Source organism: Neltuma alba, unplaced genomic scaffold (genome assembly GCF_004799145.2).
Source record: "Neltuma alba isolate B1F8T4 unplaced genomic scaffold, ASM479914v2 tig00011585_pilon, whole genome shotgun sequence".
Classification (NCBI taxonomy): Eukaryota; Viridiplantae; Streptophyta; class Magnoliopsida; order Fabales; family Fabaceae; genus Neltuma; species Neltuma alba.
This window is the reverse complement of record NW_021636238.1, coordinates 883466-1015241: the sequence shown is the minus strand read 5'-3', so window position 1 is coordinate 1015241 and position 131776 is coordinate 883466. Positions and strand designations below refer to the sequence as shown.

The 131776-nt window shown below is 33.7% G+C and overlaps 7 protein-coding genes and 2 pseudogenes across 8 annotated transcripts; 5 read left to right on the top strand and 4 right to left on the bottom strand.

Annotated features, from left to right (window-relative positions):
• Positions 1 to 14520: 14520 nt before the first annotated feature.
• LOC114715302 (uncharacterized) lies at positions 14521 to 15168 on the bottom strand. Its single transcript, XM_028900102.1, has one exon. It carries the CDS (start codon positions 15094 to 15096, stop codon positions 14752 to 14754), a length of 345 nt encoding a protein of 114 aa, XP_028755935.1. The 5' UTR covers positions 15097 to 15168; the 3' UTR covers positions 14521 to 14751.
• Positions 15169 to 17940: 2772 nt separating this feature from the next.
• On the top strand, positions 17941 to 20497 carry LOC114715295 (receptor-like protein kinase FERONIA; annotated as a pseudogene).
• A 4950-nt stretch (positions 20498 to 25447) lies between these two features.
• Positions 25448 to 28472, top strand: LOC114715294 (receptor-like protein kinase FERONIA). Its single transcript, XM_028900092.1, has 2 exons — positions 25448 to 25652; positions 25838 to 28472. Exon 2 carries the CDS (start codon positions 25923 to 25925, stop codon positions 28470 to 28472), a length of 2550 nt encoding a protein of 849 aa, XP_028755925.1. The 5' UTR covers positions 25448 to 25652; positions 25838 to 25922.
• Positions 28473 to 54209: 25737 nt separating this feature from the next.
• Positions 54210 to 56934, top strand: LOC114715300 (receptor-like protein kinase FERONIA). The gene has a single exon (XM_028900099.1). It carries the CDS (start codon positions 54763 to 54765, stop codon positions 56737 to 56739), a length of 1977 nt encoding a protein of 658 aa, XP_028755932.1. The 5' UTR covers positions 54210 to 54762; the 3' UTR covers positions 56740 to 56934.
• A 6889-nt stretch (positions 56935 to 63823) lies between these two features.
• LOC114715299 (receptor-like protein kinase FERONIA) lies at positions 63824 to 66702 on the top strand (annotated as a pseudogene).
• Positions 66703 to 80491: 13789 nt separating this feature from the next.
• On the bottom strand, positions 80492 to 81182 carry LOC114715301 (uncharacterized). Its single transcript, XM_028900101.1, has one exon. The coding sequence runs from the start codon at positions 81054 to 81056 to the stop codon at positions 80706 to 80708; it is 351 nt and encodes a 116-aa protein (XP_028755934.1). The 5' UTR covers positions 81057 to 81182; the 3' UTR covers positions 80492 to 80705.
• Positions 81183 to 89475: 8293 nt separating this feature from the next.
• LOC114715298 (receptor-like protein kinase FERONIA) lies at positions 89476 to 92825 on the top strand. The gene has a single exon (XM_028900098.1). The coding sequence runs from the start codon at positions 89671 to 89673 to the stop codon at positions 92338 to 92340; it is 2670 nt and encodes an 889-aa protein (XP_028755931.1). The 5' UTR covers positions 89476 to 89670; the 3' UTR covers positions 92341 to 92825.
• An 856-nt stretch (positions 92826 to 93681) lies between these two features.
• Positions 93682 to 100691, bottom strand: LOC114715303 (putative disease resistance protein At1g50180). Of its 2 annotated transcripts, none has more exons than XM_028900104.1 (4): positions 100555 to 100691; positions 98477 to 99508; positions 95112 to 96912; positions 93682 to 93765 (listed from the first exon to the last, which is right to left on the bottom strand). In XM_028900104.1, the coding sequence occupies exons 2-3, from the start codon at positions 99462 to 99464 to the stop codon at positions 95141 to 95143; spliced, it is 2760 nt and encodes a 919-aa protein (XP_028755937.1). In that variant the 5' UTR covers positions 99465 to 99508; positions 100555 to 100691; the 3' UTR covers positions 93682 to 93765; positions 95112 to 95140. The 2 variants fall into 2 exon arrangements, with proteins under 2 accessions (XP_028755937.1, XP_028755936.1); XM_028900103.1 differs by lacking the exon at positions 93682 to 93765 and adding an exon at positions 94139 to 94423.
• A 5948-nt stretch (positions 100692 to 106639) lies between these two features.
• On the bottom strand, positions 106640 to 107431 carry LOC114715293 (metalloendoproteinase 1-like). The gene is made up of 3 exons (XM_028900091.1): positions 107420 to 107431; positions 107140 to 107317; positions 106640 to 106950 (listed from the first exon to the last, which is right to left on the bottom strand). Exons 1-3 carry the CDS (start codon positions 107429 to 107431, stop codon positions 106640 to 106642), a joined length of 501 nt encoding a protein of 166 aa, XP_028755924.1.
• Positions 107432 to 131776: the final 24345 nt, after the last annotated feature.

The window sequence follows — 131776 nt, the reverse complement described above, 5'->3', positions numbered from 1 at the left end:
TATTATATGTGGTTATATTAATTGTGTAGATTATTATTGGTTGAGCAAAGGATTGACCTTGTGGTAATCCTTAGTATTGCTTTGGCGAGAGGTAACCACTTTCCACTTGTTATATGTGCTAATATGTTGTTGTTTGTGAGTATTTTCCTATTTTTGAATAATATTTGATATTTGGAACTTCGAGTAGATATGTTATATCTGTTGAGCTATGAAAATTGTCTTGTGGGATTTTTGGAATTGTGATTGAGAAGTTGGAAAAGATATATGATTTATATCTTATGGATTATACTGAGAAAGATTGAGACATTTTTATTATATTGTGAATGATTGGTTGTTATTTGGATTTTGGGATTGAGTCCTATCCTACCACGTGGTAAGGCCGCCATTGGTGCACATTGGTTGGCTTCTTCTTTCGTCCCCCATAGTGAGGGATAGCCTTTGTGGCTTCTTATTCGTCCCCCAGAGTGAGGGATAGGCCCATATGATTGATTGATCCCCCAGAGTGAGGGATAGACTTATGTGGCTTGTGTGTTGGCCCCCATAGTGAGGTTTGGATTATTGAAATTATATTTCTATGGATATATCTATAGTTCTCGAGAATTAATAACTGTCCCACTTGACACCTCACGAGCACGTGTTAGTATGTATGATGAGTTGGAAAGTTGGTTACTGAGGCATTTGTCTCACCCCCGTGGTTTAACATTTTCAGGCGATAGTTCAGGTGGTGGCCCATCAGGGAAGGCTCCGGAGGCATAGTGTGCTGTTATAGCTTGTATAGCCTCCCTGCTTTTGTTCTATGTGCTGACTTGTTATATATTGCCACATAGGGCTCATCTACTATCATGATGTAAAATAATACTTTTAATTATACTATCTGGTATATGATAGGGCCGTGAGGAGGCCCGAGACATTTTAGACTCTGCGTGTAACGCTCCTTTGAAAGTGTTGACTTTTGACTAATGAGCTCTATAGTTTATATTAAACTGATTTATCAGTTCGTATGTTTGAAAATATAAGTTTGGTTTGGGCTAACAGGTTGATGATATATCTGGGACTTTGGAAGTCCAAGGCCCAGGTAACGATCATGTTACTGTTCTATTATAAGTTTATTTCTTTTAACCATGATAGCATTTTAAAATTTTAAGGTTTCTTCTTTTCTATCATGGTTAATCGTTTGATAAATTGAAAATTTGATCTAAAATGGTTTTGAAAGAACGGTTGTCACAATTTGGTATCAGAGCTAAAGATTCTGCGAAGGTTGCATTACATTGCATTTAGTGGCAATATATAATAATCTCACATAACCTTCCCTGTTACTTTGTCTGTGTTTGTCCTTACTTTGTGTTTCTTTTGGTGGGTTCCATCCTTAGGTGGGGAGGATGGTACGGACGCTTAGGTGGGGAGGATGGTACGGACGCGATCCTGACAAACCGATCAGGGTGGAGATGAATCCACAAACCCGCCTAATCAACCACCGAATCCTCTGCAGTTTAACCAGGAGACTTTACTGCAACATTAAGGGAAGTGGTAGTTACGGTGGTAGATGAGAGAGTAAGGAAGATGGGGAAGATTTGAGAGTCAAGAAAGCTGTGGAAGAGTTTGAAGGGAAGGGCTTCCTGGACCGTCGGTGGGAATTCTGTCACCCCCAGGGGTTCTATTGAAGGAACCAGAGAAGAGAGTAGTTCACAAAGGCGACCAGGAAAAGAAGAAGCGGTGAATTTATAAGTGTATGGAAGGATTAGAGCGGCATCACCCAAAGACGTTTGATGGGGGTATGGATCCTGACAAGCTGAGGCTTGGATCGATGATATGGAGACAATATTTAAAGCTGTGGCTGTAATACCTACCAAAAGGTACAAGCAGTAGTAGTCTTATTGAGGGACCGAGCTAAGAGGTGGTGGAGGAGCGTAAGCGGCATAGATGACTCGGGAATTACTTGGAACGAATTCAAACAGATGTTCTTTGATCACTACTTTCCCCCAGCCATGAGACAAGAAAAAGAAACAGCTTTTTATGCTCTTCAACAGGAGAACATGCATGAGGATGAGTTTATTGCCAAGTATATTGACCTCTCCAAGCATGTTACCTATCTGCAACATAATGATAACCCAAAGTGGATGGCCCGACAATTGATAGAACGGGCAAGGCCAGAGTTGAAACAGCAAATGGCTTTATATGAGTTTAAGAGTTTTGAGGATGCCTGCACAAAACTCAGGATGACAGCTCGCAGAACCCGAGAGGTAGAAGAGAGCCGACGTCGAGATAATCAGGGCAGATTCTCTGGTTTTATGAGACCAACGGGAGGAATCAATAAAAAGAATAACTATAGTTATGGGAGCTCGGGTAACTCAAGCAAAGGAAAGAACCAGAATCAGAAGAATTCAGCCCGTGGAGGCTTTATGCAAAGGAGACAGGCTCAGGGGAGCCGTATAGGGGGAGATCGGAGTGTCCCCATGAGTGATAGATCTACACCAAGTGTTAGTGGTCCTTGCATGAGATGTGGAGAAATCACCCAGGACAATGTTGGGAATGCTATCGATGCCATAAGTTCGGACATATAGCTCGCAATTGTCCAGAGATGCTGCAGCAAACTCCTAGTTTCAGATCCACGGTGCCGGGAGAGTTTTTGCTTGACTAGAGAGGAAGCTTGTATGTCTCCTAATCTGATTAGAGGTACTGTCTCTCTTCAAGGACATGATATACCTGTGTTGTTTGATTCTGGTGCCACTCATTCTTTTATTGCTGCGGAATGTGCTCAAAAGTTTAAATTTCCCATGCATGATTTGTCTTACATGTTGAAAGTGTCAACTCCAACGGGAGCCACTGTGTTAACCACACAGGCGTGTTTAAGTCTTGTGCTTAAAATTGAGAATCGTGAGTCTGTGATTGATTTGATTTGTCTACCCCTCAAGGGTATTGACGTGATATTGGTATGGATTGGCTATCAGCAAATAATGCCTTCTGGATTGCAAAAGGAAGATAGTAACTCTTCCTTTGTGCACTACGATAGTTGAGGCTATTAATGGTCGTTTGTGGTTGTCTGCTACTCAAGCAACTAAGTGTATTCAGAAGGGTTGTCAAGCGTATGCTGTTTTCTTTTCTGTTAGTACGGATAAAGAAGTTGGTATAGAGCAAATCGAGGTAGTAAAGGAGTTTCCTGAGGTATTCCTGAGGAAATATCCGGTTTACCTCCTGAAAGGGAAGTTGAATTCTCCATTGAGCTAGTGCCAGGGACAGCTCCAATTCCAAAGCACCGTACAGAATGTCACCTTCTGAATTGGCAGAGCTGAAAAAGCAAATCGAAGAGTTACTTGAAAAGGATTTATTAGACCAAGTGTTCACCATGGGGATCACCAGTACTGTTTGTGAGAAAGAAGGATGGGAGCCTGAGATTGTGTATAGATTACAGGCAGTTGAACAAAGTGACTATCAAGAACAAATATCCTTTGCCTAGGATTGATGATTTGTTAGATCAATTAATGGGGTCAGTAGTGTTTTCTAAGATTGACTTAAGGTCGGGATATCATCAATTAAGAGTTAGAGCAGAGGACATCCCAAAGACGGCCTTTCGTACCAGATACGGACATTACGAGTTTCTAGTAATGCCTTTTGGTTTGACGAATGCTCCAGCGGTGTTTATGGACTATATGAACCGGATCTTTAGGCCGTACTTGGACAAGTTATTGTGGTGTTTATAGATGATATTCTGATATACTCTAAGAACGAGGAAGAGCATCGAGAGCATCTTTACATTGCATTGCGAATATTGAGGGATCATCAGTTATATGCTAAGTTGAGCAAGTGTGAGTTCTGGCTTAAAGAAGTGAAGTTCTTAGGCCATGTAGTATCTGCCGAGGGAGTAGCTGTTGATCCTAGCAAGGTCGATGCCATATTGCAATGGCAAACACCAAAATCTGTGACGGAGGTATTATAAGATTCATCAAGGGTTTCTCAGATCAAGGGCCTCTGACTAAGTTGACCAAGAAAGACCAACTGTTTATCTGGAATGAAAAGTGTGAGGCAGCTTTCCAAGAACTGAAGGCTAAGTTGACCACGGCTCCAGTGTTGACTATTCCAGATCCTAGTAAACCGTACACCCTTTACACGGATGCTTCACTTAAGGGTTTAGGGTGTGTCTTGATGCAGGAAGGTAAAGTGGTTGCCTATGCATCTAGACAATTACAGCCACATGAGGAAAATTATCCTACTCATGACCTGGAATTAGCTGCGGTGGTTTTTGCATTAAAGATCTGGAGGCACTACTTATATGGATCACAGTTTGAAGTCTTCAGCGATCACAAGAGCTTGAAGTATTTAATAGATCAGAAGGAATTGAATAATAGACAACGCCGGTGGATGGAATTCATCAAGGATTATGACTTTGAGCTTAAGTATCATCCGGGTAAAGCCAATGTGGTTGCAGACGCTTTGAGTAGGAAAACGGTGCATGTGTTTCACATGAGTCTGGAGGAACACTACTGCTTAGAGAGATTGAGAGATCTCCAAGTGGTGCATGAGGCTCCAGCCACTCTACAATCATTTTGGGTGATTATGAGTTCTTTCGAGATTTGAAGGCTGCACAGATGGAGGATGACCGGTTACTGAGCATCCGAGAGGAAGTGGAGACCCATGGTGTGCCTGATTATGAAATTGGTGAAGAAGGAATCCTAAGGTACAAGAAGAGGATTTGTGTCCCTAATAATGAGGAAATCAAAAGGACTATTCTAGAAGAGGCGCATCGAAGTAATTACACGATACACCCAGGGATAACCAAGATGTACCAAGACCTGAAAAGGAACTATTGGTGGCCAAAAATGAAGAGGGATGTCACGGACTTTGTAATGAAATGTCTGACATGTCAAAAGGTCAAGATAGAACATCAGAGACCTCCAGGACTATTAAAGAATCTTGATATTCCCCAATGGAAATGGGATAGTATTTCCATGGATTTCATTACTGGTATGCCAAGAACCCCGGCTGGCTATGATGCGATATGGGTAATTGTAGATAGATTGACTAAGTCAGCGCACTTCCTGCCTATCAAGAGTACTTACTCGTTAGAACGATTGACAAAGCTGTATATAGATGAGATTGTTCGACTTCATGGAGTGCCGGAGTCTATCATTTCAGATAGGGACCCGAGGTTTACATCGAACTTCTGGCAGTCATTACATGAAGCTATGGGCACTAAGCTCAAGTTTAGTACTGCTTATCATCCTCAGACTGATGGACAGACTGAGAGGACGATTCAGACTCTCGAGGACATGTTGAGGGCTTACGCTATAGAGCTAAAGGGTAGTTGGGACACTCACTTGTCATTAGCTGAGTTTGCCTATAACAACAGCTATCACGCTAGCATTCAGATGGCACCATATGAAGCTTTGTACGGGAGGAAGTGTAGATCTCCACTTTGTTGGACTGAATTAAGTGAAAGAACAATTATTGGCCCAGATTTAGTGGACATCACAACCAGAAAGATTGAGCTGATCAAGCAGAAGCTGTTGATGGCCCAAAGTCGACAGAAGAGTTATGCGGATCGTGGAAGGAGACCTTTAGAATTTGAAGTGGGTGGTCATGTATTTCTGAAGGTTTCACCGGTCACTGGTGTTGGTAGATCCATCAAAGCCAAGAAGCTTACACCCCGATTTATGGGTCCTTATGAGATTTTGGAGCGGATTGGACATGTTGCATATCGAATTGCGCTGCCGCCACATCTTTCCAGTTTACACGACGTGTTCCACGTGTCACAATTGAAAAAGTATCATCCTGATCCATCTCATGTTATTGAACCCGAAGAGGTTGAGTTGCGAGATAATTTGACCTATCCAGCAGAACCAGAGCGGATTTTGGATGTTAAAGATAAACAATTGAGGAACAAAACTATCCGTCTTGTTAAGGTCTTTTGGAAGGGCATGAGTCCCGGTGATGCTACTTGGGAGACAGAGGAACGGATGCGTTATGAGTACCCTTACCTATTTGCTTAGTAAGCGCTTTGAGTTACTTTTGTTTTTATCTCTTGTGTGTGGTTGTTTGAATTTTGGGGACAAAATTCTTATTAGGTGAGGAGAATTATAATATCCTAAAAAAAAAAAAGAAGAAAAAAGAAAAGAAAAGAAAAATAAAATAAAATAATATAATATAATAATATTTTATTATAATATTTAAAAAAAATAAAAATAATATATATAAGTCAACTTTCCACCGAATTCGGTGGAAAGTTGACGTTGCGTGTGGAATTTTTGGAGGGGGTTGCGGTAGAATTCAACCCCCTCAATAAATGTTAGGTTGTTAAATACCCCCTCCCCCAAATTCATTTCCGCATCAGACGCAAGGAGGAAAGAGAGATAGAGTGGGTGAGGAACGAGAGAAAGAGAGATAGAGTGGGACGAGCATACCGGTAGAGGAGGAAACAAGCTTTGAAGATATTTTAGGTACATAAAATTACTTATTTTTATCAAATTTTCTTTATAAATATTTCCTGTATATTTTAAGCTTCCTATTTATGTTATTACTATAGTGATTGGAGAAAATTTTGAGACTTGTATATGATTTAACTATTGAGTTTTGACAAAAGATGACTATAGAAATTTAGAAGTAAATGAGTTGTTAATTTTAATCGGTTTAGATTTCTCTATTTGTTGGTTTTTAATATTTAAATTAATTTTTCTAGTTGAAAAATCTGTTATATATGATTTATATTATGTTTTTACCGATTAAATTCAAGTTAAGCAATTTATTTGGATTGTTTGATATATTATTAAGATTTTAATCGGTTTAGTTTTATTTATTGGGTGACTGGAGGTTTTAAAATAATTATTGTAGCTAAAAATTCTATTATTTATGGAAAAATATATATATATATATATGGTAGTGGTACCATTAAAGTTTTGATTAGATTATTTAGTTATAAATATTTGAAGTATTGTTGAATTTTTGATAGTTTAATTTTGAGGTTTAAACTTAAAAAGAGTGTTTTTAGAATTTAGAACATAATAATTTTATATGTAGAAATTGTGGAAAATCCTTTTTATTAAAGTAAATAATTTGGAGGTGGTAAATAAATAATTTGGGTTGTTAGAAATTTTAAGTTGTTTTTAAAATACTTAATAATTGTTGAGTTATGAGAGTTACAGGAATTTAGAGTAAAAATTTAATTAAATTAGAAATTTAAATAATATAGAGAAGTTTAATTAATTAATTTATATTAATATGTGGTTATATTAATTGTGTAGATTAATTATTGGTTGAGCAAAGGATTGACCTTGTGGTAATCCTTAGTATTGCTTTGGCGAGAGGTAACCACTTTCCATTTGTTATATGTGCTAATATGTTGTTTGTGAGTATTTTCCTATTTTTGAATAATATTTGTTATTTGGAATTCGAGTAGATATATTATATCTGTTGAGCTATGAAAATTGTCTTGTGAGATTTTTGGAATTGTGATTGAGAAGTTTGGAAAAGATATATGATTTATATCTTATGGATTATACTGAGAAAAGATTGAGATATTTTTATTATATTGTGAATGATTGGTTGTTATTTGGATTTTGGGATTGAGTCCTATCCTACCACGTGGTAAGGCCGCCATTGGTGCACATTGGTTGGCTTCTTCTTTCGTCCCCCATAGTGAGAGATAGGCCTTTGTGGCTTCTTATTCGTCCCCCAGAGTGAGAGATAGGCCCATATGATTGATTGATCCCCCAGAGTGAGGGATAGACTTATGTGGCTTGTGTGTTGGCCCCCATAGTGAGGGTTTGGATTATTGAAATTATATTTCTATGGATATATCTATAGTTCTCGAGAATTAATAACTGTCCCACTTGACACCTCACGAGCACGTGTTAGTATGTATGATAAGTTGGAAAGTTGGTTACTGAGGCATTTGTCTCACCCCGTGGTTTAACATTTTCAGGTAATAGTTCAGGTGGTGGCCCATCAGGGAAGGCTCCGGAGGCATAGTGTGCTGTCATAGCTTGTATAGCCTCCCTGCTTTTGTTCTATGTGCTGACTTGTTATATATTGCCACATAGGGCTCATCTATTATCATGATGTAAAATAATACTTTTAATTACTACTATCTGATATGATAGGGCCGTGAGGAGGCCCGAGACATCTTAGACTCTGCATGTAACGTTCCTTCGAAAGTGTTGACTTTTGACTAATGAGCTCTATAGTTTATATTAAACTGATTTATCAGTTCGTATGTTTGAAAATATCAGTTTGGTTTGGGCTAACGGTTGGATGATATTTCTGGACTTTGGAAGTCTAAGGTCCAAGGTAACGATCACTGTTACTCTTATTATAAGTTTATTTCTTTTAACCATGATAGCAATTTTAAAATTTTAAGGTTTCTTCTTTTCTATCATGGTTAATCGTTTGAATAAATTGAAAATTTTGATTAAAATGGGTTTTAAAAGAACGGTTGTCACATTATGCAGCCTCCCTTATGTCACTGTCCATTCTTATTCTAATAACTAGAGTTACAGACTAATACATAGTCCAACCAAAACTAATCCATTTGACTAGATTGTCCCAAGCTCACCAGTACTTAAAATATGCCCAGCCAAAAGTGTAGAGTCCAAGTCTAGACTATGGCTTCCCTCCTTAAAAGAGCAAACCTAAGGAGGTGTCATATGTCCCACAATTCCGATGAAATCCATGCTAAAGGAAAACATGAAAGAAGGGGCACTAACAAATATCATCCACTATGCACCGAGTAATGGCATACGATGTGGTAATTAAATAACATACAAATCTCCTTCTGACCTCAGCCCATCACAAATGCATATGCCATGATAATTAATAGTATAACAAAATATCTCAACCAATATACTTCTGTTCCACTACTAAAAAAAGAATCAAAATCCAATACAAATCATCAATAGTATAATTCTTTATATTTCAATCATTATAACTATCAAAATATTTAATTATTACAAATATTACTTGATATTTCATACTAAAATAATTAATTTGCAAGATATCTAAAAACAATAACATCCACAAACAATTCATATGTATATAAAAGAAATTTCAGAGTTATCTGCTACTCTTTAGCTCATAGATAATCACACAAAGTTATGCCAAAACTCTTAATTAGAGTATGCAATAATGAGGAGGCTGAGCAGCGGCAAAAAGCAAGAGGTGAAGAGAAATAGAAGAAATTATAGGGAAGAGGTTTAGTGTTAGGTTTTACTTTTTATTTGGTTATAAAATAATAAAATAATATCTTTTTTCCCCTAACTAAAACAGTAATAGTAATAATTTTTTTGACATATACCTAAAACAATTATTTTATGAAAATACTTCCCTTTTCATGCATCTCTTTATGTGCTTATTTTCTTTATTACTTATTTCATTATTTATAATTATTATGTTTTGTAGAGTAATAATTTATTATTATCATTATTTTTTTAAAACCCTTCCAAAATCATTTTATTCTTTAGTTATATATCCTAAACCATAATTCTCACTTAATCCCTAAATAAATAAATTGATGATGTTACATAATTCAAATGATTTATTGGAAAATCCTCAAATTTAAAAAAGAAATCTCAAATAAATAAAACATAAAATATCTCAAATAAATAAAACATAAAATAACTAAAAATAAACTAATTTGTGGCTCTTAAGCATCGTAACTCTTGATGAGTCTCTTTTAGTCTCTTTAGTAATTAGATTTTCATTCCCCCCTTTTTAAAAAGATTTGCCCTCGAATCATGACTTATATCACAAGAATAGAAAATAATGCTACATAAGAAAAAAGATTAGTAGATAAAATTAATGCCCTTTTAGCATCTCCTTTCTTTCTTTTTTTTTTTAAAAAACGAGATGACACTTTTCCTCCTATCTTTTTCATTAACCTCACTACTCTTCTTTCCCCTCATTTGAAAGCTCTCCCTATGTTGAGTTGATCTTCATAAGATTTGCCAAAAAATATAAGAGAATTTACAACCTCAAAATATATTGGTTTTGGTGCGAACGGAGAACTCAGTGATTCACAACAAAAAACCCTTGAGGAGAGATAATGAATGAACTCTTTGCTAATAGAGTTCCTCCTCCAGTGGATGATCCTACTTGTGCACGTAGGTTTCGGATACTCTCAACGACAGCGTCTTTCGGCATCCCTCAGCATCGCATCATGGTCCATTAGATTGATCTAAGAGCTCACAGTATGTTACATCATCATGCCATTAAAAACTAAAAATAAATATGACTTATGCTATAAAATTGCTTAGTAGCTTTAAAGTATTTTTTTAAAAAAAAATTTAGAGTGACACACCTAATATCTTGGACCTACTTATTTTAACTATAGAGTTTATTAGGAGTTCAGATATAAATTGAGTCAGACGACCACAAAAATAGCAAAGCTCTGCCATCTAGTATTTTAATTAAAAATTAAAAAAATAATACTTGCTATAGTTTTAATTTGGTATAGTTTTGAAACTCCTTATGGTCTTACGATTTGTGTTAGACTAAATTGAGATGAATCTTTTAGTTTAAATTGGATAAGTCCGAAAACCTATATATAAATATTTGGTGTTTAAGTTTTTTCATCCTTTATGGTTATCTAAGTCACTTCTCATAACTCTTCTAGTTGAGATGAGGTTGGCGAAAAGAATTGGATATTATGCTAAAAAATCTTCAAAAATAATTCAAAGCCGGTAAAAAATTTTGCAGGACGATTAAGATTTATTTTTACCTTTTAATAGCATAATGATGTGGCAGAATTTGAGCTGTTAGATTAACTCTGATGGATGTGATATGGATGCTAAGAGACGCTGAGGGAAGGGGACACTGAGAGCATCCTCTTCCGTCCATGTAGATCTGGGCAAGGCGACTTCAAGGAATGTCAACAGCAGCCTCATCACCACCGCATGCAGCGACTCCGTCAACTACCTCATCAGCGGTTGCGACTTGGATGATAGTGCCAAGCTCCAGATGATGATGAACTTCCACATAGCGCTTTTCGATGTCAGGATGGCAGCGACTAGGAGTACAACCTGCTGTGATTTTTTTTTTATTTAAAAAAATTCAGATGAGCTGAATTATATGTCTCTAGGCTCAAAAGATTCTTGCAGAGATAACTACAATTGCCCATCAAAAGCTCTTACATTGATAGTAAAATTTTAACTCAAAACTTTATAGGTTATAAATCAATTCTTTACTAGTCAGGCCAATCATTAGGAGTCTGCTGTAAAGTGCCCTCCAAGTGCCAAATGCACAGATGCCGCCTACCTTGACCCATCAAATAGAAAAAGTATAGATCAACGGTGCAACGATTTCAACCGAGTTTTTATAGTTTAAATGTTATGTGAAAGGTTTTTATTGTTTATATATTTCACTGCCTATGATTTCCTTTGTTCTTCTGTAGGTGTGTTTGTATGTGTATCGCTTTGTTGACGGTAAGAATAATTATGAATTTCCAGTTGCATGGAAGGTAATATATTAAATTTTGGCAATACTTTACAGTGAAATTTATACAGTTTCACGGTAGTGTAAACTTTAAATTTCCAAATAATAATTTTTAAATTCATATTATCATTGCTTAATATTTTATGTTTTACCAGTTTTCTATAGAAATATAAAATATTTTTTGTACACCTACAATTTCAGTTTTTTGATTCAATTTTTTCTCCATTTGATTTTATTTGATATACCAAATCACTTTACTAATTATATTTGGTAATATTTTATAAATAATTACATAATATTAAGCGTAAAAAGGACAAAACTTCAGTCCATTTCCTTATATCCACGAGATTTGATTCTTGAAAAAATTGTAAAAAAAATCTTTACAATTAAAAAATTGCATACAAAGACCTATTCATAAAAATTGTTGTCAATTGCTTATTAATTGTTTTAAAACCAATACTAATATTACAACAGGTCCCTATTTGTAATTTGCCAATTTCTAAAGTCTTTTTTTTGCGATTTACTAAAAAGGTGTTTGGATAAGAGCAAAACTATAGTTTCAAAAGTGCTTTTACGGTATACGAAGTAAATATGTGGAGGTGTTTTTTTTTATTTGTAAAAAAGTACTTCTGAAAAGTGTTTATTGGGTTACCTAAACACCCCCTAAATCGGTTTTGGTTGCTTGACTACTCATCTTTTTTTTCTTTTTACTTTGAAAAAAAACTTGTAAACTTGAAGCTTTTTTTTTTTTTTGCTAAGACCATACAATCATCTCATATATACAAATTACACTTACCAAATCTAAAAATAAAATAGAAAATATTGCAAATAACTAAATTAGAGAGAAGGATGCGGTAATCAAACATAATATAAATTTTTTAAAAAAAAGATATAGACACTGGGTCAGATCAAACTATATAATCTGAAGAGTTAGTCCGAAACCCAGTTAGACTTGATGTCCAATCCGGTCCAACCTAGTCCATTTTTAATGGGTTGGAATAGACTGGTTTCTTCTGATCGGCCCACGTTTTGCCTAGACTGGTTTTTTATTTAACTGGAGAATTTGACTATATGAAAGTGAACAAATTGACCTATGTTTTTCCCTAAAAGAACAACAGGGGGCATTTGGTATAGAAAATATAATCAAACGCAAGAAATTGAATTAAAAAAAGGTAATTTTGTAGGCATAAAATATATACATCAAGATGACTTATTTTTTGATATTTCCATCACCAATTAAGTGATCAATTTTTTTTTATCAAGATCGGCAAAAAAATCAGCAACATCTAAATGAGTAACATCCATATTGCCATAATCAGAATCGCCTTTTTCTCCAACAAAATTTGTTTCCACCTTTAGCTCTTTGCCTTTATTTTTATTCTTATTCTTATTTTTTAGTGATTCTTGGTAGAGGTCAACTAAATGTTTGGCGTACGACAGGTACGAAACCAATGACCCTTGCCACCACAACGATAACAAAGATTTTCAACATGATTATCATTTACACTAGATTCCTTTCGGTGATTCTCATCATCATTTGCCAACTTCTGGTGGGAACGACCACCTCCACAGCCACGACCACGTCCACGTTCACGTCCACGACCATGGCTATGGATTGATTCACTTGCTACTGCATTCGCTTCTGGGAATGAAGTGGAGCCAATAGGACAGGATTCATGATTTCTCATTAAAAGTTCACTATTTTGCTCTGCCACAAGCAGGCAGGAAATTAATTCATAATATTTTTTGAAACCTTTCTCAAGGTATTGCTGCTGCAGGGGTATATTGGATGCATGAAATGTGGAGAATGTTTTTTTAACATATCTTCATCAGTAATCTTTTCTCCACATAATTTCAGTTGAGAACTGATTCTAAACATTGCAGAATTATATTCAATTACAGATTTAAAGTCTTGTAAACGTAAATGCTTCCAGTCATAACGAACTCTAGGAAGGATTACAATTTTTTTGGTGGTCATACCTCTCCTTTAAATTGTTCCAAAGAACAAGTAGATTTTTTATAGTCAAATATTCAATCTTGAGTCCCTCATACAAATGCTGACGTAAAAAAATCATGTCTTTGGCTTTATCTTGGTTGGATGCTTGGCTGTCTTCCTTGATTGTGTCTCCTAGACCATTGGCATTTAGATGGATTTCTAAATTTAATATCCATGATAAATAATTCTTTTCAGTAATGTCAAGAGCCACAAACTCAAGTGTCATGAGATTTGACATGATAATACTATTATATAAAAGTTAAATGGAAATTAATATTAAAAGAATGGAATAGTTATAAAACAAATCAATATGAATAAGAGAATGGAATAATTATGAAACAAATCAGTACAAAAATAATATAAAAATTTACCTTACGGTTAATTAGCGTTACTGTAACACCTTCCAATTATAAAAACACTTCGTGCTGATAACATCTCATGAAAGTGAACCAAAATGAAACCACAAAAGTAGAAAGATAAAGACAAGAGAATACAAGAACTTTTGTATTTCTTAACTTGTACTACAACACAAATGCTATGTTCTATTTATAAGCATAGTCTTATACATAGGTTATAATTATCCTTAAATAACAAATATTTGATAATCAATCTCATGATGTAAATAGAGGTGAGTTACAAAAGTGAATGAATAGTGGAAGAGTAATAGATTACGAAGATAGTAAAAGTTATTTAGAGAAAATGAAAAGAAAAGGGTAAATAGACATCTACGTAATACTCATAATATCAAGATCAATTATTGTTAAACCCCAACCACAACTTTGATGCCCGACTTGTTTGAAGCATAACAACCATGGAAGATAAAAAATAATAATTAGTAAAAATTCAAAAAGTACTCTTACCAAGGGGGAAAAAAAAAGATAACAAAAAGTAGATGAGGGGCGGCGACTGGCGACTGGCGACTGGCCAGACGAGCCCACTTGGGCGGCCCCACCCTCATCGTCTTGTCTCCACGCCCATGCTTTTCGCAGCAACACAAATACATGATTACAGAAACTCAGGGGGGTGAGATATCATCGAATTCATTTTCCGACGATGCCAAGTGATCGGAGAATACAGAGAACACAACTATTACCCAAAAATTAGGCTCGATGCGGAAATTGATCGGTCGTATTAAATCCGTGTGCTACAGAAATTACTTCTAATCACAATCTCTTATTATTTTATTACAGGTGCGATTCATTATTATTCTCTCTCACGATACACAGAAAGTGGTAAAAACCCAGAATTACATATAAAGGGGAACCGAAAGCGTTAAAACAGAGCAACAAACACCATCAGATCACAATTTTTAATCAAACCACAAGACACTGACTAATTTCTCAGCAGTTTCGAGTGTAATCGCCGCATTTTTGTCTCGGAGCCCCTCCATTTGCAGTGGGAAGGCAGGTTCGGTATCCTTGTGTTTGAGGGCAATCCACAGAAGCCTGATCGCGGTTCGGTGTTCTCCCAGTGATAGACCTGCTGACATCGTAAAGCATCCTTGCTGCGTGAGAATTCATCTGGAACTCGGCGACCACGTCGACTTCATCGCCGATGAGGCAGTCGCCGGAGCCGCACTCGGCGGTGAAGCTGTGGTTGAGGTTCCCTGAGGTTGCTCTGCTCAGATCTGCGTGAACCAGTAGGACCATCAGCATGATGAAGATAAGCGAGAGTGTCTTCTTCATTTTTGCTGTTCGAGAGCTCTGTCTGTTGCGTGAGTATTGTTTATTCAAAGGCCATGGCCGTCTATTAAAGCACGGACGTCAAGACGACTTGCTGAAAAGTAAACCACGGAGATCCAGTGTTTTCTAATAAATGAATAAATATTTTGTTTTTTCGTTGTTTATATTTATTATGTTAAATTTTTAATTGCATATAGTTATGTGTTCTAATTTTTAAAATATTATAATTAAACTATGAATTCATATAAAACTAAAAGACAAATAATCATGTGTGATTGTAGACCTTAAGATAATGAAAATAAGAGATATAATGTAAGTCCTTCTTTTTATATTTGTAAAATATTTAAATTTATTAACTTAAATTAATTTTAAGCTAAATAATTAATTTCACTATTTTATGCAAAAGTAATTTTATAAAAGATTAAGTTAAGCTTTTATCATTCTTTATTTGATTTTTCATTCTGATTTTATCTTTAGTAGGGAAACCATCTGAGGATAAAGGTGCAGCGGGATGTATCTCATTTTGGGGGACGGTAATGAAACTGAAGACTGACGGGAGGGCACCGAGGCAGTTGTGAAAAGCGTCCGTATCTGGTACTCATCAAGCAATGAGCACCCACTGCTTATCACTTGATAAGCAATTTGGACCGTCTAAATCTAATTTGGAGGGTCCAAATTAAATATTTTTAAATAATTAGTTTAAACTAGAAAAAAATATTTTTTAAAGAATGATAATTAAGAAATTATCTTTATTTTTTTATCATATACCTATTAAAATAATTATTTTAAAAAAATAAAAATTAAATTAAATCTGGACGGTCCAGATCCGATGAGCACTAGGTGATCATCAATTTGATGAGCACCCAATGTAAATCCTATTGAAGTTGTCATTCATTACTGTAGAAGATTCACCGGCTACTATAGTGATTCAAATGCTAAGACTATCAGCTACTATTCTTGAAAGAATTTGGAATTGATTTTAATTGTTCCTCCACCAGTACAAGACATCTAATTCTTTTTAATTATCTTAAGTATTGATTCTTCTCGATAATTTTTTAGTTTAGATTTGTCTATAAAAGACTAATATATAATTATATAAATATTTTGATAATAATAATTAAAAAGAAGGGCGGCTTAAAAGGGTTGATCTTTTTATTTCTTAGTCCTAGAAAGTTAATCCTTTCAAGCCCCTGTTTTTAATCTCCTAAAATAAAAACTCAACCCTTCACTTAAAAAAGCTTAAACCGACTGAACTGATGAGCTTGACTCGTTTTCACGGCTCCACCGGCGAGTCATGTACTATGTCCATCAATTAAATACAATGCACACTTCACCACTAGAAAAGAAAAGTTCTTTTTTAAACCGCATTATCTGCCCATTCATGCTTAACATGTGACCAATAATATTTTTATAAATATCGATACAACTTTCGTATCGATTCTTTGCATACACCATGGGGATGTTCATGGTGCCGGTTGACCTCATGATAAACCCGTAAAAAAAAATGACCCTCCCCACTTGACAAAAACAACTGGTAAAAAAGGGACATTTTCAGTCCAGGCTATTCATAGGGCTCGGCTGCGGACAAGCTATTCAACCTTAAAATATATAATTATATATTATAATATATAGTGGAATATTAATATATTATATTATATTTCAACACCAAAAAGAGAAAATAGAAAAGCATATTTCAAGTACATATTAATATTTATTGTGAAGAATTTTTTTTTTTAACAGATCGGAAAGAATATTGCGAAGTAATCTTAAATCTCTAGTTGTTTCAGAAGATCTGTAATATCATTGGCTTAGCTGTGCATAAATAACTTATTTAATTTCACCAATTTATTGCCACTTAAAGTACCTTTTTATTAATACAAGAATTGATTCCTATACTATTTACCATCAAGATTCATTTTTGTTATTATCCTTTTCCAATATTCTTAAACATTATAAGTCGTCATCAATGATTGACTTTATTGGTAGTTAATTTTCATATTTGATACTATGGCCATTTCGAACAATGAACAAAAAAATTATAAGGGATAAAATAGTACCAAACATCCTGATTTTTTTTTCAGATGCACTAAGCACTATAATTTTTTTAGTAGTGCAATTTTATTCATGATATTTAAATTTAATGCAATCTCATCGTTTTTTAAAATTTATTTTAAATAACTATTTTCCTTTTGTTGATATTAACGATTAAAACTAATAATTTTTGTTTCTTTTATAAAATTATTAACGACTTTTAGATAATGTAACCAAATTACAGTCACATCAAAAAACTAAAGCATGAGTTAGAGTGCACCAAACATTTAATAGATTGTGGGTAAAATTGTTCTACTAAAAGAATTAGAATGTTAGGTATATTTGAGAAATATCATCACAATGTTAAGTGAATCTTTATCTAATTATAAATTTAAAAGATAAAATGAATTAAATTTTTACATTTCGTTAAAAAAAAAAACTCTAACTAGCTCCTACGGGTATTAAATGCAAACACTGCAAATTAAAATTAACCAAAAGTGAAGAATGAGGATTGAGGAGAGAGTATACTGTGATGGACAAAAGCATGGAGTGGTTCCCCTCAATTGTTGCTCCGTCACATAGACCGTTTATGAGACTCCCCACTTGTTAGTGGTCCACGCGGCATGAACAGTAGAAGGAGTCAACGGACGATGTTTTATTCTATAGACTTCGAACGTTTACTCCCCCGAGAAGCTTCCTCGCAAGCGGCTACTAGCATCCGTGAACCCAACTCCTATAAAGCGGGAACTGATTTCTGCTAATTGAACTACAAAATTTACTTCCATCAAAACCTGACTTCGTCTACCTCTTCCAGAGATGAGCCTCAGTAATTATACTACTTCTGCATCATTAAGGACCATCTTCTTCCTCCTCCTCTGTTTTCCCCATCTTTTCCTTTCCACACTTGCTTCTTTGTACACCCCCGTTGATCTATTCAGCATTAACTGTGGCTGTTCCGGCAACTCATCGGAAAATGACCGGACATGGACCGGAGATATCGACTCAAAGTTCTTATCAAAACAAGACGAATCTGTTGCAGTCACAGCACTTACTCAATCTCCTTCTGCTCAACAAGTCCCTCACACCACAGCTCGTCTATCTCGCTCCCAATTCTCCTATTCATTCCCTGTGTCTCCAGGCCAGAAATTCATCCGCCTCTTCTTCTACCCAGCTTCTTATCCAGGTTTTAACCGTTCTGATGCCTTCTTCACTGTCAAATCTGGTGGGTTCATACTCCTTCAGGATTTCAATGCTTCGGTCACAGCTGATTCGAACCATGAAGATACCATCCTCAGGGAATATTGTGTCAACGTTGGCGATGGTGGGAATCTCAACTTAACTTTCACTCCAAATTCAACAAACCCACAATCATATGCATTTGTTAATGGGATCGAGATCGTATCCATTCCTGATTATCTCTATTACACTAAAGCTGATAGCCCTGGATTCGCTTTAATTGGTACGGACGTCATGTTTTACATTCCCAACAACGTTGCTCTCCAGACAAAGTACCGGCTTAATGTCGGTGGGTGCGAAATCTCAGATACGGATGACACAGGAATGCTCCGATCTTGGGACGTCGATGACAGTTTTCTAGTAAGTCATTCTCAATTACCTGCTGATTTTGAGGGTGAGAGAAGACCCCTGATATTCACTAAAGTTCCTAATTACATAGTACCTGAGCGAGTCTACCGAACAGAACGCGATATGGGAAAGAATAAAACTTTGAACAAGAACACTAACCTTACTTGGGAGTTTCCTGTCGATTCTGGTTTTACCTACATGCTGAGACTCCATTTTTGTGAGCTTAATCCAGATATCAACATTTCCTACAACAGGATATTTGATATTTACATAGCCGACCAGTTAGCTGAGCCTGGTGCGAATGTCTTAAATTGGGCAAAGGGAAAAGCAGTTCCGGTATATAAAGACTATGCCGTGATCATTCCAGGTGATGCAAAACCAGCTAATCTTTCGCTCAAAATGCATCCTGATTTGCAATCACAGTTGGAGTACAATGACGCGTTCTTAAATGGGCTTGAGATTTTCAAGATCAGTGATCGAAATCTCGCCGGACCCAACTCTTATCTTCCTCCTCCTTCACCACCCAATTCTAATGAGCTACCCCGAGAAAATCAGGGAAGAAGAAGCAAGATAATTGGGGTCGTGGTTTGCACTGCAGCTTTCGTCGCCGTTTTGGTTCTCATTGTTGCTTTCTACCTCATTACTCGCGGGATGAACGTCAAGTCGAGCGATTATGGAATTTTCAAGCGCTTTCAATTATCTACTGTCACCAAATCAGTGAATATTATTACCAGCGGCTCAATTGTACGGACGGAATTGTGCCATCACTTTCCCATCGTTGAGATCAGAGCCGCCACCAACAACTTCGATGAACTCTTCCTCATCGGAGTCGGAGGATTCGGCAACGTCTACAAAGGTTACATTAACGACGGTCAAACTCCGGTGGCAATCAAACGACTCAAACAAGGGTCGCAACAAGGGCTTCACGAGTTCCGAACTGAGATTGAAATGCTCTCCCAGCTTCGTCACAATCACTTAGTCTCTCTCATTGGCTACTGCAACGATGGCAACGAAATGATCCTCGTCTATGAGTTCATTGCTCGTGGGACCCTCCGTGACCATCTTTACAATTCTAACAACCATCCCCTTTCCTGGAAGCAGAGGTTGAAAATTTGCCGGGGTGCAGCGCAAGGACTACATTATCTTCATACGGGTGCGATACGAAATATCATTCATCGTGACGTGAAGACGACGAACATTTTACTTGACGAAAAATGGGTGGCTAATTTTTCTGACTTTGGACTATCGAAAATAGGACCCACTGGGATGTCCAAGTCCCACACTTCCATAGTAGTGAAAGGAAGCATTGGTTATTTGGATCCAGAATACTATAAACGCCACTCTAAAGTCTGATGTTTATTCGTTTGGTGTGGTATTACTTGAAGTATTGTGTGGGAGGCCACATTTCTTACGAACTGTGGAGAAAGAGAAGGCAAGCTTAGTAGAATGGGTCAGAAAATGCCATCATAAGGGTGTGATTTGTGAAACTGTTGATTCATTCATAGTAGAAAGTATCGGACCAGAGAGCCTTAAAGCGTTCAGCGACATGGCGTTAAAATGTTTGGAAGATGACCCAAATGAACGACCATCGATGAGTGAAGTTGAGTGGGGCTTAGAATTTGCGTTACAGCTACAAGAAAGTGCAGAGGAAACTGAAGAAGAAGGAAAACATGAGGAAGAAAGGGCTCTGTTAACAGGAGTTACTGATGTGGAAGAAAGTAATGAAGTTGGTTTCGATAATGTGGAAATCAGTTTTGCCCTCTGGAATGATTTTAAAAGTCAAGTGTAATCGAAATATATGTGACAGAGGAAAGACAAATGATATTGAATTACACTACCCACAATAAATTAGGAAGTTTTTTACAAAGCAATAATTGTTATTTTTGTCATTTTGCTAGAATTAGATTCAAATTTGAAATTACAATTGTTATTCCTTTTAAAATTGCACCCTTGTTAAATTGACTAAAAATTGGTATATGTTCGATTTTATATATTAAATTGTTATATGGGAAATAAAAAAAACCTTTATGAATTACTAAATTATTTCTTAACTTAATAATCAACTTTAATGATAAATTAATATTCTCCCATTGTCATATACTGGACTCAAAATTGTCAGCTGATGAGAATCTATCTTCAATTCATTATAATAGAATGAAGCATGTGTGTGTAATAGTTATATAGAAGAATAATGGGTGTGTGGTAATAGTAACATAGGAAAAACATATTTTATCGAAGCAATGGTGCAAAGTTATTTAAAAAAAGCTTGAAGTAGCAAATTTCTTAGTCTCGAAAGTTCTGATTTTTGATTGGTTCTCAGAGATTCGTTCTAGCTGGATTTATACTAGTTTTGACCAGTCTCCTCTCATTTAACGTGGCTTGATTCATCTTTGACGTGTTAATTAAATGAGTCGTTCAAAGCGCTTCACATGTACACTATGTCTTAATTAACACAGCGTGGAAAAATACTAACAAACTAGTTAATCTTTGGAGCAAAATATGATACACATTTAACACGATTGTCATTTGGACTAATGCGTTATTCTACTCAAGCGTATGAAAAATCTAGAATTCTTACTATAAAGCTTAAAAGAGGTTTTCTTTTCAATCTTTAATACGTGTATTAAGTGCTAATGTGTTAATCTGTGCACGGTTGAGTTTCTAAATATTACGAACTTATCTCGTCAACATGCTAGATCTTCTGCCTAACTTATTGATCATTCATATGAGTTTCAATCTGATCACTCCACAAAAAGTTTACCTTTGGTCCTTAATATAAGAGGTAAATAACTAATTTATAAATATTAAGAATATTAGTTAAGTTAATTGTTTGTAATAATTAGATATTATCATGTGCATTGAAATTACCTTTTAGTGAAAACCCTTTAACATCTGTAATCACTATATGGATTACTTGAGGGAAAAATAGAGAAATATTGGAGATAATGTAAATTGAGGTCCTATATTTATAACCAAATAAAATCTTTAATTAATTTTTATATTAATGATTAGAGATATTATAATTTATGAATCACGTTATTCTAGTTCTAAAGAATGAACTAAGCAAATTATGCTAATACGTTAAAAATCTTAGGAGAATAACTTATACACACTGTAAAAAAACTCCAAATATGTTAGCATCGATGTTTTAATATGTTATCCATATTGTCTAGAGTAAAGCTCCAATATTCCCATGTGTCTAATGTGCTAAGCCTTTTTGGCAAACGTCATCTATCATATTTTTACTCTCTGGAAAAATTCCAACGGGTTAGTCTTCATGACAAACATCACATTAACAAGTTTCAAAGTTCAGTATTCCAAAATGATAATATATTGATTAACATCTAGATCTTTAACACATCAAGTAGTCAGAAAAGCTCTCCAAGGGCTAAATATGATTAGTTTCTAACAGCAACATGCATCTCTTTCTTTCTAACAGTTATTTCAAATTTTGGTTTATAAATATGCCACTCTAAACAAGTTTAAAGTGCAAGGAAAAGAGAGAAAACAAGAGAAAAAGTTGAGATGATTGAATTCATATTTATATATTCTCTATCATAAAACCATTCCCCTTGAGCCATCAATTATCATTCTCTCATCCCACTCTTTATGAGAGTTTTTGTGAGTAATTTGTGTAACCACAAGGAAGAGTGTTCCTTTAGGATTAAGGGAAAGATTGACCTTGAAAAAAATTGTAGTGATGTCTTATATGTCCCAATTAAACTTGAAGAATTGCAGAGACATACTAAGATCAAACTTAAAGGACTTTAGTGGTTTTATAAGTGTCCAGATCAAACTTATGTGGTATATAATGGAAAATACTAGAAGATTTTTTGGGGACTAGACATAGACCAAGGTTTATAGTGGGGATACTCTCTTCTTTTATATTTTTATCAATTCTAGCATAATTATTCATATTAATTTTTGTATTACTTGCTTATTTGTTTCTGCACTTATAGTTATTAAAGCTTTTTTATTACACACCACACACATATACAGAGAGAGAGAGAGAGAGGCATGTGTGTATTATTTCCTCAACAGAACATAGAGATTACAATTAGGGATATTTATAGGCTAATAATCCCTTACTAACACTCAACTAGTTATACACCATCTGTAACTGAAATGGACATGTGCTAAAACTAATGTAACTGACTCGTATTTACGCCCCACCTAAAGAATATTCTTGTCCAAAAGGATGATATTGGATGGTGGAGCAGAACAATCAAATGTAGAAAATTGCTGTTTGAGAAAGGAAAGATCCTCCCAAGTGGTGTCCTTAAGTCTGCTATGATTCCAATTTACTAGAACTTGAGTAACAGGCAATGAACCACACTTGACAAGCTTATGGTGAAGAATACACTCAAGTTTAAGAGAAAATTGACTTTTGGCATCTATCATAGGCAATGAAGTAGCAACTGGAAGGCCTTACTAACACATTTCTTCAACAATGAAACATGAAAAATTGGATGCACTTTTGTTTCAAGAGGAAGTTAGGTTCATAAGCAACCTTCTCAACTCGTTTAATAACTTCAAATGGTCCAAAATACCAAACAGCAAGCTTATGTAATGTAGAATTATAGATTAAATTTTTGTAAAAAGGGTGAAGCTTAAGATAAACAATGTCTCCCGTTGAAAATTCCTTTTCAATATGGTGCTTATTGACTCGCAGGAACATGCAGTGCTGTGCAAGTCCTAACGATGCTCAAGATGATTGATTTGTATACCAGATCTTGTTTCCTGCATGATGGTGGTGTGGTCGAGAAGTCAACTCTGATATCAAATTGTTATGCAGCACAGAGAGAGAGAGGAGCACATGTGTATTATTTCCCCAACATAACAAAGAGGTTACAATTAAGGGATATTTATAGGCTAATAATCCCTTACTAACACTCAATCAGTTATACAATCTGTAACTGAAATGGGACATGTGGTAAAACTAATGCAATTGATTCATACTAACCTTTCTTAAGTTACTAAAAATTTTTATTGATTACCAAGTTCACCTGCTCTTGAGTTCCAAGCTAATCTAATATAAATAATTGATAATATTTGACTAAAATGTATTTCAAATAATTTTAGACCATCTCAAAGTGTTTACAAAATATTTGAGTCCAATATCAGCTCTTAACCCGGAGTCTACAACTTTTCGACCCTTAAGTTTATCAATCTTCAATCCAGGTAAAATTGGAAGGGAAAAAAAAAAAGACTTTGAAAATTACGAAATCCGAGATCAGAAATTTTCACAAAATTTTTTTATTATTTGCAAATCAATTCTTGTCAAAACTAGTTAAAGTACTATCATGATTCCTAATATGAGATTTTATAATATTCACGATCTTTTTTTTTTTTGCAATTTTCCCTTTAATAAATGGGTTTGCAATTTTTCTAGTATATACTCTAGATTTATACTTGCATTTTGGTTTAAAAATTAAATTTTTTTAATGGTTCAGATCCCATCATAATGATGAGCGCTGCGTCCTAGACATCACCGAGGTTTTATTATAATATAATTTCATTGATAACCAAAAAAAAAAATTGCATTTGGTTCCAATCCTGCTCTCCTTCGCTCCTATTTTCCATCTTTTAATTTTTATTTTTTGGATAAGTTTCCGTGCTTTTAATTTCCATTCTTCTTCTTTCAAAAAAAAAAAGCGCCCTTTTTTTAACTTGACAAAAAAGAAAGGTTGACTTCTACCTCCACGCTTTTATTTTATTTTAATTCCAGTCTCCCATTAACCTTGATTGAACCACCACGTATCCCCCTCGACCTCCATTAGTCAATTCACACCTCTCAGTCAATTATCTATATCCAGATTCGTCCGGCTTTATAACAAACCAAAACCCAACCGTTTATTTTTAATTAACATTATTTCCGGTTATTAATATAAAAAGTTATTTAATTTTTATTTTGATCTTAAATATAATACTTTAATTTACTTTGTCTTCTATATTTATCTTTTTTTTTTCAAAGTGGTTATTATAATAATAGTAGTTTTAGCCAAATACACTTGATTAATAAGGATATTTTAAAAAAGATAACACATATTGATTACAAATGACTAATTTAACTAGTTTTATTAATCTATTCAAATTAATCAATTAATTTTTTTATATTAAGGACTGGGGTTAGTACCCATTTATGCTTGGACCTTCACGTCTCCCCTCACCCATGGTTTCTTTTTTGGGTTAATTCGAATAATCCGCTACTTTTTACTTTTCTTGTTATTAATATAAGATCTAATTAATAATTTAAATAGTTAATGTTAATTATATATGTGAAACCTATATTATATGTTTGTTAATTTTATTCTAAATAAATTCTATTGATATTCTCTCAATAATAATTAAGTAGGAGAGAAAGGAAGAGAATTAAAGAAAATGCTTATACTATTTTAAAAAGACATATTATATTAATTAATTTAATTAATATTAGTAGTTTGCTTAAATTAGTAAATTAAATACTAATAGAAAGAAGTATATATTTTCTACTATGTAACTCACACCTAGCTACTGCACCCTTCGTAAATGTTCCAACTCACAATTAACCTCACCCTTTCTTAAAAGAATTAAGAAAAGTGTCTAGTGTTAGTAGGTTGTAAGTCGCCAACAAAATAATCCATTACTATTTCCAATTCGCACTCGCCATAATATTCAGCAACCTTTTTTTGATTCGTCACGGCATCCACGTGTTCCCTCGTTCCCTTTCCATTCATCCGCATCTATCGTCCCTTCACGCGATTCTCTTTCCAACTCACGTTCTTATCCCCATCATTAAGCTCCTCAGCTGTACCCACTTCTTCTCAGTTCGTCTCCTCCATTGAAGTCGTCGCCATTGATGGGATTCATTGCAAGCTTGATCACGCTCTTGAAGAAAGCTAGGGCTAAGCATCGACAACTTCTAGGAGAGTGCGATGGATGGCTACAGTCCAATGCATTCAAGGGTATGTCTCTTTCCTACTTTAATTTCCCTTTCAATTCAATACAAGACCAAACAGTCTCACTTTTTTTTTTGCTTTTTCCTGCCCTATCATGGACATTCAAAATAACCATTTATTTTTATAATTTTCTTAATTGTCTCATTATCCTTTTTTCCAATCCCCTACGGCTGGCACCCATCGTTGATCAGGTCAAGTGTACTGTTTTAAGTGCTTTGTTCTTTTGCGAAGACTCGAGCGTTTACTCTCGCAGGCGGCTTCCTGGAAACTACTACCATGGCAATTACAGGTCCTAATCTTCTTTTTTTTCTCTATTTTGGCTCTGTCGAATTTACCTCCATGAAGAACAAACTTCGTCTTCTTCATCCAAACATGAGCTTCAATCATACGGCTTCTGTATCATCATGGACCACCATCTTCTTCCTCTGTTTACCCCTGCTTTACGCTTCCACACTTGCTTCTTTTTACGCCCCCGATGATCTTTTAAGCATTAACTGTGGCAGCTCCGGCAACTCAACGGGAAGTGGTCGGACATGGGCGGGAGACAACGATTCAAAGTTCTTATCCAAACAAGACGAATCTGTTCCAGCCACGGCACTTACTCAATCTCCTTCTGCCCAACAAGTCCCCTACACCACGGCTCGTCTCTCTCGCTCTCAGATCTCATATTCGTTCCCTGTCTCTCCAGGCCAGAAATTCCTTCGTCTCTTCTTTTACCCAGCTTCGTACCCGGCTTTTGATCGTTTCGATGCCTTCTTCACTGTCAAATCTGGCGGGTTCACACTCCTTAAGGATTTCAATGCTTCGGTCACGGCCGATGCTCACCGTGAAGATACCATCTTCATAGAATATTGCGTCAACGTCGGGGATGGCGAGAGGCTCAACTTAACTTTCACTCCCACTTCAACACACCCAGGTTCTTATGCGTTTGTTAATGGAATTGAGATTGTCTCCATGCCTGAAGATCTCTATTACACCAAACCTGACGACCTAGGATTCAAATTAATTGGGTCGGTGGCCGGGTTCAGCATCTCCGACAGCGTTGCTCTTCAGACAGAGTACAGGCTAAACGTCGGTGGCAGAATTATCTCAGCTACGAAAGACACGGGAATGCTCCGATATTGGGACAGCGATGACAGTTTCTCTGTTAAAAGTTATTTTTCACCCGCTGATTTTGAAGGTGAGAGAAGACCCCTGATGTTCACTAAAGTTCCTAATTACACAGCACCTGAGGAACTCTATCGAACAGAACGCGATATGCGAATGAACAAGACTTTGAACATGAACACTAACCTTACTTGGGAGTTTCCCGTCGATTCAGGCTTTACCTACATGCTGAGACTCCATTTTTGTGAGCTTAATCCAGATATCAACATTTCCTACAACAGGATATTTGATATTTACATAGCCGACCAGTCAGCCGACCATGGTGCGAATATTTTAAATTGGGCAAAGGGAAAAGGAGTTCCGGTATATAGAGACTATGCCGTCATTGTTTCAGGTGATGCAAAACCAGCTTCTCTTTCACTCAAAATGCATCCTGATTTGCAATCACAGTTGGAGTACAACGACGCGTTCTTAAATGGGCTTGAAATTTTCAAGATCAGTGATTCACAAAGTAATCTCGCCGGACCTAACCCTGATCCTCTTCCACCACCCCTTCCCAATGCTAATGATCTACCCCAAAAACAAGCAAGAAAAAACAGGAGAAACATTTTAATCGGTGTCATCGTCGGCGTTCCAGCTTCCATTATGGTTCTGATTTCCTGTACCGTATTCTTCCTCATCACTCGTGGGAAGAACATCAAGTCGAGTGATGGAACTTCTAAGTGTATTACTAATGGCTCACTTGTACCGGCGGAATTGTGCCATCGCTTTTCCATTGCTGAGGTCAGAGCCGCCACCAACAACTTTGATGAACTCTTCATCATCGGCGTCGGAGGATTCGGCAACGTCTACAAAGGTAACATTAACGACGGTCAAACTCCGGTTGCAGTCAAACGACTCAAACAAGGGTCGCAGCAAGGGCTCCATGAGTTCCGAACAGAGATTGAAATGTTGTCCCAACTTCGTCACAATCACTTAGTATCTCTCGTTGGCTACTGCAACGATGGCAACGAAATGATCCTTGTCTACGATTTCATGGCTCGAGGGACCCTACGTGACCATCTCTACGAGTCTGATCAGCTCCCACTTTCTTGGCATCAAAGGCTGGAGATTTGCCTGGGTGCGGCACGAGGTCTGCACTATTTACATACAGGTGCAAAACACGCTATCATTCATCGTGACATCAAGTCAACAAATATCCTCATAGATGAGAATTGGACGGCCAAGATCTCAGATTTCGGACTCTCCAAAATCGGACCCCCAGGAATCACGAGATCCAACATTAACATAAGCACAGTAGTTAAAGGAAGCATTGGATACTTGGATCCAGAATACTACATGTGTCAAAGGTTGACAGAAAAGTCAGATGTGTATTCTTTTGGAGTGGTCCTTCTGGAGGTATTGTGTGGAAGGCCTCCTATCATTCGTACAGTGGAGAGACAGCAACAAAACCTAGTAGAGTGGGTTCGGAGATGTGTTCGTGAGAATAAGATTTATGAAACGGTGGATCCATTCATCAAGGAAAGTATAATGCCCGAAAGCTTGAAGGAATACATGGGGATTGCTTTACAGTGCTTAGATGATGATGGCAATGAACGGCCGTCCATAGGCGATGTGATGTTGGGCCTCGAGTCTGCGATGGAGACGCTGAACAGTGCAAAGATGGCAGAGCTTGGTGGGGCTCTAAATGAAGATATTACTCCCTCCCATCCTAAATAAGAGACTTATTTTATAGTATAATTTATACTATAAAATAGGTTTTATATTTAAAACTAGAAGAATACTTTTGAAGAAGGGTAGGCTTTCAATGGGTCGTGGCCATTTACAACCTTGCGTGGTCCTTCGTTGTTCACCAACATCAAGGCATGCACCATTACTACATTATTGTTTTGTTTTTTAAGTAAATCTTCCAAGCAAGTTGCAAAGCGCAATTGTAATTAAACAAAAGGCACTTTTTGCCTACAAAATTATAGTTTTAAATAGGGAAAATGCCAAAAAAAATAATTTTTGAATTGCAAAATCCCTAGAAGGTCACATGAATTAAGCAATTTCTAAATTGATGATAATGACTAAATTATAATTTTGAAATGTTGGTGAATTTTTAATTTTTTTCCTCACCAGCCAATTGACCGATTGTTAACAACTCATGCTGGAGTTCAAGTGGGTTGTTGGGCACTGAAGTTTAGGTGACTGTTAACTTTTTTTTTTTAAAAGACTCTTTCAACATTTGTAATGTAATTAACAACTAACTTATATGACAATATTCACAACTCCATTAATACCATTAATCACATATTTTTTTAGGTTTTTAAACTGAGATTTTTTTCAACATTTGTAACGTGATTAACGACGCTTATAATAATATTCACAACTCTGTAATGCCATTAACTATGTGTTTTTTAGGTTTTAAGCTAGGTTTTTTTTTTTTAACATTTATAATGTGAATGACTCTCATGATGATATTTATAACTCTATTCACACCATTAACCAGCTTATATGATAGGTATTGCTATGCATATTTTGGTTCAAAGGAATTAAGGCAGGGATCTCTGAAAATATTGTGTTTGCATTCATAGTCCTTTTTTTCCCATGCTCATTTACTCGACCTTTTGCATAACTAGTTTGGATGAGCACCCTAACATTATCGGATCCAGACCATCTAAATCTGATAACAATCCAGATTTAAAATTTCTAATTAATAATTATTAAATAAAAAATTATTCTTTGAAAAAAGTAATAACTAAGAGATCTTCTCTATTTTAGATTATATACTTGTTAAAATAGTTATTAATAAAAAAAATCAAATCTGGATTGTCCAAATCACGTTTATGCGGTTCAAATCTCATGAGTATTCAAACTAGTTCTGACCATCCGAACTACATTTAACCCGCCTTGGCGTACATAAAATATAGTAGTATATATTTATATCTATTCAAAGAATATTTGATTTATAAGTTGCTCATAAAGTTTATTGATTGTGTTTAATATATATTTCAATTTAATAGTATTTCATTTAATCAACAATTATGCGATGCATATGGAGAGCGCCTCTTTGAGTTATTTGCATATCGAAACTCCATCTATGTGTTCTTTACAACTTGTATATCGAAAGGCGCATTCAGTTTGGAATAGTCAATGATGTATATGATGGCGTGCTCCGAAAATAAACGTAACAGTGGTTCAGCTAGAGTTTCACTGCTCATCACTCTAAGTTATTAGATTTAACCGTTTGTATATTATTTGAATAACCATATTTAAAATATTAAATTAATTATTTTTAAATAGAAAAAACTATTTTTTTTTGAAAAATGATAGTTAAGAAATTATCTCTATTTTAAATTCTATATATATTAAAATAATTATTTTGAATAAATAAAAATAAAAAAAATAAAATTTAGACCATTCAAATAAGATATGAACGATTCAAATCTGATAGGTTTAAACTGATTATGTCCATCTAGAGCCCTTTTACTAGCTTTTCCCTTCCATTCATTGTAGCCTTCAGTGTTTCAAGTATCTTTGGGGGAATGGAGGTTATTTTCTAAAAGACCACTCCTTTACATTCTTCTTCCACGTTTGTCGCTATTCTTGATAGAGCCCATTTACTAGCTTTTTCCCTACCATTCGGGCCTCTCATGGAATCCGTTAACGATGGGACTCCACAAATCAGCATCGTGTGTTTGGTTTGCAGTTTGTCATAACCAATTATATTGGTGATCACTTTCAAATTAAAAGGGTAAAAATAAATTGTAACTAATATTATATATGATGAGTAGGTGAAAAGAACTCTAAAATCTTTTTAGAAGTTCATCTCTTGATTAATTTCATTATATCCTATAATGCTCAAATGGATGGTTTATTCTAATATTTACTACTATGACCACGAATGTTTTCATGTTTGCACCATAATGTGGATTAATTCTTCTATTTATGAATTGTAACTCTTAAAAGGGCTGGAAGCTTGTAATAAATAGGGGCTAAACAAACAGAATTATATGTACCTAAAAAAAAAAATCTAAGGAACAAGAATTTATCCATCTTTCTCTCAAATTCTCGTGTCTTTCTCATCTTTCTAATCTATATGTTTTCATAGTTTTATAACACTTTCACTTATGATTGACTTTTTCGTGTGAAAAAAAAAAAACACTAAAATATTTTCAAAAATGCTAAAGGACAAACTAAAGTGGATGAATTTCAAAATCCTAAATCAAACCCTCTTGTACTATTTTGAAATTTTAAAATATTATAAAATAATAACATTGTCCTTATTTTTAATAACTACTTTCATATAATTATTGACTATTTTTCGTTTTCAAAGTTCAGATGACTACTTTTGCATAACTATTGATTATACAAGAATAGTAAATAACTAAAACAAAAGTAGTCATTGGATCTCTAGCAACACTTAATGCGCTTTTTTTTTTTTAATATTTGAAACAAAAGTAGTTATTAGCTAAATAATAGTAGTCATCAAATTTTTAAAAATGAAAGTAGCTAATCGTAATACTAAAGTAGTCAGTAGCTAGTAGTGATCAAAATTCTAAAAATAAATGTAGTCAATATCTTAACAAAAGTAGTCAATATACAAGAAAGAATGTTCACGGAAGCTCCAGCAAGCGGTCACTAGAGCTCTCATGACATGTTGCTAGAGCTTTGGATGCTGGCCATTGGTAGGATTGTCAGTGTCAGAGCTCCAGTGGCCAAAAACTAGTTAAGGGTGTTAAGATAGCAATATTTAAAAAAAAAAATAGTGAACGGCATTTGCATAATTTTACAAGATTTGAAAATTTTGAAATAGTATAAGGGGTTTAAATTGGAATTTTGAAAGTCATTTAGCAATTTTTAGGATATTTTATTATTTTTTTGTTTCTTTTTGTAATTTTTATGCTTTTGTTGATGAATTTTTAGAAAACAAATCTCTCTACCTGACATCGAGTGACAGTTAGTTTATTAAAGGAAAAAAATTTAGGCCAAGTTTCTTATATCCGTTATGTCAAGATAATGTAATATCGTACTTTTCAAAAATCAATAAATTAAAATAAATAATAAAAATATGATATTTTTATTCTTTTTAGCTCTAATTTCATACGATCACTTTTAATTCAAATTAATCATTAATTAATACATTTAAGCCAAATAAATATGACAAAATTTCTAGATAAGATTTGAAAAACCATAATAAAATGAGTACTCATCATTAAGCCCTCTAGCAGTGGTAGAGATTCAGAAAATGACAATTGAGAGTTATTAATAATTGTGATTTTAGTTGACATTTGACATTTCAAGTATTCAGGACTTGTGTTTGGACTATATTCTTTAATTAAGGCATGTTTGGTTTTCAACAAATTAATTGTCTTTTACTCTCTCTAAGAAAATAAACAAATAAACAAAATAAATATATATAAGAAATTAAAAGAAAAAAATTTAAAAAAAAAACGAATCCATGATTAATTAATAAATTAAAAAAATAAATTTGCTACGGAATATTCCGTCGGTAATTTGTGACAATTTTTGATGGAATATTTTGCCGGAAATTATTGTCAAAGTTTAAAATTCCAGCAAATGAAGTCAGAGACGGAATATATTGTGCCAAAAATTTGTTAGCAATTTATTTCCATCGCTAATTCGTTGGTAATTTTGAATTCCATCACTAATTTGGTTGGTAATTGGGTGTTTTTTTAGTAGTGATGGACTTTTATCCTAATTTACACTTATAAAAATCAAATGAAGTAAAAATTATTTTTCCTACTGCTAATCCAATCACACCCTAAGCAGTGGTAAACGTGAACAAAATAGGATACTGTAAATAAAAACTATATAAACATGATATGCATGCGTTAAACCCTCTTGTTTCTGATATTTTTCTCTGGAATTGTAAATGTTGGAATATTCATTTGTCACAAATTTTCAAATATGACAACTCCAATTCTTCACTGGTGGAGAAGGGTGAAAATAATTCTTCTAAAAATATTTTTGATTACTTTTTACACTGATAGTGTTTACAATTAGTGCAAAAGGCTGAATTATTTTTTTTAATATATTAATCTTCTTTGCTCCTAAATCCCATTATATCATCCAAACTCTTAAAAAACACAGTCAATAATCTTGTATCGCACCTCCGCCATTTTCATTCCTAGCAAGCTTGTCTCGCTCATAGCACATATTGAAGACACATTGTTGCCGCTGCCCCTCCCTAGCTAGCTCCCTCTGTTGTCATTACCACCCTAATTGGTACCAGAATAAGTGATCAGATTATCAGGGGACTCAAATATCAGTATATGCAACCAGAGAAGAAGTAGGCCATTTTCAAATAATAAGAGCATGATCAATTCTAACGTTCGATAAACACCTTGTATGTTAATCAACATTCAAACAAGTTTTTCAAGCTTCTTAATCCTCAAATCCTATGCCCAACAATGTTTCAAACATCAATATATAAAAAATACTATGCTTTCCAAATACAATTCTTTACTAAGAACCAACTTAAACCCAAGAAATAGAGCTTAGATCCATCTTCTTTTCCGATATTTCAACAACCAAACAACAAGGGTTTGTTTGGGAAGAGGCTAAGATCCCATATAAGATCATTTAAACTAGATGAGTAATATGGGCACTCTGGTAATTTCACATTGTTAGACCAAAATAAAATCATCCCTTCGTCATAGGAAGATTCAAACGTGGCACCTAGAGACACCAGCTCCACCACTAGATCACCTCACTGCAGTAAATAATTAAAACATTAATAAAAAAAGAATAATTATTTATTTCAAATATAAGGGCTATTACAGGCAAGATTTTTCTGTGGTAAAGGGTTGAGTTGTTCAACTATGAAGGATGTATTTCCTAAATTGAAGTGTGTAGAACTGGAGAAGTGTTCTTGCTGCATGGTTGGAGAACAAGCTAGAGTTGCTTGAAGCCTTGAATTGCTTGAGTTGATGTATTCTCATATTCATGGAAAGTTTGAAGCTTATTGTGAGGATGCCGGATATATTGGCGATTATCTCTACATAGTCAGGACGAGGAGATATGTTGGGTTTGGGCTCTATTCCTATATGGAGAAAGACCTAATATTTGAAGCTCATCTCGAGTCCCACTTATTAAAGTGGAGAGAGGGTAGATTATGGTTAAAGGGTAAGGTCTCATTTTCAGAGAAAGAGCAGCCATTTGAAGAGAGAAGAAGAGAGAAAGTTATTTTCGCATCTTCACAGGGCAGTCTCAGTAAATCAGCATTTACACATTCGTTAACTGTTAGGCTAGGGTGAAACTTAGTCAATAGATTTGCAATATCTAGTAGTGCATCATTTTCAACAATTTGATTGTTAATTCGATGCTTGGTGTGAGAGATATTGAGTTTGTTCTTCATTCTCTATTGTAAGGTTGTAGCTTTGATTGTTTGGCTGGTTGTTTGCACTTGTTTGTGCATTTGATTGAGACTTTCTTGCACCCTATTTTGATTATAGTGGAACTGTGATTTTTTTTACTCTGGACGACTCATGGTTTTCCCCTTGTATTGAAAGGTTTTCCGAGTTAGTAATTTTGGTGTCTCTTATGTTATTTAATTTTTGTCATATACTTCTTTTGTTTTCTCAGAGATTCTTGCAAGTAGTGAGAAAATATTTTTGCTGCATATAACTCATAAATTTGAGTTATGTGTTTTTCTCATCACAAATGAATATTGTCTGCCTTCCATTGCATTGATCACATGCTCTATGGCAATCATGGACTTAAAAAGTCTAGGCATAGTGTTAGTGAAATATTCAAATTTAATAAGAAGGCGTACTCTATACTACTCTCTTCCATTTTCAATATAAAAATTAGATGATTAGATATTAGAAAATTAGTTAAATTAGTTATATATTAAAAATGTATTTTATTTTTAAAAAAATCATTTTTAATCTTTTGTATTGAAAATATATATTGATAAAAAAAACCTCCTTAATATGTACAATAATCAATATAAATAGTTTGAAAAAATTATAAATTTAAAAAACAAATTAAATTGATGTCTGAAATTTGAAATCAAATCAAACCCCCCAGCTTATATGTGTAGCACTCAAGAGAGTATTATTACTCATCACATATATTTCTTGGGGAAAAGATTTGGGGTGGAGAGAAAGGTGGGTGTTTAGGATTTCAGCTAAAGTGGATTTTTTAAAAAATAAAAAAATCAACCGGTCACATTTACATAGCTTGATCAAGAAAGAATATTTAATAGTCAAACTTAACCTTAAATGACAGCTTGATGACATTGCTATGTTTTTGGTATTTCTAAAATGACATTACTTCTAAAAAGCTTTCGAATGCCCATAATTTCTGAGTGAAAATTTTCTGAACAAAATTGGACCTTAAACCATAATATAAAATGTCAGCAAATTACAATGAAAGCCTCATAATAAGTCTTAATACTACCTCTACTCCTTAATATAAAAGCTAGTTTAATTTTTAACTTGGTCTTACATATAAGACCATAATCTACTTGGTCTCTCATATTTATCTATTGATAGTATTAGCAAATATTTTAAGAAGGACTACACCTATTTATTACAAATAACTAACTTAACAAACTTTCTTAATCTACACAAATTGGCCTACTAGCTTTTATATTAAAAATATGAGGTAGCATTAAAGTTGTCGTAACAGATATTAATTTTTCAAACAAGCCATAACATAAATCAAACTGTCTCGAGAAGTCTTCAAATTAATAAGCCACAACTAACGAGTCTTCTTTTTTGCTTTACACAGTCGTTTTCAACATTTGAGTCATTTGACATAAGATCTGATAAGGAGTCATTTAGCTTATTGTTGCTCAAGTGCTTCCAATCTAGACAAAATCTGCATGTTCTGTACCCCGTGTTCTTGATTCTCTTATATAAGTTGTGTGACTATGCTTTCTATGTAAATCCTCTTCAAAATCAAAATGGACCATTGAATTATCGATGAAAGAATATGTCCTATCATTGCAAAAAGAAAAACAAATCAGTTTCATATGCCTCCTCATGATACGCTCTCGCTGTCCCCCCCGGTAGCAATGTTATGCTATCTTTGTAGTGTAGAATTAACTTCCTACAGTTTGAGTTGCAATCAACCTATAGCTTTTAATTGAGAAATTATATATACATATACTCACATATAAACATATATACATATTTATTATCCATATGACCTAATATTTTGGTAAATTGTGTTTTTCAAGATTGATTCATAAGTCTTTGGTCAAACTATAGGGTGTTCAAACTATAGGATATAACCAGCAAGCTAGCATGAGGAGCTCTCATCTTTTCTTTCTTTTTTTTTCTTTATGAATTTTTTTCCTTTCTTGATTTCAAAACCAATTGTGCATAGAGTACAGAAAATCATGATAAAAACTATACAAAAAAATAGATAAAAATGAGATTAAAAAATTGGCGCTAATTGAAATTTTGACAAAGAAAAAAAGTTTTCTATGATCGTGGGAGACAAACCTAAAAAATCACATAACCCACATAGAACAATTTGTAAACAACACAATTAAAGTAACAATTGATAAATATAATTACAATAATATTATTATAGTGATAAAAATAAATTTATCAGATTAAAAAGGAAAGATAATATTTCAGTTGTTAAAAGAGACTGAGAAAGGATAGCTGCACGCCACACAACACGGTTGAATATCCCAAACTATCACATTAAGCTAGAGAGCATCTCCTCTAAATTGTCCTTTTTTCTTTTAAATCTCAGTGCTTTTCTTCCCTTCTTGCTAGTGTGAGCGTCAGGGAGAAAGATTTTAGAACAGGGAGACACACATATATACATAAAGCACACTCACAAACTAAATTTTACATGTTAAATTAGTAGAAAAATTGTTTTTAAATATACACTACAATGATAATGAATTTGAAATTAGAACATTTACATTTGACTATATGACATGGATTCCTAGAGGAATTCACGAAACATAAAACTAAAATATACTTGAAAATAATAAAAGTTGGTTAGCTAAAATCCTAAAAGAACTTATTTCTAGATTCATAGTTATAAGAAGGCTTCCCAAAGAGTTGATCAAACTCTTACAACCTAACTATATTCTATCACGAATACAAAAATACAAGTAAATATTTGTCAAAGAAAATTTTCATTTATAACTTGAAAATAATTGCATGCAATTGACTCTTAAAATAGACAAAATTCCTAAATCTTTCTCCTGAACTAAAAGATGTTCTTGTTGGAGCATGTACGATTATAAGGTGTAATCCAACCACTCCAAATGCTCGGGAGGGCAGAAAGTCCAGGTAAGGCCTAACTGCTGCTATAGATTTATTATCCTAAAAATCGAATTGATTAGAAAAGCAAATGCTCAAATGAGACTCTAAATATTAAAATTAATCTAAAAATATAAAATATTATTAGGATAAGATTATCATCTATTAAAATTTAAATCAAGGATATAATAATAATATCTCATAAAATATCTCTGAGATCCCTATTTGCCAACTCATATTTCTAAAACAATATATCTAATGGATAATTTGTAACAACTCAAAACTATAATCCACATAGTTAATAAAAGTACTTTATAAATAGTCCATAAGTATTTCTAGTATGCAAGTCAACCAAAAAGAGCATGAGCATGTCTAAACAACCAAGCATGTCATAGTTTCAAAAACAATCTTTAAAGTATCATAACAAAATAAAATGAAGAAGTCTTAGAGTTATGGCAAATAAAATAAACATAACATGTCCTCAATAAACACGAAAGAGCCTTAATGGCTCACTCTATTGGTGTCTTCCCTTACTTCCTACTAGATCTATCGCCTGAGAATGTTAATGAAAGAGATGAGATCTAACGTATCAGTAACATATACAATCCAAGCACGCACATATATAATTTATTAAAACTAGATGTTAATATATATTTATATACATCAATGTGTTACAATTTTACCAAAAACTATCATTAAATCAACAACATGATCAATCCATGTTCATTTACAACTTGCATTTCACAACAATAAATGCATTATGTAACCTCCCTTATATGATCGTCCATTCTTATTTCGATGACTAGAGTTATAGGTTAACACATAGTCCAACCGAAACTAACACATTTGACTAGATTGTCCCAAGCTCACTAGTACTTAAGTTATACCCAGCCAAAGGTATAGAGTCCAAGTTTGGACTATGGCTTTCCTCCTTAAAAAAAGAAAACTAAGGAGGTATCACATATCCTACAACTCTAATGAAATCCCGGCCAAAAGAAAACATAGAAAAAAGAACCCTGACAAGTATCATCCACTATGCACTGAGTGATGACATACCACATGGTAATTAAACAACATACAAATCTCCTTCTGACCTTAGGGCATCACAGAATGCATATGCTATGATAATTAATAATATAACAAAATATCTCTACCAACATACCATTGTTCTACCACAAAACGAAAATAATGAAAATCCAATACAAATCATAACAGTATAATTCTTTATATTTCAATCATCAGAACTATCAAAATATCTAATTATCGCAAATATTACTTAATAACATTTCATTGCAAGATATCTAACAACAATAACATCTATAAACAATTCATATGTATACGGAAGAAATTTCAAAGTTACACACAAAGTTACTCGAAAGCTCTCAATGAGAGTCAACAATAATGAGGAGGCTGAGTCATGGCAAAAAGCAAGATTCGAAGCAAAAAAAGAGAATTTATAGGGAAGATGTTTAGGGTTAGGGTTTTACTTTTTATTTAGTTATAAAATGATAAAATAATATCTTTTTCCACATATACCTAAAATAATTATTTTATGGAGATATTTCCCTTTTCATGCATCTCTTTATATGCTTATTTTCTTTATTACTTATTCTATTATTTATAATTATTTTTTTGTAAAGTAATAATTTATTTTTATCATTATTTTTTTACACCATTCTTAAATCATTTTATTCTTTAGTTATATATCATAAACCATAATTAACACTTAATCCCAAAATAAATCAATTAAGGATGTTACAATTCACTCCTCATAAAAACAATTTTATCCCTAAAATTTGACGCACATGCTAACAAGCATACCTAGGTAAATAAATGAGGGTATTCTTATCTCATCTTTTGCTCTGTCTCCCAATGGCATTACTAGGTGCCATTCCTTTCCAAATAATGTCTACAAGTTCGATGGTCTTATTCCTTAATTGTTTATCTTTAGCACCCACAATCTTTTCTGATTCAACTTTATATGTCATGTTATTCTTGAGTTCAATCTCTTCAAGCTCGATAACATAGGAAGGATCTAGTTGGTACTTCTTCAGTTGTGATAAATGCAATGCATTATGAATGTTTTCCAATTGTGGGGGTCCTGTAAGCCATTGGCCCTACTCTATCTAAAATCTCATAGGGACTCATGAAGTGAGCTTCTTTGCTCGAATTGATCTTACAATACCTATCATTGATATGGCTCTCAAAGATACATGGTGTCACACCATGAATTCTATTAGTCGCCTTCTTTGATCCACATAACTCCTCTATCTGCTCTGGGTGGTAAGTAGTTTCTACTGAATCATCTTAATCTTTTCAGTAGTTTGATCTACCAAATCTGGGCCTATTAAACTTTTTCACTCAATTCTGTCTAACAAAGTGAAGATCTGCACTTTCTTCCGCACAAGGCCATATAAGGATTTATATTGAATACTTGAGTGATAACTATTATTGTAGGTAAACTGCTAGAGGTTGGTGATCATCCCAACTCTTTTTTAATTCAATCACACAAGCCTTTAACATGTCCTTAATAGTTTGAATAGTCTTTTTAGTCCGTCCATCTGTTTAGGGATGACAGAAAGTTCTAAAATTCAATCAGGTGCCCATAGCCTCATGCAACAATCTCCAAAACCTAGAGGTGTATCATGAATCTCAATATGATATAATGCTTTCTAGTGTTCCATGCAACCTAACGATCTCCTTCATATAAATCTTCACTAACTTTTTTAAGGGGCCAATCTGCCTTGATAGCTAGAAAGTGAGCTAATTTAATGAATCTGTCAACAATTACCCAAATAGCATCATGTCCAAATTTAGCTCTAGAAAGACCCATGATGAAATCCATGGGAATATTATCTCACTTCCATTTTGGAATCTATGGATTTTGCAACAAACTTGGGGGCTTTTGATGTTCAAACTTGACCTTCTTGCAAGTTAGGCAGTGAGGGACAAACTCAGTTATATCTTTCTTCATACCAGGGCATCACTAATTCTACTTTAGATCATGATACATCTTGGTTGCTCTATGGTGAATAGGCTATTTGCTTCGGTGAGCTTCATCAAGCAGTAGCTTCCTTAATTCTCTGTCATTAGGGAGACTAATGCTTTCTTTATACCTTAGTATCCTATCTTCACCAATATCAAACTTTGACTTTGTTCCTTGTTCAACTTCCTTCCTAACTCCCGATGCTCATCTTCCAATCAGGCTATTTTATTTTCTTTCCACATTATACTTTTGATGGTTAGCACCTCTATGGTAGCGATTAAACCAAACATGATATCTATAGATGTACTTTACACTTCTTGCAATAGTTTCCATTCTCGGACCATCATTTAGGTTGCATGGATAGACTTTCTACTTAAAGCACTTGCTACAACATTTGTCTTTCATGGGTGATACTTTAACTCATAATTGTAATGCTTTAGAAACTCCATCAATCTTCTCTATCTCCTGTTAATTTTTTTCTAATTAAACAAGTACTTCAAACTCTTATGGTCACTGAAAATCTCAAACTATGAATTATAGAGATAGTGTCTCCACATCTTTAATACAAACACAACTGCTACTAACTCCAACTCATAAGTAGGATAGTTCTCGTGATGTGGTCTCAATTATCGAGAGGCATAAGCAACCATCCTACCATTTTGCATTAATACACATCCAAGACCCTTTTTAGATGCATTAATATATAATGCGAAAGCTTGAGTGGGGTCTGGAATCATAAATACCAATGTGGTGATCAACTTAATCTTTAAATTTTGAAAGGCTGCCTCACATTTCCCATTCTAAACAAATGGCTTGTCCTTCTTAGATAATCTAGTTAAAGGTATGGCTATATGTGAAAAGCCTTTCATGAATCTCCTGTTATAACCTGTCAATCCCAAGAATCTTCTTATTTTTGTTACACTTTGTGGTTTGTCTTATTTCTAAACTACATCAATCTTGATAAGGTCTACTAAACTCTTTCAACTGATACAACAAGGCCTAAAAATTTTACTTCTTTGAGCCAAAACTCACATTTAGGGAACTTTTCATAATATTTATGTTATCTCAATATCTGAAGCACAACTCTGAGGTACTCCCCATGCTCTTTCTTATCCTTAGAGTAGATAAGGATATCATCAATAAAAACTACTGCAAATTTGTCTAAATAGGGCCTAAAAATTCTGTTCATGTAATCCATAAAGATAGCTAGAGCATTTGTTAATACAAACAGCATAACAAGAAACTTGTATTGACCATATGTAGTTCTTAATATAGTTCTTGGGATATCGTCTACTCTAACCCTTAATTAATGGTAGCTTGACCTCAAGTCAAGGATATAGATGTGCCAGTCAATTGGTCAATTAGATCATTAATCCAAGGTAAAGGATATTTGTTTTTTATGGTTGCCTTATTCAATTAGCTGTAATCAACACATAATCTCATACTTTTGTCTTTTTTTTTCACAAAGAGCACAGGCGAGCCCTAAGGGATACACTAACCCTAATAAAGCCCTTCTCCATCAACTTCTCAGTCTGTTTCTTTAATTCTACTAATTCTAATAGAGACATCTGATATGGAACTTTAGAGATAGGCTTTGTATTGGGTGCAACATTGATAGAGAACTCAAGTTCTCTCTCTAAAGGCAATCCAGCTATCTCTCTCGGAAACACATCAGGGAATTCACTCACTACTACAATGCCGCCTACTCCTTCTTTAACTTCTACTTGAATAAAGAAGAACACCATATAGGCCTAACAACCTTTCAAATGCACCAAGCATATGTTGAAGATAAAAGTTGTGGCCCACTAGAACTCACTTAAGGGGCCGGAAGAGAAATGGTTTTTCTTTTACAATCAAGAATGGTATTATTTTTCGATAATCAATTCATTGTTACAATCAAATTGATACCTTTCATGGGTCAACACACAAGATCTATAGTAGAAGTCTTACCCTCCAATTCAATCATACAATTCAACTAAGCCTTGGAAGTTTTTACCGAGGCTCTCACTAATGTAGAAACATCCATATCAAATGACAAATCATATATATACAATTTCGAATAAGGCACACAACCATTAGATATAAATGAGTGTATTACACCAGAATTAAATAAAGCTTCAATTTCAAATCTCTAGAGTTTGAGAATACCTTTAATCAAATTCGATGTAACATTAACCTCCTGTTGTGACAACGTGAACACTCTACTAGGAACTATAGCTCTCGTATCATTTGCCCCTTATGAGCTATCCTCACAGAATCTAAAAATGAGGCCAAGTTTTCTGTACTTGAAGCAGATCATGCAACTCCCTTAATGCACCCTTCCAACTTGGCACACTTTTGATTATTAGTGGTGCTAGAGATAAGAGCTCTGGAGCCCCTATAGGAATTCTATGCCCCACTAAACTGATTTCTCAAAGATCCACTAAATTGGCTCCTCAAAGGTATACCAAATTGATTCCTTAAGAGCTGATTAAACCACTTCTTTGAGCTACTAAAATTAGGAGTTTTCTTCTTACTGATTCCCCTTGAAGGTCTCATGAATAGACCGGATCTAGTATAAGAGTCCTTCCTCTTCTTAGCTTCTTGCTCTCTCATTCTTTTGGCTATGATGTGTAATTTGATGTACATCTCCTCAAAATCCTCAGTCTCAAAGGATGGTTGTTAACTTTGGTCTAGCTTTCTGTTGGAATCTATCGGCCATCCATCTCAAGTTATGTTGTGTTTGAGGATAGGTGATATACTTGACTAACCTGATGAATCATGACACGAAGTCTTTTTCAGTCAAATTCCCTTGCTTGAGCCATAAAATTCTGCTTCTTGATCAACTCTGAGAGCACTAGGAAATAGTGTTGGAGGAGTTTTCATTTAAACTCCTCCCAAGTCATTTTTGTATTTCCAAAAGGCTTAATATTGTCCCACCACCTTCTTGATACCTTTTGTAATAGCTACTTTGCAACTTGTACTTTTTCTTGAGGGTTGCAAATCACTATTCTAAAGATTGTCTCTACCCTTTCAATCCACTCTTCAGTCTCAGACAGATTCAGCATGCCCTCAAATATGAGAGGATTAAACTTTCTAAAACTTTGCCAAAAAAGAGTGATACATGCAAGATTGTGCTAAGAATGTGCACCATTGTTACCTCTTGATTTAGTGCCTCTAAGGATATCACCTCCTGGCTAGTCATCACTAGGAGCTTCATCAGTAATAAGGCCATTTTCCTCTTGATGACTATCACGTTGACCTTTTATTGCAACCAACTCGCTCTTATATCTCTTCATTCTCCAATCAATGCTCACAACATAATCTTATCACTATTGCAAAATACCATTATTATCTTCGTGAGAATGAGCATCTTGAGATGAAACTAGGGTAGAGGTAGTCCTTCTAATGGTCACCATTTTTCTCTCCTATGTAGGACACCACAAGGACACTGAGTAAGCTAAACAACACAACTAAAACAAACTTTAAATCTAAATAAAGGAAAGTGCACATTTTACCATTTCTATATTTTCATGACCTCTAACAAGATTAAAGATTTCAAATTTTTTGAACAAAATATGTCACACAATAGTAAAACAAAAAGTCATAAAATATTATGACTCTGATACCAAAAATATAAAAACTCAAAAATATATACCATTTTTTTTTTGCCAACAAAAATATATACCATATACTTAACAAAAGTACTTCATAAATAGTCCATAAGTAGTTTTAGTGTTTAAATCAACAAAAAAAAGCATGGCCATGTCCAAACAACTGAATATATCATAGTTTCAAAATAAATCCTTAAAGTACCTTAACAGAATAAATGAAGACGTATTGGGGTCATGGCAAATAAAATAAACATAACATGTGCTCAAAGAGTGCAAAAGAGACTTCATGGCTCACTCCATTCATGTCTCCTCTTACTTCCTACTAGATCCATCACCTAAAAATATTAATAGAAGGGATGGGATTTAACATCTCAATAATAATGAAATCCCTAACATATACAATCTAAACACACGCATATATCTATTATTAAAACTAGATATTAGTATATATTTATATACATCAAGTGTCACCATTTTACCAAAAATTATCATTAAATCAACAACATGATCAATCCATGTTCATTTACAAATTGCATTTCACAACAATAAATGCATTATGCAGCCTCCTTTATATCACCATCCATTCTTATTCTGATGATTAGAGTTATAGGCTAACACATAGCCCAACCAAAACTAATCCATTTGACTAGATTGTCTCAAGCTCACCAGTACTTAAAATATGCCCAGCCAAAAGTATAGAGTCCAAGTCCAGACTATGGCTTCCCTCCTTAAAAGGGCAAAACTAAGGAGGTGTCATATGTCCCACAACTCTAATGAAATCCATGCTAAAGGAAAACATGATAGAAGGGGCCTTGACAAATGCCATCTACTATGCACTGAGTAATGGCATACCACGTGGTAATTAAATAACATACAAATCTCTTTATGACCTCAGCCTATCACAAATGCATATGCCATGATAATTAATGGTATAACAGAATATCTCAACCAATATACTTATGTTCCACTACTAAAACAAGAATCAAAATCCAATACAAATCATCAACAGTATAATTCTTTATATTTCAATCATTATAACTATCAAAATATTTAATTATTACAAATATTACTTGACATTTCATACTAAAATAATTAATTTGCAAGATATCTAAAAACAATAACATCTACAAATAATTCATAAGTATATGAAAGAAATTTCAGAGCTGCCTACTACTCTTTAGCTTATAGATAGTCACACAAAGTTATGCCAAAGCTCTTAATGGGAGTATGCAATAATGAGGAGGAGAGCAGCGGCGAAAAGCAAGAGGTGAAGAGAAATAGAAGAAATTATAGGGAAGAGGTTTAGAGTTAGGTTTACTTTTTATTAGTTATAAAATAATAAAATAATATCTTTTTTCCCCTAACTAAAATAGTAATAGTAATAATTTTTTCACATATACCTAAAACAATTATTTTATGAAAATATTTCCCTTTTCATACATCTATTTATGTGCTTGTTTTCTTTATTACTTATTTTATTATTTATAATTATTATGTTTTGTAGAGTAATAATTTATTATTATCATTATTTTTTTAACACCCTTTCAAAATCATTTTATTCTTTAGTTATATATCCTAAGCCATAATTATCACTTAATCCCAAAATAAATAAATTGATGATGTTACATAATTCAAACGATTTATTGGAAAAAAATCAAATTTGAAAAAGAAATCTCAAATAAATAAAACATAAAATAACTAAAAATAAACTAATTTGTGGCTCTTAAGCATCGTAACTCTTGATAAGTCCCTTTTAGTCTCTTTAGTAATTAGATTTTCATTCCCCACTTTTTAAAAAGATTTGCCCTCGAATCATGACTTATATCACAAGAATAGAAAATAATGCTATATAAGAAAAAGATTAGTAGATAAAATTAATGCCCTTTTAGCATCTCTTTTCTTTTCTTTTGTTTTTTTTTTAAAGATAAGCTGACACTTTTCCTCCTATCTTTTGCATTAACCTCACTACTCTACTTTCCCCTCATTTGAAAGCTCTCCCTATGTTGAGTTGATCTTCATAAGATTTGCCAAAAAATATAGGAGAATTTACAACCTCAAAATATATTTGTTTTGGTGTGAACGGACAACTCGGTGATTCACAACAAAAAACCCTTGAGGAGAGATAATGAATGAACTCTTGCAAATAGAGTTCTTCCTCTAGTGGATGATCCTACTTGTACATGTAGGTTTCAGATCCTCTTAACGACAGCGTCTTTCGGCATCCCTCAGCATCGCATCATGGTCCATTAGATTGATCTAAGAGCTCACAATATGTTACATCATCATGCCATTAAAAACTAAAAATAAATATGACTTATGCTATAAAATTGCTAAGTAGCTTTAAAGTATTTTTAAAAAAAAATTTAGAGTGACACACCTAATATCTTGGACCTACTTATTTTAACTATAGAGTTTATTAGGAGTTCAGATATAAATTGAGTCAGATAGGACCATAAAAATAGCAAAGCTCAGATAGGAACACAAAAATAGCAAAGCTCTGCCATCTAGTATTTTAATTAAAAATTAAAAAAATAATACTTGCTATAGTTTTAATTTGGTATAGTTTTGAAACTCTTTATGGTCCTACGATTTGTGTTAGATTGAATTGAGATGAATCTTTTAGTTTAAATTGGATAAGTCCGAAAACCTATGTATAAATATTTGGTGTTTAAGTTTTTTCATCCTTTATGGTTATCTAAGTCACTTCTCATAACTCTTCTAGTTGAAATGAGGTTGGCGAAAAAAATTGGATATTATGCTAAAAAATCTTCAAAAATAATTCAAAGCCGGTAAAAAATTTTGCAAGACGATTAAGATTTATTTTTACTTTTTAATAGCATAATTATGTGGCAGAATTTGAGCTGTTAGATTAACTTCAATGGATGTGATATGGATGCTAATAGACGCTGAGGGAAGGGGACACTGAGAGCATCCTCTTCCGTCCATGTAGATATAGGTAAGGCGACTTCTAGGAATGTCAATAGCAACCTCATCACCACCACATGCAACGGCTCCATCAACTGCCTCATCAACGGTTGCGACTTGGATGATAGTGCCAAGCTCCAGATGATGATGAACTCTCACATAGCGCTCTGCGAAGTTAGGATGGCAGCGACTAAGAGTACAACCTGTTGTGATTTTGTTTTTAAATAAAAAAATTCAGGTGAGTTGAATTACATGTCTCTGGACTCAAAAGATATTTATAGAGATAACTACAAATTGCCCATCAAAAGCTCTTACATTGATGGCAAAATTTTAACTCACAACTTCACAACTTTATAGATTATAAATCAATTCTTTACCAGTTAGGCCAATCATTAGCAGTCTACTATAAAGTGCCCTCCAAGTGCCAAATGCACAGATACCGCCTACCTTGGCCCATCAAATAGAAAAAGTATAGATCAACAGTGCAACGATTTCAACCAAGTTCTTATAGTTTAAATATTATGTGAATGGTTTTATTGTTTATATATTTCATTGCCTATGATTTCCTTTGTTCTTTTGTAGGTGTGTTTGTATGTGTATCGCTTTGTTGACGGTAAAAATAATTATGAATTTCCAGTTGCATGGAAGGTAATATAGTAAATTTTGGCAATAGTTTACAGTGAAATTTATACAGTTTCATAGCAGTGTAAACTTTAAATTTCCAACTGATAATTTTTAAATTCGTATTATCATTACTTAATATTTTATCTTTTACCAGTTTTCTATAGAAATATTAAAAAAAAAATTTGTACACCTACAATTTCAGTTTTTTGATTCAATTTTTTTTCATTTGATTTTATTTGATATACCAAATCACTTTTACTAATTATATTTAGTAACATTTTATAAATAATTACATAATATTAAGCGTAAAAGGACAAAACTTCAGTCCATTTCCTTATATCCACGAGATTTGATTCTTGAAAAAGTTGTAAAAAAAAAATCTTTACAATTAAAAAATTTCATACAGAGACCTATTTATAAAAATTGTTGTCAATTGCTTATTAATTGTTTTAAAACCAATACTAATATTACAACAGGTCCCTATTTGTAATTTGTCAATTGCTAAAGTCTTTTTTTGCGATTTACTAAAAAGATATTTGGATAAGATCAAAATCATAGTTTCAAAATGGTATACGAAGTAAATATGTAGAGAAGTTTTTCTCGATGTATGAAAAAGTGCTTCTGAAAAGTGGTTATTGGTTTATCTAAACACCCCCCAAATCGCTTTTGGTTGCTTAGCTACTCATCTTTTTTTTAAAAAAAAAAAAACTTGTAAACTTGAAGCTTTTTTTTTTTTTTTGGCTAAGACCATTCAATCATCTCACATATACAAATTACACTTACCAAATCTAAAAATAAAATAGAAAATATCGCAAATAACTAAATTAGAGAGAAGTATGCGGTAATCAAACATAATATAAAATTTTAAAAAAATAGACATAGACACTAGGTCAGATCAAACTATCTAATCTAAAGAGTTAGTCCGAAACCCAGTTAGACTTGATATCCAATCCGGTCCAACCTAGTCTATTTTTTATGGGTTGGAATAAACTGGTTTCATCTGATCGGCCCACGTTTTGCCTAGACTGTCTTTTTTTAATAGCTCTTTCATTAAAAAAAAAAAATCATGCGTTCAGTTTTAACTGGAGAATTTGACTATATGAAAGTAAACAAATTGACCTATGTTTTTCCCTAAAAGAACAACAGGTGGCATTTGGTATAGAAAATATAATCAAATGGAAGAAATTGAATTAAAAAAAGCTAATTTTGTAGGCATAAAATATATACATCAAGATGACTTTTTTTTTTGACATTTTCATCACTAATTAAGTGATCAATTCTTCTATCAGGATTGGCAAAAAAATCAGCAACATCTAAATGAGTAACATCCATGTTGCCATAATCAGAATCACCTTCTTTTCCAAGAAAATTTGTTTCCACATTTGGTTCTTTGTCTTTATTTTTATTTTTATTCTTATCTTTCAATGATTCTTGGTAAAAGTCAACTAAATGTTTTGGCGTACGATAGGTACGATACCGATGACCCTTGCTACCATAATGATAACAAAGATTTTTAACATGATTATTATTTCCACTAGATTCTTTTTGGCGATTCTCATTATTATTTGCCCACTTCTAGTGGAAATGACCACCTCCACGGCTACGGCCACGTCCATGTCCACGTCCACGACCATGGCTACGAGTTGATTCACTTGCCATTGCATTTGCTTCTGGGAAGGGAGTGGAGCCAGTAGGACGGGATTCATGATTCCTCATTAAAAGTTCACTATTTTGCTTTGTCACAAGCAGGCAAGAAATTAATTCAGAAGATTTTTTGAAACATTTCTCAAGGTATTGCTGCTGCAGGAGCATATTGGATGCATGAAATGTGGAGAATTTTTTTTAAACATATTTTCATCAGTAATCTTTTCTCCACATAATTTTAGTTGAGAACTGATTCTACACATTGCAGAATTATATTCTCAATCACAGATTTAAAGTCTTGTAAATGTAAATGCATCCAGTCATAACGAGTTTTAGGAAGGATTATAGTTTCTGGTGGTCATACCTCTCCTTTAAATTGTTCCAAATAACAAGTGGATTTTTTATAGTCAAATATTCAATCTTAAGCCCCTCATACAAATGGTGACGTAAAAAAATCATGACTTTGGCTTTATCTTGGTTGGATGCTTGGTTGTTTTTTTTAATTGTGTCTCCTAGACCATTGGGATTTAGATGGATTTCTGCATTTAATATCCATGATAAATAATTCTTTCCAGTAGTGTCAAGAGCCACAAACTCAAATTTCATGAGATTCGGCATGATAATACTATTATATAAAAGTCAATTGGAAATTAATATTACGAGAATGGAATAGTTATAAAACAAATCAATATGAATAAGAGAATGGAATAGTTATGAAACAAATCAATATGAATAAGAGAATGGAATAGTTATGAAACAAATCAGTACAAAAGTAATATAGAAATTTACCTTGCGATTGATTAACCTTACTGCAACACCTTCCGATTACAAGAGCACTTCGTGCTGATAACGTCTTATGAAATAGAACCAAAATGAAACCATAAAAGTAGAAAGATGAAGACAAGAGAATAAGAGAACTTTTGTAATTCTTCACTTGTACTACAACACAAATGACGTGTCCTATTTATAGGTATAGTCTTATACATATGTTACAATTATCCTTAAATAACAAATACTTGATAATCAATCCCATGAATGTGAATGGATGTGAGTTACAAAAGTGAATGAATAGTGAGAGTTATGAATAGTAGAAAAGTAATAGATTATGGAGATAGTAGAAGTTACTTAGAGAAGATGAAAAGGAAGGGTAAATAGACATCTACTTGCTATTCATAACATCAATATCAATTATTGTTAAACGCCAACCACAACTTTGATGTCCAACTTGTTTGAAGCATAGCAACCATGGAAAGATAAAAAATAATAATTAGTAAAAATTCAAAAAGTACTTTTACCAGAAAAAAAAAGAGAGCAAAAAGTAGATGAAGGGCGGCGAGTGGCTAGACGAGCCCACTTGGGCGGCCCCACCCTCATCGTCTTGCCTCAACGCCCATCCTTTTCACTGCAACACAAATACATGGTTACAGAAACTCCGGGGGGTGTGAGATATCATCGAATTCATTTTCCGACGATGCCAAGTGATCGGAGAACACAAAGGACACAACTATCACCCAAAAATTAGGCTTGATGCGGAAATTGATCGGTCGTATTAAATCCGTGTGCTACAGAAATTACTTCTAATCACAATCTCTTATTATTTTATCACAGGTGCGATTCATTATTATTCTTTCTCACGATATACAGAAAGTGGTAAAAACCCAGAATTACATGTACAGGGGAACCGAAAGCGTTAAAACAGAGGAACAAACACCATCAGATCACAATTTTTAATCAAATCACAAGACACTGACTAATTTCTCAGCAATTTCGAGTGTAATCGCCGCATTTTTGTCTCGGAGCGCCTCCATTTGCAGTGGGAAGGCAGGTTCGGTATCCTTGTGTTTGAGGGCAATCCACAGAAGCCTGCTCGCGGTTCGGTGTTCTCCCAGTGATAGACCTGCTGACATCGTAAAGCATCCTTGCTGCGTGAGAATTCATCTGGAACTCGCCGACCACGTCCACTTCATCGCCGATGAGGCAGTCGCCGGAGCCGCACTGGCGGTGAAGCTGTGGTTGAGGTTCCCTGAGGTTGCTCTGCTCACATCTGCGTGAACCAGTAGGACCATCAGCATGATGAAGATAAGTGAGAGTGTCTTCTTCATTTTTGCTGTTCGAGAGCTCTGTCTGTTGCGTGAGTATTGTTTATTCACACGCCATGGTCGTTTATTAAAGCACGGACGTCAAGACGACTTGTTGAAAAGTAAACCACGGAGACCAAGTGTTTTCTAATAAATAAATAAATGAATAAATATTTTGTTTTTTCGTTGTTTATATTTATTATGTTAAATTTTTAATTACATATAGTTATGTGTTCTAATTTTTAAAATATTACAATTAAACTATAAATTCATATAACACTAAAAGACAAATAATCATGTGTGATTGGAGACCTTAAGATAATGAAAATAAGAGATATAATGTAAGTCCTTCTTTTTATATTTGTAAAATATTTAAATTTATTAACTTAAATTAATTTTAAGCTAAATAATTAATTTCACTATTTTATGCAAAAATAATTTTATAAAAGATTAAGTTAAGCTTTTATCATTCTTTATTTGATTTTTCCTTCTAATTTTATCTTTGGTGGGAAAACTCTATGAGGACAAAGGTGCAGTGGGATGTATCTAATTCAAGGGGATGGCAATGAAACTAAAGACTGACGGGAAGGTACTGAAGCGGTGGTGAAAAGGGTCCGTATTTGGTACTTATCAAGCAATGGGTGCTTATCACTTGATGAATAGTTTGGACTGTCTAGATCTAATTTGGACGGTCCAAATTAAATATTTTTAAATAATTATTTTAAAATAAAAAATTATTTTTTTAAAAAATGATAATTAAGAAATTATTTTTATTTTTTATCCCATACCTATTAAAATAATTATTTTAAAAAAATAAAAATTAAATTAAATCTGGACTGTCCAGATTGGATCTGAACGGTTCAGATCTGATAAGCACTAGGTGCTCATCAAAACTGATGAGAATTCAATGCAAATCCTACTGAAGTTGTCATTCGCTACTGTAGAAGATTCACTGGCTGTGTAGTGATTCAAATGCTAAGAATATCAGCTACTATTCTTGAAAGAATTTGGAATTGATTTTAATTGTTCTTCCATCAGTTCAAAACATCTAATTCTTTTTAATTATTTTAAGTATTGATTCTTCTAAATAATTTTAGTTTAGATTTGTCTGTAAAAGACTAATCTATAATTATATAAATATTTAGATAATAATAATAAAAAAGAAGGGCGGCTTAAAAGGGCTGATCTTTTTATTTCTTAGCCCTAATGGGTTAATTCTTTTAAGCCCATTTTTTTAATCTTTTAAAATAAAAACCCAGCCCTTCACTTAAAAAAGCTTAAACCGACTGAATTGATGAGTTTGACTCGTTTTCACAGCTCTACTGGCAAGTCATATGCTATGTCCATCAATTAAATACAACGCACACTTCACCACTAGAAAAGAAAAGTTCTTTCTTAAACCGCATTATCTACCCATTCATGCTGCGACAGTATAAAAAATGTGACCAATAATATTTTTATAAATATCGATGCAACTTTCATATCGATTCTTTACATGCACCATCGGATGTTCATGATGCCGGTTGACCTCATGATAAACCCGTAAAAACAAATGACCCTCCCCACTTGACAAAAACAACGGGAAAAAAAAAGGGACACTTTCAGTCCCGGCTATTCATAGGGCTCGGCCGCGGACAAGCTATACAACCTTAAAATATATAATTATATACTCCTCCGGTCCTTATTATAAAACCCAATTTGACTTTTTATTTGGTCCTAATTATAAGACCCAATCCATTTTGTCTCTTATATTTATGCATTTTTTTCCAAGATAATCCTTCTAATAATGATAGTTTTAGCCAATATACTTAATTAGCAAGGATATTTTAGGAATGACAACACTTATTTATTATAAATAACCAACTTAAATTACTTCCTTAATTTCCTCAAATAAGTCAATTGGGTCTTATAATTAGGACCGGAGGAGTATTATAATATATAGTGGAATATCAATATATTATATTATATTTCAATACCAAAAATAAAAAATAGAAAAGCATATTTCAAGTACATATTAATATTTATTGTGAAGCACTTTTTTTTAATAGATCGGAAAGAATATTGCTAAGTAATCTTAAATCTCTAGTTGTTTCAGAAGATCTGTAATATCATTGGCTTAGCTGTGCATAAATAACTTATTTAATTTCACCAATTTCTTGCCACTTAAAGTGCCTTTTTATTAATATAAGAATTGATTCCTATACTATTTACCATCAAGATTCATTTTTGTTATTATCCTTTTCCATTATTCTCAAACATTATAAGTCGTCATCAATGATTGGCTTCATTGGTGGTTAATTTTCATATTTGATACTATGGCCATTTCGAACAATGAACAAAAAAATTATACTGGATAAAATAGTACCAAACATCCTGATTTTATTTTTCAGATGCACTAAGCACTATAATTTTTTTCGTAGTACAATTTTATTCATGATATTTAAATTTGACGCAATCTCATCGTTTTTTAAAATTTATTTTAAATACCTATTTTCCTTTTGTTGATATTAACGGTTAAAACTAATAATTTTTGTGTCTTTTATAAAATGATTAACAACTTTTATATAATGTAACCAAATTACAGTCACATCAAAAAACTAAAGCATGAGTTAGAGTGCACCAAACATTTAATAGATTGTGGGTAAAATTGTTCTACTAAAAGAATTAGAATGTTAGGTATATTTGAGAAATATCATCACAATGTTAAGAGAACCTTTATCTAATTATAAATTTAAAAGATAAAATGAATTAAATTTTTACATTTCGTTAAAAAAAAAAAAATTTAACTAGCTCCTACAGGTATAAAATCCAAACACTGCAGATTAAAATTAACCAAAAGTGAATAATGAGGATTGAGGAGAAAGTATGCTGTGATGGACAAAAGCATGGAGTGGTTCCCCTCAATTGTTGCTCCGTCACATAGACCGCTTATGAGACTCCTCACCTGTTAGTGGTCCACGTGGCATGAACAGTAGAATGAGTCAACGGTCGATGTTTTATTGTGTAGACTTTGAACGTTTACTCTCCCGAGAAGCTTCCTCGCAAGCGGCTACTAGCATCCGTGAACCCAACTCCTATAAAGCTACTAGCATCCGTGAACCCAACTCCTATAAAGCGGGAACTGATTTCTGCTAATTGAACTACAAAATTTACTTACATCAAAACCTGACTTGGGGATGTTTAGTAACCTTTAAACTATAGTTTTAAAAGTATTTTTTTGACAAAACGAGATAAATTCCTTCATATATTTATTTCATAAACCGTAAAAACACTTTTGAAACTATAGTTCGGTTTCTATCCAATCACCGTCTTCGTCTACCTCTTCCAGAGATGAGCCTCGGTAATTATACTACTTCTGCATCATTAAGGACCATCTTCTTCCTCCTCCTCTGTTTTTCCCACCTTTTCCTTTCCACACTTGCTTCTTTGTACACCCCCGTTGATCTATTCAGCATTAACTGTGGCTGTTCCGGCAACTCATCGGGAAATGACCGGACATGGACCGGAGATATCGACTCAAAGTTCTTATCAAAACAAGACGAATCTGTTGCAGTCACAGCACTTACTCAATCTCCTTCTGCTCAACAAGTCCCTCACACCACAGCTCGTCTATCTCGCTCCCAATTCTCCTATTCATTCCCTGTGTCTCCAGGCCAGAAATTCATCCGCCTCTTCTTCTACCCAGCTTCTTACCCAGGTTTTAACCGTTCTGATGCCTTCTTCACTGTCAAATCTGGTGGGTTCATACTCCTTCAGGATTTCAATGCTTCGGTCACAGCTGATTCGAACCATGAAGATACCATCCTCAGGGAATATTGTGTCAACGTTGGCGATGGTGGGAATCTCAACTTAACTTTCACTCCAAATTCAACAAACCCACAATCATATGCATTTGTTAATGGGATCGAGATAGTATCCATGCCTGATTATCTCTATTACACCAAAGCTGATAGCCCTGGATTCAATTTAATTGGTGCGCAGGTCATGTTTTACATTCCCACCAACGTTGCTCTCCAGACAAAGTACCGGCTTAATGTCGGTGGGTGCGAAATCTCAGATACGGATGACACAGGAATGCTCCGATCTTGGGACTTCGATGACAGTTTTCTAGTAAGTCATTGTCAATTACCTGCTGATTTTGAGGGTGAGAGAAGACCCCTGATATTCACTAAAGTTCCTAATTACACAGTACCTGAGCGAGTCTACCGAACAGAACGTAATATGGGGATGAACAAAACTTTGAACAAGAGCACTAACCTTACTTGGGAGTTTCCTGTCGATTCAGGCTTTACCTACATGCTGAGACTCCATTTTTGTGAGCTTACTCCAGGTATCAACGATTCCTACAACAGAATGTTTGATATTTACATAGCCGACCAGTTAGCTGAGGAGGGTGCGAATGTGTTAAAATGGGCAAAGGGAAAAGCAGTTCCGGTATATAAAGACTATGCCGTAATTGTCCCAGGTGATGCAAAACCAGCTAATCTTTCACTCAAAATGCATCCTGTCTCGGGATCGATGACTGAGTACAGTGATGCATTCTTGAACGGACTTGAGATTTTCAAAATCAGTGATCGAAATCTCGCCGGACCCAACTCTTATCTTCCTCCTCCTCCACCACCCAATTCTAATGAGCTACCCCGAGAAAATCAGAGAAGAAGAAGAAGCAAGATAATTGGGGTCGTGGTTTGCACTGCAGCTTTCGTCGCCGTTTTGGTTCTCATTGTTGCTTTCTGCCTCATTACTCGCGGGATGAACGTCAAGTCGAGCGATTATGGAATTTTCAAGCGCTTTCAATTATTTACCACCAAATCAGTGAATATTATTACCAGCGGCTCAATTGTACGGACGGAATTGTGCCATCACTCTCCCATCGTTGAGATCAGAGCCGCCACCAACAACTTCGATGAACTCTTCCTCATCGGAGTCGGAGGATTCGGCAACGTCTACAAAGGTTACATTAACGACGGTCAAACTCCGGTGGCAATCAAACGACTCAAACAAGGGTCGCAACAAGGGCTCCACGAGTTCCGAACTGAGATTGAAATGCTCTCCCAGCTTCGTCACAATCACTTAGTCTCTCTCATTGGCTACTGCAACGATGGCAACGAAATGATCCTCGTCTATGAGTTCATGGCTCGTGGGACCCTCCGTGACCATCTTTACAATTCTAACAACCATCCCCTTTCCTGGAAGCAGAGGTTGAAAATTTGCCAGGGTGCAGCGCAAGGACTACATTATCTTCATACAGGTGCGATACGAAATATCATTCATCGTGACGTGAAGACGACGAACATTTTACTTGACGAAAAATGGGTGGCTAAGTTTTCTGACTTTGGATTATCGAAAATAGGACCCACTGGGATGTCCAAGTCCCACATTTCCACAGTGGTGAAAGGAAGCATTGGTTATTTGGATCCAGAATACTATAAACGCCAAAGGTTGACTCTGAAGTCTGATGTTTATTCGTTTGGTGTGGTTTTACTCGAAGTATTGTGTGGGAGGCCACCTTTCTTACGTACTGTGGAGAAGGAGAAGGCAAGCTTAGTAGAATGGGTCAGCAAATGCCATCGCGAGGGTGTGATTTGTGAAACTGTTGATTCGTTCATAACAGAAAGTATCAGACCAGAGAGCCTTAAAGCGTTCAGCGACATGGCGTTAAAATGTTTGGAAGATGACCCAAATGAACGACCATCGATGAGTGAAGTTGAGTGGGGCCTAGAATTCGCGTTGCAGCTACAAGAAAGTGCAGAGGAAACTGGAGATGAAGGAAAACGCGAGGAAGAAAGGGCTCTGTTAACAGAAGTTACTGATGTGGAAGAAAGACATGAAGTTGGTTTCGATAATGTAGAAATCAGCTTTGCTCTCTGGAATGATGTTAAAAGTCAAGTTTAATCGAAATATATGTGACAGAGGAAAGACAAATGATATTGAATTACACTGCCCACAATAAATTGGGAAGTTTTTTACAAAGCAATAATTGTTATTTTTGTCATTTTGCTAGAATTAGATTCAAATTTGAAATTACAATTGTTATTCCTTTTAAAATTGCTCCCTTGTTAAATTGACTAAGGCACTGGTTCCTTTATACTTCGTTTGATCATATAAAATTAGTATATTCTCGATTTTATATATTACATTGTTATATGGGAAATAAAATAACCTTTATGAATTACTAAATTATTTGTTAACTTAGTAATCAACTTTAATGATAAATTAATATTCTCCCATTGTCATATACTGGACTCAAAATTGTCAACTGATGAGAATCTATCTTCAATTCATTATAAAGCATGAAGCATATGTGTGTGTAATAGTTATATAGAACAATAATGGGTGTGTGGTAATAGTAATATAGGAAACACATGTTTTATCGAAGCAATGGTGCGAAGTTATTTAAAAAAGCTTGAAGTAGCAAATTTCTTAGTCTCGAAAGTTCTCCTAATTTTTGATTGGTTCTCAGAGATTTGTTCTAGCTGGATTTATACTAGTTTCGACTGGTCTCCTCTCATTTAACGTGTCTTGATTCATCTTTGACGTGTTAATTAAATAAGTCGTCCAAAGTGCTTCACACTATCTATGTCTTAATTAACACACCGTGGAAAAATACTAACAAATTAGTTAATGTTTGGAGCAAAATATGACACACATTTAACACGATTGTCATTTGGACTGATGAGTTAATCTACTCAAGTGTATGGAAAATCTAGAATTCTTACTATAAAGCTTAAAAGAGTTTTTCTTTTCAATCTTTAATACATATATTAAGTGCTAATGTGTTAATCTGTGCATGGTTGAGTTTCTAAATATTACGAACTTATCTCGTCAACATGCTAGATCTTCTGCCTAACATGTTGATCATTCATATGAGTTTCAATCTGATCACTCCACAAAAAGTTTACCTTGGGTTCTTAATATAAGGGGTAGATAACTAATTTCTAAATATTAAGAACATTAATTAAGTTTGTTGTCTGTAATAATTAGATGTTGTCATGTGCATTGAAATTACCTTTTGGTGAAAACTCTTTAACATCTGTAATCACTGTATAGATTATTGAGGAAAAAATAGATAAATATTGGAAACAATGTGGATTGAGATCCTATATTTATGACTAAATTAAATCTTCAACTAACTCTTATTTTAAGGATAAGAGATAATATAATTTATGAATCATGTTATTCTAGTTCTAAAGAACGAACTAAGCAAATTATGCTAATGCATTAAACATCTGAGGAGAATAACTTATACATACTCTAAAAAACTTCAACTATGTTAGCATTGATGTTTTAATATGTTATCCATATTGTCCAAAGCAAAGTTCCAATACTCCTGTGTCTAATGTGCTAAGCCTTTTTGGCAAACGCATCATCTATCATATTTTTAACTCTAACGAGTTAGTCTCCATGACAAACATTACATTAACAAGCTTCAAAGTTCAGTATTCCAAAATGATAATATATTGATTAACATCTAAATCTTTAATACATCAAGTAGTCAGAAATGCTCTCCAACGACTAAACATGATTAGTTTCTAACAGCAACATACATCTAGTTCTTTCTAACAGTTATTTCACATATTGGTTTATAAACATGCCACTCTAAACAAGTTTAAAGTGCAAGGAAAAGAGAGGAAATATGAGAAAAAGTTGAGATGATTGAATTCATATTTATATATTCTCTATCATGAAACCATTCCCCTCGAGCCACCAATTATTATTCTCTCATCCCACTCTTTATGAGAGTTTTCATGAGTAATTTGTGTAACTACAAGGAAGAGTGTTCCCTTGGGATTAAGGGAAAGATTGACCTTGAAAAAAATTTGTAGTGATGCCTTACATGTACGAATCAAACATAGACTAATTTGTAGTGTCCAGATCAAACTTATGTGGTATATAATGGAAAATACCAGAAGATTTTTTGGGAACTAGACATAGACTAAGTTTTATAGTTTGGATACTCTCTTCTTTTATATTTTTATCAATTCTAGCATAATTATTCATATTAATTTTTGTATTACTCACTTATTTGTTCTTGCACTTATAGTTATTAAAAGGTTTTTTTGTTACGCACCACAGAGAGAGAGAGAGAGAGAGAGAGTCACGTGTGTATTATTTCCTCAACAGAACATAGAGATTACAATAAAGGGATATTCATAGGCTAATAATCCCTCACTAACAATCAACCAGTTATACACCGTCTATAACTGAAATGGACATGTGCTAAAACTAATGTAATTAACTCATATCATTTACACCCCACCTAAAGAATATTCTTGTCTACAAGGATGATGTTGGATGGTGGAGCAGAACAGTCAAATGCATAAATTGTTGTTTGAGGAAGGAAAGATCCTCCCAAGTGTTTTTAAGTCTGCTTTGATTCCAATGAACTAGAACTTGAGTAACAAGCAATGAACCACACTTGACAAGCTTATGGTGAAGAATACACTCAGGTTTAAGAGAAAATTGACTCTCAGCATCTATCATAGGCAATGAAGTAGCAACTGGAAGGACTTACTAACACATTTCTTCAACAATGAAACATGAAAAATTGGATGCACTTTTGTTTCAAGAGGAAGTTTAGGTTCAAGCAACCTTCCCAACTCGTTTAATGACTTCAAATGGTCCAAAATGCCAGGCGGCAAGCTTATGTAATGTAGAATTGTAAATTACATTTTTGCAAAAAGGGTGAAGCTTAAGATAAACAATGTCTCCATTGAAAATTCCTTTTCAATATGGTGTTTATTGACTCGCTGGAACATGCAGTGCTGAGCTTTCAAGAGTCTGTCTTTTAACACCTGAATGGTTGTCTCAGGTGATGTGCATAAGTGATCAACAAGATCATTTGATGAATCTCTAGGTAGAAAACGTAAATGAATTGGTAGAGGGATGCCATAAACCGCCTCAAATGGAGTCATGCCTATAAAAGAATGGTAGGTAGTATTATACCATAGTTTAGCTACAGAAAGCCAATGAACCTATTGCTTTGAAAAGTCACCAGTCATACACCTTAAATAACATTCAAGGCAGCAATTCAAAACCTCAGCTCGGCCATCTCACTGTGCATGATAGGTTGAAGAGTAATTCAACTTAACACCATAGAGCTGAAAGGGTTCCTTCCAAAATTTTCCTCAAAAAGAGGATCACGATCAGTCATAATGGACTTGGGAAACTCGTGAAGTTTTTTGACAATGTTATCAAGAAAGAGGCAAGCTACATCTGACACTAAAAGTAGATGTTTAAGTAGCATGAAATGTGCAGCTTTGTTAAGTCTGTCAATAACTGTCAAAATGATTATTTTAGAATATGTAAGAGGCAAGCCACTAAAAAAATTCATAGAAAGCTTAGACCACACATGATCTGGGATAGATAAAGCTTATAATAACCCAAGTAAAGCAACATGTTTAGATTTAAAATGCTGACAAGTAGAAGATGAACTAATAAACCCCTTCACATCATGCTACATTCCTTTCCAATAAAAAACAAAGACAAGCCTTCTATAAGTAGCAATGGTGCCAAAGTGTCCTCCCATGGGATTTGAATGAAAGAAAGAAAGCAAGTCATGTCATAATGAGTGATCAATGCCCACTACCAATTTTCCATTTCACTTCAACAACTGTTGCTACCATGTATACTTGGGGCGAGAAGTAGGATCTAGCTCTAAATCTTTAATAATTGGCTGACATGATCATCAATAACCCATGTTTGTTTCACTTTAGTATGTAATTCAGTTGTAGGAACTGATATTGTAGCCGATGGAACATCAAATTAGCAACAAAAGACATCCATGACTTTATTGTCTTTTCTTTTAGCATACTTAATCTCATAAGTCAATCCTCATGTACAACTTTATTGAGTAACTTAAATTGATCCAGCAACATTAATTTTTGCTTTAACAAGTGCTTCAAAGGTAAATGATCTGTCTTGATAGTAAAAACAGAGTCAGCCAAGGAAGATCTCTATTGCTGTAAGCAAATATAATTGCCATAAGTTTAGTTTATAAGCAAATAGTGATTGTTTTTGGGGACTAAGAGGCTTGCTAGCAAAAGCAATTGGATGGCCTTGCTGTGTAACAATAGCGTCTAAGTTTTCAGTTAACCTATATCTAAGGAGTTTTGTTCCAATTAGACATGATTAAACTCCATGGCGATGGTGTGCAAGTCCAAACGATGCTCAAGATGACGAATCTGTATACCAAATCTTGTTTCAACATAATGGCGGTGTGATCGGAAAGTCAACTCTAATACCAAATTGTTATGCAGCACACACAAATAGGAGTATGTGTGTATTATTTCCCCAACATAACATAGAGATTACAATTAAGGGATATTTATAGGCTAACAATCTCTTACTAACACTCAATCAGTTATACAATCTGTAGCTGAAATGGGACATGTGGTGAAACTAATGCAACTGACTCATACCAACCTTTCTTAAGTTACAAAATTTTTTATTAATTACCAAGTTCACCTGCTCTTTGAGTTCCAAGTTAATCTAATATAAATAATTGATGATAATATTTGACTAAAATGTATTTCAAATAATTTTAGAACATCTCAAAATGTTTACAAAAAATTTGAGTCCAATATCAGCTCAACCTCTCTTAACCTGGAGTCTACAACTTTTCTACCCTTAAGTTTATCAATCTTCAATCTAGGTAAAATTGCAAAAAAAATAAAAAAAAGACTTTGAAAATTACAAAATCCCAGATAATAAATTCTCACAAAAAATTTTTATTATTTGCAAATCAATTCTTGTCAAAACGAGTTAAAGTACTATCATGATTCCTAATATGAGATTTTACAATATTCACAATCTTTTTTTTTGGTTTGCAATTATCCCTTTAATAAACGGGCTTGCAATTTTTCTAATATATACTCTAGATTTAATCTTGCATTTTGTTTAAAAATTATTGATTAAAAATTTTAAATTTAGACCCTTAAATTTTTTTTAATGGTTTAGATCTCATCATAATGATGAGCGCTGCGTCCTAGATATCATCGGGGTTTTATTAATTTCATTGATAACCAAAAGAAAATTGCATTTGGTTCCAATCCTGCTGTCCTTCACTCCTATTTTCCATGTTTTAATTTTTTTTGGATAAGTTTCCATGCTTTTAATTTCCATCCTTCTTCTTTCAAAACAAAAAACCCTTTTTAACCTGACCAAAAAAAAAAAAGGTTGACTTCTGCCTCCACGCTTTCATTTTATTTTAATTCCAGTCTCCCATTAACCTTGATTGAACCTCCACGGATCCCCCTCCACCTCCGTCAGTCAATTCACACCCCTCAATCAATTATCTATATCCAGATTCTTCCGGCTTTAAAACAAACCAGACCCCGACCGTTTATTTTTAATTAATATTATTTCCGGTTATTAATATAAAAGGCTGTTTAATTTTTATTTTGATTTTAAATATAAGACCTCAATTTACTTTGTCTTCTATATTTAATCTATTTTTTTCAAAATAATTCTTACAATAATGATAGTTTTAGCCAAATACACTTGATTAGTAAGGATATTTTAAAAAAGATAACACTTATTGATTATAAATAACTAACTTAATTAGTTTTATTAATTTATTCATATTAGTCAACTAGTTTTGTTTATATTAAGGACTGGAGTTAGTACCCATTTATGCTTGGACCTTCATGTCTCCCCTCACCCATGGTTTCTTTTTTGGGTTAATCCGAATAATCCACTACCTTTTACTCTTTTTGTTATTAATATAAGATCTAATTAATAAATTAAAAAATTAATGTTGATTCTGTATGTGAAACCTATATTATATGTTTGTTAATTTTATTCTAAATAAATTGATTGATATTCTTTCAATAATAATTAGTAGGTGAGGGAGGGAAGAGAATTAAAGAAAATACTTATAATATTTAAAAGAAATATGTTATATTAATTAATTTAATTAATATTATTAATTTACTCAAATTAGTTAATTAGATACTAATTAAAAGAAGTATATATTTTCTACTGCGCAACTCACGCTTAGCCAGTAGCCACTACACCCTTCGTAAATGTTCCAACTCACAATTAACTCACCCTTTTTAAAAAAATTAAGAACAGTGTTTGAGTGTTAATGGGTTGTACGTCGCCAACAAAAAGTCCATTACTATTTCCATTGGTTTCTTTCGTCCTTTGTTTTTTTTTTTTTTTTTTTTTCCTTTTAATCCACCACTCTCTATAGCATCCAGCCAACCTTTTTTGATTCATCACCGCATCCCGTGTTTTGTCTCCTTTACGTTCATCCGCATCCATTGTCACTCCACGCGATTCTCTTTCCAATTCACGTTCTTATCCCCATCATTAAGCTCCTCAGTTCTGTCTCCTTCTTCTCAGTTCGTCTCCTCCATTGAAGTCGTCGCCATTGATGGGATTCATTGCAAGCTTGATCACGCTCTTGAAGAAAGCTAAGGCTAAGCATCTTCAACTTCTAGGAGAGTGCGATGGATGGCTATAGTCAATGCATTGAAGGGTATGTCTCTTTCCTACTTTAATTTCCCATTCAATTCAATCCAAGACCAAACAGGCTCACTTTTTTTTTTTCCTCCCTGGCCTATCATGGCCGTTCAAAATAACCATTTATTTTTATAATTTTCTTATTGTCTATTATCCATTTTTCCAATCCCCTACGGCTGGCACCCATTGTTGATCAGGTCAAGTGTACTGTTTCAGTGCTTTGTTCTTTTGCGTAGACTTGAGCGTTTACCATCGGGCGGCTTCCAGGAAACTACTACCGTTCAGGGCAATTACAGGTGCTAATCTTCTTTTTATTTCTATTTTGGCTCTGTCGAATTTACCTCCATGAGGACCAAACTTCGTCTTCTTCGTCCAAACATGAGCTTCAATCGTACGACTTCTGTGTCGTCATGGACCATCTTCTTCCTCTGTTTTCCCCTGCTTTACGCTTCCACACTTGCTTCTTTTTACACCCCGATGATCTTTTAAGCATTAACTGTGGCAGCTCCCATAACTCAACGGGAAGTGGTCGGACATGGGCGGGAGACAACGATTCAAAGTTCTTATCCAAACAAGACGAATCTGTTCCAGCCACGGCACTTACCCAGTCTCCTTCTGCCCAACAAGTCCCCTACACCACGGCTCGTCTCTCTCGCTCTCAGTTCTCATATTCATTCCCTGTCTCTCCCGGCCAGAAATTCCTTCGTCTCTTCCTCTACCCAGCTTCGTACCCGGGTTTTGATCGTTTCGATGCCTTCTTCACTGTCAAATCTGGTGGGTTCACACTCCTTAAGGATTTCAATGCTTCGGTCTGGGCCGATGCTTACCGGGAAGATACCATCTTCATAGAATTTTGCGTCAACGTCGGGGATGGCGAGAGGCTCAACTTAACTTTCACTCCCAATTCAACACACCCAGATTCTTATGCGTTTGTTAATGGAATTGAGATTGTCTCCATGCCTGAGGATCTCTATTACACCAAACCCGACGACTTGGGATTCAAATTAATTGGTTCGGTGGGCATGTTTAGCATATCCGACGACGTTGCTCTCCAGACACGGTACAGGCTAAACGTGGGTGGAAGCCAAATCTCATCTACGAAAGACACGGGAATGCTCCGGTCTTGGGACAGCGGTGACAGTTTCTTTGTTAGAAGTTCTTTTCTACCTGCTGATTTTGAAGGTGAGAGAAGACCCCTGATGTTCACTAAAGTTCCTAATTACACAGCACCTGAGGAACTCTATCGAACAGAACGCGACATGGGAATGAATAAAACTTTGAACATGAACACTAACCTTACTTGGGAGTTTCCTGTCGATTCTGGTTTTACCTACATGCTGAGACTCCATTTTTGTGAGCTCAATCCAGTCATCAACGATTCCTACAACAGAATTTGACATTTACATAGCCGACCAGTTAGCTGAGGATGGTGCGAATGTTTTAAAGTGGGCTAAGGAAAAGGAGTTCCAGTATATAAGACTATGCGTGTAATTGTTTCAGGTAATGCAAAACCAGCTTCTCTTTCACTCAAAATGCATCCTGACCGGCATCAAGTTGAGTACAGTGACGCATTCTTGAATGGACTCGAGGTTTTCAAGATCAGTGATTCACAAAGTAATCTCGCCGGACCTAACCCTGATCCTCCTCCACCCCGTCCCAATCCTAATGATCTACCCCAAAAGCAAGCAAGAAAAAACAGAAGCAAGATTTTAATCGGGGTCATCGTCGGCGTTGCAGCTTCCATTGTGGTTCTGATTTCCTGTACCGTATTCTTCCTCATCAATCGTGGGAAGAAGGCCAAGGAATCTCGCAAGTCCAGCTCTGGAACTTCAAAGTGGGCTCCCTATTCGTTCACCACAACAAAATCAACGAGCACAGCCACGAATGCCTCATCTCTTCCAATGGAACTGTGCCGTCACTTTTCCATCGCCGAGATCAGAGCCGCCACGAACAACTTCGACGAGCTCTTCAATGTAGGAGTCGGAGGCTTCGGCAACGTCTACAAAGGGTACATCGACGGCGGCTTCACTCCGGTCGCGATCAAGCGGCTCAAGCCGGGTTCACAGCAAGGGGTCCACGAATTCAAAACCGAAATCGAAATGCTCTCGCAGCTCCGTCACCACCATCTGGTCTCTCTCATAGGTTACTGCTACGAAAGCAACGAGATGATTTTAGTCTACGATTTCATGGCTCGTGGGACCCTCCGTAACCATCTTTACAACTCTGAAAATCCGGCTCTTCCGTGGAAGCGACGGCTCCAGATTTGTATAGGAGCAGCACGAGGACTGCATTATCTCCATGCGGGTGCGAAGCACATGATCATTCACCGTGATGTGAAGACCACGAACATCTTGATAGACGACAAGTGGGAGGCCAAGGTTTCGGACTTCGGGTTATCCAGAATCGGGCCCACTGGGCTCAAGGCCCATGTGAGCACAGTAGTAAAAGGAAGCATAGGCTATCTTGACCCAGAGTACTACAAACGACAGCATTTAACGGAGAAATCCGACGTGTACTCCTTTGGAGTGGTGTTGTTTGAGGTACTGTGTGGTCGCCCGCCGATAATCCGCATCGCAGATAAGAGACAGGTGTTGTTATCTGATTGGGCGAGGAATTGCTTTCACACGGGAACCCTAGGTCATATAGTGGATCCAGCTTTGAGAGGAACGATATCACCAGAATGCTTGAAGAAGTTTGGCGAGATTGGAATAAGCTGTTTGGATGACAATGCGACGCGGAGGCCGACCATGAACGACGTCGTTTGGGGTCTGGAATTTGCTCTGCAACTGCAAGAGAACGCTGAGAAGATGAGAGGAAGGGAAGGAGGAGGAGGGGGAGAAGAAGGTGGCGGAGGAGGCAATAAGAAAACTATTGCAGAAGAAAGTGATAGCATGTTTAGCAGTAGTAACAGTGTTAGCGTGGTTTCGGATTTTAACAAGAGCAGTGGAGTTAGCGTGACGAGCAGTAATGGAGATTGTAGTAAGGATACTTCTAGGTTGCTGGATAATTCAGTTTTCTCAGAGATTTTTGATCCAAAGGCACGATGATGATGAGGAGGAGGAGGAGGAGGAGGAGTTAGAGAAAACTCAAGAGGAGACTACAAAACTGGGGGATCATGACCCAAAAGAACAAGGAGTATGCTGGATCTTGTATGATTGTTTATAGCTGATAATAGAGTTTGAATTTCGTTTTGCGCTTGTTTATGTTTATGTGAGTTTTATTATTTTAGCGACTTTACAAAGAATTTACGTTAATGTTCTTATTTTGATTTCATATATTGGTGGGTTGGGCACATGTGAATGTATGTGAGAATTCTGATCATGACAATTATTGTGGGGGAAGGGATCGGAATTCAAAAGATCTCATCTCTCTAAAGCTTACAACTAAAAAGAGGGTGCTTTAAATTTAAGCCCCACACGTCTTTCAGGTAAAAGAAGCCAAAAAAAAAAAAAAAAGTTAAAACAAGCCCCACGCCTGCTTTAAACCTTTTTTTTTGGTTGGTGCAATTTAAATATGATAAAGGCACCGTGATGAAAACTATAAAGAGTCGTCAGCATTTAAAAAGCTGTAAAGAGTCAAATATTGTGAGCAATATCATTCATTCTAATTAAACTTTGTGCAAATATGTGAGGCTCTTCTTTTATCAAAAACAAGTGATAACACGTGGAATTGAACCCGCAACTTGATGTCACTATGTCAGTATGAATGTACAGACGGAACACATTAAGAAACTTTAAATCTTTGATATCTATCCATACTTCATTCCACTCTGCTCTTAACATCCCCACATAACTAATCATCAATCAATTAATCAATCAATGTAGCATATTTAACGTGGCTCTTCTCTTCTTTTACTATTCATAGCAGCATGCTTCAATATACCTTGCGGGGCCATGTGTATTTGTAGCTTGGTGCAAAATTATCTCATAATAAGAGGCAGACCAGAGTTTCAGATTTGGATATCCCCTCCGCCTAAGGGTTTTGTTTTCATTTCTTCTCTGCGTTTTTCCTTTTCCCTCCCGGAAATTCCCCTCTTTCTCTGTTTCTATTCATCTCTCTCCGCCTCACTGGACTCGCGGTCACAAATGAGAACTTTCTTGCCAACCTAACCTAGAAGTTCAAAAGTGGGATTTCTCTTGAACTTTTTTGGCTTCTTCTACTTCACAGTTCGTCGTCGTCTTCTATTCCGTCTTCATCGGATTTTACTCTGTCAATGGGTTTTGTTTTGCCTCAGTGTACCCAAACAGGTAGTATGTCTTCAGATATGATGTATGTAAATATATTTAATATTCTTAATATAATAGCTAGTTTTACATTCAACTTGATCTTAAATATAAGATATCAATTCATTTTGTTTTTTATATTTTTCATGAAAAGATAATTTTTATACATATTATTACTAAGTGTATTTTAAGAAAATCAACACTTATTTATTATAAGTAATTAACTTAACTAATTTTTTGAATTTTTTAAATTAGTTAATTAATTTTTATATTAAAAAATAAAACTGCTTGGCATACATTGTTTGCTGTTAGACAATTTCTTGGCATACTTGGGCTGGATGATGTTCTTTCAACAACCATCTGCGGAGTTTTTGATTACCAACTTTTACAAAATCCACTATACGGTCATTGCATTGGGCCAGGACTTCTCCTTGGTGCTTGAGAACTTTTATTTAAAGAAGCAAGCATCGTGGAATACAAGCCCAATGTGTACTATTTCAGTTCTGTCTGGTCCGCATCATGGAGTTTACTATTTTAAGATATCCCACTTTTTATGTCATTAATTAATAAGAAAAAACTATGTTGGAAGTACCTATATTTTTTTTAATTTTAAATTTTTCATCTATTTAGTTGTAATTTTCACCTAAAATAAAAAAGAAAATGCTTGAACTCGTTCACGACCTAAATGAGTTCCATTTATTTTACTTTAAACAAATAAATGTCAAAATGGAAGTTCATCTTAGCCAGAACCAGTTTCCAAAAAATAAAGCATATTGGTAAATAATTCTTACAGTGTAGTATTTGAGGAATTATTCTTGCTGTTTATAGTATATTGATAAAAATATCTAGAAATATTACTGGCATAATAACTAACACCATCCCTACTCAAATATTCACAATGCTAGGTGGCACAATAACCTTACCTTCTCCTATAAACATAGTTCAACAGTTAATTAGGCATCAGCTAACGGTGCAAAGCATGCAAGTTCCACCTTCTGGATTCTCTTAATTTGAAAGGCAACATATGCCTATTCAAGAGCTCAAGACTGCATTAATTTAGAGGAAAAGATGGCCAAGCTCAATAGTTTTCAAATAAATAGTAATCAAGATCAAACTATTATTAATGCAAGATTAGGCTCGTCTCTTAAAATTCTTGAGGTGTAACTAGAACAGCTTGCAATAATTTTGAATGCATAACATCACGGATGATTGCCAACTAATATTGTGCCTAATCTAGCTAGGGAGAGATGTCAAAGAGGAGTGCCAGGAGATTACTTTAAGGAGCAGCGAGTAGTTACCAGGCTATCTTCTTTTACCTCAAAGTCTCAACCTAAACAATACGTTGACCAAACGACCAATGAGGTACCTTTTGGGCATGGTAGTGTGGCTAGCTATTGCTGAACAGAAAGCTGATGTTGAAACTAGCTATTGCTGAACAGAAAGCTGATGTTGAAACTAAGTTGAGGAATTTGTGTTAGAATTGAGCATCCTAATTAAAGTGGTGTCACATCTTCCTTTCCCTCGAGTATTTCAAAAATTTTCAAGCAGCTTCATATCAATATTTTATTCTCTATGGCTTTGGATCACATGTGTCCAAGTATGCCAAGTTTTTTAAAGATATGCTCAGTAACAAGAAATGCCTTATTGAGTGCGTAATTATATTATGGCACTGATCAAGGAGAATGCTAGTATCATTGCCCCTCATATTCCTTGAGGATACTTTTCTAAGCTCACTATTGTCGTAGGAGCTCAAGGCGAAGTGATCATCATTCTAAATAAACGGAGCATTTAGAGATACTTGAGTTTGGTGTAAAGGAAAAAAAAACTAATACCCTGTGATGAGTACTTCTAAGAATGGTATGCATCCTTCTTATTAAATTAAAATTGTTCTGTCTCAGAAAAAGAATTCCTTTTTTTTTTTAAAGAAATCTGTACAGTGGTTATGATATCAATTAGTGTAGAAATACCATTTTCTGCATCGGATCTATTCACATCGGTTGAAGAATCGGTGTTAAAAAGGACTTTTTAACTGGTGCAAAAGGGCTTTTAAGCACTATGTACGTAGCTTAACCTTAAACAAACATGGAAGAAACAGACCTGCTGTTAATAACTATAAAACCAAACACACAAAACCAAGGTGGAAAAAAAAGCAGCACCAGCTGGCTTGGGCAGGATCCCACCTGGCCTTTTCTCATCATTAGCATTCACAAAAGGAAGAATTGACGTGGCATTTATGGAGCATGAAGACATCAGCTGCTGCTCTGCCACATCCTTCCACTGCCATTATCTGCAATCCAGTAATTGCACATGGATCGATTCCCTTGCCTTGAGAACAGAAGATACATAAGTATTGCTTTCGGTTCTTAATATAAAAATTATATTTAATTTTAATACTATTATAAAAAATAGCTTTCATGAAGCTAATTTACTGTAGTTATCAGGCAAAATGTTGTGAAAAAAATAGGAGTGGCATTTTTATAATTGTATGAAAATATTTTATTTTTCATAGTAGTTATCCAAAATATTACTGTGAAAAATATTTTTGTGGTAGGTTTTTTAAAAACCCTCGTACGACGATTTTTTAAAAATTTATCAGAATTTTAAAACTATTTCTATCGCACGATAGTTTTTTACTTTTTACGGTCAAAGCTTATGGTCCCTTATTGTTATCTCCATCTGATTTTCTCCCTTCTCCCATCTTTACTGGTGTTTTCCTCTTGCTTTTGTTATTTCAGCCATATTATCGGCGCTGTCATGTCATCTGCTTCATCCTTATTTACGAGTTTTTGGCCCTTTCTCCTCTATTCTTTCTATGGGTTTTATAATTTTTGTGGTTTAGTTGTTTGAAAAAATGTGGGTAGTGTTTTTTTTTTAATGAAAAACATAATGTTTGTTCTGAGTTTGAATAAATTTGTTTTTTCATTTGTCTCCTTACTTAAACATACTTTAATACATAGAAGCTTGAACAGATATAATTTTTTCCTGTAGTTTATAAATCTCAGTTTGATAGCTTGAAATTCAAGAATTTATTAGATCTGGGTGTTCGATTTTATCCTTATCAAATCTTAATGGTTTCGATTTGGTAGTTGAAGGCTTCAATATTCTACTTGTAGCAAAAGGCTTTAGTTCTTAAGCGAAGCGAGAGGAGGAGAATTATTCAATAAGTAATAAATAAAATTTCCCAGTGATTATTTATATAAGCACGGTGAAAAATCACATACCACAACGGTTTCTAAACTACCATCAAATTCTCTATTTTGTTATGTTGATGGCATAGACATCGCACTTAAAACTATTGTGAAAAACTCATTTTAATCGGTGTAAAATGCCTCTTTTGCAATAGTATAAATACGAGAGTTTAATCCATTTTGTGTTTAAAATTTATAATGTGTAAGTTCCCATCAAGAGATAATTTTAATATACATGATTAAAAATGATAATTTAAAAAGTCAACACATATTTATTATACTTAATCAATTTAACTAATTTTTTTTAATTTTTTAAATTAATTATATAATTTTTACGTTAAAGATCAGGGATATAGTATTATTATTCACTGTAATCTTGAACCCGCTTGCAAAAGGAAGAGCCGACGCATTCCATTGTCAGAGACATGACTAACTCGTGTAGATTTGCAAAAATATATTACATTAATTTCTGAATTGAAAATGAAGTAATTTCATTAAAAAAATTATAATTATTCAAGGCAGTATTAATAATTATCTACATCTTACAAATTAAGTTTTCAACAACAGTATTGACAGAAAAGACAACAAATTGAGATAAAATATATGAAAAACCTCTATAACTAAGGTATGTCACTACAAGAAAATATCAAATTAGTGACGGAATTTTGATTAGTGACAAAAATTCTTAGCTAACGATGAAATTTTTTCGGTCACTAATTCCACCATCACTAAATAATTAGTGATGGAATTCAAAATTCCGTTTAGTGACGGACTACTAATGGATTAGTGAAGGAACCTAGTGATGAAAATTTTCCTTCACTAATTCGTCACTAATTAATGACGGATATTCTACAAAAATTCTACCACAAAATAGTAACGGCTTTGTGACAGAAAATTGCTAAATTTTTTTCTTTTGTAAATTTAAAATACCACATGGCAACCATCAATTGCCACCATGTGTCATGTTTGTGACTGCCACCTCATCACCGACACCGCCACCTCACATTCTCTTCTCTCTCCCATGTCGCCATGTCATCCCCTCATTTATATTATCATCACGTGTTCATTACTGTGAGCCGCTATGTCATTAATGACTGCCAACTCACCAACTCCTTTGTCTTCTATATTGCCACGTCATCTTTTTGTCCACGTTATTACTACACGTCCACCATTGTGATCCATCACGTCATCACCAGCCACCACCTCAATGCCTTTGTTAATTGAGCTAAGAAGCACCTGCGAAATTTTTATGAAAAAATAAATAAATATAATATTTCTAATGACAAATACAAATATATATATAAAAAATATATATATCATATACATAATTTAATATATATTATATAATTTAATATATTATTATTTATTTGAATTTAGTTTCTATATTTTGGTAAAAAATTTCTAATAATTTATTTTTATTCAAATATTTGACAAAATAAGTATATTATATGTATTTTATTTTTATTTTTTATAATATTTTTATTTTTTAATTTTTATATAATATATTATTTAAAAATTATGATATATTATATTTTTATTTAATAATAAGTTTTAAAAAATAATTATTATATATTTATATTATATTTTTTTGTGACGGATTAACAATAAAATTCAACGGAAATTAGTAATGGAATTTTGTTATAGGAGTTAGTGACAGAAATTTCATCACTAATTTCTGTCACTAATAGTTTAAAATAGAATTGCGACTAATTTGTAACAGAATTTAGTAACAAAATAAAATTTTATCACCAATCCATCGTTAATTTAGTAACAGAATCAAATTTTATCAATAATCTATCACTAATTTAGTAACAAAAATTTTTTATTACTATATTCGGTCACTAATTTTAGTGACAAAATTTGTGAGGGATTAGGAATAAAATTCTATCACTAATCTCTTTTTTTTTTATTGTGTGTATTGATAATATTCATTAATTTGAACTTGGTATCTATGAAAATTATAGATATTTGCAAATTCAAAATTATAATTGTATAAAATCACAAATAAATATCAAAGTACATTAATAATTTTTGTGATTTTTTAGAAAAGCATTTCATTGAAAATTTTGTTCTCCGATGATTATATGAGATTTGAAAACTAAGTTTTAACATTTATTTTTTTTAAAAAAAATGTGTGGGATAAAAACATGACACACCATAAAGAGGACGCATAGGTTATACACTGCAACACGCCAAACCCAGATAGAAATGAGAATCATGAAACGAGATATCGTCCCAATATGCCAGGCATGTATGTATCATTTTTTCCCAATTCGCAAAATAAATTAATGATGCCAAATTTCAGCTTGTTGGCCACGTCTTTTTTGGAATTCTTCCTTTTCTTTTTGACCTGACATTTGGGCTAACCAGTTTGGGTGCTTGGCGCCTTGTTGTCATGAAATTTTCACCACCCAAATACACTTTCAATCACATAAATTTTAAATTTTCAACTGATAATATTTAAATATTTGGCCAAAAAAAGATAATTTTCAAATAGAAATTATTATTTTTTTAAAAAAATAACATTTAAATGATGATCTTTATTTATGTATGCGTTAACTTCCTGTCTGAATAGAGAGAAAAATGAGAAAGGAAATAAAATTAGAAAGAAAAATTAGGGAAGACATGAGTTTTCTTTAACTTGGATGAAGAAAGAAAAGTTAGAGAAAAGAAAAGTATGGGAAAAAATGGGGCCTATCTCATTTTCTGTCCAAATTTCCCCCCCACATATAGAAGGAAAATAAGAAAAACAAAACTGACATTTTCAATATATCATCCTTAAATATAGTCCAATAATCTCATGTTTTACGTTTGACGTAATTTTTTTTCCCTATTTATAACTACTTCGTAGCAAAATTTTTTTATTGTACTGTGGCCAAGATTGAAACAAGCACATGAACTCCATTCTTTCTCGTTGAAATACTGATTCGAATAAATTAATTTTTTTTTTCATTGTCTCTGTCAACTTTTATATTGAAATTTTATTATTTATTAACAATTTTGAATAATATATAATTTATTTATTTCTTTTTATTTTGTTTAATTTAAAATGAAATTTCACTTTTATTTTTACCTTGAAAAATAATAATTTTACTAAATTATTTGGTTTTTAAAATATAGTCGCATTTTTTGTCAGATTTTAAAATATAATCACCTCATAATATATATATTCTTACCAAATAATTTGAGAATTTTCATCGTGACATGGATATTTTGACATAGAGATAAGGGTATTTTAGTTATTCACATACTTTCTTTTCTTTTTTCTTTTTTGTTTTGCTCTCTATTTTCTCTACTTCATCCAAATAGGAGGAATGATAATATTTTCTCTCTCATTTTTTCTTTTCTCCCAACTTTTCTTTCCATCCAAATGAAGTATAAAATATAAAATTATTAAAAATATAAAAATAAAAGTATATTAAATCCAGATTTGATGCTTATAACTTGGACGATGAGCATTATCTTAGTGCTGATCATTGTTATGAGATCTCCAATTGTATTTAAGTACAATTTTAGTGGTCTAAATTTTCAATTGTCAACCGGTAATTTTTAAATAACTAATCTTTTCTTTTTAAAAAAAAAAAGGAATTAAAAGATCACCTTTATTTCAAATTCTATACACATTAAAACATGCGGCTAAGGAAAAACTTATGTTAAGGCTCTTACTCTATTATGTTAAATTTTCTTTTCTTTTTTTTTAATCAGAGGAGAAAACAAAACTAAGCTAAATGATGAAAAATAGCATCAAAGGAGTCTTCAAGGTGAGTAAGATGCAGTCCTGGTGGCTAGGATAGAGCTCGCTTAGCTAGAGCGTCCGCTTCCGGATTTTCTTCTCTTCCTATATGGTAGAGTTCCACAAGCCATTCCCTTTGCATCATGCTGCTACATTCTTTAATCAAAGCCCAACTTTCATGGAGCTCATTATCGCCCTCCTGTAGCAGGCGTATTGTCTCCATTGACTCATTGAAGAGACAGACTCTTCTGTGGCCCCCCTCCCAAGCTCGTTTGAGCCCAATCTGCAGGCACGCCCATAGTTCTGCAAATAAGGGATCTCCTTCATTCAGAGACAGCATAAACGTTTCAAGAATAGTACCGCCATTCACTTTAATTGTTCCTCTGCAGCCCACTCGTCCATTGACATGAGAGTAGGCTCCATCCACTTGAACAGTAACTCCCCCTTTCATCGCTTCGGTAGGTTGCAAGGGAGTGTGTTTTCTAGCTCCTTTAATATTAATATGTTTTATGTAATGCATTGTATGTCCCATAATAGGTCCCATTCTTCTACCTTTTACCGGGAGTCGATGACTATTCATAGCTATTACCTTGGCAAGGGTCATGCGGGCACTGATACTTTTGTCATCAAATAATCTTTTGTTCCTTCGCTTCCAAAGAAGCCAGCACACAATGAAGAAGAGTTCCCACCAGTGTCCGTTAACCTGTCCTGCCTTTTCCTTTAAATTCATGCAACACCAGTCCCAGACGTTAGCGCTAAAAAACCGTCCGATATAACTAGGTTTAACAATGGAGAACCACATCGATTTAACCCCCGAACAATCTCTAAGTGCATACAGTGAATCTTCAGGTTTGTGGCTGCACCACACAAATTCAGCTTTAACGTCAATTCCACGCCTGAGGCATGCAGCATTAGCTAGCAACTTGTTATGAAGTAAGAGCCAAATGAACGACTTGCATCTTTGAGGAACGCTTAGTTTCCAAGCGATCTGCCATATTGGATTAGCAGCAGTAGGATCTCCCTCTAGCACCTGATAAGTTGACTTAATGGAGAATTTACCATGATTTTCATGCTTCCATCGAATATCTTCCTCTCCTCTACTATTAACCAGTCACTCAGAGCCCCGAAACACATGCTGCCAGTTATCTCGTATCCCTTTCCGTAACTGAGAACCTGGACGGGAACTGTCAATCTTGGGAACTACATCATTCCCACATTGATATTTGCCTCTAACAACTCTACTCCAAAGAGCATCTCTTTGTTTCATTAAACCCCAACTGCTTTCATCATAAAAGCACTATTTTGTAATCTCGCGTGACGAATGCCCAGGCCTCCTCTCTTTTTCTCTTTGCAGATCTCCTTCCATGAGACAAGGTGGACTCTTTTCCTTTCGTCATTAGAACCCCAGAGAAAACTTCTAGCACTCTTCTTAAGCTCTTCACACGTAGATATAGGGAGACAACATGTTTGCATTGCATATAAAGGAATGGCTTAAGCCACCGCATTAACAAGGGTATGTTGGCCAGCAAAGGATATAGCATTCACCTTCCAACTACTTAATCTCGACTTCACCTCATCCACCACGTATTGATAGGTATTCTTCTTCACACGCGCATGATGGAGGGGAACCCCAAGATATTTTTCGACATCCGGCGTGCTAGAGAACTTAAGATGCTCACTAAGATGGATAGTGTGTGTATGATTCATATTATTAGAGAAGAAAACTCGTGTTTTACTCTAACACACTTTCTGTCCTGATGCATCACAAAAAGTATTCAACCATCTCTTAATAACATCTAGCTGATCTATAGTAGCTTCAGCAAAGAAAATAAGATCATCTGTAAAAACAAGGTGGGAGATAGGCAAACCATCTTTATTGAGTCTAATTGGCTTCCATTTCTTGAGATGAATCTCTTCCTGTATCAAGTAAGCAAGCTTTTCCATGCAAAGAACAAAAAGATAAGGAGATAACAGATCACCTTATCGTATACCTCGAGATGGGGAGAACTCTTGGGTCGTACTACATTCCCAAAGAATTTCATTACAGGGGAGGAAATACAACAGTCAATGACATTCAACAAAGCAGGAGGGATGTTACTTTCTTCAAGACAATGCATAATGAAATCCCACCAAAGTCGACCGTTGGCTTTTTCAAGATCAATCTTAATTGCCATAAAACCCTTCTTACCCTTTATATTTCTCATGGAGTGAATGACTTCTTGAGCTATAATCACATTGTCAGAACCCAGTTTCCTCGGAATGAATCCACAATGGTTTGGAGATATGATGGTAGGCAAGATATCTTTAATTCTATTGGCCACCACTTTGGTTATAGCTTTGTAAACAACATTACATAAACTTATGGGCAGAAAATCCCTAATAGTCTCAAGTTGATCTTTTTTGGGGATAAGAACGATAAATGTTCTATTTATCACATCAACGAGGGAGGGATCATCAAAAGCATCTTGGACATATTTAACAACAGATGGACCTACCCGCTCCCACCGACTCTAAAAAAAGAGAGGATTTAGGCCATCTGGACCTAGTGACTTAAGAGCTCTCATACTGAAAATAGCTTGTTTAATTTCTTCTCCAGAAATTTTATTTCTCAAAACATTGACTTGGCTTGAGTCCATCAAAGGAAAGGAAAAGAGACCAGAGATTCCATTAGAACTAATAAGATCAGCGTTGAAGAGATTTTGATAAAAAGACAAGGCTATACCTTTAATCTCTTCTTTATCATATGTCCATTGATCATCATCATTCTTGAGAGCTTCAATTTTATTTCTTCGTCTTCTAGCATTAACTTTAGCATGAAAATACTTTGAATTTTTATCCACAAACATGTACTAATTGCAGTTGGCCTTCTGAGCTCAGAGAAGTTCCTCTTGAAGAAGCACTTCTCAAGTTCTCGCCATACTTGTTGAATGAGTAGATTCATTGAGGCTTGGTTAACACAAGTATGAGAGTGATTATTGAGCCCCTCTAGTCTATTCATTAGGTGCCTTCTCTTACGACCCAAATGCCCAAACACCTCATGGCTCCAAATCATAGCTTCGGATTGAAAATGTGCAGCGTTGTCCAGCCATCCGCTACCATATTGCCACGTGTGTTTCACAAACGATTCAAAATTTTCATGCAAGACCCAAGACGCCACAAGCCTGAATATATTGTTGCCGTCTTTATTTCTGTACGCATCATCTCCGAGTTGGCGTGTGATCTAGCCGACTCTCACATCCATCTCTCTTCCAAGAAAAGTAAGGACCAGTACAACCCATATCAGTAAGAGTCAAATCATCAACCCACTGGCAAAAAACACAATCAATACTAGTGCCTACACGAGTAGTAGAACGACGGTCATGGGAAAATAAAGTTCCATTAAATTCGCCGCCTATGCATCAAGCTCCTGTGACTGTTTCACTGACCTGCCTAAGAGCATTCCACGCCCCCTCCTTTTTATAGGATTTGGACTAGCATACGCAGCAGTAATAAAGGATTTGTTGCTCCCAATATCCAAACTTAAGTGAATAAACTGTTCATGCATGGCAATCACATCAAAGTTCCACAACCCATTTTTCCAAAGCACCCAAATACCGCCACTGAACCCTTAAGCGTCCGCGACTTTGACATTATCAAAGCCCAACATTTGAGAGATTTTTTGAGCTCTATGGCCCTTTGCTCGAGTTTCTAAAATGGCCAGAAACTGAACACCATGTTTCCTTACTAATTCCGTTGCAAGCCTTGAGAAAGTCTTGGCTCCCGTACCTCTACTATTCTAGAAGAGAAAATTCATAGTGAACTGGTAGGAGCGGACTGAGCTTGAGAGCTCACTGTACCTTCAGCATTAGTAGAAAAAATCCTGGTAGCAGTCGTCTCCTCTAACTGAGTTCTGCATCCATGCTATTGGGTACTACCTCTTCGTTCGTATATAATCATATATATGGTTATAGGACCTATAACCGTGTGTATGATTATTTATTATTAGAAATATAAACATAAAATTATGGGTCCATTTGGATTGGCAGTGAAAAAAGCAACTTATTTTCAATATGACTTTTAGAAAAGTAAGATTGGATAAAAGTTAAATTAGATAAGCTAAATTGTGTTTGGATTGGAGTTTAGAAAAATTAGTTTGTAAAAGTGATATTAGTAAAAGGTTGTTTGGATTATGATTGAGTAAAAGTAAGTTTGGTTTAAAAATAACCAAAATGGGTATAAGTTTTAATAAATAATGAATCATAATTAAAAAAATAATTTTACATAATATAATAAATTTATTTTTATCTCCATACGCTTCGCTTCATTTCACCCTTATCATTTGAGTCAGCCTAATATTATTATTTTATCTCGTATAGTAATTTTATTTCGTTGGATAAGACATAATAATAGGAATTTTAATCAGATTCCATGATTTTCGGCCAAAACCAAACAGCAGTTGCCATAATAATTACACAGTGACTCGGAAAAGAAGATAACAAGTTGACTTCATTGTGGCTTCTCACTTTCTGGTTCTGCGCCTCTGCCCGCCCCACATCTGACACATCACAGCAGCAAAGCATAAGCAGATAAGTCCTCAAAATAAGCTAGATTCGTGGGCTTCCATTTGCACACACGTCCGGTGAGCTTATTTCAGACAAGCTCAATTGGGCTTAAGCCCTTCCAAATAGGACCAACATTCTCAATCGGGCTTCTGCCTAAAATAAACTGTTTTTCACCCATTTTAAGCCCTACCAAACTGGCACCATACTACTTCCAATTATAAATATAAAATCTAGTTGTAGTATAAATTGCACTACAAACTCTTATATTTAGAATTAAAAGTAATACTCCTCCAATTCTTAATATAGGATCTAATTATGAAGTTAATATTAGTCTTATATCTAAGACCTATTTCATATATTTATTAATTTTTTTAAAATTAATCTTATTGATGTTCTCTCAACAATAATTAAGTAAAAAAAAGGCGAAGAAGGGAATGAAGGAAGATGCTTGGGGTGTTTTGAAAAAAAATCATACTACCTCTGATCCTTAATATAAGATCTTATTTGACTTTTATTTTGGTTCTAAATATAAGACCTCAATCCACGTTGTTTCTTATATTTATTCTTTTTCTCCAAAATAGTTCTTCTAATAATAATAGTTATAACTAATAAACTTGATTAGGAAGGATATTTTTGAAAAAAAAATACTTATTTATTACAAATAATTAATTTCACTTGTTTCCTTAATTTATTCAAATTAGTTAACTACCTTTTATATTTAGGACCAGAGGTAGTATTAACTAATTTAATTAACATTCTTAATCTATTTAAATTAATTAATTAGATCTTATACTAAATACTAAAAGAAACTTAAATTCAGACCGTCTGATTTCGATCAAAACGATCTAAATTTGGCGCTCATAACCCAAAGTGGCCACACTTCCATTCCACCAAATGAAGTTGAATTTTTCTTACACGCTTTTTGTCTCATTAATCAATTCATTATACCATACATGTGACCCATGTTTTCAATTGATGAACTGATGAAGACAAGAATAGCCGCCCGATTGGACGCTAGCATCCCAAATGCTTCACTCCGATGCACTTCAGCAAAATAACACACAGGGCAATAAAAAATAACAATAACAACAACAACAATAATCCAACCGGAAAGCACTATGAATTTTTGAAATAATTATATCTAAAAATTTAAATATTCTAAATCATAAATTGATGCTCAAAAATTGTAATACTTGATGAACGTCAAGATGATCATTAAGTTCCATAAAATTTAATACTAGACTTTAAACAAGTTATTTTAAAATTTAAATAAAATTACAACTTTTTCCTTAGAGTAACGTTTTTGAAATTTAACAGTAAAGTAATTACGACCTTGTCATAACTATTAAGATTAAAATCATTTCGTACTTCATGATTTTTTTATTATAATATTATAAAGCCTAAATTCCAGAAAAATGTTTGCAGGTTGAGCACTCTCTCTCTCTCTCAAACCCAGAAGTAGTGAAATACAATCAGAAACCTTAGACAAACTTCTGATACAAGTTTAAATTCATTCTCTGTAACTGAATTCCACATCGAATTCATAATTATTCTTACAATTACTCTATGGATCAAAACAAAGCAAGCAAGAGCAACATACATACATATATATATATCGATGAATACACAGAAACCAGATTCATTCACATCGATCATCACGATTAATCTTTGAACAACAAATTAGATAAACCCAAGCTCGGTGATTTTCTCAGCAAGTTCGAGTGTAATCGCCACAGCGTTGTCTCGGAGCACCTCCGTTTGACGGTGGAAGGCAGCTCCGGTAACCTTGATTTTGAGGACAGTTGACAGAAGCCTGATTCCGATTACCTGTTCTTGAAGTCGTAGACTGCCTAATATCGTATAGCATTCTGGCTACACGCGATTCCACCGGAAATTCCACCTCCAGGTCGAAGTCGTCGCCAATGACGCAGTGGCTACCGCCGCACGCGGTGGTGAAGCTGCCGTTGACCTTCTCTGAATTCGCTCTACTCAGATCTGCCTGAACCAGTATGATCATCATCATCATTGTCAAGAATCGCAGAGAGATTAGGTTGTTCATCCTCGGTTCTCTGATCTCTCTCTCGCCCAATCCGGGTCGCTCGGAGATTCTATTGACTGATTCGCTTTGTCGGTCGGAGAAAGGTGTTTGTTATTGAACCTGGATGGAGGGATGATGGATTTTCACTATTAAAGCTGATGTCCTTACCAACTTCATCTCGGCTCCCATTCTTTATTCAAGCGTATCAACTTGTGAGGAATCTTTAAAATTAAATTGAAAGGGAATTCTAATTTTTTTCTTCTAATTTTATTTATTAAAACATTTGCAATTGAGTTGGTATAAGTTACAAAAACTTCTAAAGTCTCGTACCTACTCTCTATTATTAAAATTTATGAACTTAATTTTCTGAAAATTTTTTGATATAACAAACATCTATATGTATTAACATTACTCATGTGAATTGGAAAATTTGACATAATAGATATAAGGAACTTAACCTAACTATTTTTCTTAACATAATATTTTAAATGTGTCTGATTTGTTATAATATATAAATATAATAAAGAAAATAAAGCAATTTATGTGATATAGTATTGGAAACATATTATAATAATTAGTAAGTATAAATATTTAAATTATATGAATTAAATTAAAAAATTGTAAATACGACAATAGAAATAATTAATTAAAAATAAGTGAAAAGAAAAAAATTAAAAATAAATATTTTGGATAAAACTATTAGCAAAATATATGATAATTATAAGTTATTAGTAATTCATAATCTTGTTAGACCAACTCATTTTGTGAACCTAAGAATTAATTAACTAATCATTAATTATTATCAACACTTATTTTTCTTAGAAAATTTACTATTCATAAAATTTAAACAGTAAGACTGTAAGAGTCTTCGGCCGTTTGAAACTACCTTATAAATATAATAGCAGCAGTGAGAGGAAATACGCTTCAAAACTTCTTTTTTTTTTTTGGGGGGGGGGGGAATGACCAACAAAATAAGACAGAAAGTCATTCGGTTCGGTGAGGATTTGGACTTTCAAGTTATGATTCATTTAATTTAATTAGTTTTAATTTTTTAAAATCACTATGTGCGTGATTTATGATCTGTTTATAAAAAATTAAAAACGGGGTTGCAGAAAAATTCAAAAGATGCGGGAGCACATTAAAATAATTTCTTTTCTTTTTTATACAAAAAAAATAAATAACTAATTTTTAAATATTAAAAAATTAATTTAGTTATTTAAAACAAATGTGTGTTAATTTTGTTACTCTTTCTTGTTTTCAACTTGTTTTTATCTCTGTTTTTTGTGTTTTTATAGAATACTAATTATGTGTATCGTAATCATCTCTTGATGAACACTCTATATATAAATTTAAAAAGCAAAATAAATTGCACACCAAAAAAAAAACCAAAATAAATTGAGGTACCAAAACAAATTGATTATCTAATTCTCATATACTCCTCTGGTCCTAAATATGAAACATATTTTGTTGTGTAAATTATATCACAAAATGGATTTTATATTTAGAACTTACACTATAAAATAGGTTTTATATTTAAGACTAAAAGAGTATTTAGCATCAAAGGTAATTCTACGGAGGTATGCATTCTCATTTGGCGGTTATACTCCTCTGGTCCTAATTATAAGACCCAATTGACTTATTTGAAGAGATTAAGGAAGTAAGTTAAGTTGGTTATTTATAATAAATAAGTGTTGTCATTCCTAAAATATCCTTGCTAATTAAATATATTAGCTAAAACTATCATTATTAGAAGGATTATCTTGGGAAAAAATCCATAAATATAAGAGACAAAATGGATTGGGGTCTTATAATTAGGACTAAATAAAAAGTCAAATGGGGTCTTATAATAAAGACCGGAGGAGTATTAATTATTGAAGCTTGGTCAAGCGGCTTATGTGTGTGTGTGTGTGTATAAAAGCCACATATTATATATATATATATATATATATATATTCGGGACTGAAAAGGCCACCTATATTATATGTTGATGACGTCTTAGCATGAGAATTTTTGGTTTCAAATTGAAGAAAATTAATGTGAACAACGTACCAACTGCCAATTATTCTCATAGTAATGCACAATTTCAACTATATAGAAGGCAGGTGCGATCATCCTTTCCATGAGGGATGTGATGGGGAGCCAGTATTAGACCTCATCATAGTAATAAACATCATGATGTATCGAATCTCAATCATTTAAAATTAATATAAATAGCTGAGATTTAATATTTAAAATTTTTGTTTTTTAAAAATATTTTTTTAATAAGCATATAATCCAAAATAAATGTAACATCTTAATAATAAGTTTTTTAAAAAATAATTTTTTGTTTAAAAATTACTTACTAATTGAAAATTTTAAATCCAAACCACTAAAATTATATCTCAATAATTTAGATTTCATAGTGATAGGTATCAAAACTACTTTCCTTATGGATATTATTCTAGTGCAATTATTCCATTTTTTAAATAAACCAGTCAAGCATACTGACTTGTCTCTCAAATGCCACAGACGTAAAAGTACATATGCACAATGGGATGAAACATTATTAGTTAAACATTTTTTTCTTTTTTCAAAAAATTAATAATTTATTTTATTTAGTTTTTGTGAAAACTCAATCATTAAAATTTGACTACTCATTCAACTTTGTTACAAGTTTCAGTCAATTAATAAATCAGTCCTCACATTTTTAGAAAATATGTAGTTCTTCAGGTATTAAGCTGTAACTTATTATAAAATTGTAGATGCTAATATATCAAAAGAATTAAAACTTAAGGTATTGAGTTTTAATATGTTGAATACTAATTACTGAGTCATAACTAAATCAAAACTGCACATATTAAATGATTAAATTTCTTGATTAAAAATAATTAATTTTCTTTAAAAACTTACACAAGTAAATACAATAGTTAGTAGAAGGGTTAGTTTTAGACTTAAATACAATATCCCAATCTAATTTACCTCTCAAATTTATAATTATTTCCCTAAACTCTCCATTTGATTATGCATATAAAGGATGTTTTTATGAAGGATTAATTTTCAATGCAAATAACTAAAGGGCTATTTTAGAAAATCAACACATATTATTAGCAAATAAGTAATGTAAATAATTTTTTAATTTATATGAATTAATTATATAACCCTTATATTCTAATTCGAGGCAGTGCATATCTTCTGAAAATTAAACTTAAAAATTGCAATTTTTCAGTTTTCACAACTCAATTTAAATTTTTGTATAGTGTGTGTGTGTGACATCGATGGCTCTAGGTGCAATAAAATTAAATAAATTCCAAACGCAAGATTTTATTCTACTAATATACTTTGAATCCAGACATCTAATTTCAAATTTGCAGGCTTCAATATTCTAATTTCAACAAGCAACACATATATTTTGCTCAAAAAAAAAAAAAAACAAGCAACACATATATTGAGGATAAAATTAGGCGGTGAAGTCAGCAAATTAAGACTAAGTCAACGAAGAAATAGAAGAAGAAAACATAAAGCCCCGGAATCATAATTAACCTGCCGTCCTGCACCAGATACCTATTTTAATTGTTTAATTTCTTATCCTTTTTTTTGTTGCCATAATTTCTTATCCTTTCTTTGAAAAATTAATTTTCAGAATATTCATCAAGAGTGACTATTTTTTCTTTGAAAAATAAAATTCAACTCCAAAAGGACTAGATATCACGTCTTACTTGTGTAGAATTATTTTCTTACTTTTGATTATTAGTACTAAATAAGGAAAATTAATAGCTGAGTTTAATTTTGGGACATAATATGAACCAATCCTCGTCCCCAAAAGTAAATGAAGTATTTATATTGGCATTTTTTGAATTATCAGCATCCAGAAAAAAAAAATCAATTCAGTTTTCTTTTCTCCTTAATTTTTCTTTTTATTAAATTCTGTTTCCAAATTTTATATAGTTTATTTCCAAATTTTGAAAATTTTTAATTCTTTTTTGGATATATTTTTGTAAACTGTAATAGTATTTTTAATTAAATAAAATAACCTTACAAATTTGGTTGACACCAATTTCAATATTAATGAAAGTGGCATTAAATAATGGGTAAAGTTGCATCTAACATTTTAATTTTTTTTATAGTACGTCCAGCATCATGATCTTATTTGGCTAGTGCATTTAACATCTCGGTATTATTTTATTTATCTACATCTAGCATCCTAAATTTTAGAATGTTGGATATACTAAAAATAAGGTTAAGGTGTTGGATGCATTATGAAAAAGATTATAATGCTCAATGTATTTGAGAAATAAGATGAGGATGCTAAATGTACACCTTGGCCTTAAATAATTACAACTAAACTTGTCATCATAATCATTAAATATGACAAATATTGTAGTACTAATTTATGCATGATAAACCTTGACGGCTTAACCATACACCATAAATAGACATATATTAGATGTAATTATAATGATGCCAATGGAAAGACTTAAGAGCACACAAGTGTGAATATATAAATTAATATTGTTGGCAAAAAAAAATTAATTAATAATAATTATTCTAAAATAACTAATTTGATGAGTTTAATTACTAAATTAAAATTATTTTTTTCGTTTTCCCTATAAATGAACAGTACTAAAATCACTCAGCTATCATCCAACTCTCTTTGATCTATGTATATAATCAAAGTGGGGAGGTTAACTATATTCTTCACTAAACGACAAAAGCTACCTAATTATGAAGATATGCCAATAGGATGCTAATCGATGCTTAATTATAATCCAATTTTTAATATTTAGGGCGAACGCAGGCCAGGAATTGGAGTTGGAGGGACCAGTAGCAAGACAAGGCCGTAGCCCCCCCACCTTTCTCGGAAAATGATTTTTATGAAATACAAAATAGGAAGAATTTCAATAAACTCTTTTAATAACTAATTAATATCAGTCAATGTCAAAAAAATTTAAAATTTGAATCGACCACATTGGACCAAAATAAAATTAAAATTTGGGTAAAAATATAATACCACTCCTTTTTATTTTTTTCAAAAAGCAACTATTAATTGTCACTAGAGCTTTGACCTCTAGCACTGGTCACTTGAGCACCAGCGGTCGGAGGATTTTTTTTTTTTAAAAAAAAAAAGACGGCTAGGAGGTTTGAACCCATGATCCCTTGGGACACAAAAAAAAAAAAGACCACCAAGCCAATCAATTCACTTAATTATATGTTGTAAAGAAATATATATATATATATATATAAATGCAAGTGTTAAGTGTAAATGAACAAATTAAATCCAACAATTTACAATAAAAATTTTCTTATTTATAAGAAACATAAGGAAATTTGTAACCCCAAATGCAAGTGTGTAGGTGTGAATAAACAAGTGAAATTCAGCGATTTACAATAAAAATTTATTGATTTATAACCAAATTTAGCGATTTGCAAGAAAAATAAACATTACAAAACATATAAGAGAATTCACAACTTCAAAATATAAGAGTTTAGATATAAATGAACAAGTAAAATTCAACAATTTACAACAAAAGTTTAGCAATTTACAACCAAAATTTGGCGATCTATAAAAAACATAAACATTTGTATTTATGGTTGTGAATTTTCTTATATTTCTTGTAAATTAAAAAATTTTTATTATAAATTGTTGAATTTTATTTGTAAATCGTTGAATTTCATTTATTCATTTACACTTGGACCTTTGCATTTGTTTTGTTATATATATTTTTCTTTATATTATATGACTAAGTAGATTGGTTGGCTTGGTGGTTATATTCATTGTGGTGTGTGAAGAGGTCATGGGTTTAAACCCCTCTTTGTCACATTATTTTTAAAAAAATTATCCTTCAGCTATTAGTACTCAGGTTAGGTGGCCGGCGACAATTAATATTTAAAAAAAAAATCAAAAGGAGGGGTATTATTGTATTTTTATCCTTAAATTTTAATTTCATTTTGACTCAAAGGGGTTGACTAAAATTTTGAAATGTTTTATGGATTGACTAATATTAATTAGCTACGAAGAGGGTTTATTGAAATTCTCTTTACAAAATACACATTTAGTCTTATTTATAAATTACTTTTAACATATTTCACAAATACAAAGAAAAAAACTTAAATTATATTAACTCCACATTAAAATTTAATAATTTTTTAACTTTATCTCTATTTAATATACATTATACTTTATAAAAACAAAAATAACACAATAATAAACAAAGAGTAAAATTGTATATTCATATGAAAAATTTCTCTCTCTATCTTATAAATGCACAAAATTTTTTTTTCATCTAACCCTCATCCTTGGGTTCAGTTGGCAAGGGGGTTGGACACTCACAAATGGAGTGGGTTCGATCCCTGAGGTGGTCGAGGTGTTAGGGGAGGCATATTCACAGCTTAGTAAAGTTGAAAGATTCCTACTTATTGGGCTAGAAAAAAAAAGCTTACTTGTCATGCTCCCGTGCCTATAGGGACAGGCCATAGTAGATCATGAGTTAGTTTCCCAGTCCTTGGATCATAGGTGAGCCTGACTCATTTCCTAAAATTTTCCATTCAAAAACAAAAATTTCTTCTCTCTCTACCTTATAAAGGTATGACTGGAAAATTCCTTATATTTTTGCTCTATAAATAAGATTAGAGGAGTATAACAATACTAATAAATTATACTAATAAATTTTCAATTAGTTTTATTGATATTATTTGAACTTTTGTTTTAATTTTGGAATTTAAAAATCCTTTCTTAAAAATGAAAATTAAATTACAAAAATATTACTTTAACAATTGCACTTTTTAAAAAAATATTTTTTAGGAAAAGAAAAAAGAATTGAACAGATGTCCTTGATTTGTTTTCAAATTTAGAAAAAAATAACTATTTTAAAAATCAAAACGAGATCAGGAGTAATGCATGGTTTAACTTTTATTTCAGACTTTTTTCATTTTAAAAATAGAAAAATTGTTGTGAATTTTGTAAAAATTTAATTAGGTTTGTGTTGATTTCAAAAGAAAAAAGGGAAAAAATTAAAACATATATCCTTATAATTTATCTCCATGTTAGGGGAGGCACATTCATAGCTTAGTAAAGCTGGAAGATTCCTACTTATTAGGCCAGGAAAAAAAAGCTTACTTGTCATGTTCCCGTGCTTATAGGGACAGGCCCTAGTAGATCATGAGTTAGTTTCCCTGTTCTTAGATCATAGGTAAGCCCGACCCATTTCTTAAAATTTTCCATTCAAAAACAAAAATTTCTTCTCTCTCTACCTTATAAAGGTATGACTGGAAAATTCCTTATATTTTTGCTCTATAAATAAGATCAAAGGAGTATAACAATACTAATAAATTATACTAATAAATTTTCAATTAGTTTTATTGATATTATTTGAACTTTTGTTTTAATTTTGGAATTTAAAAATCCTTTCTTAAAAATGAAAATTAAATTACAAAAATATTACTTTAACAATTGCACGTTTTTAAAAAATATTTTTTAGAAAAATAAAAAAGAATTGAACAGATGTCCTTGATTTGTTTTCAAATTTAGAAAAAAATAACTATTTTAAAAATCAAAACGAGATCAGGAGTAATGCATGGTTTAACTTTTATTTCAGACTTTTTTCATTTTAAAAATAGAAAAATTGTTGTGAATTTTGTAAAAATTTAATTAGGTTTGTGTTGATTTCAAAAAAAAAAAAGGGAAAAAAAATTAAAACATATATCCTTATAATTTATGTCCCTATTTTGCATCTGGGTCCAGTAGCTTATTTTATTTGAATTAAAATCTTATAATTTGATTCTCTATAAATATTAATCTTGAGCGTTAGATAATCCATTAATTTGAACTTATAAAATTTCACGAACTTTATAAAATTTATTTCGTTTCATTTAACACCTTTTTAACATTACCATATTTCTATAAATGAAGCTTCATAAAGTTTTACAAGGTATTTAACATCTATATTTATAAAATCATTTGAGATGCTTTGAACATGTTTTAAAAAAAGTCATTGGATGCGTGGGTTAAAAGGTTAATCAAGCAGTATGAAATCGCACCTAATTGGATAAGGAATTTTGTTGTTGTTGTATTATTTAAATAAGAATTGTCAAGTCAAATTATAGTAATTCACATAATTAGATTTCCTTGAAAAACAAATCTGCAATGTTTGAATTCTCGCTCAAACTTACATTACTGAAATCAAATCTCGATTAATTGAACCAACTACTACCACTAAACCTATGTTTACAAGACATTGAATTTTATATATCTAAGTCCAAAAAGGTTTTCTTTCCTCTTCTTCTTCTAGGTTTTTTTGTCCCCTTTCTAAAGAAAACAGAGGAAGATAGAGGCATATCGCACCTAAAGCCTCCTCCTTTGACTAATGATGGGCGAATTTTTAAAATTAAAACCATCCCGTCCATTATCTCTTGAATCGTAAAGTAATCCAAACAAGAAAAGCCACTTGGTTTGCTAATTGCTAGTGGCAGTATCTTGTGGGATTTGAGCTTCAACTTTTGGCATCTTCCCTCTTCTAGCCTTCCTGTTATCCTACAGCGACGTTATACCAGCAACTAGAAAAACGATCAAAGAGCTATAACTATCAGAAAACTTAAAACCATAATTCCATACTTCTTTTGTTTTCTACATGAAACTCCGTTGTGTTTTCTTCCCCAGAAGATGAACCTGATTCGCCCCGCCACCATATTCTTCCTTTCGCTGTCTCTGTCTTTCCTTTCTATTCTCGTCGTCGATTCTTACGATCCCGTTGACCTCTTTAGCATCAACTGTGGCTCTAGTGGAAATTCTTCCCTCGGAATCAGGACATGGATAGGAGACATCGATTCAAAGCTTTTATCTTCTTCTTCACAGGACAAATCAGTTCATGCTGAACCAATCGATCAAGCTCCTTCAAATGTTCAGGTCCCATTCACCACAGCTCGTCTTTCTCGCTCTAAGTTCACCTACTCTTTCCCTGTCACCCCAGGTCAGAAATTCGTTCGTTTATTCTTCTACCCATCTTCATACCCAGGTTTTGATTCCTCTAATGGCTTCTTCACGGTGGAATCTGGGGGGTTCACTCTTCTTAAGGACTTCAACGCTTCCCTCAATGCTCTGGCTGAACAGAGCGACACCTTGTTAAGAGAATATTGCATCAACGTGGATGATGGTGGGAGGCTGAACTTGACCTTCACTCCAAACTCGACGAACCCAGATTACTATGCTTTCATCAATGGAATCGAGATCGTTTCCATGCCTACTGATCTTTACTACACAGATTCCGGCGGTCAAGGGGTTCCATTTTTGGGTGGTGGAAACTTTTTCACAATCGGAAATAGCTCTGCTTTGGAAACAGAGTTTCGGCTCAACGTTGGTGGAAGAGAAATACCTCCTGATCACGACACAGGGATGCTCAGGTCGTGGGAACAAGATAATGGTTTTGTGACGGATCAAAGATATTTACCTGCTCAATTTGAACCTGTGAATCTAACTTACACCATGGAGCCTGATTATACAGCACCCGTTGATGTCTACTTCACAGCAAGGTCTATGGGAAGAGACGCTACTTGGAACAAGATGAATAATCTCACTTGGAAATTCTCTGTTGATTCTGGTTTTACTTACTTGATTAGACTTCACTTTTGCGAGCTTGATCCAAACATTACGGACTCTAGTGACAGAGCGTTCTTCATCTACATAGCCGGACAGGTGGCTGAGGATCACGCCGATGTTCTGAAATGGGCAAAGCAAAAAAGAGTTCCAGTTCGCAGAGATTATGCTGTTTCTGTTATAGGAAATCAGAAGAAGGCGAAGCTTTTGCTCCAATTGCATCCTCTTCCCGTTAGCCAAACTCTTTTCAGCGATGCGTTCTTGAACGGACTCGAGATTTTCAAAATCAGCGACCCACAAAGTAATAGTCTCGCGGGACCCAACCCTGACCTTCCCCCTCCTCCTCTGACGCCGCCGTCAGTTCGGAAATCCACAAAAAGTAGCAGTAAAACGGCCGCGATAGTCGGCGTCGTCGTCGGAGTGGTTGCCGGCGTCCTTTTATTCTCCATGATTGGTGCCTTCTTCCTCATTAGAAGAGGAAAGAGAGTGAAGGATTCAAAGTCCAGTGACGCAGGCTCCAAGTGGGGTCCACTATCACATTCCACTGCCAAATCCACCACCACGACAGCCTCAACTCTGCCGTCTGATCTCTGCCGTTACTTTTCAATCGCCGAGATCAAAGCCGCCACCAACAACTTCGACGAACTATTCATCATCGGCGTCGGAGGATTCGGCAACGTGTACAAAGGCTACATCGACGACGGCACCACGCCGGTGGCCATCAAGCGGCTCAAACCAGATTCACAGCAAGGAGCCCACGAGTTCAAAACCGAGATTGAAATGCTGTCACAGCTTCGTCACATTCATCTAGTATCTCTCATTGGTTACTGCAACGAGAACAACGAGATGATCCTGGTTTACGATTTCATGGCTCGGGGGACCCTCCGTGACCATCTATATAACTCCGATAACCCACCTCTTACATGGAAGCAAAGGCTCCAGATTTGTATCGGAGCGGCGAGGGGATTGCATTATCTGCATGCAGGTGCGACGCACACGATCATTCACCGTGACGTGAAGACGACCAACATCTTACTGGACGAGAAATGGGTCGCCAAGGTTTCGGACTTCGGATTATCCAGAATCGGACCTACGGGCATGTCCAAGGCTCACGTCAGCACAGTGGTGAAGGGTAGTATCGGGTATTTAGACCCAGAATACTACAAACGTCAACGTTTGACTGAGAAGTCCGACGTGTACTCCTTCGGCGTGGTGCTGTTTGAGATATTGTGTGCCCGGCCGGCGCTGATCCGCACGGCGGAGAAGAAACAGGTGTCACTCGCTGATTGGGGCAAGCATTGCTACCAAATGGGGTCCCTGGCTCAGATCGTGGACCCAGCTTTAACGGGAAAGATATCGCCGGAGTGTTTGAGGAAGTTCGGCGAGATAGCCGCAAGCTGTCTGCTGGACGATGGGACCCAGCGGCCATCCATGAACGACGTCGTATGGGGGCTGGAGTTTGCGTTGCAGCTGCAGGAGAATGCAGAGCAACAGTCGAGGAGTGAAAGTGGAAGGGAAGAGTTTGAAGGAGGAATAAAGAGCTCTGAGGATAGCCATGACGATTTGTTCAGCAGCAGCACTGGAACGAGCGTAGGGGCATTTATGGAATTTAACAAGAGTTACAGTGGAGTGAGCAGGACGACGACAAGTAGCGGAGGCCATAGTTATGGAAGTAAAGAAACAGATAAGTTGATGTCAGCAAATGTATTCTCAGAGATCGGAGATCCAAAAGCAAGATGAAGTTTACTGATGTTGAAGGTATAAGAGTACAAGTGTAGCGTTTTAATTTTCTGGGGACATATTGTGTGTCAAGTTTGTAAGTTGTTTGTTAGTCATCTTTGAGAGTTGTTATAAGCATTTCAATCAAGTTATGCAGAAAAATATAACAAAATCTGGTAATATTAGTTAGCAAAAGCATCATTGTCACAAAACATGCAGGGCTCTTGTTGAAAAATTAATTTGCAAATAGTCCATATGACAAGGAATTGTACCATGAAAGATAAGTTATACACACAAAAAATTAAGTTGTAAAAAAAAAATTGTACAAAATATTAGGATTAATTTACATATAGGGAAGATAATTATAATGGGAATTAAATTGCACAAAGCAAACTATTTACTAGTTAAATTCTTGATAAGTGATGTATCCCCAATTTTCCTGTATTTATTATATCTATCTTCTATCTCACCTTAGGAATTGAAAAAAGAGTAATACTACTTGTGGTTCTTAATATAATATCTTGCTAACTAATTTTAAAAGAAAATTAGTTAAAAGTAATATATATATATATATATATTTAATTTGTTTGTGTGTGTTTGAAGTGCCGATGTTCCATCTTATTGAGCTCCCGCACCTGAGCTTGAGCTGCCCAAATGGTCTATAGCTTAGGCTTTTTTTAGGAGCCTTTTAATATATCTTTTTATCTTATTAGATAATATATTTTGATTTTTTATCAAAAAAAATAAAAAAGTGCCGATGTTTCATATGTCACTCATTTCTTTATTATACTGTCTTGAAATGCACTTGGGTTTGATATAGAAGAATATATGTCTACCTTTAATGGAACTCATGACACTCAATCTTTACCTAATGGAAGCTATGTGGATATTTGCCTGAGACATGTTTTTAGAATTCATAATGCCCCTACATATACTTGGCATGCTATAATGCTCATTCTCAATCTTATCATGATTTTACTTAAGATAAAAATATCATTTTACCCGTGATCTTATTTTTCTCTTCTATAATTGCATAAAAAAAAATTATAAGTAAAATTACACAACTAAAAAAATTAGAGTGCTGATACACCACCTACTAAATAAGATCAAGGATAAAATTGTATTTTGCATCTTTTCACTTTATGTTCCAATGGCATAAAAGATCTTGTTCATGTTGGTATACTGGGACATGCTTAATTTATTTTATGGTGAGATCACCCTCTTTCAGTTTAAAAGATGTTTATCTCTATGGAATGGGATATAAATAGACAAAGATTGGCCCTCTTTCGTCATTATCCTCAGCAGAGGTACGCTTCAAGATATTTTAATAAATAAATTTATGTATAGCTATTAGCACTTTCATAACAATTTTAAGAAAGGCCAATCATTTTTGAAACCTGATAACAAGACATTCCGTGGCACGCTGCATGTCTGATGGATATTATTCTGCCAAAACAAAAATCTGTTATTTTCAGGGAAAAAAAAAAAACAAGAGAAGTATCTGATGTCAACAGCAAGCTTTTTTAAGAAATAATATCACCCGCTATGCTTGGACAGAGTCCCGAGCTCAAAAGGAAAAGCATCTCTGACAATAAGTATTTGCTAATGATGCACTCTTTCTATTGTTATAAGAGTTAAGCTGACTAGAAATTAAGAATATAATTTTAATTATTTACTTGAAAAACTATCATCTTTAATGAAACTCCTTTAGTATATGTGATCAATAGAATTATTTGAAAAAGTAACTATAGATTTATAAAACAAGATGGAGATCTTACATTTAGAACTAAAACAAACTTATCAACTTATATATTTGAGATGGATAATGCTTATTTATTATTGAGTTATAATCGAACCAACATTGAACACATACATATACCTGAGCAGTAATCTTACAGTTATCAAACAAATAACATGAATGTCGGATCACAATCCACAATGTAAATTTTGTTCCTTGTCCGCAGCAAGACCAGAGACTTGCAAATCACACATTCATACTGAACTACATGAACTTGAAAATTGAAAATGAACAAAGATGGCGCACAACTCAAACTTGTTCACAACTTCAGCTTCCCCAGAACAATGCATTGCTTCTATGATTTGACTGCAAAAGGAGGATAAATAACCTTCATAATCTACTCTTCTCTATTGTCATATGAACAGAGCTGTAAGAGATAAGTGCCATCTTTTAATTTAAAGGGAAAATGAATCTGCAAGGTTCAAGGCATGTTGGAATTTTTTTTTTTTTTGGGGGAATAATGACATTCAGGAAACCATAAATTCGGAAAAAACCTCACAAGGACTAAACAATTTTAAAGTTATCAGTTATTCTTCCTTTAATTACAATTCAGAATTCCTAATATTACAACTTTGGGTATTAGTTGGTCAAAACGGAAATAATCAGAATCAGAAAAGCGCGTTATAATTAACAGGAGATTAAGTGATAATTCTTGAAACCATTGTTCTATAATCAGCTGGTAGTCCAAATTATAATATTTAGAAGGTTGCGTTGTAACTAATGGAAGAGTAAATGGTAATTTTTAGCTAGTTAGATCTTTTTGGGGGGCTTTCAAATTTAAGGTCTTTTCTGCAGTTAATCTGTGATTCCCTGATTTTGATTTTTCCTTCTCTCTACCCAAGGAGGAGGGGTTTGAAAGATTTTATTAATCAACTAACACAAATGATATAAGAATGAATATATCAGGAAGTCGATGCTGTCAAATTAACAAATTAAAATGGCAACAAATAGAAAAAAAAAGATCGATTTAAAAAAAAAAAAAAAGGAATTGTACCTGACAATTCAACCATTGATATTAGCAGCTTAGTTCAGAAAAGCGATATATGGCACATGTTGGACTTTATCATAATCCTCTCCACCCCTTCCTATCCTGCTCTTGAAAGATTTAGGCATCCATCTGATCTCAATCTCACGAAGACCAGCAACAAACTTCAGTCCATGAGGAACTGTCTTCAACTTGTTGCAATCAACTATTGATAATCGATAAAGTTTAGGAAAGGCTTGATCCTCTATAATCCACTCCTCTAAATTAGGAAGGCCCCGAAGTAATAGAAATTTCAGCTGTGGAAACCCATTTCGCGAGCATACCATTTGCTTTCCAATGAACATTTCCCATCCACTTAAGAATTTCAAGTTAGGCAGTTTCTCCAACGTCACCATTGGGTCATCCACTAATCTAGAACCCCACAATGTTAGCTTGGCAATTTGTCGAGGGAACAAACTGATTTCTGGAAGCCTTTGTATCCGCCCTTCAATTTGTAGTTTGTGGAGGGAAGGACAGCCTAACACCAGTTTTTCAAGATCCACTACCTTGTCAGGAAAAGAAAACTTATCTGTTCTTAAGGACAAAGATTGAAGGTAGTTCAACTTCTTGTTTGGAGGGCTGAAAATTTCACTGAAATCTTGAAAATACCTTGGATCATTTAACACCAATTTTCTCAGCTTGCTCAGTCTCAGTAAATCCTTTACGTCACATTTGTTGGCTGGGAAATTTACTAGTGTTTGCAAGTCGACCAGATCTTCCAATTGAAGGATGTCAATTATATTCCCACACCAATTGGGAAGATAAAGATGTCTCAACCGTTTCAACTTCCATATGACATTTGGAATTTGTACAGTTGAATCCCAAGTTACCTTAGTTATAGTTTGCAAATTCAGGGTCTGCAAGTTCTTCAAATTGCCTAGGGAAGACGGCAATATTTGTAGATAAGTTCTCCTTAGACTCAGAAACTTCAAAAACAACAGATCCCCCACTTCTTTTGGCAAGCAATCTCCCTCTTTTCCCTTGATTCCTTCAAAATTGAGAACTCTTAGCAATCTGTAATTCTCAAAAACATTTTTGAGTAACTGCAAGTCCCCCAATCTACATTTCTTTTCATGAAAGTACAGCAGAGACCGAAGGCCTTTGTTTGCTTTATGATCACTTGGAATCAAATGATCGACATTCTGATCCAAGAAGACAGCAAGTCGGCGAACAACGCCTGATGGTTTTGCATCCAACGTACAAGCTGAAGAAGAACCACTGGTCCCATTTTGTGGCAAACCACCAATAATATGGAGAAAACCTTCTTGTTTTGCTTTTGACAAACACAATTCACGCATTAAGTCATGGAGTCGGCAGGTTTTAATCCTTCCACTTGACCCCATCTGACCAACTTCAACCATGCACCTGCTTATCAAGTCATTTAGATAGAGTTCTGCGACACACTCCATTATCTCTCCTCTTTCAGTCTCATACTGAGATGCAACTACACCTTCTGCAACCCATAACCGAATTAACTTTTTTGTTGATATTTCAGAGTCTTCAGGAAACTGGCTCAAATAGAGGAAACAAGGTTTTAGATGATAAGGCAGGTCATTGTAACTTAGAGCCAACACCTTAGCTAATCTTGACTCTTTCTGTACTTCTCCCGTTATTAGGTAAGTCGTCATATATTTATTTATCATTTCCCAATGCTCCAATGTTACACTTGAGGCCAAGAGACCTCCAAGCACAATGATGGCCAAAGGCAAACCAGCACATTTTCCAGCCATTTCTCTGCCTAATTCTTCGAAGTCAGGATCAACTCTGAACTCTGCATATATCAGATAAAGGTACTCAATAACAAATAGCAAGCAGCACCATGGGACATACAGTAATCCTCCTAGCTAGATAATGCATATAATAACATTACAGAAAAATAAAATTTTACATTATTTCGTCATTCTTTTCATATTCAGAGATTGTCATTAAGCTGATATGAGATTAAATAATAATAATATCCACCAGTAATTCATTATTCGAACATACTTTAGTAGAGTCATAAGTCAATTATTAAACTATGACAGATGTAATTTCCAATGCAGACAACTTTTCTATGGTCTTTTCCTGGATCCCATAAGCCAGTTAGCCTCCAATGAACCAAAGAAAGAAAACAGCAACGATCTGACATCACATTATGGATCTTATGAATCTTAGAGCTATCATGATTTGAGAGAACAGTATTTCATAAATGATTTATGCATATGTGAAGATTAAGTACATCTGATCCATATATGTTTCTAACAGAGATTATGGGGATGTTTCCAGGAGTTTTAGTGTTAATGGCATATGAATAGTTTAATTTTGCTTCTAAGCCCTTCTGTTCAACCACTATTTTAATCCATAATGAGTAGAAATTTTGGACACTGTATCACTTGAAGAACAATGTCAACGTTAACAGCAGAAATTTAATGTTATCAATATTGACAGTCAAATAAAACTTTCAATGATAACCAGGTCTTAGAAGTAGAAATCTAGTGCCATCGATGTTCATAGTTGACAAATATTTTTAATGTTACAGAGGATAATCTTTCAATGGAATCAATTCCAATGGGTCTTGCTATTATTTAAAGACAAAACGGCCAACTTAACGTACATCATAATCAGCATAACCACCAATTATTCATTGCTCAAGAGTACAAAGTGATAATGTTCTTTCAAGAATCATTATCTCAGTTACAAGTTAGTAGAAGATGGTCATAAGGCATAACGATTAAAACATGACAAAATTTCCACAAACCACATCTTGTTCTGTATAACATTGGCCAGATAGAATCCAACGAACAAACAATATAAAGAAAAGATGTGACATGATATTATGCATCTTTGAAGAGTAAACATGTCTTGTCCGTGTATACGGCTAATACAGCTTACAAGGACGTTTCTAGAAGCTTCTCCGCCAATGGCATATGAGTAGTTTAATTTTGCCTCTCAGTCCTTTAACTCACCCAATATATTAATGCATAAACAGTAGAAATTTGGCCCAGGTTCAACTTAAACTTAATGTTACAAGTAAGAATTTAGTGTTATCAATGTTGATAGTTAACTCAATGTTACAGAGGATATTCTTTCAATGGAATCTTTTCCAGTGGGCTTTACTAATATTTAAACCAAAAACAAAAAAAAATGGTCAGCTTAACATGGAAGTACCTTTTATTTTCCAAATTAATGCACTTTAGTGTTGATGTGACTAATTAGAATGGAATTTCAATAAAATTTAACAACCTACGTTTAGCTAACTGTGCCGTTTAATGTGTGTAAATGATGAAATAAATAAATTGGACTATAGTACAAGAAGAAGAAATGAGCTTGCTTAGTGATTACTATTGTCAAATTACCTGTATAATCTCTTCTTGGAAAAGCTTTTCTCTTAAACAATTCCCAGCTTTCTTCTTCTTTTAAACACCCTAATTCGTGAAGCAAGCCAGTAGTATCCACATATGATGCTACATCTTTTTTGCGAGATGTGAATACAATTTTACTGTGGCTATTTTCTGATGGGAAGGCAGGACATAGAAGGTCCCATGCATCGGTTCCCCAAATATCATCCAAGATTATCAAACATTGCTTCTCCTGTTGAATTTTATACAACTTTTTTGCTAACTCTTCATCTCTCATGTTCGATATCTCATCCCTCTCCTCTCTTGATGGGGAAGTCAATTTGATTAGAATTCCCTCCCAAACATCTCTCTTCTTACATTGTTGAGATATGTAGGACCAAGCAAAACCCTCAAAGTGGCGCCTAATGGAATCATGATGGTAAACTTTTTTTGCGAGTGTTGTTTTACCAAGACCACCCATCCCACATATATACACAACTCGACGATGTCTATCATTACTCACTAGCCATCCCACTACTTGGTTTATGTCCTCATCTAATCCAACAATATACTCTTCAATAATATGAGAATATGACATTCTCAATTGCCTTTGCATCTCATTAGCAACATCTGGTTCTCTCTCTGTTGTTTGATTCAAACCATAAGTTTGCAAGCTCCTTGTGAGGTCGGATATCTGAGATTTGATGTATGCAATCTCAGAACCAACATGATGAAGATGTTTGATTTTCTCACGAGGCTTGTAGAGGGCATAATTTTCAATCACATCCTCAGCTTTATAGGCTATATTTTTTATCTCTGATACCCAATTTCGTATACTCTCATCTTTATGTTGCCTTTTCTCAGCATCTCTCAGGAAACATTGCATCCGCCTCAGTTCCACTTGCATCTGTCTGACATTATCACCCACTCCTAGTAACAAACTGGCCTCTCCAATCAGAAGATCACCAAGTCTCTCTACTGCATAGGACACAATTGACTCAACCATTCTGATTCTTGTGCTTCCTTCTTGAATCAATAGGAAGAGCAAACCTGCAGAAAATTTCGTGTCAGCAAAAAATTACATCTAAGTTGATAAACCTACTTATAATACAAGTTTATACAAGAGATGAGGCTCTTTTCCATTCACATTGGTTTTAATTTAATTCTTCGACCTCATCAGTTTCTAGCTAACAAAACAGTGGTAGGATACTTGTTCTGTAATCTCTGTATGGTATAATGATGATGCTCTTCTTGTGCAGGAACCTTCATGATAGTGATGACCAATAAGCTCTAAACAACAAAGATTTGACTTTGACAGGTGGTAGTCATACATATTAGAACAGCTTTTGAATTCATTATAACAATAGCATCATTGTGACCTTAACTGGATTCATGATAAAATATTCAAATCCTTGGCAAACTGCAACACAAAAGACTTGCCTCAAGAAGTTATGCAAAATATCACTTCAATTATGACACGCCAATTTTGACGATGAATAAAGGATTTTTTCACATCTTTCAAAGCAGGCTACAATTGAATTAAAGGGGAGACCAAATTTGGGGATCAGAATCTTAAACACAAGAACTCAACTTCGTGCACCTATAATAGAAACGAAAACATTACAGTTACGGAGACAAATGGAAAATTTAAGACTCCTTATGTAATTACAATTTCCATAATATTTCATTACCTAAATAAATCCCTAAACTGTCAGATTTACCAAAAGCACTGTAAACTAAATGGGTATTGAGTTACACACTAAAGAATATCGCGCATGAACTCGTACACCTGATCTCTGTTCCAAATAAAACCCAGAAGAGAGACACAGGAGACCCATCAAGCCTGTGTTCTAACTCTTATGAACTAACTCATATATTACCATATCAAGAATAGCAAGAGGAAAAGAACTCAGTTCAGATACTTTATATCATGACTAGATCAGCTTAGACTTGCAGGTAAGATCTAATAAATTACCTTTTTATACAACCTAAAAGATATCTCAACCGTGATTGATTCTTAGTTCTCAAGAAGTTGAGTCAATTGCACTGATCGAAGCAAAAACCAAGGAAGATATATTTAGCAGAAGCAAAACCACCTTTTTCTTATTGGCCAGAAGGGATACACCAACTTGAAGATTTCGATTTCCTTGGCGAATGGCGAAGTCAAAGCAGCATCGTGTTCCAGCAAGGTGGTTGTACAAGCTGAAAATGCATCCTTGAGGAAAGATGCGCGCTCCCCCCTTCTTTTGTTCTTTTGTTTTTCTTTTTAATATCATTTTTATAAGTTGACGTTGACTCTCTCTCGACTTGGAGGACAACGTACTACAGCTCCCCAAATTCTTCTTTTATTGAAAAAAATAAAATAAAATGATCAATTAATAAAAGGAAAAATGATAATAAAATACTTTCTGAATTTCAAAATAACAAATAAAACATCTTAATAAACAAAATGATAAAAGAGACATCAGGTACTAATCTGGGATTTTGATGTTGAATTTTACAAAATACATAGTGGGTTTTATAACTTTCATAGTGAGAGTTACTATTTCGTCAATAGGTTTTGTAACCTGTTTTGAAGGGTTGGGCAAGTTTTACCGAATTTTACAAACACATAGTGGGGTTTACAACTTTCATAGTAAGATTTACTACTTGGTCAATAGGTTTTGCAACCTGTTTTGAGGAGTTGGGCAACTTTTTTATAAAAAACAATACAATTCCACACTGAATTTCACAAAACACATAGTGAGATTTACAACTTTTATAGTGAGAGTTACTACTTCATTAATGGGTTTTGCAACATGTTTTGAGACCAAAAATCAAAATTCCAGATTGGTACCTAATGCCTTATTTGTCATTTTGTTTATTCAGATGCCTTATTTATCATTTTGAAATTCAGAAGGTATTTTATTATCATTTTCCCTTAATAAAATGAAAGAAATTTATGCAAGTAGAGCTAATTAGATTTGGATTCTCTCCACTACCCTTTCCATCTTCTTCCCCTCCCCTACCCTTCTTTTCTCTTCACAACCATTGGATCAAAATTCTAATAGTCCAGATTTAACATCTTATAAAAATAATGTTATTGCAAAAATAAATAAATAAATTTAAAACTATTAAAATGTTTGATATGTAGCTATGAACTCTATGAACCGTTCAAATTAGATTTTAATGGTTTAAATTTATTTATCTATTTTTTATAATAATATTTATTTTTATAAAATGTTATAAAATATTAAATCTGGAGTATTAGAATTTTAATTCAATGGTTGTAAAGAGAAAAAGAAAGTAGTGGAGGGAAAGAAGATAAAACGGATAGTATAGAGGAGCCTAGTCCAATTCGAACAAAGGACCTGGTGAACATTCAGCGCCTCCCTTGCCAGTGAAGCCACGTGCGTTTTGGTAAGTTGAATGAATTGTTTTTATATATAAACCTTTGTCAATTTAAAACCTAAAAGGGAAAACCATATTGAAGGTACCTATACTTTCTCTTCATTTTTAATTTGGTACCTATATATTTTTTTTCCTTTAATTAAACATTTAATTTTATCTTTTTAGTAAAATTAGCTCTTATAACTTTGTTCTATTGATATTTTTAGTCTCTATATAAGGATTAATGATGTTAATAGAGGAAAAATAAAGATTTAGTTAAGAACAAAAAACACATAGGTACCAAATTAAAAATTAAAAAAAAGTATAGGTACCTCCAATATGGTTTTCCCAACCTAAAACAATGTGTTTAACCCGCCCAATCTCTAAAAATTCTATTTGCCACAAACCTTCCCTCTCATTGACTAGTGACGCAGACAAAAGCAAGGAGAAGTTTCGCGATCTGAAACTTGGAAACGCTAGCTCTTATGTTCAGTCCATCGCTTTCGGCGTCCTTCCTTGCCGTCGTCTATGTATGTGCGTTGGTCTTGTTTTTCGCTCGAAGTCTTATGGTGCTGCATTTTTTTTTTCTTCCTTGTTCGGCATTTTCAGATTTGCTTCTCCCTCTGGTTTGTTGTGATACAGTACACGACCTTGGAGCTTTCTTTACTTTTGTAGTGTTTGATTGTGTGAGTTCTTTTATCTGCTCCTATTCTCTTTATTCTTTGGGAATTATGGTGCCTTTTTTAAAACCCCTTCCCAATTTGATGGTTGCTGTGTGTATGTATGGAGGAATATATTATAGAATCCTATTTCATTTTCTCTGGATTTGTGTTGCTGCATGAATGTGGATATTAATTGGATCTTGATAATCTTTTTATGTACAGTAGCTTTTTGCAGCGCAAGAAGGGTGCTGGAAATTTGAACAAACTTAAAATTTTAGTTTGATGAGCTTGATGAATTTATTTAAATGTGGGTGCTGGAAAAATTTATGCTTACTTAATAAAATATTGATTAATTAAATAAAAGGCTGAAAAAAATCTGACTCTTCTTTGTAATTAACTGACACTAGGTGATTCTGCGTTAATACTTGTTAAATTCACTTGAAAATTCTACACAACTCAGTATAGTCTTGGTTCTTCAAGAATGTTGAAAATTAATGATGGTTACATTGTTTTTACATGTCTAGCTAATGTTGGGCCATGACATTAAATGAAAGGCAATGAAAAATCTTACTTGCAAAGTCATAGTTGGTTTCCTCAATGACTAAGGCAAAAAATCCAACCATTGGGTCATCGACCAATTCAAACAGTCAAAGCATTTTTAAACAAATTCTTGAAACTAACTTGAAAGAACTATACAACTTAATATGGCTTATTCGAAAAATGTTGCTGCTAAAAATGGTAATCAACAGCGATAATCTGTCATTGCTAGTTACTTGTTTCAGCAGCAACACTTCTTTTGCCACTGATTGAGGTTTTTTACAATCACCGTTAAACAAGCTTTAGCGGCGACAATTGTCGCTACCAATTCTTATGTTTCAGTGGTGACATTTGCTGGTAATAATCTCATTACCTTTTAATGGCGACATTATGTCACCGCTGAAAGGACCTTGTGAAGCACATGTTAGGTCGAGTACACAACATAGCATACATTAGACCAGACTACTGACTATGCTTGCTATACCTCCTACAGTCCCTTGGTTTTTGTCATATTCAAGCTTAGGAAAGAAAGTCAAGATTGTATTGTCTCTAAGTACTAGTCGTCGCTGAAAATAGACTTTTAACAATGACTTTGTAAGTCGTCACTGATAAGTTTCAACTATGGCTGCTTGGGCAGTGACCTAGCAGCGACAAAATGTCACTTTTGGACTTTCACAGCGGCTATCACCACTACACCACTGAAAGTCAAATTTTTGTTAGTGGTGGATAATAAATTTTCATCTTCTATCCTTTTATGGTTTCCTAATTCAAAGTTTGAAACTAAAACTTCTTTCCTTCATTTTTTTTCAATCTTCTTCTTTGAATGATTAAACTATGAATATGCATATATTTAAAAGAAAAGATTTTCACTTTAAGTCCCATATTGCAATAAATAAAAAATATACAAATCTCCCTCTCTTCATTTTTACATTTTTTTCTTCTTTTAAACGATTGAAGTATGAAAATAATTATATTCCTCTCGTTTTTGGCCTTAAATAATTATCCCTCTCTTCACTTTGTTTTTTTTTTTTTTGGTGATTAAAATATATGAACATGATGTTCGAACTTAAATATAAAGATAGGGATGATGGGAAAACTCATCTACAGTGCTATAAACAATACCTGCCTATATAATTTGTAGTTGGTAAGATTGATTTAATTTATGAATGTTGATCGCAAGCAGTCATTCCTGCCTGTACATCAATGTGCATTGGGATTTGTAAGTAAATAATTAAATGAGACATTTTTAATTGAATTATACGAATTGAGAAAAGATTACTGAGATTAGTTAATAATCGTGATATGTCAAAAGTGATTATAACCATCTGCACGACTTTTAATTAAAATTATTTATATAATATTTGAACATTAAAGTCGGATATGCCCCCAGATAAATCAATTAGATATATGGACATTTTAACAATAAATTATAAATAATTTGTTAATTCTATAAAAGTATCTTATGTTAAGTGCCAATGAAAACTTCTAAAAATGTCTCATTAAAATTTGGAGGGAGTATTTTATAAAACATGCATGCTAGATACTTCCTTCAGTTCAAAATATAAGATAAACTTTATCCACATATTTTTATCCACAAATTAGTTAAAATTAATTTAAAAAATAAATATGTAATGTGTATATTTTTCTCTCCAAATATGCCTTTATTAATGAAGAGAATAAGTAAAAGTTACAATAAATGAATAAAAAAGAAAAAAGAATATATGAGGGGGAAAAATTGAAAAAAGAAACTCATTAAATGTTTTGACGAAAATGAATGTTATCTTATAAAGAAATCAAGCCCCTCCAATAAAATTTATCTTCTATTTTGAACCGAAAGGAATATCTTTTTTGGTTTGCTGAAATACAGGATTTATGCCAAAAATATGTATGCAATATATTATCTGTGAATCTTTGCAATAATTAAAATTCCCATATACAAGTTGTCAGCATAACCAAATTCATGTTAGGATTGGATCTAATTAAATTAAATGATTCAATCGAAATTCAATTTCATAAATTCATTTTAATGAATAATTATGCGGTCTTGTCATTTTGAGATGATTTGACATATTTATAGTCATTTCTCTCAATTAATTGTCCTCTCAATTAATTGTTTTTATTTTTGTTGGCAAAAAATTGTTTTTATTTTTATTCTCTCATTTGTAAATAGACCCTTATTGCTTGGAGTCTTGGAGTTGGTACTTATTGCTAAGGAAGAATTACAATGAGGTCCTAAATAAAGAAAATAATTACTAAAATTTTTTAATAATAACCTAAGTAGTCTGTAATGATAAGTTTCAAAGTAAAAAAAATGATAACTTCTAGAACTTGTTTTGTAATTATTTTTCTTTTTTGAGATCTCATTGTAATTCTTCTTATTGCTTATGCTATTTACTCACATCTTACATTAGCATTTGAAATTAATCACTCAACTTTTCTTAATGGTCAATAAAATATTAAAACTTAATTAAATGATAAGTAAATTAGGGTTATACGTACATCCGTCTAATAAAAATGAATAAATTAAAAAAATATTTAAAATGGATGTTCAACTGTTGAAGTATTAAATATGGGTTTTAGTTGATTAGATGCAAAAATAATGTACTTATTCAATTAATTAAATGATTGATCAAAATGTTAAATATGTCAAAATATTAATATTCATTAAATGATTATTATTAATTTTAAATGAACATATGTTAAAATTATTGTCACTGATAAGTATAACCGAAATTATTAAATTAAATTAATAGTAGTTAAATTATTATATAATAAATGATAACAAAATTATAGCAAGGTGACAAAGAAACAAATTTCAGAATAAAAAAATTTAGAACTTATGAAATATGAATAATAAAAGTCTAATTGAACAAGTTAATTTGTCATTAATATATCAATTTATTTTGTAATTAAAATATATTTAATTATTATATTATTAATTATGTTATTATATAAATAGTTACATGATTATGATTTGAAGTGACGGATTAGCAACAACATAATTCCGTAGCTAAAATTTTCAATGATGGAAATTAGCGCAAAAATTTAGCATCATGGAATTTGTCCTAATCTTAAAATTTCGTGATGAAAATTATTCCATTGCTACTAACAAGTTGTAAGTTGGGATGGTAAACAATTTCACCCCCTCTTAAGAAGGATAAGACAAGTTCAAATTTTTGGAAACGTATTTATTGGGAGGGTTTAAACCTTAACGCCCCTAGCCTAATAAAAATTAGTCTTGAGTCCAAAGTAATTTAGGTATACTCTGAATTTACACCAAAAGAAAATTATTCCATTGCTAAAAATTTTATGAAAGAAATTAGTGACAGATTAGTAATAAAAATTAGTAACATGATTTTTTTCATTGTTAATTTTCGTCTCTAAAAATTTAGCAACATAAATACTAACAGATTAATGGTGGAATTTAGCAATAGAATGGAATTCCACAACTAGGAAAAATTTTGTCGATAAATTTAGCAACAGAATTCATCTTAGTAGTTCCTCAAAAATTAGCAATGAAATAATTTGCAATAAGATATTCTACAATCCAAAATCTTCGGTAATTAGCGGATAGGTTTGTATGCTTGTAATATCATCAGTAGTTAGAATCCTCCTATTTTGCCCTACCTATAAGTGCAAACATCACCGCATTTGGATTTTGACAACGTTGATGTCCCAGAATGTGTGCAGCTTCATGTAACCCTATTGTCACCAAATCAACTTGGTCAGTTGTCGTTGGTTGTATGTTGCTCCAACGCTCATCTGCATCAAAGTTAAGCCTTCCATGTGTTGGCTGAAAAGCATGTGCCCAAACCCCTGAAGGGCCATTGAATGGACTGAGGTCGCCATGATTACCACTATATAACCATATCACAGTGTCGGTTTTCCCAGGAGTAACCTCATTGAATTTGAATTTTGTGACTTCTGGTCCACTGTTTGAATACTAGAGGAAAATCCTATCTTAATTCCTCTAGTGATGCATTGCCATTGATACCAGAAGGGTTGAAGCTATAAGTGAAACTTCTCTCAGAAAGAGGCCATGTAGGACTATTTGGGAAAAAGGCATACTTTAATTATTGAAAATGCTCGTGCTAGATATTTGATTTGGCACACCACATCTGGGTTGTTTCATTGTCTTGATCATTTCATGATCAAGTTTTCCTGAAACATTAAGCCGATAGGATTCCTGAAACTTCCTTATTTCTGATTCCATATCATCATCTTCATTGTCTCTGAAATAGCCGTATGCCTTGTGGTAGCTTTTAGCAAAAGCAAGGTGATTGACTTGCTCCTTACGTGGTTTCAAGCTTCAAGGTTAGGCCATGGAGGTTTGGAATTGGACAGAAGGAAAGATAAGGAGGAAAACCCTAAATAGAAAGGTTTGAGAAGTAACAATAGGTGCCATGGCGAAATTTGCGTACAAAATACGAAGGAATTAGATGAGTGTTATAAAACTAAAGAAAGAGGAGAAAATAAGAGAAGAGAATAAGGGAGAATAGAATACAGGATTATTTCTCATTTCATTTAAGGTACTGAATGCATGATACAAGACATCTATTTATAAGCACATCTTTACATCTTTGACAGAATCTATAGATTACATAATAATAGAAAATAATTATAGGATATAGAGGTAATGATAGATATTGGAGATGATAGGTGATATAGGAGATAATGGGAGATATATAGGCATCAACAAAGATATTATTATATTCATAACACTCCCCCTTAAATGTTCATTATAGATTAATGTGCCTCATTAAAAAAACTTCAACTAGGAAAAATCTTGTGGGATACAAACCTAGTAGAAGAAAAAGACTACATTATTCATTGATATACTATATAGTACTGCCTCATTAAAAGCCTTGCTAGTAAAACCTAGTGAAACAAAACCATAGACAAGGAAAAGAGAATACAATGTGTATCAACTTCCCCTCTTGGCAATATCAGTTGACATATTTGAGTTTGCAAAGTCTATATAACGAACAAGCTTTTCAAATGTTGTAGTGAGATAAAAATGTCAAATATTAATTTCATAATCTTTTAAAAATTATGAGACAAATAGTCCTTTTGTGGTTTACTCACAGGTAGATCATACTGTAATCTTTTGACTTGAGGATTAAACAAGAATACTTTATCTACATAGTAGTAATATTAGTCTTGGGTACATTTAGATAAAATAATATCACCTCCACTGTGCCCTGAAAGTAACAAAAAAAGTTCTTAACTTTATTCCAATGTCTTCATGTTCGTAAAAAAACTATATCATGCTAATTGGAAAATGATATATCAAGTTTTGTATGGCTAAATAGATATATAAGTGTGCCAGCAATATTAAAATATGGTATTTCTAGACCAAGTATTTTTTCATCCCCTTCTGGAGGTGACTTATCCACATAATGATATTTAGTCCACATCTAAAGATCTTGTAACTATTAAAGCACATAATATATGTGACTTATCCACATAATGGATATGACTTATCTATATTTTTCTTTTCAAATCTTTCTTTTCAAATTCTTTTTCTTTTAAGCAATTCATAGCTTTTGTAAATTTTTCATAAGTTTTGATGCTATTTATATCGTTAACATAAATAGCAATGATAACAAACTGATTTTCCGATCTTTTTGTATATGGGCAATTTGGAATATTTTTATATCATTGGTTTAACCGATATTTACTAAATCGGTTATACCATGTACGCCTTCATATAGAAACTTATTTAACTTAATTGAGTAGTGTTCTTGAGAGCATAACTGTATGCTTCCAGAAACTTGAGTCTTTTAGGGATTTTTATATATTGTGAACCAAATCTATCCCTCACACAAGGATTTGAGTCTTTTTTGGGATTTATATAAAATTTCAATGTATAGTGAGTCACCATATTTCCTAGACGCATATGAAATATTTTCATATATTATTAAACTGTCAGATTGATATGATGAATAAGAATTTAATCCACCGTAAGATTGCATTTTTATTTTCTCATAAAAACGCCCATTTGGCTTTTCTTTTTTGGACCTTATATCATGGTTTAGGGAGCATCTTTTCTTTTCTATTAGCCAACTATCTTGTTGTCTGTATCTCATGACAAACTTATATATAAGATCCTCATTTGATCATGTGATATCATCACTAAAATTATTGTCAATAATTTTATTCTTCTATTGGTTCTCTTTTCTTTTATAACATAACATATTAGGATATCTTTATTGCTTTCAAACCTTTAAACCTCTTCAAGGGTCAAATAGTTATATCTTAGCCTCTTTTACAATTCATGTCTCCTTAGTATGATCATCTTAATCATTTGCTCCCTTTTCTTTTCTTTTGGAACCAATCATTGCAACATCTTACTTTTATATATACTAATAGGATCATTTTAACATCTGTGAATCACTAACGCCAGGTTTCCGTCCTGGGAAAAGACAGGGAATTTTTTTCCCCTTTAACATTGGAATCCGTTGATCAAATATTTCAAACCTTCAGATAATTGATGAGTGATCCAATATCAACCCTGCTTTCAACTTAATCTATTATTACCTAGAATGATTTTATACTGTAAAATCTCATAATATTATATTAAAAATATAGTAACCATTTTGGTTGACAACGCATACTTACAGCTGGCAGTGCTCTCCTCCTTATAGAGTACACAAAATAATATTTACATAAAGCAAGTAAAGTCACTTGCCCATATATTTTGCTATACAATTTACAGAATTATAACAGGTATCTCTCCTCTTCAACCAGCCCACCTTCTTCTTAAACAATCTCCTTGTCCTTCGAGCTACTAGCCTTCCCTGTTCATCATAAATTGGAGGGTGAGATTCCGAAGAATTCCCGTAGTAGTAATTTCCATCAAACAAATGTGCAGATTACATAAAGCATGCAAAACAAGCCAAAGTGGAACATAACCTTGCAAGCTAATGCAATTAAGCATTTATGCGCAGTGACAGATAGACAAGCTGAATAAATAACGCGCAAATAATTGGCAAATACTGCCTCATGTCTATCAGCCACACGTGATCATGGCTAAAGAATCCATGCAAGGAATTAAAGATTACATGTTCTCATGCTTTAAATAGCAATATGGCACAAACAAACATGCAGTAATCATACACAAGTGTAAGGTAGGAAAGAACTACTACCTGAACCTTCTGCTTCAAAATCAAACCTTACTTGTTTCCTTTCTCTTAGCTTCTTCGGTGGGCTTTTGCAGATATCAAAACCTATTATATTAGTAAGGGTTGGTTAATACTTGATCCAACATAATTTATAAATTAAATAACTCTCTTTAAATCCCAATCTCTTTCAATCTCTACCCTTACTTAATAGTTGGTCATCCTGAACAATTTTTCTTATTTAAACTTTTCTCTTTGGAGAGTTTTCTTCCTTATCTCGACCCAAACAGTTACTTTACCTAGTAACTGGTCATTTTGGTCAAAAGCACTATTTCTATTTATTATAATTTAAGGATAACATCATATCCCCTTTTCCAAATCTGGCTCCACTTTTATTAAGTGGTTGGTCATTATGGAAAAACTAAAGATATATAAATATATATGTATATATATTACAATGTCCACAATTCCGCTTACAATCCCTATCTATTCATAGCTCAATCACATACACATTGCATATATTCTCCCATAGCCTCATAATCCTCTTATACAAACTTTAATCCTTGCCAACCTATCCTCTAATTATTTAAAATTCCTATCCATTGGTTGGTAACCTCAAGCACATTTCAACAATAAAATTTAAATCAACTCCTCTGTCTTTCATAATCTAGAAATTATTCCTAACTTCAAGACATCTCTAATCTAAAATACTATCTATAACCTTTGAACCCTCCATCAAAGGCTTCTTTCTTAAACTTTCAGATTTTCCATTTCATTTATATCCAGTATTCAAAACTCAAGTTCATTGCATTCCAAGCCTCACACGTTTCTTTCCTTCCCTCAATATGTGTGTATGTATCACTTTTCACTTCCAATACTTAAATCATTTCAAGCTAATTTCTAGACATCTAAATGCATATAACAGCCACTGCACTTCCACCTTAAGACAGACACACAATCTTATCTCAAAATTTTATTATGTATTACTATTGCTTCATAATTATGATCGAGTATCAATCAATTTTCAGTTTCACTACTTAAAAATACCCAACAACATCTCTTTTCAACCTTCAAGTTAAATCTAGAAAAATTTTCAGATTTAAGACTAACTTAAATATAAGTTAAACATTCTTAATTCTCCCTCAAAACAGTAATTAACTTAATTTCAATAATAGCGTACCCTCAAGGATGTTAGGCAACCAAAACATTAAATTCCTAAACTTACATCCCAGCCTCAAACAAAATTTATTTAGCTAGGTTAATACTACTTAACGCAAAGAAGCATCCTTACACTTATTAAATACTAAACCTTCATTTATTTGCTTCCAAGTAACTCTTAATCTTTTCTTTAATTTCCAGTCATAGCCATTGCTTCCCACGGCCCTTATATAAGAAATATATATCCAGTGCAAAATCCTATATAAGTCATATATCGCTACATATACTGAAACTATATACATACATATATATATATATATATATATCAGTTCGGTCTCCTCTCCAAAACGGTCATCATCTAACCAGTGACCATTTCCCTTAGCTCCATGAATTCGAGTCCCATGACAGCAACAAAGCACGCACACACATTATACACACACACACAAGCTTCGGTTCTTCCTCATATATATATACACTCCAAAATCTCTGTAACCAGTAACAAAGTCCCATCAGCAAACTAACGTAAACAACATGCAAGCACCGAATACACTCCCCTGTCTCGGGTTCAAAAAAAAACAGAGCAACCCGTCACACACAAACTCCTTCTGGATCCTGCGGCACATGCATATATTTATATATATATGTTTCGTGCTATGTCAGTTCGGCCAGCAAGAAAACAGAAGGAAGAAATGAACTTACAGCCTCAAGATCAACTCCTCTCACTAAGTAAATAAGGAACCGAAATTCATTCTTACAGAAACCATGATGCCCCCCTGTTCGGCCAAACTAGAGCACAGCAAGAAATCTCACATGCATGCTTAAAAACCAACATCAAACACTTCAATCTACCCATAGAATCCGAATCCATCGGTCCTCTTATCCTTTCCATCACTTTCTCTCACTACCCTTCTGTCTCTCTCTCCTCAAAAACGCCATAACCACTCGGATAACAGGAAAGAAAATGGTGGGAGGTTGATCAGGATGCTCACCTTGACAGTTTAACCGGTTTGCATGCAAGTGTAGCTCCTCAGATCACCACCTCCGGCACTACTCCTTCTCCGTTCCCTCTCTCGGTCTGTCTCCCTCTCTCGAGTTCTCTCACTGTCGCGGATGGAAGGAAATGAAAGAATGCCACGGTGAGCTGATTGTTAATGAAGAAGATGGCACGTGTAGTGTGTGACTTAATGGACCATTTTGCCCCTCTAAACATTCTTATTTCCAATTTCATCCTTTCACTAAATTTCTGAAATTATAGAATAAATCCAGAAATTTTTCCATGATGTTTTGTTTGGATTTTCCTTCTCCATTATCTTCTTTGACCCATAAAATAACTTCCCTAAAAATTTTAGATTAAATATAAATCTCTAAGTATTTTTCCATAATTTTCAGAGAAAATAAACCATTTTTCTCTTAAAATTAGCTATTAAAATTATTTAAGCCATTTTTGGGGAAATACCTTTTCCAAAATGTCTCTAAACCCTAAAATCAATATTCCATAATTTTTCCCAATTTATTTGGTAAATAATTAATTTTAACGAATTTTCTTTTTTCTGCTCATCCTAAGTCATAAAATTCGGGGTGTTACAATCATTCTCTCAAGCTTTTAGCATGTCTTACAAAGAATATGAGTACTTTTAGATAGAATATGAGATTTGAAAATTCTCATTTAAGTCAGTAATTACATCTAGCAGATATTAGCAATATTTTATGAATGCAATACTTTATAAACTTCCAATTTATATTACTATATTTGAGGGTCTACATTTAATAGTAAAAATGTATTCTATATGTTGTCTTTTCCAGCTACTCATTTTTTCCCTCTCATGTTGGGAATACAATGTAAGTCTCTTAAATCCATAAGTTTCCTTTAGAAATATTATTTTGTTTCATATAGAAACAAACAAAAATAAGGAGGTTATGATCCAATATTAATCCTAATTTGCTTTTAATATCCATCTATATGCATTATTGTGGTGGAATAATAGATATTGCACCTTCTAAGATAGAAAATGTTTGGCTCCTAACTAAAAGCCAATTATAATAGGAGAATCCACAATACATTGTTCACTTGATATATTTATATGCAAATACATTGTTCGTTTGATATATTTATATGCAAAAACATATAAAATCAATTATCCCAATGCTAAAACGAAAATTTTGTTGTCATAAATTTTGATCTAGCTACTTATGAAAGCTTTTAAGCATATAATCATTGATAAGTTGAGGAACAATCACTAGCTACTTCAACAAAAATCATATTGGTTGCATAATCTACAACTTATGAACTTATACACCCAATGTAATTATTTGAACATATTTGCAAACTTCAGGTGGCAAGTTGATTATAATTACCCTTGTGACCATTTTATAAATGCATCTTTCTTTCATAATGTGTTGATTTGATTCACATGGTGTCTCAATAGGCCTATATATAAACTTGATCCATTATATATATTCACGGATCTGATTTTAAGCATAGCTAGTGATGTTTTCTTATCTAATTCTTTTGAGAACAAGTAGCACATAAATTTCAATGCACATTCTTGACAAATATTTTGTATTATTATGATCCAGAATGATCTAACTGGTCATGATAATCAATAAACATATAAACTTCAGGCTTATTGTAATATTATTCTCAAACATTGATAAACTTCTGCTTATCAATGGAGATAATAAATTATGATATAGCTTTTTTGGAGCTTTATATTTTCACCTTTCACCCAATAGATGAAACTTGCGCATTGTAATTTTATTTTCAACCATCAATGGGTATAATAACCCATAATATAGCTCTTTTAGAGACATATTTTCATCTTTCACTTGATGGGAGAAGCTTGCGCATTGTAATATTATTCTTAACCATCAATTGAGATAATAAATCATGAAATATCTCTTATTGAGTCTTATATTTTCATTTGTCACCTAATGGGAGAAATTCACACACCCTCGAAGGGTCAAATTCACAACCTCTTGACTTAAGCAAATGTTTAGTGTTAATTAAATCTAACACTTCCAACTCTTCTGAATCCTTAATCAATATGTTATTTTCATTATTATATTCTTACATGTATAAATAAAAAAATTGTGAGGAGATTATAAAGAGAAATGAATTATAATAAATAAAAGATAATCAATTAATTTTTGACATTTTCTCCCAAAATCTAATTATAGGGATAAAAAGATATTTTTCTTTAAAAATTTTTCATATATTTTTTCTTCTATAGATAATATTGAATGAAGTAAATGATATTGACTAATGGGATATTTAATTATAATTTCTCCATAAATAATAAGGGAGTTAAAAAATGGGATTTATGAACGTAATTTTCTATGAACAAATAAGGTCTTTAAGAACAATTTTTTTTTAAATTTAAAAACCAATGAGTGACCCATTTAACAACATAAAATTATAATATTACTATATATCAAAATATGACAAACATATAAGAATAAGATAAAAATTTGAATTTTGAATCAATAAAATGAAAAATATGACTATAACATAAAATAATGAAGAAAAGTAAATTCTTTTACCTTATATGATGAATATGAATCTGTACCACAAGACCATATCTTTTTTTGACAAATTAGTGCTATATTGAAGGGTTAAGAGTCGTCTAACACCTTGAAGTATTTTTTTCAGGTACATTCAGTATTCTAAAGTATTAAGCGATACAATTTCACCCTTAATATATTAAAAATAGATCAATTTTATCCAAAGCTAACAGCCCTTTTAGTTTGATTGTTAAATTGATGACTAGGATTGAAGTTTGATCCACGGATGCTTATTTGGCAGATTACATGGCAATAATTTTTATTTTATTTTTGTTAAACGGAAGCTTTTTCTAACCCCAATTGAAAAGGCTTTAAGATGTTTTCCAGGTTTTTATGAAACCCATGTGCGAAGTCAAAGGCAACAGTGTAGAACTCCGCAATGGAGTAGAATTCAATGACAAAAACAACATTATGTATGTGAGGAAAAGAATCCATTCCCAGGTAAGAATCGTTTACCTTTGCTTTTTACTACCTAGTAGGCTGTAGTGAAATTCCACCATAGCCCTCAATTAAAAGTGGGTTTTACGAGGAAATTTTTTTTAAAATAAGAGCATGTCAGTAGATGCAAATATGAGAGATGATGTGGATTGGGATGAATATGATGTGGCTGTGGAAAAAGACTATTCGGGGATGCATGTAAATGATGTGGCCGATTGCGATGCCGATGATTTTCTCTTCCAAGTCAAAATAATTTTCAAATTGTTTCTTCTCTATTATCATGCTTTCTTCTCTATTCTCTTGTTTTCGATATTGTAGGCAAAATATATATAACCGTTATGTGCGTCGTGATTGAAGATTGAAGATTGCAATTTAGTCTTCTTTTTAAGCCAAGTTGAGTTGATTTATGCTTAAAGAGAATGATCAAATATTGGGTCTGTACAATTTATATATGGGTTATTTGGGATTGAATCACTTTTGTGGTTTAAGATAGGCATTCTGTGGAAGTTGCCTTTAGATATTATCAATGTGATCTTCATCCGCTCCAAAAGTTGTCTCATATTTATCCTTCTGATTAATTCAATGATGCTTTCATTTATAAATTAAATGAAAATTTTAGTAGGATTGGGAATTGCTCCCATATTTGGCGTTCTATGTGATATGATGTTGATTTTTTCTGGGATTACATATTTGATTTTATTTTTCTTTTCTCTAAGTTTGCTCTGAACCACATTACCTTCAACTTTGGTGTCTTGCATTGCGTGTGCACATTACTTTTCTATTGTTTGTTTTTTCATTTTTTTAACTAGTTGAATTTTTATTAGGATGTGTGATAACATAAACTTCTATAATAGTAATTAAAGAATCTGAAAGTGGGGAGGACGAATCAGTAGTTGAAGAATCTCAAGGTGAGGAGGAAGTGTCAATAAACGAAGAATTTGAAGGTGAGGAGGCAGGTTGAGTTCCATAGATTAGACAAAATGCCTTTCTTTATGTTGGTATGACACCTCCCAACCATGAAGAAATAAAAAGAGCTATTGACTAGTATGCAATAATGTACACGGTTAAACTTAGACTATCAAAAAGTGAGCCTTCAAGAGTTAAAGCTATATTCAAAAGGGACGTCCTTTCATTTTGAATGCTTTAAAAGAGGGGGCCAACCTTAGATTAAAAGTGAAAACCCTGTGCTACAAGCCCAAATGCCTTGGAGTTTATAAGAATAAAAAAGCTAGTGCAAAGTGGTTAGCTAGGTACTTTAAAAACAAGATTCAAGGGAGGCCGTAATACAAAATAAGTGAGATGAAAAAAGAAGCAAAAACTGAATTGAAGTTGCATGTGAGCATCCAAAAGTGCAAGAGAGCAAATAAGTTGATAATTAAAGAAATGGAAGGAAGTTATTAGGATGAATTTGGAAATTTAGAAGATTACTATAATGAGTTAAGAACCTTAAACCTAGGTTCAGATGTTAGTGTTGAAGTAAGCAAAGAAGCTATAGAAAATGGAAGAATAGTATTTAACAAAATGTATGGCTGCTTTAATACTTGTAAGGTGAGATTGATGTCTCATTTATATACTTTAATACCTTAAAATTTTTATGTACACTTTAATTCATTATTTAGTTGTTGCACGATTTATAAATTGGGTGGAAGGTTGGTTGTAGGCCATTTATTAGATTGGATGGGACTTTTCTAAAAGATAAAGCAGGAGGGATTCTCCTCACTGCAATAGGACTTGATGCAAATGACTCTTTATATCCACTTGCATTTGGATTGACTCAACAAGAGAACAAAATAAATTAGAAATGGTTTTTGTAATGGCTTAGAGAGTCATTAGATCTTAGAGACAGATCAACAGTCACATTAATGTCTGATATGCAAAAGGTACTGGTACTCACTTCACAATATTTCAGTATATTATATTTATTGTTCTAAATTTAACCTTTATTTCATTTGTAAGGGTTATGTTTAGCTATTCAAGAAGTGCTACCTAAGTATGAGCATCGATTATGTGCTAGACATATATATGCAAATTGGAGTAAAAGGTGGATGGGATGTGACTTGCAGAAAAAATTCTTTTCTTGTGTATAGAGCACATTTCAAGAATAGTTTAAGGACAACCTAAAACAACTAGGGGTTGAGCAAACAGGCAGTAGAGTCATCTTTTTGTTATGGTGCGCAATACTGGGCAAGAGCTTATTCTAGCAAGAGGTGTCAATCTTAGAATGTGGACACTAATTGTAGTGAAAGCTTAAATGAATGGATATATGAATATAGATATCTTCCTATGATTCATATGTTCGAGGAAATAAGAGAGAAAATGATGATTAAATGGGCTGATAGTGTTAAAATTGCATAGAAATGGAATTGTGATTTTAGCCTAGAATGTGTTGAATTATTTGAATCGAATAGGCACTTAGCAATAGGTTATCGAGTAGCTTTCAATGGGGATGAAGGCTATGAAGTCAGTTAGGGGCCAGTAGGGCTGCACATGAAACCCGGTAAACCCGATCCAACCTGGCCTCACCTAGTCCATTTTTTGAAGTAGTCCAAAAAACCCGATAAAAATTGGGCCAGACCGGGTCTGACCAAAAGACTAGGTAGGACGGGGTTACGGGTTGCCATGTTGGACTGATAACCCGGTCCTACCTGGTGATTTTTTGTGAGACATAAAAAAAATACTGCATAGGCCCATGTTACAGTTATACTGTTATAGTTTCTTTTCATTTTTTCCTACCAAGTCGGTCCATTTCTGATTTAGGCCCATGTTGAAGCTTTTTTTGTTTTTTTCCAGATCCAATTTTGATTTCACCGAACCGAATGTCCATCAGAGTGATCAAACTATCAGAGTTTAGAGTGACTAGTGATGCTGCGATGGTGCGATGGCCTAATCTATGTAATCACTTCATCAGGCACCCAGTTCATTCCCAAATTTCATCTCCCTCCAAACCTAGCGGTGGCGTCAGCGTCTGCGTCTCAGACTCTCAGGCTCTCTGTGATTAGCAAAGACGGCGAACGGGCGAAGTGGCGAGTGGCAACCTCATTCGCGCAACCCTACCCTTTTGTGATTCGGTCTTAGTCTGTCGATTCGGTCCTCACTTGGCGTCAGCGTCTGTGTCTCAGAGTGATTCGGTCTTAGTCTGTCGATTCGTATCAGCCTTTTGTGATTCGCGCAGCATTGATGACCCCATTCTCGAGTAGCTAGCAACCAAGCTTGCCCCCTAGTCTGTCGATTTGCAGCTCACTAGTTGCTCGCTAGTTGCCGGCTCGTCGCTGCTCTCCACTCTCCAACTTTGTCACCGTCAGGTAAGTTCGAGCCTCTCCTCTTCTATTATTAATATTTCATTCTTCCTATCCAGCTTAGCTTCGTGTGATACTGTGATCCTCGGTCAAATACTATATGTGTTTTTTTTTTATTTACCAACGAAGCAAACATGTGATCCTCGATTCCTCAGTCAAATACTATGTCCAGATTCAAATACTATATCTGTGATAAATTGACAGTAGCGAAAGGATCTTAATATACATAATTGAGGCAGGGACAGTGTAAATTACTCCAAGATAGCACACCATTTTATTGCTGAATCAGTTCATTTTATCAACACCATTGCAGCAGAAAACTGTCAAAATTTGTCTACTTAATTGCTGAACTAACTTGTCCAATTTATATATCTTTTTTTATCTGATTATTGTGAACAATTATGATAGGCTTGCCATAGTTAATTATTGTTCCTAAAGTTGAAATAATTTGTCTACTTCATTATTCTCATTGTGATTATATTCTTATTCGTTGTTCAATTTATTATAGATATATTATCCATTTATTACTTTGAAATGGAGGAGTAAGATTCCATGTCAAGTCAAAGGGGCTCAGTGACTCCCCAATTGGGTGATAACCTAACACAAAGTAGCTCTGGACCTTCACTAATTCCTTCTCAAAGTCCTATTTCTCCCACACCAACATCATCACCTCCTGTTGCCCCTACTACTGCTACAGCACCCATTACCCAATTAACATAAGAAGCAGGAGTAATTGAGGGTGAGAATCCTAGGAAGAGAAAAGAACCAGAAAGAAAGCCTCCAAAAACATCTCATGTTTGGGACCATTTTGTGAAGCTACCATTGGAAGAAACTAATGGAGAGATTAGAGCATCTTGCAAGTACTGCAACCTAACTTATGCCTGTGACCCTAATAAGCATGGTACAACTTCTTTGAAAAGGCATTTGTTTAAATGTACAAAGAACCCACATAAGGCCGATAAAGATAAGAAGCAATCAATGTTGGGTTACCTTTCAAATACTTCTCAAGGAAATGCCTTAGTCCCTCATGTGTACAATGAGAAACGAATACGAAGAGCCTTGGCTGAGTTTATTATTTGTGATGAGCTACCTTTCAAAATAGTTGAGAAGCTAGGATTCAAAAAATTTGTAAATGCATTAGAGCCTCGATTTCCTATCCCATCTGGAATGACTGTTGGTAGGGATTGTTGGCAGCTGTTTCTTGGTGAGGTTAAGACTTTAAAGAAGATTTTAAAGAGTTGTGCATCTCGTGTTTGTCTCACAACTGATTGCTGGACTTCAAATCAGAATTTCAATTACTTCTGCTTGACAGCTCATTTCATTGATCCTAATTGGCATCTGCACAAGAGGATTCTCAATTTCTGTATGGTTGAGATCACAAAGGAGAAACCATAGGGAAGACAATTGAGAAGTGTTTGCTGGATTGGGGAATTGATAAGGTTTTCATAATTACTATGGACAATGCATCTTCAAATGCCTCAGCATTGTCATACTTGAAGAAGCGATTAAAGAATTGGAAGGGATTGGTTTGTGGTGGGGATTACCTACACATTAGGTGTTGTGCTCATATTCTTAACTTGATTGTTTGTGAAGGCCTAAAGGATTTGAAAGAGAACTTTGAAAGCATTAGAAGTGCCGTTAGATATGTGTGCTCATCTCCTGCACGTTTTGCAAAGTTTAAGTCTTTTGCTGAGGCTGAAAAAATTGACACTAAAAGCCTTGTTTGTTTGGATGTGTCAACCAGGTGGAATTCAACCTTCTTGATGTTGGAGGCAGCATTGAAGTTTCAAAAAGCGTTTGAAAGAATGAATGATGAGGATGATGACTACTGTGCACACTTTAGCCCCCCTCCAAGGCATGAATCAGAAGCACATGATATCAAAGAGAAAAAACGTGATGGCCCACCAGTGGTAGAAGATTGGAATCATGCACGGGTCTTCTTAAAATTCTTGAAGGTTTTTTATGATATCACATTGATGTTCTCAGCTTCCCTTAGTGTGACATCAAACTCATGCTTCCATCAAATTGCCTATGTTCAACAGATGTTGGAAAGAAATATTTTGAATTCAAATTCCCTCTTATCTGATATGTCTTTCAACATGAATATGAAATATGAAAAATATTAGGGCAAAGATGAAATTATTAATCCTTTGTTGATTGTGGCAGTTATACTAGATCCTCGTTACAAGTTGGCATATGTTAATCACATATTTGAGAATTTGTTCCATGACAGTGAAGTTTGCTTGTCTATGAAGGATAGGGTCAAGGATTGCTTATATCGTATGTTTGAAGAATATTCTGCCTTTGTTAGGATATCTTTTGAATCCAACACTGCTTCATCTCCTGCTATGCCTTCATCTTCAGTAAGTGCTATAGCAAATGTGGATGATCATGATCCAGGCCTTCAATGGTTGGCAACAGTCAAGCAAAGAAATTCAAATGATTCTCAAACTGAGTTAGATAAGTATCTTGCTACTGATTCTGATGATATCCCTGCTGATTTCAATATACTAGCTTGGTGGAAGGCAAATTCTGTTAAGTATAGAATCCTCTCTTGCATGGCACATGATGTGTTGGCCATCCCAGTCTCAACAGTTGCCTCTGAATCTGCTTTTAGCATAGGAGGTTGTGTGGTTGATCAATATCGAAGCTCATTGTCACCTAGGATGACTGAAGCATTAATTTGTTCACAAAATTGGCTTCTTCCTGGTCAATCACTATCAAAACTTGTTGATAAGCTTTGTGAATTTGATAATTTTGAGGAGTCTGGTAATGTTTTAAACATAACAAGCTTTTATTTAAATTTATCATATCACTATAAAATTATAATGTTTCTGTTTTGTGTCTTTTTTTCCTAGATGCTTCATGTGTCACTGATGGTGGAGATGCTGCTATGTCCATGGAAATAGAGTAAAGCAAGGATTGAGTTCATAGTTCGCTGCCATGTGCTGTGTCACTAATGATCATTCCATGTTTTCATATTTGCTGTTGTGTGATGGACCTATAATATTTGATATTGGCATGCATTTTGGTTTTATTATTAGCTATGACATTTGATTAGCTTGTGGCCTTTAAATCAGCAAACTTTGAGATTGATTATATTCTCATTTGATATTTGCTTTTGTGTAATGTAGTAATGGACTTTTTTTCTGCACTGCGGTTTTGCACTTCTGCTTATTTGAACTTGCATTTTGTTGAAAAGTGCAGCACGCACAAACCAGCAAGATGTAAGCTTTCAAGGCTGTGTAATGGACTTGTTTGATAGTATATTATGGACTTTGATGGTTACTTTCTTTACAGTTTTATTTTATTATTGTATTGTTTACAGCTGTTTATACTTGATTTTAATTTGTAGATTGTTTTAAAGTTATTCTTATTTGGAATTTGGTATTCTCATGATGTTACTCTGTTTAGGACAAGTAGATAGGAATTTTTTATGTAATAGATTGGAAATTATTGATTAGGAATTAAAAAAAATAGGACAAGGGATATGAACTTGGACTGGATTGGACCTACTGGACCAGTAACCCGGTCTAGTCTGGTCCAGTCCGCCCAACCTGAGGACTAGCGGGTTCCTCGCCGGGCTAGACCGGTCCTCGGGCTGGGGTGACCAGCCCGAAGACCAAATGGACCAGACCACGGGCTAATGCCCTGCCCGGCCCGGTCTGGTCCATGTTCAGCCCTAGGGGCCAGATAGACATACTGTGTTTCTCAATAGGAAGGTATGTGCTTATAAGGCATGGGAATTAATTGGGATTCCTTGTTAACATGCAATTTGTGCATTTTATCATGCCAAAATTGAACCCAGCAATTACCTATGACAATATTATCATAAGACCACATATCTTGCCTGTTATGAAATAAAATTTCAGCCTGTTAAGGGTAAAAACTTTTGGAAGATAGAGAATTTCTAGCCTATGTATCTTTTACCATTGTGTAAGTTGCTTGGATGACCCAAGAAGAAAAGAAATAGAACTAAAGAAGCAAGTAGAAGAAAAAAGTAGGCCTAGCTCAACAAAATGTATCACATGATCAAAGTGGAATGCTACAACCAACAACTGAAAAATTGACTAAGTCAGGTTTTGGAAGTAGATGTGCTATTAGTAGACAAGAGGGACACAATAAATCAACTTGTAAGGAGGTAAATTTGTCCAAAATTGTTTTGTTTAGTATGTAAATTTGTCAGTAATTATACATATAATTAGCTAGATTCATTTTTTTAGACACAAACTTTTTTAATTTTAACCTTGACCCTTCAATCAGAAACATAGCTTTGGAATAGTTAATAAAAGCCTACTTATCAAGTTTAAGCCTACTTGTGAGGTTTTGTAGTGCTTTTTAACAATTTTATAAAATTCTTTGTATTTGTTGTAGCACCTGTGATCAATAATTTTCTCTTAACTTGCAATTAATAGTACATTGTAATTTCATGTAGCGTCCTCCATTAACAGGTACAAACATTAACATAATAGGAAAGAAAAGAGGAAGACCTAAAAAAGTTTGTTACAATGCTAGTCAAGTTGCTCAACAATGCCATTCCATTTCACTAGAACAGAGTCAAATCACTCAGGAAGCACAAAATCAAATACATTGAGATCTAATATCGTAATAAAAAGTTCCTATAAGAAGAGATTTGACTATGGCATAAGCATTAGAGTTGATTTAGAGATAGGACAAACTGTGTTAAATTTAAATAACTTATGCTACTATTTTATTATTGTATTCATCTATTAATAGCTAGCACCCAATATATTCCCCTTACTTTAGCCTAACATGTAATATGAGACTGTAACTTAGAAGGGGACACTGCTCAACACCATATAGAACATTAGGCTAATCTAGAGACACGTTTTCCAATTCTAAATGAGAGGGAAATGAGAAAAAACTAGCTTCAAACTTCAAATGGTCAAGAGAGGAGAATTACATTATGTGGTGATGATGCTAGAGTCTCACATAGAACTAAACTTCCATTCAAACCACTGGGCTTGAGACGGATGGGGCAACTATGCTTGACTAATCCACAATTGCAAGCAGAAAGCAAAAGGAGGATTGATATGCAAAAGGCTAACTTAAGAAGTGATGGCATATAGACCTACTTATTGCATATTTTGGACTTTCTAAATGTATAAATTTGGTTTGTTAAATGCAAATCGTAGTTTTGTTAATGCATATTTTGGTCTTCGAACACTGTATTTTGATATCATGGAAACATTTGGTGTGTTTTTGGTCCATGGATTAAGTGATGCTTCTACATATGACCTTATATTAGCAATGGATTAGTTTTATATGGAGTTTCAAAATTGAGCATATTAATACTACTCTATTTTTATTACCTTAATGCAATATTGTTTGCCATTATTACTTGGACAGAGATTTTGATTGTATATATATTGTGTATATATGTGCCTAACATTGCACTGGAATGTATACAATCCTAACACTATTAGTTGAAGTTTTATTTGTACCACCAGAAATCATAATAAAAAATCGGATATTTTTGGCAAATTTGGGTGTTGCAGTAAACAAATGCTCCCACAAACCAGAGGCCCAGATGTTAAAATTCTAGAAAAAACCTTGAGTGTTATGTAGCTCTTGAACAAAGACTACCATAGCATGTAAGCAAGTGCTCCCAATAGTTGAGCATTTTGAGTATTGCAGTAGTGTCAAGAAAAAGTGAAAAAATAAAATGGTGTAGATGGTGGAACTTGGTGATTTGTTGCTGCACATTTGTATGGAACCCTATTATAAGCCGCACAGGTGGAACTTCTTTCTCTTTGGCTTTTTGACCAAAATACTATGTATAGTAAATAATATTACTCAGATGCTATAAAATGAAAATTATTTACCTAAATACTACATTTAAACTTGTTCTTAAAGAGATGAATTTTAAAAACACAATGAAGAACTCGTTCATCATTTTTAAAAATTTTTTTTCATAAAAAAGGTTGTGGGCAACTCCTGTCGCCTATTTAAATAGGCTACCGTCACTCTCTCTCTCTTTCTATCAATATATATATATAAATACTCTTCCACCAAGCCGATCTTTTTATTTGGCTTATTGATGGCTCTCCTCGCAAAACACTGTTCATAAGCTGCTTGGTTACCATCTCTGGCTACATTTAAGTCGGCTTCCTATCATTAATGTATTTGGCTTAGCAAAGGACCTGTTATGTCAGCACGTCAAAATTTAAAATTCAAATACTATTCAACTGGATATCTATTTAATTTCCCGCCTATTTCAATACTTCCTAAGTTCCTATCTCACTTTTGATGAGTCACGTATTGGGATACATGATATTTTGAATCTATCAATATATATATATATATATAAATACTCTTCTACCAAGCCGATTTTTTTATTTGGCTTATTGATGGCTCTCCTCGCAAAACACTGTTCATAAGCTGCTTGGTTACCATCTCTGGCTGCATTTAAGTCGGCTTCCTATCATTAATGTATTTGGCTTAGCAAAGGACCTGTTATGTCAGCACGTCAGAATTTAAAATTCAAATACTATTCAACTGGATATCTATTTAATTTCCCTCCTATTTCAATACTTCCTAAGTTCCTATCTCACTTTCGATGAGTCACGCAATGGGATACATGATATTTTGAATCTAGGATCCCTAACCTAACCTCTCATCTCTTAGCCTAGGCTTAAATATTCAAAGAGCCTCCCTTATATCTTCTCTCTACTCCTTTCATCAATTTATTCCTCCCCTGTACTCTCTCCTTCATCGATTTCTTCTTCCTCTTCTTCACTATCTTCTTCATCTTCTTCCACTTTGATCAATGATTCCATGTAAAATAGCAGCCAAGGGAAGGGTTTATGGAGTCTTTGCATCTAATGGTTTTGTGGAGGGCTTTTTAACTAATATACGATAAACAGCAAAACTATATACCAAAATGCTATACTTTTGAAACTATTTACCAATATACTGTACTTAAAATCGTTCTTGGCAAGAACAATTTTAAAATTACACACAAGTCGTTCTTGGCATGAATGATTTCAGAAATCATTCATGCCAAGAACGATTTTACTTTCTCACATACGAATCTCTGCCAATTTTACATGCAAAAATAAGAATCCTTGACAATGCTCCCATGAGGCTACAACGTCTATATTGGATTAAAATTTGAAAATCCCAATTTTTTTAATTTTTTAAACAGAGCTTGATGAAATTTTCTGTTATTTCCTCTTCTTTTTATTTTTCTCATACCAAACAATACGTAACAAAATAAAATTATGCTTTGATTGTAAATTTTTAATTGTAGCAATTAAGTTGTAGGACTAAATTATTATTATTATTATTTTGGTCACAGGCATAAAAGGTCCATGGCCAATACTTGATTTCTCGTCAAACCGAACAAATACCACACAACTGGCTTTTTAATCAAAATACTACAAAGAGTAAAATTATATACTAATATGCTACACTTAAAATCGTTCTTCTGCTGAATGACTTCTTCATTTAACAAATGTTTACGCCAAGAACGATTTCTAAAATCTTTCACGCAAAGAACGACTTGTGTGTAATTTGAAAGTCGTTCTTACCAAGAACGATTTCAAGTGTAGATAAATGCCACACAAGCTTTCATGCACATCAAGGATAGATTATGAAGAAATCGTTCAGTAGATAAATGACTTTAAAAATTATTCACTTGAAGAATGATTTTAAGTGTAGCATATTAGTAAATACTTTTAAAAGTGCAGTATATTAGTATATAATTTTACTTTTTGTAGTATTTTGGTAAAAAAGCCTGTCGTGTGACATTTGTTCGGTTTGACGAGAAATCAAGTATTGGACATGGACCTTTTATGCCTGTGACCAAAATAATAATAATAATAATAATAATAATAATAATAATAATAATAATAATAATAATAATAATAATAATAATAATAATTTAGTCCTGCAACTTAATTGCTACCTATGCAATCTTCCTATAGGATTTAATGTTGAGGTACAATGGTTGTGGTACTATCCAGGTGCGAAGACCCCAGAGGTGATTGCAATGAGCAGAGATCTCACACAGCTTCCTGAACTATGAGCAAACACTCGAACGTGAGAGCAAGGGATCACCTAACGAATGGACGAGCTCTAAGGAGGGAGGAAAGTGGAAGGTAGGAACCATGCTTTCAGTGTCGATTGTTAATTTTTCTCATTTTTTGTTGATCTTTTGACAACTTATTTTCTTTTATGTGTCTATTGGTTCTTACCCTGTTTTGCTTCAATGCATATATACTCCATTATTTTTACTTCCATGGTCTACCTTGCAATGGTTAGTCAAATATTGTGTTTAGGCCACCAGATACATCTCAGCTATAGGATTTGGTGCTAAATGGCTTGGAATTTTCAGAAATGGCATGGTGCAATCTTTTATCAAAGCACATACTCTATCTCCATCAGGTATATATTTGAAAAATTGCTATAAGGATAGGTAGTGGCTTCATATGGTTAGTAAAAAATCAATAATATTTAAATCATCTAATGGGGGTGTTCATGATTCTTTATAAAATTTTTGATTGAAACTTTCAACATCTGTGAATAGTTATTCTCCCCACAACTTCTTATTGAGCTTTTTTTTCCTTATCTTTTTTGGCATATGCTCTTGAATTTGATGATACCGAGAAGTAGAGGACTTATGAGATAATGTTATTTCAGGAAGTCCACAATGCAATTTTAGAGCTCAAGGTATTTATACTTTCCATATATTTCCTAAATGGGCAATGTTCACTTGATCGGATTTGATAGACTTCATCATTCTTATTCCATGTAGTAAACGTTATACATTTCTATCATTTTCTCTTTGTTCTGAATGCACTTGATGAATCATACTGCGAAATCCTTGGCTAAAACAGTTTTAGTTAATGAAAAATTTGATAATTATTTTTTCTTTACTGGAATATGTTTCTTGATATTGCATCAAGAGTTAATAGATTGGCTCACTTCTTTGGTTTTCGCTAATAATGATTTGCTGTCTAGAAATATAATGATAAATGAAGATGAAGGCATTCACAAAATCTTGATGACAAGCGTATTCAATAGTGCACTCTAATTTTGCCAATGAAAGTATGTTTCTGATAGGAACTTACCGTAGTTAGTATACTCATGCTTTAGGGAGCTTCTTATTAATAATTAATTCTACAGTCTTGCATTACTCTGTAAATGGGAACTTCCTGTAGTGAATACAGAGAGTAATGCCATGAATTAATGTACTTTTTTCATGGATCAGATTTTTGCAGTGTGTTGAACAATATTGGGACCATGAGTTGGGAAATCTCTGGTGAAATACATGAGACCAAGTTAGGAAATCCCTGAGAGAATTTTTTCCATTTTTGTGATCGACAATCACGATGTTAGTGGCATATGAAAATCTGAGTTGAACCTGCATAGTTGATACAATAAACTACTCTTTTACATGAATAATCTGTCAACGTATGAGCCTGAACGATGTAGGGACATAGTTCTCCTCCATTTAATCTCATATTATATTGCTTTCTAGAGTAGAAACATGGTTAAGGCCACTTGATATCCAAATCTCATATAAAAGTATTTTTCCCTTCTAGGATAAGTTTCTCATCACTTTATTTTTGCAGAGCTTATATGGGAAGAGTAAACGATACCTTTTTCATTCTCACCTTCTAATATATAATGTTATGGCCTGTTTTCGATATGCTTCCATATGTGGTCAATGTTCTCTTACTTTATCACACTAATGATGATGCTGTTTATCTTCTACTAAAGGTCAAGGCATTTAAACTCTCATATGGAAAGTGGAAACATAACACTCAAATGCTATTCATCCCTTCATATTTGGTCTATCTTTTGTTCCGGAACTGTGTTTCATCACGCTGAAATATCTCATTCGTTGTCCAGAGTCAAAATTCAGTAGGGAAGTTTTTTTTTTTTTGGCAGTTAAAGTGGACAAAGCTGCCTGCTTCGTTTTTGGATACATTATTAATGACTTTAACATATTACGAGGTTATTCTTCTTATTCACTCTGTTCTTAATTAATCATGCATCAGCTTTTAGACATTGGAGTTGCAGATACATGGAAGAGGAAAATATGCTGAATCATATTGCTGATACGTTTTGATTCTCCACTTTGACAGTGTTAAAGTTGGATCAGTCATTGTCAATGCAGCTGTACAAAAACTCAGAGGACCTAACGAATCATGTGTTGACGGTGATCTCTATGTAATTTTGATGTTTCCCCTGAAGTTATTGCCATCAAAAAGATTTTTGTTGAAAATGTAGCAATTGCAGCATCCCAATATACATGTTTCGCAGCGTCAGCCCTTTATGCTTTAGTATACGCATTTAATTCCCTTGCACAGGTACTGTAAATTATGATTCTGTATGAGTATAAATTTGCTGATGTAATGACGTTGACTTCGTTGCTTGCATGCAATACACTCGGATTTTTGGGGGCTGCTGAACTCATCTTTATAAAACTTCATAAGCTCCTTGAGTGGTACTGTTACAACATGAGTATCATTTAGTGCTTATCAATGGGTCTAGGCCAAAAGCTTACGCATGACACAAGTTCATAAGCATATGAAAAGGATCCTAAATTTAATTTAGTATTCATGTTTCTTAAGTCACATAAGATAGAAATAATAACTATTACTATTGCTGATAGAGCTATGGATCAAATATGGTATGATTTGTGTATATTAGGAGATCCCAAAAATTATTGAATATAAAACTGATAGAGTAATCATGTCTGTTGTGTTATGGTTTGGAGGTAGCTATTTAGATGTGCGTTTAGTTCCCAATGTTACATGTTCATTTTATTTAAGATTTAGAAGTATATGTCGCTATGTTGTCCGTGTATTTCGTTCCTTTATTAATGAATGATCATTATGGTCGAATATTATTGTCATTCATTATTTGCTATACAATTTGTATATAATTATAATTATTGACAAAAAAATTATGGCCAAAACTATACGTGTAAACGTTGCTATATTTTAGAAAAGTAGCTTCATAACAATACATTAAATAATTATATGCAATTATGACCCTCAAGATATCCTGTTATATAAGGATCCATGGTTTGGTGAAATATTAGACTAGAGAATTAAAATTAATAAAATGAGGGACATCTTTTTGCTCACCCTCAACCTCTATATTTAGCTATGTATGAAACCCATGTATAGTTTGAAAGGAATGTTTTGGACGAGGCAAAAAATCCAAGTGCAGCGATAAGAAGCCACTGAATAAACAGTTTTCAATACTTAAAGGTTGAAATTGTTTCTTATTTCAAGTTTATGTTATGTTTGTCCAGTTGATACAAACTCTGAAGATAAAAAATGAAAGGAGATATGTGTGTTGTGTGAGTTGTGTAATATGAGAGGATGAAATAAAGACAAGAGAAAAGGCATAGATTTAATCGAAGTTCCACATTTATACAGAGAGGAAAGAAGGGGGTGGACACTTGGTCATAAGGGTCTGGCGAAGAGGACATGGAGAAAATTTGATTTATTTCCTTCCTCCTTAAATATAATTCTCCCTTTCTGAATTTTAATATAAAAGTTTCAAAACTATATTTTTTGGCCAGAAGTTTAAAAATTAATTTAGATAATTGATGTTTTATTATTTGATATAATTAAGTATTAAATTGAAAGTGAATGCACAGTACTGACACATAGTATAATTAAGCACAATCTAGTTTTTTCTAAAAGCCTACCCCGACTCCCTTCATTTTTCTTCCCATTTCCTGGAGACACATGCACAGTACTGACACATAGTATAATTTATGCAAAAATTGAAATTAAACAAAATAATTAATAATTTAAAAAATATGTTAACTATTATCCACCGCTTTCAATTATTCTCCCATCGGCGTTTCATGCCCCAAACTAATTTTTAATGCCCTCAACACTATAAAATATTTTAATATAACAATATATTTTGTGGTGTTAGATGCACTAAAAATTACTTTAAAGTATTAAGTGCTATTTAAAAAATATTTTAATACGTTGAATGATACTCCCTCTACCCTTTTTTATAACCAACTTTGGACTAAATCAGGTAGAACAAAATGTTAATTAAAATTGGGTAGAGACAAGAAATATGTAAAAATTGAATTTTTTTTTCAAAATATCTTTATTTATGAGAAAGAAAGTATGAGAAAGATAATAAAAAAATTATTATAATAAAGAAAATTATAAAACAGAGAATGTGTGATGGAGAGAGATTATATTAAAATATAATATTTAAAACATTTATTATCTAGAAAATGATGTTTTGGAAAACAAAAAATAAATATATGATCTATTAAAATAAGTCTTTAATAGGGTAAAATAGAAAATCTGTTACAAAAATTTAAGACAACTTGCAAATATTGCTTTTATTTAGGGATAACAGGAAAATTATGGTTGTTACTTATAAAAAAAGGAAGGAAGAAAAACTTAACCTCTTTTATTATAAAATATATTTCTATAAGCATTTAATACGCTAACCTAATTTTTAGTGCATTTACCACCGTAAAATATATTGTTATATTAAAATATTTTATAGTATTGAGTGCATAAAAATAAATTTAGAGTATTAAATTCTTATATGAAAATAAGTCAAAGCAATAGATGATTGTTAAGATATTTTTAAATTATTAATTATTTTATTTAATTTTAGGTTTTGCACAAGTTTTATTGTGTATAAGTAGAGCTGGTAATAGGGGTCCAGCCCGCCAAGGTGAGGGCTATTCCAGCCCGCTGCACCACGGGCTAGCCCGCGGGTTAGCGGGCTGGCTTGCTTTTTTTTTTGTTTTTAATTTTTCATATAATTCCTAATATAGTCAAAATATTTTGATTATATTAGGAACAATTAAACATTGCTTCTTTCATATCATTGCATAAGTAATTAAACACTTTTTATGTTTGTGATTCTGTGTGTAGTTATACGAAGATCACCATCCATATTTTATTGTTCATTTATTTGTTGCGTCACTATAAAAGCCTTTGTAAAATTAAATAAACATGTGACACTTATATATTTATACATAAAATATCTACTTAATTAATTTGGATAAGAAAACTACTTAAATTAATTGTTTATAAAAAATATATTAGTTTTTAAAAATATCTTCTTAAATTAATCTTCACTTTATTTTATTATAATTCACTACTCAAATTCAAGATTCGAAGCCTAATTTTAATATTTCAAATT

Bases quoted from the DNA above. Each gene is read 5' to 3' on its own strand.
- LOC114715300 (XM_028900099.1), top strand. From the start codon at position 54,763: ATGCCTGATTATCTCTATTACACCAAAGCTGATAGCCCTGGATTCAAT.
- LOC114715298 (XM_028900098.1), top strand. From the start codon at position 89,671: ATGAACCTGATTCGCCCCGCCACCATATTCTTCCTTTCGCTGTCTCTG.
- LOC114715302 (XM_028900102.1), bottom strand. From the start codon at position 15,096: ATGAAGAAGACACTCTCGCTTATCTTCATCATGCTGATGGTCCTACTG.
- LOC114715294 (XM_028900092.1), top strand. From the start codon at position 25,923: ATGGCAATTACAGGTCCTAATCTTCTTTTTTTTCTCTATTTTGGCTCT.
- LOC114715301 (XM_028900101.1), bottom strand. From the start codon at position 81,056: ATGAACAACCTAATCTCTCTGCGATTCTTGACAATGATGATGATGATC.
- LOC114715303 (XM_028900104.1), bottom strand. From the start codon at position 99,464: ATGGTTGAGTCAATTGTGTCCTATGCAGTAGAGAGACTTGGTGATCTT. The intron at 96,913-98,476 runs GTAATTTGACAA...TGATATATGCAG, and splicing joins TCCAAGAAGAGATTATACAG to AGTTCAGAGTTGATCCTGAC.
- LOC114715293 (XM_028900091.1), bottom strand. The intron at 106,951-107,139 runs GTGTGCCAAATC...ACAGTGGACCAG, and splicing joins AATGAAACAACCCAGATGTG to AAGTCACAAAATTCAAATTC.